The 126,851-nt window shown below is 43.0% G+C and overlaps 2 protein-coding genes across 3 annotated transcripts in view; one reads left to right on the plus strand and one right to left on the minus strand.

Moving 5' to 3' along the window:
* Nucleotides 1-51,807: 51,807 nt before the first annotated feature.
* LOC311127942 (CD276 antigen-like) lies at nucleotides 51,808-121,684 on the minus strand. The gene is made up of 8 exons (XM_084159842.1): nucleotides 121,424-121,684; nucleotides 111,269-111,364; nucleotides 101,249-101,599; nucleotides 98,952-99,248; nucleotides 75,125-75,259; nucleotides 71,639-71,692; nucleotides 62,186-62,224; nucleotides 51,808-52,753 (listed from the first exon to the last, which is right to left on the minus strand). Exons 2-7 carry the CDS (start codon nucleotides 111,312-111,314, stop codon nucleotides 62,202-62,204), a joined length of 906 nt encoding a protein of 301 aa, XP_084015968.1. The 5' UTR covers nucleotides 111,315-111,364; nucleotides 121,424-121,684; the 3' UTR covers nucleotides 51,808-52,753; nucleotides 62,186-62,201.
* A 1,250-nt stretch (nucleotides 121,685-122,934) lies between these two features.
* LOC311127238 (ubiquitin-like protein 7) overlaps nucleotides 122,935-126,851 on the plus strand; it is a 5,055-nt gene continuing 1,138 nt past the window's right edge. The window contains exons 1-9 of one of the 2 annotated variants that reach the window (XM_084159037.1): nucleotides 122,935-122,978; nucleotides 123,313-123,493; nucleotides 123,599-123,718; nucleotides 123,845-123,927; nucleotides 125,968-126,052; nucleotides 126,152-126,209; nucleotides 126,333-126,466; nucleotides 126,713-126,762; nucleotides 126,845-126,851. The exon at nucleotides 126,845-126,851 is cut by the window's right edge and continues 170 nt beyond it. In XM_084159037.1, the coding sequence (XP_084015163.1) occupies nucleotides 123,322-123,493; nucleotides 123,599-123,718; nucleotides 123,845-123,927; nucleotides 125,968-126,052; nucleotides 126,152-126,209; nucleotides 126,333-126,466; nucleotides 126,713-126,762; nucleotides 126,845-126,851 (709 nt within the window). In that variant the 5' untranslated portion in view covers nucleotides 122,935-122,978; nucleotides 123,313-123,321. The remainder of the gene's footprint in view (nucleotides 122,979-123,312; nucleotides 123,494-123,598; nucleotides 123,719-123,844; nucleotides 123,928-125,967; nucleotides 126,053-126,151; nucleotides 126,210-126,332; nucleotides 126,467-126,712; nucleotides 126,763-126,844) is intronic. The other variant, XM_084159038.1, reaches the window with a different exon arrangement.

Raw genomic sequence — 126,851 nt, forward strand, 5'->3', positions numbered from 1 at the left:
AACCTAAAATCATAATTTGCACATCAAACAGCCCTTGTCTTCATCCTGCTACATTTGCATATAGTAACGTGAAGTTACTGTATGTCAATGTCAAGTAGAAGTCTTCCTTCTTACCATGCAGCAGTACCTTCTGTCTTTGTGTCTTCTGCTGGGATGCTGGGGCTTACGCACCAGTAGCAGATCATGTTCATAGAGAGAGAAAGGGATAGTGGTGGAGAGGGAGACTCATTCCATGGCTTTGAAGGAGGGGTTGATGGGTAACCTTCAGCAAGACAGGAGTTACATCAGTCACTGTGGATTCCCTAAGCCAACTAAACCAACTTAGTAAGTATACTGACTGACCAGACTCCTGTTTGCTGCAGTCTAAACTGGTGCTATTAAACTTAACATATTCAAGGGGGACTGGGGGGGATCTTGGATGGTTGGAGCTTGGGCCGGTGGCCAAGAGGTCGCTGGTTCGAGTCCCCGATTTGACTGGGTGGGGGATCTGTCCTTGTGCCCTTGGGGAGGGCGCTTGACCTTGGTTGCTCCTGTGGGTTGCTCTGGATGGGAGTGTCTGCTAGATGACTGAATGTAATGTAAATGTTGAGTGGCTTCACTGCAGGTAGATTGTACAATACGTAATCAAATCAAATAAAGTAATTACTTTTAAACCTTTTACAAACCACGCCATGTATCATTTGCAAGCTCCCCATGTCGTGTTTGATGACTCGACCATGACGCATTTAACATTTTCTAACACCATCCATACCAGTGGGTTTATCACCTCAAATCTCAGAGGAACATGTGTTATTGGCAATTCCCATCTAACTACTGTATTGCTAACAACAATCCAAACAGCACAACATGCAGACGCATTATTTATGATCTCTCTCTCCTCAGAAGGATGCATTAAATATTTGTTAACTTATAAAAGCATCAAGCAACACCGCACCTCACGACTATTAATTTTTCACACTTGCCTCACATTGTAAAACTCCATTTGGCACATTCTCTACTCTCTTCTCCCTCATATTTTATGGCAAATCAGGGGTGATTTGAATATTGGAAGAGAAGGAATAAATCGGGATCCATTACGACTGAAATCCAGGGGAGCTTTAAGACACACACATACACTCCACATGCATAGCACACTACTCAAACAAATAGGGAAACATTAAATATTCACAAATCAACATAAAACAACATAGCACATCTCCTAATGATATGCATGTGCTGAGCCTCAATTACTTTTACCCACTTTTCTAGTTAGATTGAAGACTATGCATACAGCTCAGCTTCTTCGCAACAGGACATTGTGATTAAAGTTTCCATTTGATAAATTCCTTTGCGACTTTGTATTGGGTTTTATTCCACTCTGATTAGTTTGCTCTATAATAAACGGCAATTCAAATGATGGAAGATATGTGGTGATTGCTGATGCTAAAGATAAATATTCAGGAATTGAAATAATTGCATGTTTGTTTAATTTTTTTCCATAGCAAAACTTATCTTTACAAATCAAATTAAATGCTTTGTTTTCTTTGCCCCCGAAGGAAATGCAGTGCATTGTCAAACAACGTATCTTTGAGGCAAAAAAATAAGTTAGCTTTTCCCAAAGTGTATTGTATAAAGAGAGGACACAAACCACTAGATTAATTAGTCTATTGCTTTTGAATATGAAGAAAACAGTTGTTTAGAGAAATTATACAATTAATCACTTTAATTACTTAACACTCAATGCAAATACTCTAAATTAATGTTAATTCTATTTAAAGAGACTGTGTAATTACGTTATAAATAGAGTGCGCGTCTTGTTAGTGATTAATTGTCCTCTGTAGCTCAATTGGTAGAGCATGGCGCTTGTAATGCCAGGGTAGTGGGTTCGATCCCCGGGACCACCCATACGTAAAAATGTATGCAAACATGACTGTAAGTTGCTTTGGATAAAAGCGTCTGCTAAATGGCATTTTATTTAATTCGTTTAGAATGAATGTATCAACAACATTCTTACGAAATATCTATACACTACAAGCTAGATAGAATACAATGTTAATCATTTTTTGAAAATCCAAGTGTGCACATTTTAACATAGGAAAGGTAATTGATCTCTGTCTGGCAATATGGCTTGCAAAAGCAGTTCCATAGTCAATCTAAATCAAAAGGTACAGCAGTTTGCGCAAGAGCAAACAAGCAAATTCAACCATCTTCTACAAAACCAGGGGAACGTTCAGCAGGATGCAACATTTTGGAACGTTCAGATAGGAATTTGCTATGTAGAACAAACATGGCTCTCTGACATTGCAATAATGTCGATTACATGTTTCTTTCTCAGCATTATCAAACTCTGTGTTACTAAACAACAGGCCAGGCGTAGGAAATGTTAAGTAATCAACATGATAACCACCTAAGAAATCTCTCTCTCTCTCTCTCTGGCAGCATATAGTTTCACCCTGGGATTCAATCAAAGCCATTGCTTATCTGAATTCTCATCACACGCTTAGTTGGCTCCCAAAGCATCAAATCAATGACAATTACTGCTCTATGAATTCATTCAACACTTGAAAACAGTTAGACTGGGTACATAGGTGTTGCAGTTAGCTTTAGCAATGTTGCCAGTAACTCTAAATGTTTAGAGGAACATGAAATTATTTTCACCTCTCATGGGACACCAATACTTATACCGTAGGGCTATCCCACTCCTTATATGCTTTTAGCATCAATGAGTGAAAATCATACATTATCATGGGGAGCATCCATTGGGGTCAGATATTACCAAATAAACCACATTATAAACAAAAAAAGTCAACTTCAACTAAGTTTAATCATACAGTACATTCTTGAAATTGACATTGTGGTTTGAACACTGACAAAGCCATTGCAAGGTGTAAAAAGATTAGGTAAAAAAGCAAACGTATACAACCTTCAAAAACGTCTTTGTTGTTTTGTGTGGACGGACCAGTGCATTGTAAAATAATTTTACTCTCCAGCTCGCAGCACAATCAACATATTTAATGCTGTTCTGATTAAGAAATCTGGATAAGCCCATTAATAACAGTCAAAGGAACACTTAAGGAGTAATCTAGATAAACTTTTATTGAATATGATAGGGTATCAATTTCCATTTCACTGTTAATTGAAAATATAGTCCAGAGGCAATAACAATCAATACACCATTCTCACCTTCCCCATGACTTTCATGTAGCTATGCTCGTTTCTCATGTCTCCGATATGAGGAAGGAAATTGAGAGGCTAGATTTGTAAAGAAGAAATTAGCTTCAGAAATTTAGTCAATCTACACAGTAGGGCATATTTATTTATGTTGAGATTTGGAGCTTGCTTTTCATATACTACAAAGTATACTACAATTTTATTTGTACTTGCATGAACTGCATGTTATCTCTTGAATTATACTTTTCAACCGTAAAGAGTAAAAGTATAGAAACTGTTCAGTGAACAAATCCAATTTGTTTTTGTTTAGATACTGGGCCTTTATAAGTTACAACAAATGGCATCTTCTTTGATATTTACATTTACATTTACGTCATTTAGCAGACGCTCTTATCCAGAGCGACTTACAAATAGGTGCATTCACCTTATAGCCAGTGGGATAACCACTTTACAATTTTTTATTTTATTTTTTTTTTTTTTTTGGGGGGGGGGTTGGGGTAAGGGGGGGGTAGAAGGATTACTTTATCCTATCCCAGGTATTCCTTAAAGAGGTGGGGTTTCAAATGTCTCCGGAAGGTGGTGAGTGACTCCGCTGTCCTGGCGTCGTGAGGGAGCTTGTTCCACCATTGGGGTGCCAGAGCAGCGAACAGTTTTGACTGGGCTGAGCGGGAACTATGCTTCCGCAGAGGTAGGGGAGCCAGCAGGCCAGAGGTGGATGAACGCAATGCCCTCGTTTGGGTGTAGGGACTGATCAGAGCCTGAAGGTACGGAGGTGCCGTTCCCCTCACAGCTCCGTAGGCAAGCACCATGGTCTTGTAGCAGATGCGAGCTTCAACTGGAAGCCAGTGGAGTGTGCGGAGGAGCGGGGTGAAGTGAGAGAACTTGGGAAGGTTGAACACCAGACGGGCTGCGGCATTCTGGATGAGTTGTAGGGGTTTAATGGCACAGGCAGGGAGCCCAGCCAACAGCGAGTTGCAGAAATCCAGACGGGAGATGACAAGTGCCTGGATTAGGACCTGTGCCGCTTCCTGTGTAAGGCAGGGTCGTACTCTCCGAATGTTGTAGAGCATGAACCTACAGGATCGGGTCACCGCCTTGATGTTAGCGGAGAACGACAGGGTGTTGTCCAGGGTCACGCCAAGGCTCTTCGCACTCTGGGAGGAGGACACAACGGAGTTGTCAACCGTGATGGCGAGATCATCGAACAGGCAGTCCTTCCCCGGGAGGAAGAGCAGCTCCGTCTTGCCAAGGTTCAGCTTGAGGTGGTGATCCGTCATCCATACTGATATGTCTGCCAGACATGCAGAGATGCGATTCGCCACCTGGTTATCAGAAGGGGGAAAGGAGAAGATTAGTTGTGTGTCGTCAGCGTAGCAATGATTGGAGAGGCCATGTGAGGATATGACAGAGCCAAGTGACTTGGTGTATAGCGAGAATAGGAGAGGGCCTAGAACTGAGCCCTGGGGGACACCAGTGGTGAGAGCACGTGGTGCGGAGACAGCTTCTCGCCACGCCACTTGGTAGGAGCGACCGGTCAGGTAGGACGCAATCCAAGAGTGAGCCGCGCCGGAGATGCCCAGCTCGGAGAGGGTGGAGAGGAGGATCTGATGGTTCACAGTATCAAAGGCAGCAGACAGGTCTAGAAGGACAAGAGCAGAGGAGAGAGAGTTAGCTTTAGCAGTGCGGAGAGCCTCCGTGACACAGAGAAGAGCAGTCTCAGTTGAATGACCAGTCTTGAAACCTGACTGATTTGGATCAAGAAGGTCATTCTGAGAGAGATAGCAAGAGAGTTGGCTAAAGACGGCACGCTCAATAGTTTTGGAGAGAAAAGAAAGAAGGGATACTGGTCTGTAGTTGTTGACATCAGAGGGATCGAGTGTTGGTTTTTTGAGAAGGGGTGCAACTCTCGCTCTCTTGAAGACAGAAGGGACATAGCCAGCGGTCAAGGATGAGTTGATCAGCGAGGTGAGGTAAGGGAGAAGGTCACCGGAGATGGTCTGGAGAAGAGAGGAGGGGATAGGGTCAAGCGGGCAGGTTGTTGGGCGGCCTGCCGTCACAAGTCGCAAGATTTTATCTGGAGAGAGAGGGGAGAAAGAAGTCAAAGCATAGGGTAGGGCAGTGTGAGCAGGACCAGCAGTGTCATTTGACTTAACAAACGAGGATCGGATGTCGTCAACCTTCTTTTCAAAATGGTTGACGAAGTCATCCACAGAGAGGGAGGATGGGGGGGGGGGGGGGGGGGGGATTCAGCAGGGAGGAGAATGTGGCAAAGAGCTTCCTAGGGTTAGAGGCAGATGCTTGGAATTTAGAGTGGTAGAAACAGGCCTTAGCAGCAGAAACAGATGAAGAAAATGTAGAGAGGAGGGAGTGAAAAGATGCCAGGTCCGCAGGGAGTCTAGTTTTCTTCCATTTCCGCTCAGCTGCCCGGAGCTCTGTTCTGTGAGCTCGCAATGAGTCATCAAGCCACGGAGCTGGAGGGGTGGACCGAGCCGGCCGGGAGGATAGGGGACATAGGGAGTCAAAGGATGCAGAAAGGGAGGAGAGGAGGGTTGAGGAGGCAGAATCAGGAGATTGGAGGGAGAAGGATTGAGCAGAGGGAAGAGATGATAGGATGGAAGAGGAGAGAGTAGTGGGAGAGAGAGAGCGAAGGTTGCGACGGCGCATTACCATCTGTGTAGGGGCAGAGTGAGTAGTGTTGGAGGAGAGGGAGAGAGAAAAGGATACAAAGTAGTGGTCGGAGACTTGGAGGGGAGTTGCAGTGAGATTAGTAGAACAACAGCATCTAGTAAAGATGAGGTCAAGCGTATTGCCTGCCTTGTGAGTAGGGGGGGACAGTGAGAGGGTGAGGTCAAAAGAGGAGAGGAGTGGAAAGTAGGAGGCAGAGAGAAATGAGTCAAATGTAGACGTAGGGAGGTTGAAATCCCCCAGAACTGTGAGGGGTGAGCCATCCTCAGGAAAGGAACTTATCAAGGCGTCAAGCTCATTGATGAACTCTCCAAGGGAACCTGGAGGGCGATAGATGACAAGGATATTAAGCTTAAATGGGCTAGTGACTGTGACAGCATGGAATTCAAATGAGGAGATAGACAGATGGGTCAGGGGGAAAATTGAGAATGTCCACTTGGGAGAGATGAGGATTCCTGTGCCACCACCCCGCTGACCAGATGCTCTCGGGGTATGCGAGAACACATGGTCAGACGAGGAGAGAGCAGCAGGAGTAGCAGTGTTTTCAGTGGTAATCCATGTTTCCGTCAGCGCCAAGAAGTCGAGGGACTGGAGGGTAGCATAGGCTGAGATGAACTCTGCCTTGTTGGCAGCAGAACGGCAGTTCCAGAGGCTGCCTGAGACCTGGAACTCCACGTGGGAGGTGCGTGCAGGGACCACCAGGTTAGAGAGGCAGCAGCCATGCGGTGTGAGGCGTTTGTGTAGCCTGTGCGGAGAGGAGAGAACAGGGATAGGCAGAGGCATAGTTGACAGGCTGCAGCAGATGGCTACAATAATGCAGAGGAGATCGGAATGAAATGAACTAAACATCTGGGAAAGGAGAGAGCGGGGCCTCCCTCACCACAACCCCCAAATATAACTCTCCCAACTTCCACCTCAGAAACTATAATTGTTGTAAACTACAGCGGTTCAATGTTTTCTACGAATAGACTAACTAGTTTATTCAGCTAGCTAACTAGGTGCAGCATTATTCCGTGAAAATCGTCCGGGCACCTCGTCATAAGACGCCACAGCCAGCTAGCATGCCGGCCACAACAAACCACCAGTGTATCAACACGCAAGCAGATCGTTCGTGTCCGTGTCTAACGTTGTGGGTTAGTCCCGACAGCTTGAGCGAGTCCGTCGTCAACTTATTCAGCCAGTTAGTTAGCTAGAATAGTTAGCAAACTAGCTAGCCATTGCTTTCAGACAAAGAAGAACCCCTCCATTCACGGCACGAACACACAGAGAGAGCCAAACTAACGTTAACTAGTCACCCATGTCCCGAATTCCTTGAACGACTCGGGCTATCAATATGTAAAAAAAAAAAAAAAAACACAAATGTAGGTTATGACTTACCCCTAGCAGCTACTGTTAGCTAGCCAAGTGCAAAGCTAGCCACTGAATTGACTCAGCCAGTTCGCGTCTGTTCGCTCGGTCGTTCCAGCTATTGTTTACTAGTAGCTATCCAGGTAGCAACAAGCTAGCTAAATTTCAAGCACAGTAGCCACTTGCTAGCTACCTAACGTTAACGGTTCAGACAATGAGGTTAGAAAACAGCTGAATGGTAGGCAATTATTGTATGTAATTATTGTAGGCAGCCAGCTGGCGTAATTACAGGCACTCTCAGGCGTGAAACAACTATACCGTTGCTAACAGCTACTCGCCAGCTAGTCCAGGTGGTGGGTTAGCTAGCTAGCTTCGTGCTACACGATATCAAGCAGATCAGGGAGACAGAGACTAACTCCCAAACCAGTCCCACTTTCACACTGTACATTCTGTAGACAGAAGTGGAGCATATTTACAGTATATTCAGCAATTTCAGCAAGCCATTAAAGGGGTTGTAAAGTGAAAACTACAATTTAAATCAAATGTAATTAACATTTGAACTAAGGCAGATGTAATTAGTATCACCAAAGTCTGAAAAATCAATATTATTGTTCTGTCCGTTGAGCTGTATCTGAAAATCAAATGACCTGACTTGAGGCTGAATGACTCGGATCCGATTTGCCTCAGCTAGGATGATGTGAGCCTAGCTACTTATTATTAATGCGTCCAATGATATGCTTTGTTTATACGTCATCCTCAGCCCTCATTTGAATATGTATCGTGCATTACCTGTCAGTTGCCGCCACATCTCCTGATTCAGCAACAGGTCAGATAGCTAGCTAGCTACCGGTAAGCAAGAGAATGGTTTGTTGTTACTATGTCTTAGGCTGTAAAAGCAATTTACAGTTGTTTATCTTCCCCAAAATGGAAGACTTAATAAGGGAGAAGTGGGTTACATTAGTTTCCCAAGCTCAGGATGCACCCAAGTTGATCACAAAAAGTGCTGTTTGCAGAGCACATTTTGCAGATGAGTGCTTTGAGAACCTGCTGCAAAAGAAGATGGGGTAGGCCAAGCTTTTGATACTGAAGCCTGATGCAGTCCCAATACTTGAGTTGCAAGCATGGATCACCATGTAAGTAGCTAACATAGAATACTGGAGATTATTAGCTAGCTAGCTATTTTATTTGTCAATGAGCTAATGTTATATCTCCAACACGAACCCCCATATCCTTGCTTTCACTGAGCTAGTTAGCCAGCTAGCTAGCTGTTGGTCAAATCTATGACTCAAAAGAGAACACGTTTTACAATCGGATTTCTATGCATCTCTTTCGGTGCATAAAAGATTGTAAAACGTCTTCTGTTTTGAGTTAGCTAACATTAACTGTATGATAATAGAGATGTGATATTTTTATGATTTCGAAGGAAAATCGTGTAAAATGTTAGCAGTGGCGACCCATCAGAGCCCCACCTGTTTTGAGCCCCACCTGTTTAAAATAATGTTTTGCATGTTATTTTGGCATTAATACGTGTCACATATCAGTTTGCAAACAATGTAAAACACATTTTTTTTTTATCATTGAGTTAATAAAGCCGCCTACAAACGTGGTCTCTTTTTTGCTTTCTTGAGTAAGGCAGCTCCAAAATGCTGGTGTTTCAGCCTGGCTCAGTGCTTTCTGTGGTGGTGGGGTAGCCAGCGGAAAATACTGAGCGTAGGGGTTGGTAATGTTCTCTAGTTGCGCCGTGATTGTCTCAGTGTTCTGTCACTCATTGGGACACTACGTCACCACAAAATCTACGGGGAGAGCTCGAAAATTCAAGCCCCTTGGGTGCTGCCATAGAGTTACATTAGAAGTGTCTATCCAAGAAGGCTCAAGGTCATTGGCCACAGATAAAATGACGTCAAATCACGTTATATCTACCGTAGCTTTGATTGGACTGATCATGTCAACATCCTACTTTCAAAATTCATCATAATGAATCAAGTCAACAATCTACTGGCTTTTCAGTCCTTGTCATATGAAGAGAAATGATGAAGAGAAATTATAGATAAAACGTATCGGTGCTCATCGGCCATTGGACATAAACATTACTTGGTGGTGCACATGTAGCCTATAGCCTGTTTCAGAGAGCTTTCATTGTCTGCTTATATGCCCCCTTTATTTATCCTATGGTTCTGACTTGGTGTACAGGGAGAATACTGTAAGAACAGCCCATGTTCTGAATTCTGTCGCTGTACATTTCAAAAGTGCTGAACAAATAGCTATATTGACTACGTCCGTCCTAGATCGCTCATTAATGTCTTAATCGAAATTACGGATTGCATCTTATCCGCTCATCGTCCCCTTATGCCATAGTTTGTACATCTCAATTGTCAGTAGAAACCACATTTGTTTAAGCAAGTCAGCCATATCAGCGATGTTTTTTACAAGGCAGTAAATGAGGCTGAATGGACTGTTTCGCTGCCAGACAAGACTCCGCTGATAGCCAGGTGTAGCAGTGGTAAGGTGTTGGGACTGCTGTTGGGACTCTAACCCTAACAGTTTGTGGGCAACATTTGTCACCATTATAGTGCAATTAATGTATTGTTTAGTGTTGTGTTGTGGCCAAAATTGGGGAAGTCTGCCCCACCAAGATTTACATGCTAAAATTGCCACTGAATGTTAGGCTGAATACGTGGATGCTGCATAATGCAAGTAAGTAATCTGCATATTTTATAGTGTTTGATCACCATTCAGATACACAAACATTCCAAAAATAAACATGGGATTTTTTATATGCATACAGTGGGGAAAAAAAGTATTTAGTCAGCCACCAATTGTGCAAGTTCTCCCACTTAAAAAGATGAGAGAGGCCTGTAATTTTCATCATAGGTACACGTCAACTATGACAGACAAATTGAGAAAAAAAGTCCAGAAAATCACATTGTAGGATTTTTTATGAATTTATTTGCAAATTATGGTGGAAAATAAGTATTTGGTCACCTACAAACAAGCAAGATTTCTGGCTCTCACAGACCTGTAACTTCTTCTTTAAGAGGGTCCTCTGTCCTCCACTCGTTACCTGTATTAATGGCACCTGTTTGAACTTATTATCAGTATAAAAGACACCTGTCCACAACCTCAAACAGTCACACTCCAAACTCCACTATGGCCAAGACCAAAGAGCTGTCAAAGGACACCAGAAACAAAATTGTAGACCTGCACCAGGCTGGGAAGACTGAATCTGCAATAGGTAAGCAGCTTGGTTTTAAGAAATCAACTGTGGGAGCAATTATTAGGAAATGGAAGACATACAAGACCACTGATAATCTCCCTCGATCTGGGGCTCCACGCAAGATCTCACCCTGTGGGGTCAAAATGTTAACAAGAACGGTGAGCAAAAATCCCAGAACCACACGGGGGGACCTAGTGAATGACCTGTAGAGAGCTGGGACCAAAGTAACAAAGCCTACCATCAGTAACACACTACGCCGCCAGGGACTCAAATCCTGCAGTGCCAGACGTGTCCGCCTGCTTAAGCCAGTACATGTCCAGGCCCGTCTGAAGTTTGCTAGAGTGCATTTGGATGATCCAAAAGAGGATTGGGAGAATGTCATATGGTCAGATGAAACCAAAATATAACTTTTTGGTAAAAACTCAACTCGTCGTGTTTGGAGGACAAAGAATGCTGAGTTGCATCCAAAGAACACCATACCTACTGTGAAGCATGGGGGTGGAAACATCATGCTTTGGGGCTGTTTTTCTGCAAAGGGACCAGGACGACTGATCCATGTAAAGGAAAGAATGAATGGGGCCATGTATCGTGATATTTTGAGTGAAAACCTCCTTCCATCAGCAAGGGCATTGAAGATGAAACGTGGCTGGGTCTTTCAGCATGACAATGATCCCAAACACACCGCCCGGGCAACGAAGGAGTGGCTTCGTAAGAAGCATTTCAAGGTCCTGGAGTGGCCTAGCCAGTCTCCAGATCTCAACCCCATAGAAAATCTTTGGAGGGAGTTGAAAGTCCGTGTTGCCCAGCGACAGCCCCAAAACATCACTGCTCTAGAGGAGATCTGCATGGAGGAATGGGCCAAAATACCAGCAACAGTGTGTGAAAACCTTGTGAAGACTTACAGAAAACGTTTGACCTGTGTCATTGCCAACAAAGGGTATATAACAAAGTATTGAGAAACTTTTGTTATTGACCAAATACTTATTTTCCACCATAATTTGCAAATACATTCATTAAAAATCCTACAATGTGATTTTCTGGAGAAAAAAATGATCAATTTGTCTGTCATAGTTGAGGTGTACCTATGATGAAAATTACAGGCCTCTCTCATCTTTTTAAGTGGGAGAACTTGCACAATTGGTGGCTAACTAAATACTTTTTTCCCCCACTGTATGTCCTGTAGACTACATTTCCAACCTCTCCAGAAAAGACACCGAGGAATACTGTACAGTAGCATCATAACTCAGAACAGTAAAGGAAATTAAATTCACTACCCCTTAATCTACCATTTTCCTTTTCACAAACATTACATGCTACATAGACAGGCTGCTGGATCTCCTCTTCAATGAGGTCACCCCTGACCTAGCTCTGAGACTACGTCCAAGATGTCTGACCATTGTTTTCAAGGTAACCTAGTCACGTTTGCATACGGCGATTCATGGACCGTCTACGTTCGGGTTGCATAAGGTTTATACGGACCAACATCACATGCACACTAACACTCAGTGCGCACAGGGAGCAGGGTGAGCAGCGACGACGTCATCACGTCATCCAAAAACATGGCAGACATTGGATGAATATAAAATGTCAATATCTTTGGCTGTGAGTGATGGAAAAATCGGCCTTAGCAACAATTATTTGAATAATTCAATTGATGTTTTGTACACAAAGATAACTAAAGTGTCTTACTAGGAATTTTCTGATCTGACTTCTCTATGTGGCCGTGTATGGAAATTGTCTTTCTGAACCGGGCGTAAGTTAAACTTCAGTGCTGAAGCAAAGCTGTAGGAGCAGTCAAAATCGTGCTTCCCTGGCCCCTTGGTCTGGTCTACATAGCTCATTGACTTCCATTGTGGTGGCCCACGAGTGGGATGTCTCACTTCCTTTTCCGCTCTGCTAGTAACACCAGAAGAGAACAACTGAGCTAATACTAAATTATCAGCAACAGCCAGCGGGCACGAGGGGATACGTATCCCCAAAAATGTTCATGCAACTAGCCTGAGTACTAGTCTGTTTAGCTTACCGCTACTTGTACTTTGTGTCATGTTTCAAATATGTTTTGCAATGACAGAGTACAAGGAGTGGAATGTTGGATAAACAGACACTATATATATACATATACTGTATATTTCTATATACACTGAGTGTACAAAACATTAGGAACGCCTGCACTTTCCATGACATAGATTGACCAGGTGAATCCAGGTGAAAGCTATGATCCCTTATTGATGTCACTTGTTAAATCCACTTCAATCAGTGTAGATGAAGGGGAAGAGACAGGTTAAAGAATGATTTTTAAGACTTGAGACAATTGAGACATGGATTGTGTATGTGTGCCATTCAGAGGGTGAATGGGCAAGACAAAATATTTAATTGCCTTTGAACGGGGTATGGTAGAAGGTGCCAGGCACACCTGTTTGAATGTGTCAAGAATTGCAACGCTGCTGGATTTTTCACACTCAACAGTTTCCCATGTGTATCAACAATGGTCCACCACCCAAAGGACATCCAACCAACTTGATACAACTGTGGGAATCATTGGAGTCAACATGGGCCAGCATCCCTGTGTAATGGGTCCTCTGTAGCTCAGCTGGTAGAGCACGGCGCTTGTAACGCCAAGGTAGTGGGTTCGATCCCCGGGACCACCCATACACAAAAAAATGTATGCACGCATGACTGTAAGTCGCTTTGGATAAAAGCGTCTGCTAAATGGCATATTATTATTTATTATTATTAATGCTTTTGACACCTTCTAGAGTCCATGCCCCGACGAATTGATGCTGTTCTGAGGGCAAAAGGAGGTGCAACTCAATATTAGGAAGGTATTCCTAATGTTTTGTACACTCATTGTACATTGTGCACATACGTAAAAAAAAGATGTGTATGTTCTGTTTTTGTTGTCATTAACCAAAGAGACAGAGCTATCTTTTGATCTTGTGTTTTCCTTGATGCAGTATAAAAATACAGAAATATGTATTGGTGGGATGTTGGCTAAATAAAATTAATCTAAGTAGTCACAACTGAATTGAAGTCAAAGCTTGTTTATTTCTGTTGTTTGATATCCAATGGTCCTATGACCTGCTCCATGAGGGCATTTTATGAGAAAATTACTTGAGGCATATTATTTCTAAACAAATATTAATCAAGTAGTTTGGGCCTTCAGGGAACTTGTTGCACCTTCTGGTAACCTGTGGAAGAAATTATACATTTAATAGGCCAGTCAGTTTATAATGACATCTATTTCACATTAAATTAATAATAAGTATAGACTATTGCCTACAAACGCACCTTAGGAACTTCCATACAGCAAAGGTTTTCTGCAGCGGTGCTGGTGGGATAGTTTGGCAGTGCCAGTGGCCACAACATCTGAAGGAGAAGTTCAAACAATCAATTTATGTTGGCAAGTAGTTAGATAGCTATACTACTGACATTGCAAACATAATTTATAAGTAGTTGGCGAAACAGGCCCGGCCCTGGATGTTCTGACGCCCTAAGCGAGACAAAAAATGGCCACCCCTCACCCATCCCTGTTAAACTAGAATAGTGTACAGCAGGTGTCGGCAATATGTCTGGCCTTGGGGCTATTTTTTCTCAACTAATAGTTGGCGGAACAGAAGATAACAGCAGCCCAATTCATAGGACTATGCTACAAATTAAACAAAATGTTTAACGCATCTGGTTAGTAGGCTATATAATAAATTCAATGTCAATAACATATCCTAATATTTTCAATCTGATTACACTGATAAAATCACCAATGTCTCTATTAAATTAGTTTTTATATTTTCTTTGTGTGTTGATTGGGGAAAAACAGCTTGCAATCAAGAGAAAATGTTGCTCTGAAAAAGTCTCAAAAGAAAGGTGGATAATGAAAATAGAAGTTTCAAGAAGAATGGACAGAGAAATAGGCATTCTTATCATATTTATCCAATGTCAAACCAGTGTCTTGTTTGCAATGAAATGGTCGTTGTTTGCAAATCCTTAAATCTTAGACATGCTTATGAATCTAAGCGTGGCACTTTCAAAAGTTAGCTTTCCACCCAGACAGAGGCTCGACCGACCCAGATAAATTGAAGCTTCAGCTGCTGACTACTCGTCTATTGCTTAACCCAACAACAGAAGTGCTTCCCTAAGAACTTCCTTGGTTTAAACATCTCTTTTCAGAAAGTGAAAAGCTCAATTAATAGGACAGAATAGCAAAGTCAATTTTTTGTCTGCTCGAATATTGAAGGCTGCAGCTCAGCTTCAGAATGTCATAGTGATTCATCAATATCCCCACATGCATCTGAGTCACATCTTTCGCGGGCATTTTAAAGCTTGTTTCTAGCATAATGCATCACAAAGTTAAGCATTGTTATAGAACGCTTTATATAATCTGGATACTTATAATTTATTTATTGCAAAATTAAAGCTAACAATACAGTAGGTATACTTTTTGCCTTTCTATGGCATACCCTCACTCAATACAAGGTTTTAACCAAACACACCAAGCCTTTCCCAGACACGGAGGTATTTAAGGAGGCAGTATTGGAGGATTTGGCTATACCAACAAATCTATGGATAGCGTAATTGCATCTGTCAAACAGGTAGGCCTACCTCTTATATTTTTTTATAGGAAGAAATAGGCTCCAACAAAGGCCTCTTGTTGTTAGTGAAGTCGAATTAAAATGAAGACAGTTGTTGAAATTAATTACTTTCAGCACCATTTGCTGTCTACCTCTGTTTGATTATGCTGCAGCCACTCCAAAGCCTGCTTGCCTTTTTAGTTGACTTTCTCCTGCACTCTCTCTCCTCATTAACTGAAGTTAATGATTTAAAAAGTGTCTGTCTCATGACTTTGTAATACATTTGGTCTCCAGTCTAAGGGCTACAGAAAAACCACATAGGCTACTACTCTTTCTACTGTAGGCTACATGATTTATGTTAAATTAATTTGACGGAACGTAGGTGGAGCGCCGCTGTGCTGCGCCTCTCCAACAGCACCCTGGAGAGGCGCGCAGGTCATGGGCATGCTAAATATTCTGCCTTTGGCAAAGTGGGCACTGATTATCATGGGGTGGCATCAGCACTAACCTAAATAGCCCTTATGCCACTGGGTGAAAAAAGTTATCATTCTTTTTGGGCAGAATGATGTGAGGTGTTGTGTGTTGTTGGAGGTGCGTCTTGGTCAGTTTAGCTCGGAAAATGCCGGCCTCTTCAAACAGCCGCTCTAGGCAGCTGTCTAATCCTGCCTAATGGGCGGGCCGGCCATGTGGGGAAATACTATTGACATTACTTGAAACAATGCATGAGACAGCTGACAATAGCAAGACAGATCATGGTAGACAATGCTCCTGAATGGATTTTGATTTTTTTTATATTGATAGTGGCAATTGGGACGTCAAGTGCGCATTGTTTCAATGCCAAAACCCTTGCAGACTCCAGTGATCACTATTGAACACATCAGCAAGTGGCCACTTGATAAAGGGCTTAGGGGCAGAGTGTTTGTACAGCTTGCATTGGCGTTAGATAAACTAGCTAGCTAGCTAACTAGTACTCACACCTAGCTTGCTAAACTAACATACTTAGCACACCCAGATTGGAAGATAAGAAGGCTACATCCAAACATTTTCAGTACGAGCTTATAAGACATACATATGTTATTTACCATTCTGATACATGTTGGAGAGAATGTTGAATTTGATCCATTTGTCTATCTCTATTTCTGCTCTCCATCCGTAGACTGGGAATTAGGTTCATGCCGATTGCTGAACAGTCAACAAGAAAACACAGCAGTATGTGATGTGGGGCAATAGTCAATCGGCATGTCAATCTGAGCTCATTATAATATTGCTACCCACCCCACACTAATCCAAGCATACAACCTCACTGATAGTCACAGATGAGAGATAGGGTTCATTTTCTAAAAGTCTGAATATATGGGTGATGTTTTTGGTCACTCTAAAACTTTTATCTGGGAAATAGGATGACTGTGCATTCCCTTTAAAGCAATGTCTGTCATCACCCTGCTATGAAAGACAGCACAACAGCAGCAGAGAACAGAACAGGGGGCACTAAACAAACACACCAACCAAACAGAGAGTGTAGCTACAGTAGGAGGCTGGTAGGAGGCTGGTACAGTACAGGGCCAGACAGAGGCAGCCTAGAGGCTCATTAAAACAGCTTGGCTCTCTTTTTTTAAAGCAGAGAGAGCGAGGCCCATGGAAACTCCAAACTGACAGAATATTTCATTAGGAGTCTTGAATATTTCATTTGGATACACGTCCCCAGATGCTTTTCCTCTTTCCTCTCATACATTAGGAATTAGGAGCCGCAAAAATTAAAACACACTAATCTGCATATGAATGGCAGTCCTGTATAATCTGTACTGTGAATGCAGGCAGGCTTGGCCTGGATGGATGCTGTATGAAATGGAGGAGGCTCCTCTCTTTATCCCTGTACTGCTAGGGACTGCAGCTCACAGTCAAATCCCCAGGCCGTCCTGTGCAGCAGCCCCATCCAGCCCAATACAGGCCCATCTACTGGCTCATTAACACACCTCAAATCAAATCAAATGTTATTTTCCACATGCGCCGCATACAACAGGTGTAGAGATTACAGTGAAATGCTTACTTACAAGCCCTTAACCAACAATGCAGTTTTACGAAAAAGAAGTGTTCAGTAAAAAATAGATAAGTAAAAAATACAAATAAAAAATAATTAAAGAGCAGCAGTAAAATAAAATAACAGTAGGGAGGCTATATACAGGGGGTACCGGTACAGAGTCAATGTGCGGGGGCACAGGTTAGTCGAGGTAATTGAGGTAATATGTACATGTGGGTAGAGGTAAAGTGACTATGCATAGATAATAAACAGAGAGTAGCAGCAGCGTAATAGAGGGGGGGACAATGCAAATAGTCTGGGTAGCCATGATTAGCTGTTCAGGAGTCTTATGGCTTGGGGGTAGAAGCTGTTAAGAAGCCTTTTGGACCTAGACTTGGCGCTCCGGTACCGCTTGCCGTGCGGTAGCAGAGAGAACAGTCTATGACTAGGGTGGCTGGAGTCTTTGACAATTTTTTCTTTTTTTTTCTTCCTCTGACACCACCTGGTATAGAGGTCCTGGATGGCAGGAAGCTTGGCCCCAGTGATGTACTGGGCCGTACACACTACCATCTGTAGTGCCTTGCGGTCGGAGGCCGAGCAGTTGCCATACCAGGCGGGGATGCAACCAGTCAGGATGCTCTCGATGGTGCAGCTGTATAACTTTTTGAGGATCTGAGGACCCATGCCAAATCTTTTCAGTCTCCTGAGGGGGAATAGGCTTTGTCGTACCCTCTTCACGACTGTCTTGGTGTGTTTGGACCATGATAGTTTGTTGGTGATGTGGACACCAAGGTACTTAAGCTCTCAACCTGTTCCACTACAGCCCCGTTGATGAGAATGGGGGCGTGCTCAGTCCTCTTTTTTTCCCCCTGTAGTCCACAATCATCTCCTTTGTCTTGATCACGTTGAGGGAGAGGTTGTTATCCTGGCACCACACGGCCAGGTCTCTGACCTCCTCCCTATAGGCTGTCTCATCATTGTCGGTGATCAGGCCTACCACTGTTGTGTCGTCGACAAACTTAATGATGGTGTTGGAGTTGTGCCTGGCCATGCAGTCATGGGTGAACAGGGAGTACAGGAGGGGACTGAGCACGCACCCCTGAGGCTTATCACAGTGCACATTACTGCCTGGGCTCCTCTCTGGCTCTTCCAGGCTCAGAAACCCACAACATTCAGCTCTTCAGGCAGGTGCCATGGCAACCCTGAGTCTCTCCTTTGCTGCTCACTGGCTCTTTTTTCTTTTTCTTTTTTTCGTACCCTTTTTCAGTCACATTTCCTAAAACCTCATGGTTCGGAGCGTGACTGCTAGCCATCCAACTATGAGAGCTGGTGTCAAAAGCGCTCCGAGGTGAAGTTGTGACAAACTGCCATACTGTACCTCTGATTTTTGGGGGTTTAGTATGAAATAAAAAAATGGAAATAATTCGGAGCAGCTGTACTGGTAGCATTTTAGAACTGATCTCATTAGTGAATTAGCATAATGCATGGGAGCTATTCTTTGGAGTTGGCTGAACTATTATTGTATCTTCACCATTTTGTTTTCCATGTCTGTTTGCTTATTTATGAGGTATTCCAATTTGCCTCAGCATCTTATGTTCAAATCCCTGTTCTGGATTATGTCATTATAATACGAATAAAGGCTTGTGAGTTAAACTAATCACATCATAATGTATTTAATTTCAGGTTTTTTTAGGGAGTGAATATATTATTGCAATCTCAGTATGGCCTATTATACCCCCTCCACCCCCTCAGTGTGTTGCAACACAGTTAACCCCTCAAGACTCCAGACAGGATAAACATGCATTACTACTGACAGAAGAAATATGAATGCAGGGACTTGGTTGCATAGGGAAGCCTTTGAAAATGTATTAGAATAGGATTATAGGAAAATGCAGGATTGTTGGAAAACTACATAGTTAGAGAAAGAGAGACATATCTTGCTAGTACACTGTAACCACATTTCAGTACACTCTACTCATCCTATCAGCTTAAAGGTGCACCCATTTTTATCTCAATATAAAATCATTTCTGGGTAACAATGAAGTACCTGACTGTGATTGTTTTAAATTAAAATGGTCAAAAAGAAGAAAAGATTGCTTCTTAGCAAAGAGCAATTTCTCAAGGAAGGATTTTGCTAGGACTGTCCGGGAGTGCTCTGAATTGGGAGGGGAAAATGGAAAACTAGCTGTTATTGGCAGAGCGGTTTGGAACTCTCTTTCTTATTGGTCTATTAACTAATTTACTGCTTGGTGATGTCACCAGGCAGGCCAAAACACCATCCCACCAAAACAGGCTTTTCAAACAGCTCATACACTAAAAGGGCATTATCATAATTCTCACAATTTCACAATATTATTCCAAACGCATAGTGTGGAAATCTATATAAAACAAAGGGAAATCTAGTTTTTGACTGCACTTTGCCTTTAATGGAACAATTAAATGCTGAATTAATTAGATATCTAATGGTTACTTCCCACCAGCTGTCGCCTGTTGAGTATGATTATTTTTTTAAGCAGTTTTGAGAGCTCATCACTTTTCTCATCACTTTAATTAAAATGTAAGTATATTTGGCCATTTCATTTCTAGAAGATGTCACACTTCGCTATAATTAACATGTTTGATTGATATGGAATTAAGAATAGGAAAAAATACAACAATTCATATATACACTGTAAACGCCAAGGCATTTTTACTAAAATACTTATAGTAATTTGAACTCAAAGTCAATGAAAAGTCCTCATTACGTAAAATGTATATGTGGTACTGACTCAAAACTAAATGAGAAATCACATCAACTCTATTTTATTTTAAATTATGATAACAAAACTTTTTTCCCAGCATGCTCTAATGCTGGTAGATTTTGGGGAATTGTTTTTAATATCTGTGTTTTTGCATGTACATTAAGTGATTGATTGATTAATCTTATGCGACAAAATGATAAATAACATACATTTAAACTAATCCAATAATAATGTTAGTTTTTTTGCACAGTAACTGAAATGGTTCTTCCAGTTTAAATGACTTAGGTAGTAACTTCACACTGTTCCTAACCCTGGCAGTAATTATGAATGCAGATTGCGGGTGAATTAAAATGTCAACTGTTGGATATCCTAACTATGGCTGGATTCCAATAGGAATTACACATCACTTTGCAAGCCAGCATAATGTGACTTGCAGGTAGGTTGCATAATTCTGGTACATTTCCCAAGATTTCCAGATTATTCTTTTTTTTTTATCTTGGAATTTGAGGAAAGTAACTGAAATTTTGCAACCTTACTTGCAGGCCTGATGTGGCCTGTAAACCATGAGATTCAGGCCAGTGTATTAGTGTAAAGCTAGGCCTAGAAATAACGCCTTGTGAGATATGTAATGCATTGTCATAAAGAGTTTAATTATAATGATAACATTCACCTAGGAACTCACTTGGTGAAGGCAATAGGAATGAAAATGAACAAATTCAACAACCATGTCTCTGTCACTAACAAATACAATCAGGGGTGGTAACGCTACAATTCACTCGAAAAGCCAAAGCACAGTGGGAAATTAAATTGGAGGTGTGGCTTAATGGGGGTGTTACTAAACATTTTCAAGTTGATACAACTCAAATCTGGACCCCCTACAGCCCTCAAACTCAACTCTAGACCTCAAAGCCAGTTCCAGTGCTTGTTTTCATTGTTCTCCTCTAATCAGGGACTGGTTTAGAGCTGGCACACCAGGTACAGCAGGTGCAATTAATTATCAGGTAGAACAGAAAACCAGCAGGTTCCGGACCTCGTAGGGTAAGAGTTGAGTATCCCTACCCTACAGGGTCACAGTGACTCTATCGGTTTGAGTAATGACTACAAAATCACTTTAAGTAACTGTACTCAGATATATTAAGTGCAACAGATTTCCTCAAAAGTTTTGAGTAATAACAGCACATTGGGTTTTACAGTGTAGTGGTTATATGCAGTGGCCAAATTTGAATACGCAGATAGCATGTTTGAAATCTCCTGCTCTCTCTGTTGGTATACTGCATGATTTAATCGAGTCTGGCTTCATCTCAGATCAGTGGGAGTTACAGGAGGTTGGTGGCACCTTAATTGGGGAGAACGGCCTTGTGGTAATGACTGGAGCGGAATCAGTGGAATGGTATCAAATACATCAAACACATGTTTTCCAGGTGTTTGATGCCATTCCATTTGCTCCGTTCCGGCCATTATTATGAGCCGTTCTCCCCTCAGCAGCCTCCACTGGTGGGAGTACTTAAAGAAAACGATTAATGGAGGAAATAACTTTTAAAGTGGGGACGCATTATCACATAACTTAGAAATGGAGGAAATACCCTTTTCAAGTAGTGATGCATTATCACATAACTTAGAAATGGAGGAAAGACCCTTTTCAAGTAGTGATGCATTATCACATAACTTAGAAATGGAGGAAATACCCTTTTCAAGTAGTGATGCATTATCACATAACTTAGAAATGGAGGAAAGACCATTTTCAAGTAGTGATGCATTATCACATAACTTAGAAATGGAGGAAAGACCCTTTTCAAGTAGTGATGCATTATCACACAATTTAGAAATGGAGGAAAGACCCTTTTCAAGTAGTGATGCATTATCACATAACTTAGAAATGGAGGAAAGTAAAATAGAGTAGTTCAGCCCGTTCAACAGATTCAACAGATCTGGTTGGTTGAAACATCCAGCTGGCATAAAAGCAGATAATGTTGGTTTTGAGTCATATATTCAGAAACTAAAAGGATACAAAGTCAAGCAGAATAACTCAACCTGAGGCTCAGAACAAAGCAGCAGACAACAACATTAATCTTCCACTCGAAAGATGGCCTATGTCTGGGGCGTTCAGTTCTAGTGATGGGAATCAGACATAAATGTACTGTAGGTACAGGCATGAGAGCAGCAACAGTTGTCTTGCCTTTTTTGTGAGTGCTTTTGCAGACAGGGTGTTAGATTAATATTGTATGGCCCACATGTGTTTCATTGGATCAGTTTGTATGGCAGCTGGCTTCACCTCATAAAAATTGAAATGGATCTGGAGAGTGATGTTGGGTCAGAGATACGTAGATCATGGGACTGAAAAATATGGAAAGAGGAATACACTATCAGACACAGGCCTTTGAGATACAACACAGGAAAGAGAAGACCTTACTTTGTTAGAGCTTGAAATATTTATTTGATACAACAGAGAAGGTGGCCTAGCTCGAAGCAGTCAAACCATAGCAAAGCTTGAATATTTAAACAAATGACTACAAATAATAGGTGAACTTGAAAGGTTTCTGATTTTACCATAGCCAAGCAGGACTTTGAGATAATTAATCATTTTGTTTATCGTCCTCTGTTATTCTCTGGTCTTTGCTGTGAGATGCTCTACACATTGTTAAAACTGAAGGCTCTGCCTCAAATGAATTCTTGTTAGTCTTTCTAAAAATAGCCTCCTGGTTACAGGGTCCAAGCTGCCTGTAGTCTGACAACCGCTGTGGGAGCATCATGACCAGCAGAACATGTCAAACCAGCAGCCAGCCTCAGAATGAGAAACATGAGGAAAAAGGACATCTTGTTTATGTGGCAATTTGAAATATCAGATGCACGGATTATGCAGATCCTTGTGCCTCTTACATATGTTTCCCTTTCCCCACCAGACTTTCTCTAATTAGTCATTTCTCCAGAATGCAATATATGATCATGAAGCCAGTGGAGCGATATATAGGGATACACTAACATAGTTAGGAATGCCTCTATAGGTGAAAACCCCATACTAAGGACAGAACACATGTATTAGTACACATGTGACCAGTGGGTTACCAGTCATTAAATGTGAGCAATACGGTAGTGAATATATTCACAACTCCAACTGAATAATCAGGGATACAAACAATGTAAATGAAGCTGATTCAACCCTAAGAAGGGGAATGGAAGCCCTATGTAGCCAGGTAATTAAGTAAGTTTTTGTTGGGTTCAGCAGGTGCCCGTCTACTTTCAATAACAACACAGATTTTAAGACAATGTTCCCCCCCTGACCAGCCAACCGTAAGTCTCACTGCTTCATTGCCTCCGTCTCCGAATAACAAAAATAAACATTGGCCTCCGTTTAATTCATGCTGCATTACACATTTCTGCTGTCAAACTGACAGAAACTACAAAATTGTTCCTACTTCTTCTCCCCTATATGCGTGTATATATCCATGTATGTTATATCCATGTATTTGTATGCATTTATTTTTATCTAATTTGTTTTTTATTGATTTCATAAATCTCCCAACATTGTGCCGAGTAATATTCCTCATCTGGGTTGTCAGTCACTATCCAGCGGATAATTCAATGATAGTAATATAGCAGAAAAACCTGGGACTGTAAACTCGTATGTGAAAAGATTTCCTGCAGAAAATCTCCTTGCCTTCGTATTAAGACCAACCCACTGGAGAGATGGAAGGAAGGGAGAGGGACTTGGGAGAAGGGAGGAGGCAAAGGGCTCAAAAAAGAATGCCAAAAAGAAAAGATCAACTTTGACTTCTCATATTTCTTGCTCCATCTTCCCATGAGGAAAGAATATATTCTCCCTTTGAAGTGGAAACTCGAAACAGAGTAATTGATTTGGTTCTCATTTGCCAATCTCAAGCAGAAGTTCTTGAAGAAAAACAGATTGAGTCGCATGTGCAGAAATGACAGAGGCCCAGAACTGGCAAAAACATTAAATGATGAACAGCAAATTCTCACCCTGATTCTTCCTTGCTCATAACTATTAAAAAACTATTGCCAACACCATCCAAATGTATTCTAAAAGTACTAAATGTTTTTGCTTATTCAACCTAAAAAGCACATTCAATGAAGTGAATGAAGCACCATGGCTACCTTTGATAACATAATGGTGGGTTGAGGGCAAACTCTAACCTCCCACTTTCTATTAAACGAAAGATCTACGATCCATTCAATATGATTCCTAGTTAGGTATTAGAGTGAGTTAAGCATGTACTGTGACCTATAAGAACTCATTGGTTAATTAGTGTAAATGCAGAACAGGTAAAGACACACTGTCTTTCAAAGATGTACCATGCCATGCTGAATTTATCATTAATCTACACCAGAAATCTTTAAAGTAACACAGTGAATGGAATGTTGAAAATGATTGAAATAAAGACAGTTAATGCCAACCCCCAGATGCTGATCAACATTACAGTAAAGAAGAACAGAGAGGGCGGGGGGCTCAAAAGCAATTACTTTAAATCTAGCAGATTGTCTTTTGAGCGCCCCTTGGTGACAGCAGCAGACAAGTTTCCTATCGTCTGTAGTCTAGTAAGGCGGCCTGGATTCCAGACCCTCTGGGACGAGGTGGGGATGCTGGAAAACAAACTGCGAGAGAGACCTCAGCAGGGCTTTAACACGTGCGCCAATTACAGTGAGCACAGCGTGCGTCCTTTTCCAAACACCGCTGAGTGCGCCACACGCCCCCTGAGGAAACATCTGGTCCTGTAAGCTCACAGGCTCACACAAAAAAACACTGTTCCAATACATAAACATACACAGATATAGATACATGTACTGTACATGGGTGTGAGGTGTGCATAATCTGACAGGGTAAGAAAGTATTATTATTTCATGACTTTAATATGTACTGTACTGTAGATGTCATAATTGGCAACTTGTAGGCCTTTGAAATGTGAAAAAATAAAAATAAATTGTAAGCATTCATTTAAATAAAATAGCTGCTATCTGTTCAAACCAGCCCTATGGAGTTGTAATTTATCTCATTTTAATCCATCTACCAAATCAGAGCTGCAATGTATAGGGAGGGGCCACCTGCTCTGAGTTAAACAACATTCTGCAGTACTTGGGTTAATTCGAATTGAAGGCAGTCAATTCAAGAAGTGATTTTAATACAAATATATATTTTTTAAACTTAACAACTTTAGAAATAAATAGCTTCTACTCCTCAGTTTGTCATTCAAATTTTGAATTGTTATTTAAATGTGCTTCTTGAATTTACTGCCTTCAATTCAAACATTCATGCAAAGTACACATCACCCAAAACCTCCCCCAGCTGTTTGACAAATTACTACAATAAATGAACAATGATTACATTCATGATAAGCGCCAAACCCCCTTACATACCTATCACAGTTTGAACGCCAAGGAATTTGATTTCTCTTCTCATCAGTCCTGGTGTAGAGAGAATGACGTATTGCCCTCAGCACTTAGCCCTTCCATGTTGGCAGGTTCATAAACCCTTCCACAAATAACACATGTAAGAAGAAATATTTAGAGCAGGGGTGTCAAACTAATTTTGTCCCGGGGGCGTATTTGGTCTTCAACGTGGTCCGGAGGGCCCCTGAAAATGTGTTATATTTCCTTGCCGTCAGTATTTCCAAAATAAATTCCTCAATTCATAGTTTTTCCTGATTGTCTAGCTTTCATTTCGATAACTATTAGCAAGCTGGACACAGTCAAGAAACTGTGTGAATGTAGGTCCATTATCATTTCTACACAGTTTCAATTTGGTTTTAGTGATTTGAAAGTATATTGAGATAGTTTTCATATTTATTTTTTATTTAATTTTTTCAAACCACCTGCAGGGCGGATTGGCAGCAATTCTTGTGTGGCAAATATTCCTGCAACAGCCTTTGATGTAATTACTTTCCAAACAGCTCCCCCCTAGCCAATACACTACTCTGAATTCATGGCCTGGCTTGTTTGCATCGTCACTGGAACCCAACCGTTTCTCATCCCTCCCTCACCCTAGGGAGGATAAAGTGGCCCTGGGCCCTGCAGAGACAGGGTTTGGGCCTGAGTGTGTCCATCCAGAGCTTTACAATAGGAACTGTGCGGAAACATATTATAACGGTCAGTCAACACTAAACCCAATACAGCTAATAGAAAAACAAGGGAGGGCACGAATGTCATGTAAAGAATGTGTATTAACAAATTAATCAGCTGGCATACAAAATCAAACCAACATTTTCCCAAATTAATTCAAATGTATAGGCTCAGTCTCTAAATTACAAATTAAAATGCAAAATCAAGTCTCTATTTTGGTTTAGCAGCAATTTCTCTGTTCTCCAATGAAAGAAAATGTTTAATTCAGTTCCGTCCCAAAATCCAGCAAGAAATCCAAAAACAAGCAGAAATCTAAATAATTCAATAGCAAGACTTGAAGTTGGTAGTCTGTGTAATAATCCAAAGTAAAGTAGTGATCACAGAATAAAACCCCCAAATATATAAGTAGGCCTTAGAAATAGCCTTCCAAATTCAATAGTCCACACAAAGGAAACTTTTCTTGATGATCAACACAATATCCCTTACAAGTCCTTGAGAAAGTTCTCACTTGTATTGAGTGAAAAAATTGGCTTCTAAACTATAAACTGTTTCCTAGTTACAAACATTTCTGACATGCAGTCAAGATGGCTGCCCTCTTCCTTCTTCTTCCTGTGGATTTCCGGCAGAGTAGACACTTTTATGGGTATTGCTGTCTTTCACAGGTCGAAGTGAGAATTGCACATTTTGTTCAAAAAAAAAGTGAAAAGGGGAATGGGAAAAAAAGAAATTGCACCACCATCTAACCTTACATATACACCACTATCCCCAACAAACCCACCATCCCTCCCCACTACTTTGGCCCTATCAGATGGAACCCCTTCTCTCAAAACCCCCTGTAGCTCTTTTACACTAAAATCGCTGACACCCCAACACTTCTCTGCTGCTGCTATGAGCAAATCAATCTTCTGGGATTTCCATTCCATCTGTGAAGATATATAAAGAAGAACAGAGAGGGCGGGGGGCTAAGAAGCCAAACTTAATAAAACAAAAACTATTGGGGTCACTCTGTACTGGCCTACTCCTCACAGGGATCCTCTCAGGCTCCCTCACCCTTTGCCCACCATCCTCTACTTTACTCACTGCCTCAGCATATGACACTTTCTGCACTGCTCGAACCCTGGCAAACTCAACCTGTCTCTCCTGCACCGGACATTTCTGATCCGAGTTAATGCCATTTATTTACCAGAATGCAGTTTTCTCCACCAGAATGGCTAGCTAATGCTAATGACAATGTAGTGGATTTTTTGTTAAAGAACCCCTCTCATTGCCCACATCAGATTCCAGCTTCTGGGAAAAAGCTGCATCGATCATGCAATGGACGAAGGTCTGCATATTCAAACTGCGCAACACAACGAGAAGGTAAGAAGAAACAGGGATACTGCATTCTTTGACATGTGAGAGAGGCTTTTAGGGGGCACATTGCTTCATGAACAATGGCTCGTTGCGGGATGAAGCAAGGGGGCATGATAAGAGGGAAAGTTCCACTAACAAGGGCAACTACAAGGAGCTTGCAGAGGTAATTACACGTTACGATGCTTAACTTGCATATGGATGTTTCTACTGTCTTCTCTGGGATATCAAAATCAATTCAGAATGATTTGGATGATGAATCCATTAAAAAGTGTTGACTTTGTGAATTCTGAGATGTCTGAGTTTAACTTCATGGAGAAACTTGTTGCCCAAAACATATGACGGCGCTGCTGCAATGGAATGTATCGGCTATTTGTATTTACAGCTAAGACCTCTCCTGTTCCCTGGTTAAGAGGGGATGATCACTCCACTCCACTCCGCTACCAGTGTCAACTCTCTCCTAATATGAACTGAAGCCTAGCCTCTGATCACCTCAACCTCTGTCCTGCACTGAAATCAATCCCCTGAACACCTCAACTCATGCCTCATACCCTGATTCAGTCACTGCTGTGATATCTTCCTAACACTGTGTAAGTAGCCCTCTCATGTTTGGATAAATACCATAGTAGGCCAGCAACTAACACAATCTAATTATTAGACATACATATCAATGATTTTACTCCGTGCTTGGACTAACCCGTTCTTAGTTATTTTGCCTAACTGTGTTGTGCTATTGTTTTTTGTCTTCCCAGTCAAATCATGTCCTGCCCTTAGTGGAAGGGTTGAGCAATTCTCCAAGACCATCCTTCCATAATGAGCCTCTCCTGCACTGAAGTCAAACCTCTGTAAACCTCAACTCATGCCTTATACTCGCATTCAATCACTGCTGTGATCCCTTCCCAACAATGTGTAAGTAGCCCTTTTGTTCCCATTCCCCATAATATTTTACAATAAATATTTGATTATTAAATGTCTAATAATATTTTGTCTTTGATGATTTTTGAAACACGCTTTGTCGTTTTCGCCTGGTCCGGGCCTATACCGTGGGTCTCCCATCCTCCTAAATTATGACAGTCTCCAGCCTCCACTGCTTCTCACATCTCGTAATGTCACGATCGTCGACTGAAGACACGGACCAAGGCGCAGCGTGATAAACGTACATACTTTATTCAGTACTTACACGAACAAAACAACAAACGAAACGTGAAGTCCTGGGTTAACACAAAACCTTAACGGAACAAGATCCCACAACCTAACATGCCAAAAGGCTGCCTAAGTATGGTCCCCAATCAGAGACAACGAGCTACAGCCGTCTCTGATTGGGAACCACCCTGGCCAAACATAGATATAAACGATCTAGAACAAAAACCAATGAAAACTAAACATAGAAAATCCACACCCTGGCTCAACAATTAAGAGTCCCCAGAGCCAGGGCGTGACACGTAATCTCCCTCCTACACACTGCTGCAACATGATTATAAGCTTGACACCTTAAATACCGTAGTGGGTTCAGAACAAAAGCTTTCACTGGATAACTGACATATCCTAGCATGACTTAATCAGGCAAAATCTCTGCATCAAAACTCAAAAGGACAGACAGGGTCTCCTCAGTCTTTCGCTCTCCACCGGGTCTGCATCGTACCAAACGGCAGACATCACAGACACCGGGAATCCTCATCTTCAGTTGATCCACCTCAACAATCAGCGCCACCCCAGTAATCAGTTCTTTCATCGGCGCTCTGCTCAGAAGACCAAAGCGGGACACAGCTCTCGTCCCGAGGTGGAAGAAACACAGAAAATCAACACAAGTCCACTTCTGGATACTTTGACCAAGTTAACAGTGCCCAGCTTCTTCTCCACCCAGCCTGATACCACATATGGGTCGGCCAAAGGGCATGGCTCCACTTTCTCCAAGAATCTTATTCCCACTGGGCCAGAATCATCTCGGGCATCATCATGATCATTAGGGTGAGGCTTGGTAGTCTTCACCACACCTGTCACCACTACTTCATCCTCACTTTCGTCAGGCTCGATTTCTGAGCTTTCACTAACCGACTCCATCTCAAGGTTTTTAGGAGAGCATGTAACCTTATCGCCAGTAGTTGATTCAAAGCTAAATTAATACACGGCTTGTTTTTGAGAGATGTAGATTTGTATGGTTGGTATTTGGCGCCATTCTTTCTTCCTCACGTCATCCTCCTCCTTCCCTCTTCCTGACACACCCACTCCCTATTTCTCTCAAACCAGGACGTGACTGTGGGTGTGACTAGGGAGTGGCCGGGGCGGAGCTCACAACCACATCTCAAGGAACCTTGAACTACAACAGAAGGGTTCCAACACTATAGAAACTGTCTGTTACCTTATCTGTTAGCCAGTATGCCGTGGGCATTCGGAAGGCTTGCTTACTATGCTACTAGCTGAGAATGTAGTTTCTCCATGCACGCCTAGGGAAAATCCCCGGACACACGGCAGAAAGTGCCTTGCTGAATCACAGTCACTCGGCTTGTGCGTTACCTTCCACGTCGGCAGGTAGCCAAGCGGTTAGAGTGTTCAGCCAGTAACTGAAAAGTCACTAGTTTGAATCCCTGAGCTGACAAGGTGAAAAATCTGTCAATGTGCCCTTGAGCAAGGCAATTAGATTACAGTTAGCTGACCCTGGCCATGACCCCACTCTCTGAGGGTGACTCAGGGGGAGTTGGGATATGCAAAAAACACATGTGTATAATACAAATATAAGCACCCACCAATTGATTTATTATTATTACATAAAGAAAAAGGACAGAGTAGGCCTTTCTAAACTTGTGATGGCTGTATATGACAACACTCTCACCATTCACATCAAAATCTAACTGTTGATATGCCCTTTCTCAGTTGTTGTGAACTGTCTTATGGTGTTACACTGTACTACACAACATTTGAAATGTGTTCTCAAGTTCATGTTCTGGTAGATGCAATCAGCAGTTAAGGCTCAAATAAAGGGAACTTTAAAACTTAATCAGTTGAGATCTTGGAATAATGCCATTTTCTTTACAATATGAATGGAGATTTAAAAAATCTTATAACTAGACAAATTGAGCTTCAAGGTTTCTATTTATATCTTGGCATATCTTGGAGGGAACTGAGAATATTTAACAATTCCCTTGTCTTTTGCCAGTGGCTTAGTGTGACATATTGCTAATCTGGTTATTATGCAATTTATCAACCGTCTCACTTTAACTGCCGTGCCACAGATATTATGCGGGTTTCTTATGTGCCATGTTGCAATAACTCTGCAAGAAGCTAATGAGCAGCCGACACCACAATGGTAATACATCTCCAGTCACTTCAGGGTACTCTTGTTGCAACAACTTGTTAGTCTAAGTCACTTCATTAAACTAACCAAATTATATTTTCTAATGATAAAAGAGGGCTCTCAAGTTGGAACCAATGGATTGTGACCAAAACAAAGAGAGGGAGAAATCCTCAGCCAAGTCCACTCAGAGAGAGCACATCAAACACCACAACACTTCAGTATCTGCAGCAGGGATCCGTTTACTGACAGGTGCCAAACATTTAAAGAAAAATCTATAGTACGAGCCTCGTACCAGGACATAGTCATTGCATGCCTACTCGCATACCCTAAAGTGATGCAAGGGAAGCATGTAAGCTGAATTCATTGTTGCCGTTGGCTTCCCCCGGGATGTGACGTATGAGCACTGGCCTTGAGCGAGGGAATGTCTGTTTCCTGTTCCTGGGCTGGAGATGTAAATGGACACCCTTTTCAGCTGGTCCCTGCATCCCGCTTTCGCACCGTCAGCTAATTACGGGTGGGCTGTCATTAAAGGAGTGTAAATCAGGCCCAAATGTGACTCTGGAGTCTTTGTGAGACACTGTGCGGGGAGAGCGTGGCCCTCTGATTTAATGGGCCCTGAGCTGAAGGGGATATAAGTCTCGATAATGATGGCGGAGCGCAGGGTATTGATCATCGCTCACTCTGGTGTCTGTGTGGGTTAAAGCAGTGAGGAAGGAAATTGAACTGGGATTTCTGAACAGTGTAGAGCAAGTGTGTGTGGAGAGGGGAGAGGGGAAGGGGGTCAAAACAACTTGAATAATGTGTTTATATAGGAGCACTCGACTCCTCTTTGTCAGATCTGCAAACCTTTCCACTCGAGCCCATCTGGGTACAGCTCCAATAGAAAAGGCAATCCTGGATTGGTGCAACAGATACACACGTTTTCATTGTTGCTGTATTTTATATTTTTTCCATAATACATATTGAAGTTGGATTCAAAGTGAGAAACAGTAATGTCATTTCACGTATTCAGACTTAAGAACTATATAATAAGATAAAATAACAATTTCACAATGAATAGGGAAGTACTAATGAATTAATGGGTGCACTCAAACATGCACACACATTAACATGTACACAATACAGTAAGTTGATGCCAATCTTTTCCCCTTCATTTCCGTGCCAAATATAGTCACAAAGGCAACATATGAACATTGTTTGCGACTGTCAATGCCTGTTTTAATTACGAGAAAACAAAGAGACTGAAGTTGGGCTGTTAAAGACAGTTTGTGGTTGGCATTTTGCTTTCCCATCATTATTGTAATGATGATTAAATATTTATCCCCTATGAGTCAGTGGGGAATCTTTTCACCCAGTGTCATTAAGGTTCCTGTTCACACCATGGCCCATTGGGTCTAACGCCTCCTGTCATGTGCTTCTACACTCCGTCCATCACCAGACACTATACAATGAAACACACTCCATCTTCGCTAGCCATAGCACTGCTAGGATTTACTCTGCAAAGATATTTATAATTACCTCCCTAACTATGTTTATCTGGCAAATAAGGTAACTGGAATATCTTCTGTTATTGTGCTAGTTGTGGAAATCAAAAGGCTTTTGTGAAGCCACTTGGGAGCCACTGTCTGAAATGACTTGCATCTACAAACTTCATACAATACCTCACACACAACATTAACAGAACACATAGCACTTTAAAGTAGAAGTATTGTAACACCCTTCCACATTAATAAGGATTTATTCTATTCAGGTTAGGGTAAATGGTATTATATCATGTTTCCAATGTACACATTTCCCTTCCTTTACCCTATAAATCCCCCCATGTCTCACATTAAATGAAATACTACATGAAATGAAAACGTATATTTCTTCAACAACAAGATAGAATATATATATTTATTTGGCCTGTCATTTTATTTGTATTTGTTACTAATGTTTACAAATGTAGCTAGCTTATTTATTTGAAATGGCACCCTTCAACCCAAAACAAAATAATATCTAGAATTGTAAATATGTTGAAGGACTAAAAACAATACAGTACATTTTCAACATCCTGTTCAGCATTATAAAAGGCTCCAAATCGTGACTTTGCAGTTCTTTTGAAACATCAATGAATTCCTCTGAAAATAAACAATATTTCCCTCACATTATCTCCTTCATCTACAGTACATATTTCAAGAACACATAAAATCAAGAACACAGAACTGTCACCTGTGCTCACTGAAGTATCTCCTCCAATGTAGTGTCTGTCAAGTGAGGTCTGACCAAAGGAGGAGAGATGACACAGAGCAAAATAGTTCTCTGCCTCATGGCTCTCCCCTGATGAGATGTGATTGAAATTGGTGGTGAGCTAACTAGTCATGTTACATGTTGCCTGTCATGTGGATGCATGACGTGCCATGCCTTAATTAGATGTCTAGCTGTTGGTAACAGATTCCTTCATACAGTACATATTCTCTCTCCCACTATGTCTCCCTCCTGCTTCCTGTGATGATGAATCTACTCCATAGGGAACGAGCAGGCGTGACCTCCCCTGCCTCTACCTCCCAGAATGTCATTACTCAGGATTCTGTTGGTCACATGGCCTGCCTGCCCTCGTCACTATGGCATCATTTGGCCAGCTGTCAGTAGATAGAGTGTAATGCTGCGACATCATCATGGTTGGCCTGACGGGGAGGGATCCGTGATGACAATTACAGAGATCCCATAGGTCACTAGTCCTGTGTTTTGTAGCCACGCCATACTGATGCCCCCCCCCCCCACACACACACACACACCCCTCCCCCAATGTGTAACTAAGTGCCACATCTCATATTATGGAGCAGACTATGTTAGACATCCTAAAAATGACCGGGAGACATGTTATCTCATTCCATTCACATTCACTCAAAATCATTTTTCATCCCTAAAATATGTGCATGTGTCTAACATGGCATAATACAAAGCCCTTTGTAGAGCAGCCAGGACAAAATGAGATGATCTGAGACTGGAGGATAAACCACAAATGACTTAACATGCCTACTCTGAATGCATGATAACAGTCTAAAACTTCCCACAGACATTCCTTGTGGATGACAAGGGAACAATGTTCCATGACTGCTTCCTGTATGTAAAGCAAGATGAGAAGTGATGGCTGTTAAGTGAGGACAATGTCAATTATGAGAATGACATTTCTTCTCTCACATAGATACACAATGTAAAATCCCCTCAAGGTGATTTGTTCCTCTGTCAATGTTATACTGCAGCCACTGAGTTTGTAATGCCGCCTTGTCATCCATCACTCTTATCTGGGATGACATAGGCAAGAAGTAAATAGGCCTTTCCTCTATATTTAGCATCCACCATCATTAGTAGAAAATCCTAAAAGCCGGACAATAGAGGATTGATTGCAGAGAATAATTCATCTACAATCCAAAAAGGTAGAGAGAAAAAGAAATTGTAAATCCACAATTGAGTTTATTATCCTAACCTTCATAAAAGTGACAAAGTGGCAGGGAGAAAAAGCATCAACGATGCTTAGAATACAAGCTGCATTCTTTAGGTTGGTCTTGTTGTTCTGAGAGGTTTCTCTGTATTGGAACAGTGTAGTGTACTGTACTGTAGGTGTAAGCAGAGTTTTTGCTGCATGGATAGATAGAGTGTTGGTGTAACAAGCTCCCTGAGGCAGCCAGAGGGTTCATCTTTCAGGACGGAGGATCCCGGGAGAAGAGCAGAACGGCATGTTGGGGTATCAGGAACCCAGCGCTGCTCACTGAATTCTGGAACGCTCCCAAACTCCCAACAGATTGTTTCTCGACTTGGAGTGGATATTGAGATAGCCCTCTCACCCAACTCTTATAGAACCCTGCAGCCTCTTTAGCTACTGCACTGTATGAAGGTGCTACAACCATATTGCTACAGAATGTGGGGTTGTTGACATACGATAGCGATGCATATTAAGTAGCTTGAAGACATTGCTTAAAGAGGACACTAATGCTGCCATGACCTGTATTGAGCTTGGCGTTAGGTTAGCTCATATGGTTGAGCCGATTACCCTTTCGGGGTTAATTTCTCCATGGTGAAAACCCCACATGACACCGTGCTGGCCCCTTTTAAACACCTATCACACTAAAGCAGCCACTCCATATAGCATCCATGCTTTTCTCTGTCGCAGCGTTCATGCAGTTGGCAGCAGGTAAATATTTTGAGACATGCAGAAGAGGTCAGGCGTTTCACCCATTCCCCTGTGAGGAGGACTGCACTAATTTCATCATCCACCACAGCTGTCACAGCCACACAAAAATAGAGATGAGAGCCGAGATATACAAATTAAATGACCTGACGTTCTCTATCTTTTATTTTGTTTTTCCCCTATGTATTTGGCAGAGGAGATAAGAAGGAAGGGTGATGTGGAGGAATACCAATCGCCAGCTGTGTTTATTCATTACTCTACCCATTGTGATAATCTAATGTTTATCTGATAAAGAAAGCTGTGGGCATAGGTGTTCCACAGGGGAAGTAAACTGGGTTTTTTGGAAGGGAAAAATACTGTGGCCTGTCTGTGCATCTGCATAAAAGTCCCCCCCCCCACCCATCCTACTTCCTTAGCCTCCTGCACACACACCGAAGCCTAATCTTTTATTTAACAACCTGAATATCACAAACGAGTTTGTGCATCTTTATTTGTAACACTCAAAGGGACCAATCATTATCTTTTAATTACCACTACCCAATATTGGGAGCCATTATAGGAAGATAATTAATCTTACACCATGGCAAACTAAAGAGACTGGGAGTGGGAGGGAGGGGGATTTGCACAAACAACAAGTTCATACATAGCAACTCTTTTGAGGTACATTATCTGTACACGAACAAACACTGAATAATGAATTAATGGAGCAGCCAACAGCCATAAAGAGACAGCATTGAATGATTATGGTACTAGATTAATTGGCTGTTCATTACATGCACACCCATTGTGTGTTCCTCACAAATCAGTCCAGAGCTTGTCTTGGACTGACATAGGTTCCGGTACTCATTTTGGGTGCTGGTATTGTTTATATTTAGGTGCAGGTGCTCCACAATACTTTTGAGCTAATATTCTATAAGAGGAACAGAAGCTCAAGTAGTAGAACATTTGAGGTGCTGGTACTCATCTCCGGTGAGCTCCTGCCCAAGTCGAGCACTTGAATAGTCACATGTACAAACTGTCACGGTTTCGGCCGAGGCTGCTCCTCCTCCTGGTTCGGGCAGGCTTCGGCGGTCGTCGTCCCCGGAGTACTAGCTGCCACCGATCTATGTTTCATGTTCGTTTGGTTTTGTCTTGATGTTGTACACCTGTGTCTTGTTAGTCCTCGTTAGTGTCCTATTTAGTTCTCGTTGTGTGTGTTTGTCTTTGTGTGTGATTGCTCTTCTGTTTCGTGTTGGAGCTACGTACTTCCCTCCAGTGTTTTGGAGAGGTTTTTCGCACATGTTAGTGCGCCGTTTGTTTGACGCCTGTGTGCGCCGTTATTTCGCCTTCGGGCTTATTGTGCTTATTTTCTACGTGAATATTGCACTAAAGTCTTTTGGACTGAGCTTCTGCGTCCTGCGCTTGATTCATGCACCACACCCACCTTCAGCACCCCTTGACACAAACTATGTCGCAGATTGATTAAAAAGTAATATTTAATATCACTGTTAAAAGCCAATCTTCCATATTATTCTAAATAATCAAATATAAATAAATAATTGAATGAACCCACCTGAACTGACTAATTGCTGCAGACAACATAGTCGACATCATTTAATTTCACTCCCTATTAGCAGTACCCCTTTAAAACCACCTCTATCAAATCATAAGAGCTGATGTTGACAATGCACATTTAAGTGACTGTACTAATCACATAACCCATGTGGCGATCACATTTCTATGATGTACAGACATGAGACTTAATAATGTTTAAATAGTGTTGGGGAGTAGTTACACTATTTGTAGCCTACTATTTTAAGGTTAAATCATAACCGTACACTGAGAGGAGAACTATCTGACTAATTTATTGAAATGGCACCAGGGAAACTGGACTTGAAGGGTGGTGATGACAAATATGCAACCTCCGGAGGATAGAGTCATTTAGATTGATATATGCATATTTGGCAGACAATTCCCCTCTCATAAAACAAATGAAATCCCACCCAAAAAAATCTTCATCAGGTTATTTTTTTGCAGACAAAAGATAACCTTGGGTCTTTTGTATTCAGTACAGATTACATTTTTAGCCTTAGTAAGTATCGACTCAGAGACACCCTATTTCAGCAGCATTCAAGATAGTGCTATTCCAATTCTTAGACGGTTGGTGAAGCATGATAAAACAATGAACCATCAATCATGGCCCGGTTTAGATATGACCAATAACTACATCCAAGTGGGATATTGAACTACGATCCCACATTAACTTTAATACCACAGACCAGAGAGCTCACTGTACAGTAGGTGATGTATCATATATGAAAACAATGAAGTCACACTGAGCAGGCTTGACCTTTACAACATATATCCCTCTGTATCCTGTGGGAAATTATCCCCTCTATATGGCAGAGAAGTATAGGCCTACCTCAAAAAAAGGTAGATTAACTATAAAATATAAACAGTCCACATTTCCCCTTTCAAATATATATATATATGTACAGTTGAAGTCTGAAGTTTACATACACCTTAGCCAAATACATTTAAACTCAGTTTTTCACAATTCCTGACATTTAATCCTAGTAAAAATTCCCTGTCTTAGGTCAGTTAGGATCACCACTTTATTTTAAGAATGTGAAATGTCAGAATAATAATAGAGAGAATGATTTATTTCAGCTTTTATTTCTTTCATCACATTCCCAGTGGGTCAGAAGTTTACATACACTCAATTAGTATTTGATAGCATTGCCTTTAAATTGTTTAACTTGGATCAAATGTTTTGGGTAGCCTTCCACAAGCTTCCCACAATAAGTTGGGTGAATTTTGGCCCATTCCTCCTGACAGAGCTGGTGTAACTGAGTCAGGTTTGTAGGCCTCCTTGCTCGCACACACTTTTTCAGTTCTGCCCACAAATGTTCTATAGGATTGAGGTCAGGGCTTTGTGATGGCCACTCCAATACCTTGACTTTGTTGTCCTTAAGCCATTTTGCCACAACATTGTCTATTTGGAAGGCCCATTTGCGACCAAGCTTTAACTTCCTGACTGATGTCTTGAGATGTTGCTTCAATATTTCCACATCATTTTCTTTCCTCATGATGCCATCTATTTTGTGAAGTGCACCAGTCTCTCCTGCTGCAAAGCACCCCCACAGCATGATGCTGCCACCCCTGTGCTTCACGGTTGGGATGGTGTTCTTCAGCTTGCAAGCTACCCCCTTTTTCCTCCAAACATGACGATGGTCATTATGGCCAAACAGTTCTATTTTTGTTTCATCAGACCAGAGGACATTTCTCAAAATAGTATGATCTTTGTCCCCATGTGCAGTTGCAAACCGTAGTCTGGCTTTTTTATGGCGGTTTTGGAGCAGTGGCTTCTTCCTTGCTGAGCAGCCTTTCAGGTTATGTCGATATAGGACTCATTTTACTGTGGATATAGATTATTTTGTACCTGTTTCCTCCAGCATCTTCACAAGGTCCTTTGCTGTTGTTCTGGGATTGATTTGCACTTTTCGCATTAAAGTACGTTCATCTCTAGGAGACAGAACGCGTCTCCTTCCTGAGTGGTATGACGGCTGCGTGGTCCCATGGTGTTTATACTTGCGTACTATTGTTTGTACAGATGAACGTAGTACCTTCAGGCGTTTGGAAATTGCTCCCAAGGTTGAACCAGACTTGTGAAGGTCTACAAAAAAAATTCTGAGGTCTTGGCTGATTTCTTTTGATTTGCCCATGATGTCAAGCAAAGAGGCACTGAGTTTGAAGTTAGGCCTTGAAATACATCCACAGGTACACCTCCAATTGACTTAAATGATGTCAATTAGCCTATCAGAAGCTTCTAAAGCATGACATCATTTTCTGGAATTTTCCAAGCTGTTTAAAGGCACAGTCAACTTAGTGTATGTAAACTTCTGACCCACTGGAATTGTGATACAGTGAATTATAAGTGAAATAATCTGTCTGTAAACAATTGTTGGAAAAATGGCTTGTGTCATGCACAAAGTAGATGTCCTAACCGACTTGCCAAAACGATAGTTTGTTAACAATACATTTGTGGAGTGGTTAAAAAACTAGTTTTAATGACCTAAGTGTATGTAAACTTCCGACTTCAACTGTATATACAGTGCATTCAGAAAGTATTCAGACCCCTTGACTTTTTCCACATTTTGTTACGTTACAGCCTTATAAATCCACACACAATATCCCATAATGACAAAACAAAAACAGGTTTGATTTTTTGTGTGCAAATATATTAGAAATAAAAACCTGAAATATCACATTTACATAAGCACCTTTGGCAGCGATTGTAGCCTTGAGTCTTCTTGGGTATGACGCTACAAGCTTATCACACCTATATTTGGGCAGTTTCTCTCATTCTTCTCTGCAGATCCTCTCAAGCTCTGTCAGCTTGGATGGGGAGCGTCGCTGCACAGCTATTTTCAGGTCTCTCTAGAGATGTTTGATCGGGTTCAAGTCCGGGCTCTGGCTGGGCACTCAAGGGCATTCAGAGACTTGTCCCGAAGCCACTCCTGCATTGTCTTGGCTGTGTGCTTAGGGTCATTGTCCTGTTTGAAGGTGAACCGTCGCCCCAGTCTGACGTCCTGAGTGCTCTGGAGCAGGATTTAATGAAGGAACTCTCTGTACTTTGCTCCGTTCATCTTTCCCTCGATCCTGACTAGTCTCCCAGTCCCTGACGCTGAAAAACATCCCCACAGAATGATGCTGCCACCACCATGCTTCACCGTAGAGATGGTGCCAGGTTTCCTCCAGACGTGACACTTGGCATTTAGGCCAAAGAGTTAAATCTTGGTTTCATCAGACCAGAGAATCTTGTTTCTCATGGTCTAAGAGCCCTTTAGGTGCCTTTTGGCAAACTCCAAGTGGGCTGTCATTTTCCTTTTACTGAGGAGTGGCTAACGTCTGGCCACTCTACCATAAAGGCCTGATTGGTGGAGTGCTGCAGAGATGGTTGTCCTTCTGGAAGGTTTTCCCATCTCCACAGAGGAACTCTGGAGCGCTGTCAGAGTGACCATCGGGTTCTTGGTCACCTCCCTGACCAAGGCCCTTCTCCCCCGATTGCACAGTTTGGCCAGGCGGCCAGCTCTAGGAAAAGTCTTGGTGTTTCCAAACTTCTTCCATTTAAGAATGATGGAGGCCACTGTGTTCTTGGGGACCTTCAATGCAAAAAAAAAAAATTGGTACCCTTCCCCAGATCTGTGCCTCGACACAATCCTGTCTTGGAGCTCTACGGACAATTCCTTCGACCTCATTGCTTGGTTTTTGCTCTGACATGCACTGTCAACTGTGGGACCTTACATAGACAGGTGTGTGCCTTTCCAAATCATGTCCAATCAATTGCATTTACCACAGGTGGACTCCAATCAAGTTGTAGAAACATCTCAAGAATGATCAATGGAAACAGTCTCATAGCAAAGGGTCTGAATACTTATGTAAATAAGGTATTTTTGTTTTATATTTTTAATTAATTTGCTAAAATGTCATTATGGGGTATTGTGTGTAGATTGATGAGGATTTTTAAAAAATTTAATCCATTTTAGAATAAGGCTGTAATGTAATAAAATGTGGAAAAACGGAAGGGGTCTGAATACTTTCCAAATGCACTATATATATATATAAACAGCTAATTGGCATTTTCTGAGAACATTCCTTTTTCACCTCAGGGCAAGATAGAAAAGCTATAATTTCTCTTGGAAAAGACAACAACAACACTGAAAACAAATGGGCAAGATGTGGGATGGCACTTGAGGCAAATGGTTCAGAGGTTTGACAGCCCTGTGGCAATTTGTCAGTGTCATTTTCCACAAGCGTCTCTATATGCTATCCCCACAAACATTTCATACAGGAAATAATTCATCTGCATCCAGAAGAAAGGGTGAGAGAGCGCCATCGCTGAATTAGCTATGAGTTATCTCCTCAATAACTTCTAATCAGACTGCCGCCGTTTCCTCCAGTGTAAACAAAAGTAATTACAGTAGATGTGATGGAGGGAGAGAAGGCGACAGCTTCTGCATGCTCAGGACCAGTGTCGAGCTAGCTAGCTAGCTGGTGCTGTAGAGCGGAACACTTTAATTAGGGCCAGACTAGCCCAGCACTACTGAATGAGACAATAGCAGACGTTTCACTTTCTAAAATAAGGCCTGCTGTGCTGCAGTTGTTGTTACATTACCCCCCACCAATATTGGCCTTGAGATTCACTTTAACGAAAATATAGAAACGCTGTTTGGAGAAAAGGCTTGGAATCCTGTATCTTATATGGTTTGATGTGATCATGATTAAGGTGAGGTAGTTGGAACTAATTACTATTATTTACTAATTCAGTTCAAACTAAACTACAATAACAAAACAGAACATTTACAAACAAAAACTTAGTTGAAATAGGAACAATATGATTATTCATTGTTCAATAGGGAGGACCAGTGAGTTGAAGTTGACTGGTGGCTACTGTAGTTGAACCAGTTTAGAGGTGGTGGGTGAACAGATGGCTCCTGTCTGAGTAGGGAGTACTCAGCTGAAGATGAATACAACACACATCATATTCAGATACCAATTTCTTTGTGTTACTAAGATCTTCAGTGGAGTCACAGCATCACTGAGAATGATGCAATACATCCTGATCTAAAACCAGTGGAGCATTTCTATGGAAATTGAGAAAACTAGCCGTTGCAAATGATCAAAACATTGCTGGCCATTATGACTCCTATACATTGTGTTAGGAAAACAACTAGCCAGCCTACAAATAAGTCTACTTGGGGTTTTAGGCCTGTCTAGCTGTTCCATAACCTGTCTGAATGACTATTTAACATGAAAGTAAGCATAAGTGACTAAGGTGTTGTATGCATGACCCTAGCTCTTCTCATGACTCCAAATGCTACAGCATTGGAGTCATTCCACATCCCTTTTGATTACTTGATGTGATTATTAAAGTGTGAAATGCTCTATCTATAAACAATTGATCCTTGATTGCGATACGTTTTTGGAAACCTTGAACACTCAACTTAACCTAATTATCATTACATTTACATTTTAGTAATTTAGCAGACGCTCTTTTCCAGAGCGACTTACAGTTAGTGAGTGCATACATTTTTCATACTCATCATCATCATCCAAAAATAACTTTACAAATTCAAAAGATACACTTACTGTTAGCTGTTTTACCACATACTTTTTTTTAGTTCCCGCCCAAGTTTCTATTAGCTCAGGAAGTGCAACGCAGTGACATGAAAGTACAGTTTTCGATGTTCCCGAAGCCGTAATGCACGCGGTGATTAGACATGGGTAGACGCAGTTAGACAGAGCGTCGGGACAGCTGTACACATTGGTTACCCACTGTGGTCAATTATTAAACTGAGAACCCTATGGCTATATGGCCTTTGGTTTTCAAGAGCTAGTATGTTCCTAAGAACACAGCTTACTTACCAGGATCCAGGGTGAGCTCTGTCCTGACTCTCTAGTCCGCCAGCCCAAGCAGGTTGCAATGTTCATAGATGGTGACCAAAATAATATGAATATATGCAAAAGAAAACAAAAATGAATTCCATAACAAAAAGGTATCAAACAAATAAGAGAAGACCCTGCTAGACCAGAAGGCTACTCAATCCACCTCTCCCTCTGCCATCACCTGCCAATCCCTAGTCTCTCTAGACAGATGTGCCTCCCACAATGTACCAATCTTGGGAGACACGAGAAGATGGCGGCGAGTGCAGACGGGATTTTATCTTGCTCCGAGTAACCTTAACTTTTATCCCTCTCAAATGTACTTAAATGTAACAAAACCCGGTTTATAGTAAACACAACAGAGAACAACGTCAGTAGACCGCTAATTTGATCTGAAACTTGGCAAAATGGAAGAAAAAAATGTGAGAAAGAGCAAAGGGAGGAGAAGGCAGTTGCTAGCTGACCACTCATACAACGGGAGAGAAACCGCCACCTGACTCCTCAGGAGAAGAAATTGAGGAATCTGGACATTCGGTTGATTCAGAAACTCCAGCCAATAGTCCTGGACCCAAAAAGACACAGAAATAATTGTCTTTGCGCGAACTCCAGGTCAACATAATCGAAGCTGTCACTGCAAAGATAAACGAAAGAGCCGATGGGCTGGAGAAAATGATACGCGAAAACACATCAAAGATCGTTGACCTCGAGACCTCTCTGAATCATGCATACGAGTGTATAGAAGAGCTTAAACGTGCAAACACTGCAACCTCTGATAAATGCACTGCACAGGAGAAGACCATTGCTGACATGCAAGAGCGCTTGTCGACAGCAGAGCGATACCGGAGAAGGTGGGGTCTACAGCTTTACGGTGTCCCCGAGGACCAGGGTGAGAATGTGAAGCACATAGTAAGTGACATCCTGTAACCGTGTGGCTCCGGACATCCCCAAAGGATATATGGATATAGCTGTGGATGTCGCTCATCGTATTGGGAAGAAGCAAGATGCCATCGGCAGCCGCTCGATCATCATCCAGTTCGCTTTCCGCACAGCGAGAGATGCAGTTTGGAAGAAAGCAAAGGAAAGCTGTAGACCCCACCTTCTCCGGAATCTACATTTTCTGAAAGAGAGAAAATGTAGATTCGGTGAGGACCTGACTGCTGCAAACAAGGCAGCAAAGGCAAAGTTGTGGCCTCTCGTCCAACAGGCCCGAAATCAAGGAAGGGGTGCATACTACAGGGGAATCAGAGCCTTTTTCGCAGACGGAAAATAAATTAGACCGGGTTGATTTGCTCTGCCGGTAGGCTTACAAGGTAGCCCATTCCCCACAACAAACTGAGCGTTCTAGTTTTGAATTCTGGTGTTATGGTTTACAAGTTAAGACATATGTTAATACATTTATGAAGCACCTTTTATAGAGAGGGTAGAGTTGAGATTGCATAGGATTTTCCTTTCTATTTTGTATATATGGATTTGAAGTTTATGTCAATCAATGCCAGGGGGATACGAAACCTGTTGAAGAGGAAAGCTTTTTTTTTTTTTGTAAGGACTGCAACGCAGATCTTGTATTCATTCAAGAAACACATTCATGCAAAGAGGATTTTTTGAAAAATCAGTGGGGCAGTGACATTTTCTTGGCCCACGGAGTTAATCATTCAGCTGGGGTTGCAATTTTAGCACACAATTTCAATGGGAGATTTTTGTTTACTCAAATGGACACCAATAGACATTGGCTAGTAGCGGTCATCAATCACATGGACAGATTATTTGTGTTGTGTAATGTATATGTAAACTGTTCTAGTCCTCCAAATAACTTACTTCTAGAGGAAATTGTTAAAAGTCTTCTGAGAAAATATCAATCCAGTTAGATTATAGCTGGTGGGGATTTTAACATGGTTTATTATGAGACTGATAGATTGCCCCATAGGCCTAACATTGGTGTGAACAAATTGGTGAATTTCTGCCAAAGCCTGGACTTAATTGACATATGGAGAGTTAAAATCCCTGGAGAGAAACAGTACACATGGAGTAATAGAGATCGTTCACTACAATCAGGATTTGACTTGTGGGTGATAACCTCTGTAGAGGTAAAAATACTGCCTGCAGTCCTGACGGATCATAAAGTCATATGGCTGACTATGAGAATGTGCAGTAATGATGATAAGAAATACTCTGGTGGTTTTTGGAAATTGAATAACTCATTGTTATTGCATGATGATTGAAAAAATGTGATTAAGAATCTAATTTCTGTTTACTGGAATTTAGCTACCTCTAATGCAGAATATGGGAAATATTGGGAACTGCTGAAATTTAAAATCCGCTCAACCTGTATTACTTACGGTAAACGGCTTGCTTTAAGGAGATGTGAGGTAGCTGAGCTCTCTAAGAAAATTGCTGATATCACAGAGATTGAGCATCTTGATCTTAATGAAAAAGCTAAATTGAATGATTTACAGAATCAACTAGATACATTTTATGAGGAAAAGGCTAGAGGAGCCTTCATAAGATCCAGAAAACAATGGCTTGAACAAGGCGAAAAGAACAGTAGATCTTTTTTAATTTGGAAAAGAGGAGAGGGGAACTCAACACACTTCGGAAATTTAAGATTAATGAGGTAACCTCTGAGGATAGAGAGTTGGTATCAGACTTTACGACTAAGTTTTATGAGAATCTTTACTCCTTAGATAACAGTTTGAGTGACTCTAAGGAGCTCCTTGATTCTATAGAGAATGTTAACTCTGTTAGTGAAGAATTCAATTGGTCTTGTTGTGAAGATTTATCCATTATGGACATCCAATATGGGGTAGGTCAATTAAAAAATAACAAGTCTCCAGGTTGTGATGGATTAACCTCTGAATTTTACAAAACCTTCTCTGAAGAAATAGCACAATTCTTACTTGAAAACTTTAAAGAGGCTATAAAGAAGGGATAACTACCTGCCTCTCTGAAACAAGGGGTTATTACTCTTATACCTAAACCACAAAAAGGATCTCTTAATTATTGATAATTGGCGTCCAATCACACTCCTAAATAACGACTACAAAATTATAGCCTCAATCTTTGCGAAAAGGTTAAAGTTGTGCTTGAATGATCTGATTGATGAAGGTCAATCAGGGTTTATGAAAGGGCTCCATATATCTAATAATCTGAGGCTTGTGTTACATTTGGTTGAGTATTGTGATCTATTGGATGACTCCCCTGTTATCTTATTTTTGGATTTTCAGAAAGCATGTGATACCGTAAGTCACAATTGTATCTTTGATTGTCTTAAGCATTTGAAGTTTGGTAATTTTTTTGTTGATGCTATTAGAACTCTGTATAATGGTAGCAATAGCTGTATCAAACTCTGTCATGGAACATCCTCAAGGTTTAACATTTACAAAGGAATACGACAAGGTTGTCCAATCTCACCTTTTTTTATTTTTGTTAGTTTCTCAAACCTTATGCTCATTAGTTTATCAAAGTCAATTTGAAGGCATTACATTCCAGGCCAGAGAGATCAAGATATCCCAACTGGCAGACGACACCTCACTTTTTTTGAAAAATGTGTCACAAGCTGGATTAGCATTGGATATTGTGAAGCAGTTCTCCAAAATCTCAGGTTTGGTATTAAATCTTTCCAAACGTGAGATGTTTGTTCTGAAAGGGGCTGTCAATCCAGCAGACTGTAACATCTCTGAAAAAGATACTGTAACCTGCCTCGGTGTAAAGATCACCAAAAATCTTAAGGCTGTGAATGATCTAAATTTGAATCCTGTAACTGAATCTATCAAAAATAAATTTTCCTCATGGTTAGGCAGGGATTTAAGTCTTCAAGGGAGGGTGCTTTTATCCAAAGCTGATGGGCTATCTTGTGCATCCTATATTTGTTCATCTATTGACATTCCCAAATCCACTTGCTGTACCTTAGATAGGGTATTGTACAACTTCATATGGAAAAACAAGCCACAAAAGATAAAAAGAGATGTTATCACCAACAGGGTTTGTGATGGCGGTCTAAATGTCTTAGACTTCACTCTCTTTAATCAGATATCAAAAGTCAACTGGGTTAAAAGGTACTTTAAAAATCCTCATAGTTTCTGGAATATTATACCTCATTTTGTTTTTCAGAAGCTCGGAGGGCTTCATTTTTTACTACAATGTCCCTATATTGTGGGTAAACTTCATGTGAAATTGGCAGCTTTTCACAAGCAGGCTTTAATGTGCTGGGCTTTGCTGTATAAACACAACTTTTCACTTCATAAATGTTTTATATGGAATAATGGGTCGATATTACATAGAAACAAGATGTTATTTTACTGTAACTGGTTCTCGAAAAACATTGTCCTTGTCAGCCAATTAGTTAGTATTAGTGGGAATCTATTTACACAGAGAGAATTTATGGAAAGATACAACTTTGAGGTTTCAAGCAAGGAATATGACACTGTACCTAGTGGGATAAAATGTTTACTTTAGAATAATGCATATTTTGGAACATCTCCTATTGTAAGCGATATCCAAGTGAATGGCATAGGTTTACTAGATAATAAATTCAATAATCGTTTTTTAAGGGATATTTTCTACAGGAATTCTATTCCTTCTGCTATATTTTATTGGGCTTCATCGTTTGATGTAAACTGGCGCCGTGCTTGGCTCACTCCACACAAATTTATGCTGACCAATAAAGTAAAGGAGATCTCCTTTAAGATTATAGATAGATTCTACCCGTGTAATAGCCTGATTTCTAAATATATACCTGATGTTACTAGTGAATGCAGTTTTTGTGAACTAGAAACTGAATCTATTGAACACTTATTTTGTAATTGTTTACATAGTGAGGTGTTCTGGACTGATGTACAACTATATCTTGGCAACAAAATGCATACAACCATTGAAATATCTAAGTTTGACATGTTATTGTACTATACTGATTCCACAATTGAACATCATTATGTCATAAATCTCTTTATTTTGTTAGGAAAATGTTTCATAAACAAATCAAAATGTATGAAGAAAAAGCCCCTTTTGTATTTTTTAAAATCAGATTTGGAAAACTATTTAGCATCATTAAAATGTATACAAAAAAATGTGTATTTCATTTGATATAATGTACATTTACATCATTTAGCAGACGCTCTTATCCAGAGCGACTTACAAATTGGTGCATTCAACTTATGATAGCCAGTGGGACAACAACCTTTTTTTTTTTTATGGGGTTGGGGGAAGAAGGAGGTATTGTATTATTATTATTTCTCTCTTCCTTATTTTTTTGTGTAATCCCTCTGGCTGTTCAGTTTTTTATGTGTTTTTTTCATGTAAATAAAATAGATAATGCTACTAATAATAGAAAAAAAAATAAAAAATACCAATCTTCCGGTTTACACGCCACTGCCTACATCGCTGATTTATCCGCTTGTGGCCCACATACCCCAGACACAAAATAGTAGCCAGCAAGATGGAGATCACAGAGGTTATTTTTAATGAGTGCATTCCACAAGTGGCTAGTTTGCATCATCTACCTTCACTAAAACAACTGCAAAGAATTTGCCTGCAAACTTTGGTTTCGAATTGTGACGTTCTGGCATGTCTGCTTCGTGATTTGTTGGGGGAGTTGTCTGTCTGAAGAGGACCTTCCCCGGAACAATTATTTCCCCCTTCAAAGTTACCAAGAGTCTGCCATTAATCCCAGACCCTAGTCACTGCTGTTGCCTAGGGTCTGGGTTTCAGAGACTTGCCAATCCCCAGCACATTAACAATCATCACGTCCTGGTTCTCTCAGCACCTGACCTGGTTACTGCTGCCCCCTAGGGATGGGAGGTATTCAGTGATCTACTTATGGCCTTCAACACTTACTGCCTCTCTATCTCCGTGTGGTATGAATAACCCCGTTTTATCAGGATCAACAATCCTTTAACATCTTACATAAAGACTTAGAAACAGTCACAGAATGTCTGGTATGGTTCTGGCATTGTGAAACTGATGAACTTGTTGTTGGACATAGTGATAAGAAAACAAAGGCATCAAATAAAACAAAAGCTTTTGATCTTTACATTTACTGTAAAAAAGCATGACATAAAATCATACACTTAAAAGGATTTCTCATGGGTGTACTGCTTGGTAGCTAGAGTCGAGTGACAGTAATACATTATTTTGATGCCAGATGAAATTGCATGCTTGACTCAATTATGATATGACATATCAACAGTAAAACATCTAGGAAAAGCTTTGATGCAAAAAAAAAGATACATCAAAGAGAAATAAAGACGAGCAAATCATCCTATGATTGACAACTCTGCACTCCTTATGCTTACTTTTATCCATGACATTGATAAGGAGTCAAAGTTGGCGTATGTTGGCCTTTATAGATATGACTTTGTGCCCCTGGTCGTGCCCCTAATGTAACCTAGCTACAAGCTGTGATCAAACTTTTATGTTGATACATGAATAAGCTCTTATTTCATTAGAAGCCAAACATGCTCAATGGAACATGGGCCTATTATACAAATTAGTTGATGCAATTGTGTGAAGTTCAAATATATATGAGGGTTTTTAAATGTAGGAAAAACACTTATGCATGAGTACAGATTCAGAACAAGTGAGACACATTACATATGCATGGATATTTAGTGGCCAACTGGAAACAGTATAACGTGTTCATTGCCATAGTATTTGCTGAGCATGTAAAACCCCTGACAGCTGAAATCTGTCACTGAACCCCCTCTTAGAATGGTGGTCTTTGCAAGGACAAAGTCTTTGGAACATGAATGCCACAACAAATCAGGACATTATTACGATTCCACATCATTGTCAGAGCGCAAATGCTACATTTCACAATACTCTCAGATCAAAATGCCAAATCAAATTAAATAATGGCAGTTTTGCCACATTTTATAATTGTCATCTCTGTGGTGCTTCTTCCTTCCATCCCTGCCCTCTAAAAACTAGGCTCTGTCATCTGTCTTCTGTAAAGCCTAATGTCAACAGCACACGTCCTGTAAGCCTGCTTACCATTCAGAGGGGAACAGAGTAGTGTTAGCGATTCACAGGTGCTTTCAAGCTTTTTTTCTTTCCCAGCATGATTACATACTCTTGAGGAATTTTTATCTGAGCCTCTATTGAAACTGTTTTGTCCTTCAAGATATCCCGGTCCGGAGGTAAAACACTATGAAAGAACAAACTTTCCTTTTTGAAAATGGAAACAATGACAGCCTCTCTTCTCTGTGAGCGTTCGGTAAACTGTGGAGTACCAATCTATCCCTTGTGTGACCTGATCACTTTTCAAATGACAACAACATTGATCTACTGTGACAGTACAATTCAGGGGAAAACGTTGCAACATAAACATGCTTTCAAACCTTGTTTTCATGTTTTGATTGATGAGCAGCGTTTTCGATTTGGTATTTTTGCCCATCTGTTCCTCAGAGCTGTCAATGTCTTGACAATCCTGACAGTTTTCTCCATGTTGACTTATTTCCTAAAAGATGCAGAGGTCCAAAGGAAGTTGATGGGTACTGTATTCCCTTTTAAAGTTCTATTACACTTTTTAACAAATTTACCTTTGAATTATGTCAAAGGTACATCATTATGTCAAAGGTACATAATTCAATTGAGTTATGAATAATGTCATCATAGTTAGGGTGTATTGCCATGGAAAACTTAAATGACTTAAAGTTATTACTATGCATGATCCAATGGCAGCGCTGTCATAAATAATTACCCAGAAAATCAAAAGTATCAAATCAAATTAAATCCTATCTATTAAGTCTGTCGAAAAACACAGGATTAAACTATGACTGGATAGTTAGCATTGGCTTTTGGAAATGAATTTTCACAAATAGTTTAATCCTGTGTTTTTCTCTGTCTAGCAGTGGGTTTAACACCCTGGAGCATGTCTGCTGCCAGTAGCTCTTCATCTATTATTGACTATATTGCACTTTTTAAGCACCATGTGCTAAAGTTTCAAAGACACTTCTCTCGTCCCTTGGTTACCAACGGTTGTTTTATTGATTGCTTTCTTTCTCCATACTAAATACACAACTCAACCCCCTGGCTAGAGGAGAACTATACAGTTTCAAATGTCTGCTGTGAGTTTTTCTCCATTGCTCAACAAACTGTGATATGCAGGTTAACTTTCCACTTATTCCAAACAACACAATAGAACAAACAATCTGACTCCAGACTCTAGAATAGCATTTGATGCAATTATGTTCACAGTGAGCAATCTTGATTTGATATTGGCTCTACAGTACAGTACCCACTGGGCACAGACATCAGTTCAACTTCTAGCTTTGATTTACATTTGGTTGAGTTGTTAACTAACGTGAATTCAATGTGAAATCAACAAAAAGAAATCACCATGTCATTCTATTTAGGTTAAAAGTTGGGTTAAGTGATGACTTTTTGCAAATCTAATTAGTTTTCCACATTGATTCAACGTCATCACATTGATTTTGTAGGTAGCTTCTCTCTTGGCACATTCAAAGAACCCCTACTTCCCAATGAAAAGAGGCCATAATCTGACATGATGAGTGATATACCTGAGGAGTGACTGTGAATCTGCATCAATATGAAGGGAAGTGGATCATTTATAGGGCTAACAAGCCATTCCGATTGCTAAAAATCACAAAATCTACTGAGTGGAAGTGAAAGTGATTTGAAATTACAGCATTGTGCTATGCGTGACGGTCTTCCAAATTAATGAGGGCTCGGCATTTGGTCCACTTGTCTCGCTAGAATGATTTTTCAATCTCAAGGTGCAACAACAGTGTCTAAAGAAGCAGTCAGTGACAGGACCAGTTATTGAGTCTGGTGTAGAGTTCATGCTCCATCTCAAACTTACAGAGACATTGAAGTCTGAAGATATTTTTTATGAGTTTGGTTTCAGTTTCCCCTGTCCATTACCCATTCTAATACACCAATCCCCACATGCCATCTTCCCCCTATTCCTCAGCTGTAAAATGTAGAACTCCTTGCAGACATCCTGAATTTAGGGAGGCCAGGCAACACAGTACAGACTTTGAAGTAAAAACTGTTTCAAGGCTGGCATTTTCTTTCTTAAATCCCATGACATTTCCTCCCTGCTCCTGCATAGGAGAATGAGAGTGACACAGAGAGGGGGCAACCAAATAAACCCTTCCTAGGGGCTGAAGCCACTAATCTGTAATTTAATTTCAAGCGGGTGTCTGGGCCATGAGGACACACGGCAAGGTCAAGGGCTACTGTACAGAGAGGGACAGAGACAGAGAGAGACAGAGAGAGACAGAGAGAGAGAGAGAGAGATGTGGATTTGGAAGCACAGCCTTGGGTTTGAGCAACAGCTTCATCCATCTTAGAGGGAATAGTGATGGGCTTGAGGTGGCGGGGCCCTTCCTTTCCTACTTTTCAGAGACAGCCAGCCTGTCTGTTCCACCAACCCAACCACAGCCACTTATTTCACACACAACAGTAACAAATACTCCTGGAGGAAATTCATTATTCAAAACAAGTAAGATGTTTGGGATGAATAAGCATCTGCAAACAGAATAACGTGAGAGCGTAACTGGCAATTTAACACGTCTGGCTAGATCTGCATGTAAATGAAATATTTGTATTACTTTTCACCATTATTCTTGTTTTACTCATTATGTAGAGGAGTGGTCTGCAGATAAATCAGCTCTAATGGAAAAGTGGAGGTATGAATTGTGAGCAGTGTGGCTAATCCCGTGGGTAAGGAGATATGTATAATAATAAACTGGGTCTTGTTCTGCATGAACATAAATGCAGTGGCCTTGGGAATGGACGCAATAATTACCAGTGACCGCTCTGGAACATTTTCACCATGTCTCTTTAATGTGAATCGGCACTGGGTCATTTTATGGATGGCTTTGGCATTCATACGCACATGGACATTTGGCACAAGGACTTGCTCGAGTACCTGTATACTGTAACAGAACCTATACAATCACCTACCAACCCTTCCACCCTCCATCTTGAATTCATAAAACATTCCATCTTGGCAGTCAGAGTAGCTGAGAATAGTCTATGTTCATTAAAAACCTTACATATAAGGCTGCTGTCAGGTCAGTGAGAGAACCAGGGTGTATCCCATGCACCATTTGCAGTTTGTTCGAGCTTAGCTGGCATTCAATTTCAATTCCCCCAAGTTATTGAATATACGAGAGCGGTAGACACTGACAGGTACAAGTTACTTCACGGGCAACCATTAATTAGTGAGTCCAGGAGTAAATGGAGAGCTACACTCCCTCTCTGGCAGGCAGGCAGCTAGGGAGACACTGATGGCAGCCTCAGCTGGGTCATCTCTTAAGATGCTCACTTCCTATTAGAAATGAGATCCTGGGCCTCTCAAACTTCCTAACTCGATGCATAGTGAAGAGAAAATGATGTCCGGGTTTGAGACAGGGAGCCTGTCAAATCCAATGGCCTTCAAGTGGAGTTTCTCTTTACCATATTGCATAGAAATTAATATGACTCCACAGCCACATTCATATACTGCAGCAGTCTTCCTTAATTGAAAGAGTAGCAGGGGAAGGGAAATGTATAGTGCAGTAATAGAATATGATGTGTTTATGTCTTTTTTGGAAACCCAGGAGGAAGTGGTCTGTAGGGATGGGTATGATGGACTCATCATCAGCTCAGTAAGGCCTGGACACTGTGTAGGTAGGAGACAGTGGAACCAGTCTCTCCGTTGATGGATAGGTGTAGTGGGATTAAATACCAGACTCATCTCTGTCTCACCGTCTGCCTCCTTACTCCTGGAAAATAACAAACAAAAACAATGTGTTAGAGAGAGGGAGGTTGTCAGACAAAAACCTTATGGGGAATTGTGCTATTGAGAAAAAACATTCACAAAAGGCCTATTTTGGTCATCTGTCATCATTACAGAGAGACTTTCTTATTTCACCCGGACAATAGTACGGTTTGTTCCTTTTGATTAGACTGCAACATCCCAGTCTTTATCCACTTGACCTGTTTTCCGTATTACAGATAACTCTTCTAAACTTTTAATGCAGTCTACCCACTCCGGTCCCAATAGTCCCCTACACACCACTGCTAATGCTACCACAGCAAATGAAACTGCTCTCCCTGAATCAACTCAGACACACCGGGTTTAATTATGTCACACATGAAGCCCTCCTAGTTTCAGTTTTTAAAAAGCAATATAGCGGGGTATAACCGTAGAGGTTCAGTTTAGATATGTAATTAGAGTGGATCACCCATAGCTACCTGAAACCTACTGCTCTTCACTTCAAATTGAAAAGAAAATATTTTAAAAAGAATGATTTGTTTTCATTTTTCAGTAAAATAATTATTTAAAGATGTACATGAAAGGAAATATATAAAAACACCAAGTTTGACGAAGAGGAATACTTCATGCATTATGACATTTTGCAGTAGCCTACATACTCTGTGTTCCAGAAAGGCCTCCTCTCTACTTCCTGTCCAAACCTGTCATGCTTATAAAGCTCTGTTTGATTCTGATCTGACTCGAAGGTTTGAGATTGCAGACCGTCAGCAGATGTAATACTCTCAAGCGTGTGGTGAATGCTGTCTTGGTCACTTTTGCTGGAAAATGGTTGCTGCCACTGTTTGGAAACCTCTCTATCACTTCTTAATCATTACAGAACATATTGTCCCCTTATTGTATATGTGGCACATGAGATATCTCTATGAAGTGGAGAAACTGTAAATAAAACAACGGAGACGACTTGATGAATTATATAAGTCAAAAGAAGTCAGACTGTTGACATCTGAGTCCTGACAGTTTCCTAGAGGTCTCTATAAACTCAGTGGTTCTGGATATCTATGTGTATTAAATAGCAGCACTCCATTTGAAAACTCACTCCAGTTCCCACTTTCCTTGCCTCCTCTCAGAGGGCAGTGCAGCTTGCCTCCTAATCCATCATATAAATGAAAACAACACAATATTTTCACACCTGCATGCTCTCATCGGATTCAAATCTACTTTTGGATATTCCCCCTTTGGAAATGCATGATGTGTGTGTTCAAACAGGGGGTCATTCTTATTGAGTCCAGGACAGCAGTGTCCTGAAATGAATTTCAGAAATGAAAGACCACCCCAGACCTTTACCAAAGGCTAGAGAGATTGTTTGGCTGTATATGTGACACACGCATACACAAAAAAATACTCATATCTTCACGTCAGACTCCTGGCTGAATAAACTGGGAAGTTAACACAGACAATCCAAACTTGAAGAAAAGTTTCTCTCTATCCAAGAGCTCCAGCAGACAGACATCAGGAGGACAGAACCATCCCTTCCCACTTCTTCTTAGCAGGTTGAAATGTTGCATGCTGACGGACAGTTTCATTTACAGCCAGTGTAGGGGATTGCACACTAATTTACTCAGGCTATAGGAGATTGTTCAGTTACAGCAGCAGTGTGCTGGGTTCATTCTAATGAACCACTGTAAATCCACACTGCACTCATTTCAGTCCTCATTTGCATTGAAATGGAAGTGCCATATTTCATTCTCTTCCTTGGTAACCTTCCACCACTTATTTATATATCTGGAGAACCCTGTACAGAGAGCCACGGCCCACTGTTTTCAGACATTGACATAAATTACAACAATCTGAGTAATTATCAGAGAACAACTCCAGGTGGGGGATTCTGACATAAACACAGATGCTTCCAGAAGTCAATATGCAGCCTGTGCAGCTTTGGAAAGAACTGACAAGGTATGACAGGTTTTCCGTAAGGGATTATGAAATACAAAGTGTCCTTATAGGTCTTATGTACTCAATGTATTGAACACTTCATTTGTATGATTTGTATAAATGCATGTGGCATATGCATTGTAACACTGCTGGTGGTAAGCAAACCACGATGAATTATTACAGACATGATAATGATAAATAAAACTCGGAGAAAACCATTCCGACATACCATCTAGGACGTCACAGCCACAGCTTCACTGACTGTCATCTCAATGTAGTGTCATACATCACACACACGCCAAATAAATGTCATATGTACCTTTCCCCGTATTTCTACTATTTTGTGTGATTTCCCACCTCCAATTTCCACCAAGCCCCCCTGGTGTTAATTATCAGGTTTATTTCCCCTAGAGCAGCACAGCGCTGTGGAAGTGCATTAATCTTGATTCTCCACTCCAGTACAAAGCCTTGTTTGAAGAGACTCCTGTGGTAAGCCCCAAAGGCGGAGTGATTCAGAGTCAGAAGAAGAGAGAGGAGAGGGAGAAAAGAAAAGAGTTGCAGATCGCTCTGTGTTTACACTGGGAAACCTGGCCGCCTGGTAAAGCAGCATGCAAATCATTCATTCCCTTCTTCTTCCTCAGTGTTTTTCATTCATCTGTATGATGAATATCATGCTGTGCGTCTGTGATGACATCAGAATTGACCACGGTGGGCTGTTATGATTTATTGATTTGGTCTGTGCTGGAGTAATGAGGTCACTTTCATGTCATCATCTCAGTGGACTGATGGCTGCTGAGTGGACCTGTTGGTGTTCTGGGGCCTAACAAGGGGCTCTACAATTAAATCTGACCCATTTCTATGTTCCAAATGGTCTGCTCTCATTGCTTTAGTGTAATTACAAGGTTTTCAAAACATGTTCCTTCATTAAAAATGTAGTATAAAGTGAGCCTTGTCCATGGATCCTGTGTAGCTAGTAATTGGTGGCGAATCAATGTTAGTGAATTCTAGAGGCTACTATACTGTTCTATAGCTGCTGGTCTGCTGCTGGCTGGCCACTCTGCTGCTGGCTGGCCACTCTGCTGCTGGCTGGCCACTCTGCTCCCTCTCATCTAATATATCATCCACATCACTGCACAGATACAGACAGAGATAGCAGCACACTCTCTGACAGACATGTCTATCGCCCTCACCATGATTTTATCTTTAATTAACACAGGTCATTTCAGATATTTCCGCCGACGGAAAGACAGAGATTGTATTATGATTTCCATGACAGGAAGTTGTTTTAAGCCTGTGTCAGGTCGAATAATCATTAATTGCACTGTCATCACTGTGGCTGAGTGACAGAATTCATGAGAGCTCATTCATTTAAACACAGTGTCTAGGTTGAGGAAGGTGATCCTTTTGAAACCTAGAACTGAAATTCAGAGGGCTTTTAATGGCAAAAAATGTTATGCCCTTGATTTCTTGCGAATCGTTAGTCCTCAGTTCTAGAATAGTTTCTCATTATGAAATCTTGTTCTACAGCAGTGAAGCACTAAGCCCAGTTTGTCAACACAGTGATACACATCTTTCAGCTCCAACGCCTTTCATTTGGAGCCATGTATTTTCTCACTGAGATTTATAACACTGACTCACATTAAAAGACATCTTAGGCTGCGTTTACACAGGCAGCCCAACTCTGATATTTTTTCACTAATTGGTATTTTGACCAATCAGATCAGCTCTGAAAAAGATCTGATGTGAAAAGATCTGAAGTGATTGGTCAAAAGACCAATTAGTGGAAAAAAGATCAGAATTGGGCTGCCTGTGTAAACACAGCCTTATAGTCTGCAAATCCAGCATATTTGTGTCTATTCCCATTTGGGTATGGTAACTTCTCTGTATTTACATTTCTGCCTTCTGTAATTATCTTGATGTTCTCAACACACCATTCCTTTGCTGATAATAGTTTAGCAGTATGTAATTCATTTAGCCAATTTAAAAGAACAGTGTTTCAACACAATTATACAAGCTCATATTTGCGTTGACATTTGTAAAAGGTGTAAACATATCTGACGGTGAGGGCTGCTGTGTACTGTACGCCAGTAGAGGCCTCTGTAAAAGCTCCAAACCCAGTAGGACACCTCATGTGGCCAATGAGAGAAGAGACAACAGTGCAGGCGCCAGGCGCCCGGGCCCTCTGCCCGGCGGGGGGGATGGAGGACGTGATGAATGCTCTGGAGGGGTGTCTTTCCATCCATGTAATGCAGGGGGATTGGACAGCAGCAGCGACCAAAGACCCTGAGCCAGGTATATTAAGTGTTGCTGACAGCCAGGTGACACCAGAGCCCTGTGTTGTGTTGACTGCACACGACCCAGTACCATGTCACCATGATGGAGTGATAAACAGCCTTCAGGATCCATAGATCACCTGAGACACTCCACATGTAATGTATATATGTAACGCTGCATGCATACCACAGCCCACTGCACTGCACTGTCACGGGGCCCCAAGGCAGTGGGTTGTAGGGAGGGAGGAGGGAGGGTGGGTGGTCTCCATGCTGTGTATCACATACCCAGGCTCTCATCTGCATTATGAGTAATCTATGCTAGTTAATTGAGCCCAGAGGCAGTTGGTTTCAATGAAGCCTCCTGTATTTTTTTGGTGCAAAATAGAAGAAAAATTGCTCTCAGAGGAGCGGGGCTCTCTGTCGAGAGGCAAACAGAGCAGAACTCCTGCCGTGTTCATTAGCTGTCATTGATCAGTGATTCAGTCCCCACACTCCCGCTGCCTGCCACTGCACACTGATATTACGAGTTTCTTGTCATGAAAATCATTATTAAGGTACAAAAAGTGCAGCCAGCCCAGAAACTTTGGTCCTTATATTTTATTTTTCACTGCACTATTCTGATGCGTATGGCTCCACGCCAAACCTCCCCAAGCAAAGCTACAAAATACTATGCAGTCAGTGATATTCTGAGCAGCAAACCTATCCATCCTAGACCATCCTCCAATATCAATATGATGCAGTTTTTTGCACATTTCTTTATTGGCTTTTTCTCAGTGGTCATCATCCAGTAGCTGGTGCTTCTGCCACTTGGAGAAATGTACAGTACGGTATTATACGGTTGCAGAGTCATTATCCTGATAAATGGCTGAGACAATAAGCTAAATAATGCACAGATAGCCCACACCTCTCAGGAGAGCTCTAGCCCAGCGTAAGTGTCCTGTCTGACATGATCAACATCAGACGAGCCTCGCCGCGGCGCTGAGACAACAGCAACCTGAGGAGCCGCGTCTCCGCGGAAACACCCAAAGGTCACACCGACACGCCAGGCGAAGCTTATTCCTCACCTCACGCCTGCTCTCTTACTCTCTCGGTCTCTCTCTCTCTCTCAACGACGAGCCACGACACAGCAGCCATACTTTAAACGCTCTAGGAACCATTTTCCATTTTTATATCTCACTTTATTTCTTCCCCAAGTTATCTCTTCCTCATTCTTATAAAAAAGAGAAGAGTGGGGCTCCTCAAAGTGATCTGCCATCTCTGCTCCCTAAAACAAGACAGAGACAGAATAAGCCCCTCGGCCAACACTGTAAAACATAACAATGAGATAGATTCTTAGAGTGACAGTCCAGAGTTTAAGTGGATATACAGGGGAGAATTAAATCAATATTGTAGAGCTCTAGTAGAAAAGAGGCTGGAGAGGGCCATTATCTAGAGCTAATTGTACCTATAGGGCCTGTCCTATTAGACGTATTAATATCTACTCTCTCATTGGAATTCATTTGTGGTAGTCTACTGGCTATTGCTGGATGACTAGGCCATATCTGTCTCTCTGCCTCTCCTCTTTCACGTTCACACTCACAGGATTTCCTTTATTCTCTTTGTGTCTGACCTTGACAATACAGCCTCCTTCCATTGGCAGATATAATATCAGGGAATGTGTGCTGTAGCTCCCAGTACAATGGGATTCTGAGGTTCTCTTTGCATTACTAATTTCGAGTAATATGTACATGTCCTCCTGATTAACATGGATCATTAAATTGTGTCAAACATACACGTTTATACTGCATATCTCACCATGCTATAGCTGATAACAAACACAATCAGGCTGTCTATTAGCATTTCAGGTAAAAGCCTACTAGCTGACAAGGTGAGAGTCCTCCACAATGAATGACACTTCCCTCAAGGAGACACAGGAGATGCTTCAACATTGTTCAATGTTTCAGCGAGCACTCACTACGGCTAATTACTAACCATGGCAACAGCTCTGGATGTGAACACAGTATGGACACACAAGGTGAGTGAATTCCATACCCAGTGGCCTGCAGTTGTTGTATGTAATATAAGAATGAAGCATAGAAAAGAATAATGAATCACATATAAACAGATAAATCAATAAGGTGAAAGGTTTTATAAAAACAAAATGTCCCATGACACTAAAACAAGATAATCAGATGCACTGAACTTCCGTTATTAAATAAGATATGCTGCACTCTGCATAAATGAGGTAATCAATAAAAGAATGGCCACATAAATATTAAAATAATTGATCGGTGGTGATTCAGCAGGAGAATATGGTTTACAGGATATTGGCCTGCGACAGTGTTAGGACTGAATGGGAAGGTTAGGGTGTAGTAATGACAGATAACCTCCCAGACAGTGGCTCAAATGACACCCTATCCCCTATATAGTGCACTACTGTTGAGCAGGGCCTTATAGGATTCTATAGGAAATAGGGTGCCATTTTGGACGCAGACAGTGACTCTTGATGCCACGACTTTATTTGAGGTAGTTAGAAGAAATGAGTTTCTCCACCCTCTGTCATCATGGTTTACTCTCTCAGCAAAGTGTATTTTTATGACTTGATCCAATCACTGTATAATAAAAACGTACAATAAAGATATTCATATCACTGTCTTGACACCAAATAACTTTGCTTTGGGTTATTACAGCAAGAGAAACAACTGTATCATTTGCATAGTAACATAATATGTGTGCGTTGACAAAGTGTGGTGGTGAAATGCAGTGTCAGCTCCTTCACTCCAGCTGGCCCTTGTGATTACTCTCCAAATGTGATGAATATAATTACAGGGAAACTACCACATCTCCTTATTAACAGATCCATGTCTTGAACCCCTAAATCTGCCCTATGAGATCCAACTATTTTATGTAAGGGAACATAAAGAGGAAGCTCCCACACTGCATTCAGAGCTTCCTTTAATGTGACAGGTTCAATCTTAGTTAGGTCAAAATTGATGGAAAGCTTCTGAAAAGCCTCTAAAAATATCCACGAGCAATATCAAACATGCTCGTCATAATGAAAGAGGAAAATATAGATTTTCCCAGGAAAAGCTGTGGTGACAAAACTGTGCTTGGCCTTCACAGCTTTAACCTCCCTCTGTCAGCTAGTGAAGCTTTCCTAAAATAGCCATAACACGGTTCCCAAACTGGGCTTCCTGGCCTGGGCAGTCCTCTTCCCCAGGCCTAGGCAAGAAGGGTAGGACCAGGGGAGTGAGCTGGAGCCTGACACAGCCTCCCAATGCTTGGCCTGCCGATGGGCCAGCCCATCCCTCTCCCCAGACAGGCAGCAGACAAGGGGCCACAGAGGCCAGGCTCCAGTCACTGGCTGATGGATGAGGCCTCACAGTCTGCCACTGCATTACTGCTGCTGTCTGTGCATGGTCCACCTGACCCTCACGACAGACAGACAGACAGACAGACAGACAGACAGACAGACAGACAGACAGAATACTGCACTGGGCTGTTCTGTTCTGGGAGAGGGAACACACAACACCACACCATCCAGACACTCCATAAGTCTCTCTAGACATTGTCGTTACACAGCTGCATGGTAGGTAACCATATACTGTACATCCTCTTCAGATAGCAAGCTGAATACAACAAACTGAACGTCAGAGATATTTCTCCAATAGTTAGACAGATAGCTATTTAGTGGCTTGCTTTTTGAGTGTGTATATAGCTATATGGTAGGCAGGGTTGGGTAGGTTACTTTCTAAATGTACTCCGTTACAGTTACTACTTACCTGTCCAAAATTGTAATCAGTAAAGTACCATTTGGATTACCCAAACTCAGTAATGTAATCAGATTACTTTCAGTTACTTTTTGATTACTTTCCCCTTAAGAGACATTAGAAGAAGACAAACAGGATCCATCAAAGGCATTTGTTGTGTCCTCATAGTGGTCTCTGACTTGTGGTCAGAGAAAAAACTAACTTGCGTCTTTTCTCAATGCTGAATTGAATGTCATAAAACAGAAAGGTGTCATAATGTATTTATATTTTTCGCAAACATCCTTTCTGGATTTAAACGTAATCCAATAAGTAATCATCTAGTTTTTCAAAAGCATCTGTAATCTGATTACAATATTTTACAATATAAATAACTGTTTAGAGTAACAGTTTTTTTAGTAATCAGATTACATGTAACTGATTACATGTAATCATCAGTTACTTCCCAACCCTGAAGGTAGTGTACTGTACTGTAGGTCGTTGGGCTGAGCCGGTAAGCATCATCCCTCTAAAATGATTTATGCAGTCAAATTCCTCTCCTTTGATGTATATATATTTATTTTTTACGTGTTAGCTAAATACCTTGAGCAAAAGATTGGCATAGTCGAATCCACTAAAGGGAGCAAATACACTGTAAGAAACACGTTATAAATAGAGTGACTTGTTGAGGTGATGGAGACTATTATCAACACCTACGTCTGGCAGGGAGAGAGAGAGAACGAGAGAGAGAACGAGAGAGAGAGAGAGAGAGAGAGAGAGAGAGAGAGAGAGAGAGAGAGAGAGAGAGAGAGAGAGAGAGAGAGAGAGAGAGAGAGAGAGAGAGAGAGAGAGAGAGAGAGAGAGAGAGAGAGAGAGAGAGAGAGAGAGAGAGAAAGTTGATGCTTCTCACTTTACAGCCAGCATGTCTTTTCTTAACCTCCTCCTGTATTCTTGTGTCACTCCCGTCTCCCACAGAGACACACAAACACACCTGGTGCTGGCAGCTTAATGAGTCATCGCTCCAATGATTAAAGGTCCAATGCGGCTGTTTTTTTTATCTCAATATCAAATCATAACATGCTATAATTGAGGAAAATCACATGTTGACTGCACTGGGCCTTTAACATTAATTGGGCTTTAAGGGGGGTTAGGAAGGAGCTGGAATATTCAAAACGCACTTCTAATGACATTGCATAGAAATACATTTGTCATGGCAACCAATGACCCTGTGATTTTGAGAATCAAAATATCAAGACTTTCACAAATTCCTGATTGTCCTTCACAGAATTAATGCAGCCTGAGGCTCATTACAGAAGCAGTTACACACAGCCTCTGCAGACCTTGGGGCCTCGAGAGCACTTATTGCCTCCTGAAAATACTACGCAATCGCTGGAGGGGGAAATGAAATGCGAAGATAACCTGACATGACACACACACAAACGCACACACACGGACACGCACACACACACATGATTGCTGTGTAATGATGTCATCTTATGTGATTCTTACCTGTGTTATTTTGCCTTTAGCTTTTCAGGGGGGTCATGGCTGAAAGACAGAACAGAGGAATATGAGCTCAGTAATGTTAGTAAGACAAATAGGATGTAATATTGTAAAATTGACTGTGTCCATAAAATGTATATAGTATGTATAAGCTGGAAGTTATTGTTCACTAGTTTACTCCAATTAGGGAAGGGGTCGTGGGGTTGGAAAGTAATAAAGGGAAATATAGAAAGAGGACAAATACATTAGAGTGTCTAGTTTGAGAAACAGGCGCCTCACAGGTCCTCAACTGGCAGCTTCATTAAATAGTACCCGCAAAACACCAGTCTCAACGTCAACAGTGAAGAGGCGACTCCGGGATGCTGACCTTCTAGGCAGAGTTGCAAAGAAAAAGCCATATCTCAGACTGGCCAATAAAAAGAAAAGATTAAGATGGGCAGTCTGAGATATGGCTTTTTCTTTGCAATGCCTAGAAGGTCAGCATCCCGGCGTCGCCTCTTCACTGTTGACGTTGAGACTGGTGTTTTGCGGGTACTATTTAATGAAGCTGCCATTTGAGGACCTGTGAGGCGCCTGTTTCTCAAACTAGACACTCTAATGTATTTGTCCTCTTGCTCAGTTGTGCACCAGGGCCTCCCACTCCTCTTTCTATTCTGGTTAGAGCCAGTTTGCGCTGTTCTGTGAAGGGAGTAGTACACAGCATTGTACGAGATCTTCAGTTTCTTGGCAATTTCTCGCATGGAATAGCCTTCATTTCTCAGAACAAGAATAGACTGACGAGTTTCAGAAGAAAGTTCTTTGTTTCTGGCCATTTTGAGCCTGTAATCGAACCCAGAATTGCTGATGCTCCAGATACTCAATTAGTCTCAAGAAGGCCAGTTTTATTGCTTCTTTAATCAGCACAACAGTTTTCAGCTGTGCTAACATAATTGCAAAAGGGTTTTCTAATGATCAATTAGCCTTTTAAAATGATAAACTTGGATTAGCAAACACAACGTGCCATTGGAACACAGGACTGATGGTTGCTGATAATGGGCCTCTGTAGATATTCCATAAAAAATCAGCCGTTTCCAGTTACAGTAGACATTTACAACATTAACAATGTCCACACTGTATTTCTGATTAATTTCATGTTATTTTAATGGACAAAAAAATTGCTTTTCTTTTGAAAACAAGGACATTTCTAAGTGACCCCAAACTTTCAACGGTAGTGTGTGTATATATATATATATATATATATATATATATATATATATATATATATATATATATTTGCGAGAAAAAAGTTACAATCTATCTGCAATATTAAAGCTGATCTACCCCCCCCAAAAAATTTTTTTTATAAATAAAAATAACTTTTAAAAAATAACTAAAAAGACAAATACGATGATAGAACAATACAACATTGTTCAGTAGAACTGTTGAATAATTTGCAGCTGAAAGTTTTTCCCAGTAGCATGGGATGTGAACATGTATGTAGCCAGCCTTCATACCATCTTTGTAATCTGTGGGTAGGGCTGTTGCGGTGACTGTATTACCGCCACACCAGCAGTCATGAGTCATGACCACAGTAAAATTCCATGTGACTGTTGAGTCACAGTAATCTCCTCTTATGCACTCTGGACATGCGTTGGTAGTACACAACTCGCTAACGACCATCAGGTCGATAATGTCCTGGTACTCAGGGCTCTATTGTCCCTCTAACCACTCTGACATCAATGCAAATGCAATAGATAATCACATCTAACACATCATCAAAACAGTATGTGCTTTTAAAACTCACCTAACTGTGATTGATCAATTTCAAGAAAGAAGTTCAACATTTACATTTTACATTTTTAGTCATTTAGCAGACGCTCTTATCCAGAGCGACTTACAGTTAGTGAGTGCATACATTTTCATACTGGCCCCCCGTGGGAAACGAACCCACAACCCTGGCATTGCAAGCGCCATGCTCTACCAACTGAGCTACAGGTTGAAACTGAGTGGAAAACATGGTCATTGTGGATGTTGTTTCAAAGCATAACACAATTAAATGGGCAGAGCTTTCTAAGATGATGATTAATTCAAAACACCAATATGCATATGCATATTAGAGTTTATGTATACGCATAGACCTGTGAGCCCAATCCACCCCCCACCCCCCCCCCCCCCCCCTGCCCCCACACAAAAAAAAACGGAATTAAAAGAATGATTGTGCCGTTTTACAATACATAGCCTACCGCATATTACGCATGGTAAAAAACTGATTTAAAATGTCTTTGGTACTCCAAACTTAAACAAATGATAGTAATCGCCATCGTGTGTGGACTGTATTATTATGCATACTGGATGGACTAATTACCTTATGCTACGCTCCAAACTTTCTATCCATGAGTCTGGGAAAGAACGTATAGGCCTAGGCGATGCTGTTGGTTAATTGATTGTGCAGGGCGGCTAAGCCTACAATTATAGTGAATTTGTGTTTGATTTTGAATGCATGCTCCTCAAACAGTGGTTGATACATGGAGTAGCCTGAAAAACTATCCAGCGAGTGCATATGGTGCATATGGATGACATGTCTTTATTCCCCTTCCCCTGTTCCTGCCCATTTGATAATGGGCCATTCTAAATCAAAACTAATTTTACATATTAGTAAAGATAGGAATAAATTGAGAATAGTGAACAGCATGTGCAGCCTGAGGCTTTTTTTTGCTACTTTCTCAAATCATCAATAGCCTACAGTCGCATAATGCAGCCCATATTTGTTTTGATTTCTAAGACATTCTAAGGTTTGTATCATTCACAACTAAAATTGCCAAATAACTCTAAATCTAGTGTATAGAACCTGTTTCAAATCACTTTTACGCTCAACATATCCACTTCATACGCGCACTTGCTTCGGAAAGGGAAAAATATCCTTTCTATTTTATTCATCCAAGTTAAATTATATTATTCTTACTATAATATCATATAATATAAAATAATGACACAGGACTTATAAGCATTTCTTGTCTGCTAAATGAACAAGCTTACAGCCTATGACATGGCGCATACAGTAGGCCAACTCATATTCTGTTCTTCTGAAATAAAATGTCATCATATCATAATGTTTATTCATGTAGATGTTCCAAAAGCACGCATCAGAGGCTTGTATGTATGGAGGCCTGGAGATGCTAAATGTGTTTATGTTAATTAGCGGTCAATTACCGTGAGACCAGCAGTCTTTTGCATGACAATCACCGGCGGACAAAATTTCATGAACGCCACAGCTCTATCTGTGGGGTTATAGGTCCAAAACATCAGACCACTCTGGAGGCTCTCACATTAGTTTACAGTATTTACCCAACCTTATGATGACTCTCCGTAATTAACGAATGAGACGGGATTACAATCTAACTGTTGTCTCTCTCTTTAACCCCCCCCTCCCTCTCCTCTCCTCTCCTCTCCGTGTGTGCACCAACCTTGCCCAGGCTAACAGGAAGCAGAGGGCACAGTGCTTTATTTAATTAGCCACTGCAGCGGAGTGCTCATGTGGAACCGACGCGTGGCGCGCCCTGGAACACTAAGGGGAGGCAGATCAGGGGAGTGAGATGGATTGACGACACGTCACCTCCCCCCATGGAGGCTTCACTGGGCTGCAGGGGCACGGGTCACATGACAGGGAAGGGGGGGACAAATGACTTCTGTGTACAGGAATTCATCCTGGGGATGCTTGTTGCTGTCCCCTAAACCCTGCTCTACTAATGGAGAGCTCTGTCCCTGGGTGTACTGTATACCTCTCTCCTCTTCTCCCAAAGACACAGCTGATCTAGCACCCTCTATGCAATTACTTTATCTAATATTCTAATCATGGCTACGTGCCCTGAATGGGCCTCCATGTTGTTGTGATGCAGAATGCTGCTGACTGCTTTCATTAGGTCTGACAGTTATTATTCCATTATTCCACATGATTTAGGAGCAGCTATCCCTCCACTATCTCTCTCATAGTGTGACTATGATCTGCTGGCCTTCTCTTCCCGGACCAACAGATAACCCTTGAGAAGAAGCTAAACCCTGCTCAGTATGCAAAGCACACACTATTTATAGTTCAAAGAGGAGAGAGGGAAATCTTCTAGCAACACACTACCTAACAATATCTGGCCCAGTAGTACGGTAATATATGAAAAGCCAATGAAAAATCCAACACTGTAGGGACACAATTAGCAGAGTCAGGTGCTGGTCTTCTCATGTGTTTTGATTATAGGAAAGGTCCCACCCACAAATTATGCATGAAAGTAGAACAGAACTTGAACATGCCTGAATATTACAGTCCTCATTGCGATGCAATTGGCTTTTGACAGCAAAACTAAATTCCCAGGATGCAGGTTGATAGTGGTGAAGTAAACACCCTCTAGAGCAGGGGTGTCAAACTCATTTTAGCTCAGGGGCCACATGGAGGAAAATCTATTCCCAAGTGGGCCGGACCGGTAAAATCATGGTATATATAACTTAAAAACAACAACTTCAGATTGTTTTCTTTGTTTTAATACTATCAACATAAAACATAAAGCTGGAGCCTGAGGACAGTGTGTCCAAAATAGTACAAGCACAACATCACTATTAATCATAAAACACCTGAAGTTTATTTGAAAATTCTAAAGAAAAAGAGCACACAAACACACAATGCCTCAGTGATTCACATAACTGTTTCACAGATCACAGAACTATATCCGGGTGTCATTTCTCAGGCAGAAATGTTGATACAAATAATGAAATCCTGTTCCCCAAACAAGTGCAAGAACCACAGAGTCAAGAATAGGTTAAATATACAAATAAAATAAAATCAATTAAAAACAATAGCACATCAACATAAAAACATATAAACATAAAGCTGGAGCCTGAGGACAGTGTGTCCAAAAGCACAACATCACTATTAATCATTAAACACCTCAAGTTATTTGAAATTCTGAGGACAAACAACACACAAACACACAATGCCTCAGTGATTCACAGAAGTATATCACAGATCACAGAACTATATCAGGGTGTCTCATGCAGCACTTTAAGTGGGGTTGCATAGTTTATTTGACTCCTGATACCTGGCATCTTTTAGCTTTCACCAGCGCATCAATATCAGGCGTCACATCCTGAGTGGCAGCCAACTTCAGGATGTGATTCAAGTGCTTGTGCGTGAGCCTTGAGCGCAGCTTTGTTTTATTCATGACGTTATCCATCTTTAATGACTTGCAACACAAAGCCTCCTGGTGCAAAATACAGTGAAATGTCCAAAAATCACATCCTCCATTTGCAGATTGCACTTTCTCTCTGAACTTTGTCACAACGCCTGCTTTTTTCCCGATAATTGAGGGTGCACCATCTGTAGCCAGGCTGACAGCGCGGGACCAGTCCACTCCCACCCTGTCCAGCGCGCCGACGAGTGCGGTGAAAATATCAGCTGCTGTCATTGTATCTGTCATCGGCACCAACTCCACGAACTCCTCGGTGACGGTCAATGTGTCATCAACTCCGCGGATGAAAATGGCCAGTTGTGCAACATCTGTAATGTCCGTGATTTCATCAATTGCAACCGAAAACGCAATAAATGACTTTACTTTTTGCTTCAACTGGCTGTCCAAATCCACTGAAAGATCGGAAATCCTGTCTGCAACTGTGTTTCTTGTCAGGCTGATATTTGCAAAAGCCTGGTGCTTTTCAGGGCACACAATCTCTGCTGCCTTCATCATGCATGTTTTTACAAATTCACCCTCACTAAATGGTTTTGAAGCCACTGCGATTTCATTAGCAATGAGGTAGCTAGCTTTCACTGCAGCGTCACTGATGTCTCGGCTGTGAGTAAACACAGACTGCTGTTTCTTCAGACCCACCAACAGTTCATTCACCTTCTCTCTTCTCCGCTGTCCTTGAAAGTTGTCATATTTGTCGGCATGAAGACTCACAGTGGCGACGAAGGTTATATTCTTTCAGCACTGCAACATGCTGTGAACACACCAAACATACAGCTTTCCCATTCAATTCCGTGAATAAATAGAAGGATGACAATTTTTCTTGGAACACTCTGCACTCTGCGTCCACTTTTCTCTTTTTTGACAGAGACATATTGGGGCAATGAGGGTGCCAAAGCACATAATGTTAAAAGTAGAAGCCGTAATAAATATCGCGGGCAAAACAAAGTAGCTTATCCGGACTGGCTGCACTTGCTTGACCTATTTGCTCTGCCCTGGTATAAACAGTTTGCTTGCTTAACACAATTGCTATTGCGCCATCCAGTGGACACAATTGGAACAGCAGTTTCTTTTATTGAAAAATTGCAGCTCATTTTTATACTTTACAAAATCATCTCGCGGGCCGGATTAAACCCGTTTGCGGGCCTGATCCGGCCCGCGGGCCGGACGTTTGACACCCCTGCTCTAGAGGAAGGAGTGTACTGCACTATACTAGCGAGCAACACAAGCAGAAGCACACAAGTTATGCAGAGGAACTCTTAGCCATAGAGCACAGGGACGTTTGTTAATTAGCTCCCCTGAAGTTCTTCTGTGGCCCACATCCACTAATGAAGGAATCATAACGACTGTATTTACATATCTTTAGGCAGTAATATGTGACCACTGGGACAGCACATGAGAATTGGAGCACCACAGACTATACTGACTGCAGTGGCTGTGTAAAGAGAGGCCTGTTGGGTTTGACTGTGGCTGGGGAGAGAGCATGGGGCTGGGAAAAAGAGATGCTGAGGCTGGGGAGAGAGGCTGAGGCTGGGGAGAGAGGCTGGGGCTGGGGAGAGAGGCTGGGGCTGGGGAGAGAAGCGGGGGCTGGGGAGAGTGGCTGGGGCTGGGGAGAGAGGCTGGGGCTGGGGAGAGAGGCTGGGGCTGGGGAGAGAGGCTGGGGCTGGGGAGAGAGGCTGGGGCTGGGGAGAGAGGCTGGGGCTGGGGAGAGAGGCTGGGGCTGGGGAGAGAGGCGGGGGCTGAGGAGAGATGCTGGGGCTAGGGAGAGATGCTGGGGCTTGGGAGAGAGGCGGGGGCTGGGGAGAGAAGCGGGGGCTGGGGAGAGAGGCTGGGGCTGGGGAGAGAGGCTGGGGCTGGGGAGAGAGGCTGGGGCTGGGGAGAGAGGCTGGGGCTGGGGAGAGAAGTGGGGGCTGGGGAGAGAGGCTGGGGCTGGGGAGAGAGGCTGGGGCTTGGGAGAGATGCTGGGGCTGGGGAGAGAAGTGGGGGCTGGGGAGAGAGGCTGGGGCTGGGGAGAGAGGCTGGGGCTAGGGAGAGATGCTGGGGCTGGCTCTCCTCTAGACTCCTCTCACCTTCTCCTCATCAGTATTACTGAGTAGATCAGTGAGGATTGCAGCAGGACTCCAGGGTTGATACATTTTTCATGACTTTGTCGTTCTCATAATACCCGTGGTCATGGGAATATGACTATTTCATGAAAGGACACAAAACAATGTGCAATGTGTAATCTTGGTTCCCTGAGGAAAGGGAGGGAGATGTAAGCCTAACATGTAAGAGATGGAGATGTGAGAGTTTCTCTAGAAGTCACATGGTCATGCCTTTTCCTTTTCGTAATGTGGCCGTTGAACTTTACTTTTCAGGGTTGTCATGGCTGAAGAGATGAAACAGCTATCCCACTGAATTGTGGAGGCTATTAGAAACACTGCTATGGGAATACACCACCTCTGATGTGACTGAGTCTGAGGCAGCTGCCCTAGCCATTTCCTGTGCAGTGTATTAAAATCATCAATATGTTTAGGTTGATGAGCTATTGCACCTCATGCTCTAATGCGATTCCAGCGACTGTTATCCATCTTTCAGCTGTTGCCTTGGAGGATGGGTGACGTGGATTCACTCAATGGTATCAGCATTATGGAGCATGACATTAGCTTGTCTTCAACCTTGACGGCACCTTGTCTCTGCAAGCCAGGTAGGAGGGTTAATTCACCTCACAAACCGGAGACCATTTTCACATCTCTCTGCCTCTTTCGGAGGGTGCTCAAATTGCTCTTTCTGATGATGTTTCCTTCATGAAAGAACTGGGTCATGACGATGCACACTCTGCCAGTGCCCTGTTGCTAGGGCCTAGGCTAACTCCACAGAGCCCAGGATGCAGAGAGCAGAGACAGACAGGGGCTAGTGGGGCACAGAGAGAGATTGCAGCCCACTCTGAACAGTGTGCTGCTCTGGGATTACTGCAGCTAACTCTAAACTGCGCATCACGCTCAGATTACAAAACTCATTTCAGAAAGGAGGTGAGGGTTGGGGAGTGGGGAGTGTGTGTGTGTGTGTGTGTGTGTGTGTGTACTGTATGTGTGTGTGGAAGGGAAGGAGGGGGAATGGGTGTTGTTGGCTCTTCCAGCTGCAAGCACATCAAGGATTTCAGGCCAGGCATCTTGTTTGTAAAGTGGTACACTGCTAGCTAGCTGCTGTAAAGCTAGTGAGGGGAACACCTCCCCTTCCAAACGCAGAAGCCCAGGATGAGCCCAGGCTCCCAGTTATCACTGGTTATTGTTCCAATCAGGCTTTGAAAAGGGAGGTGCGCTCTCCTCCGGACAGCTCATTAAGATAACACACAAACGCAGCTCCCCCATCATCCTGCATTTATTAAAGTGGGCTTCATTTCAGCTCCTTTGTCTCACACAGGAACCTCTCCCTTTGTCAGCGCAATTGGAGCCAGATGGCAAAACAAAGCCTCTGTCTGGAGTGTTTTAAAGAGGTATCTCAGACGGCAGAAGAATGAGACGCTGAGCCCCTCTTCAGCTCACGCCCACCACCGCACGCATGCGCACCACCGTCCGCACACCCGCACAGGTGTGGCTTACGAGGAGAAGAGAGAGGTGAGGGGGTTGTTGAAGAGTCAGGAGAGAACAGAGGGTTGAGGTGGAGGTTCTTGGAGCACTTTCTCCTCCTAGCCAGTACTGCACCTGTAGGTATGGGGACCACTATGGGTTGACCCTGCCACTGGCTGCAGAGCTCACTTTGAAACATTCATGAGACATGCATTAGGAAAAGGAGACATTGTCTCCCTCCACTCTGCCCAGAGACCTTCCTTCACCTCTCTGCTTATTAAAATCACATAGTATTAACTGTGCCGTTCACAGGGAGGCTAAATAATTCAATCACACTAAAGAAGGAGTCAAATGAATAACTTTAATGACATTAACGCTGGAGGGAGAGTCGTTCAGGCCTGTGCCTGGTATCCACTATGGTCTTGACTCAGAGCACAGAACTTGCTCTGCTTGCTAATTACAAAATTAATTCAGGACACAATATTAAATATTATCTCACTACTGTGCTGAAAAACGTGCTCGGTGCCCAAACATTAGCATTCCATTTAGACATAGCACCGGAAGAAGCAAAAATAAATTATATGTAAATTCTCTTCAATTTCATTTTCAATTTCAATTAGAATGGGATATGCATTGAGAAGTAATTAGCCTGTATGTGCATGGTGTAAAAATGTGGTGATGGTTGTTCCAGATGTGCCTTGGCTGACCTGTCTTAGACTGCTCCTCTTCCTCCAGTTCTTTGGCTTCTTCCAGCTCCTTGGCTGTGGAGAGAGAAGAGAAGCCATCAGACCATTAAACACACAGACACACACTGGGAAAACACGCAGGCACGCACGCGCACGCACGCAGTGCACTGTTCCTCTGGCTTTCATAAGGCAGCAGCTCATTTAAACCTATGGCGTGCTCATCCTTCATGGCTCAGTCGTAGGCTGAGGCTGCATGGGGCACTGCAACACAGCTGCCCCCCCTGGCCTGGCCCACTCACAAAGACAGTAATCACATTAAGCTATGGCCACTGGCTCTCCTCTCTGGAAACATACTGTCAACTGGGCCAGGCTGACAGAAACCACAGTGATGGGCGCACACGGACGCAGACACAAATGTGCTCACACGCACATACACATGTACACACAGGCACAAACACACACAGGCACAAACACACATGCACGCACACTCCAAAAATAGACCAGGAACAGAGGAACCAGAGGATGGCTGATTTGAATTGTATGACACCATCCTCAGCTCCATTGTGTTTGAGAGAGAGTCTACATTTAGTGTCAGACACTTACTGCACACACAGATTAAACTGATAATTGGACCAAATTAAACGTCAAGGCAACAATATTGTCTCTGAGTTTTTTTGTATGTCTGCTTCAATTTACAAGACTGACAGAGAGAGAAAATCCTCACTAAATCACAAAATCCCCATAATTGCAGCAGTAAAACGATTGCCATGTTTCATTTAAAATATATATGCTCCTTCTACTGTAATGTCCACAGTCCTTCATACATTGCCCTATTCCATTTCCGTTCCACAATCCTTCGAGTCTATTTTGTATTCGCATTTTGAAAACACCACCCTCACACAGTATGCGTATGCCCACAGGTTATAATTTCTCAGTGATTCATTCAAATCTCCAGCTTTCAAGTGAGTTGTTTTCCCCCTTTCTTCACATGGCATACCCACCAATTTCTCTAGCTCTAAAAGTTGGTTAGAAAATATCAATAATGAATGTGGAGTGTAAATGTTCTGTGAGAGACCTTGAGCCGCCTCTCCTCAGTTAACAGCCAACACTTCCTGTCCTGACGGAACAACCTCTGACACTATGGGAAGAACAGCCTCCGGGGACACTTCTACAGTACCAGGGTGAACCAGGCCTTTTAGAGACGCCTCTATGTCAAAGTCAAAATGGTGGCTGCCATCCACAGAGTGTGAGTGAAATCTGCTCTGGCAAGGGGAAGCGGCCATCATAAAACTCTGAGTTTAGATCCAATATAATAAGGTTATTTAAGTGATGAGTTACATCCCATATGCATGCAGGGAGAAAAACAAGGTAGTGCAGCAGCTGGATGAAGTACCTGGAGGAAAGAAGGTCACAGAGGACAGATATTCCCTGTATCCAGGGGAGTGTTATGATCTAAATCACCAATATCTCCCCAATGACCTTCATCTATCACAGAGGGCCATCCGTCCCATGTCACCTACAGATACACACTCCAAGGGTACGTCTGATTAAATCACACGCTCATTTAAATGTAAAAGTAGCTTTAGGAATATGGTCACTGGTCCATGAAAGTTCATTTAGAGCATATGTTGGACAGTATGGTATATATATTCACTATGCAAGAAAAAAGGAAGGAAGGAAGGACGGAAGGAAGGAATGAAGATGTGTACTGCAACAAATACTAGTATAAATTGAGCTTTCATCTCCCAGACTCCAATCCCACGTGCTGCTCTGCCCAGTTAGGATACACATCCACTGCTCCATATACATTATGACAGGGAAGAAAAATGACTTATTCTGTTTTGGACTAGTTTTGACCTCTCTCCCCTCACTACCCAGAGTCTCAGAGGAGAGCGTCAACTTCAATCTGGCCAAACCCAAGAACACCATTAAAAGATAAGACAGCCTCAATTAGGTTGCACTTTCTGCTTCCTGCAGTTCCAACAGCTGTGAATGTGCACTTTAACACATCTCCACATCTGTTTTCATACTGTATCAATTTATCTGGGTGTGCGAGTCTGCGTGCTACGTGAAGAAGTCAGTGTATGTTACTCTTCAACTCCGCAAACAGGGAACATGAAGGACTTGGAAACATTCACAGACAGGGAACAGAATGAGTCTTAACCTCTCATTTAGCTGAGTGGTGCACCGCCAGTTAATAAAACCTCTGTCTCTACTACTACTAGAGGAGTAACCTGCTCCTCCTGGTTACTGGAGAACACAAGACCTTTTGCTCATGGTATGGAATCAGTGTTTCCCCTAGGATTCTTTTCAGCAGCGGTGGGGGTGGGGGTGGGGGTCTCGGCAGAAATGTACAAAATATATTACTATTAAAAAGCGCGTCTCAGCAGAAAATAAATATATTATAATTGTTTTGCATGTTTTATGTTTTGCAGTAGCGGCTACGAAATGAATATATGGGAAACACTGGGAATGTATTCTATTACTCTCTGCCGCTCTCTCTTTCCGTTTCATTTCATATGTTCCATCGAGCTATAATTATTCTTGCCTGTGAGTGTGTGTCAGTTCCAGATGTATTTTTAAACCCCAGGGACCAGTACAGTGGCTGACCTTTATTTAAATGTCTCCTCCACTCGGAACACATCTCATTACAGCCAGGCCACCGGCTCCCTACCCTCCATCTCGGCTCAAAACTTTATTTCTTTCAGTCAGTCCCTACTCTGCCTGCAGGCCGTCCCCAGCTATTCAGACTCTTCTTAATGAACTTCCTGCAGACAGATGGGATCGCAGCATCCCTCCACAGCAGCAGATAATCTTATATACATACAAACACTGTCTGGGTGTTAAGATTCTGAACCAGCTGTCCAAGACACTGGCACCTCATGTTAACATGTCATCACTGGTAACCACCACTCTCCTCCCGCTGTGTCTTCCACATGATCTGGACGCCAGTTTCACTATTATACAGGTCATTTGCAGGTGTGCTCTCTGAGGGTTTGGGAAAATCATTGGTTCAGTCATTCTGTATTTTGTCCTCAGAGGGGTCTGAAAGCAGGATGGGTCTATACATTATTCACCTCATCAACTCTACACACAATAGAACAATAAAAAACACCTCTATGATAATCTATCTTTTAATGTCTAGGGGTATTATGTCATCAATGTTTCTCTCTCACTTTCATCACTTCTGGCTCTATTCACTTTTTCTCTAACCTTTATACTGTTATGCTTATGCAAAGACGAAAGAAAGCACCCAATCACACCCTTCTTTAACCTTGGAAGTTGTTTTTTTAAGAGGTGCCCAACTACCTCCATCGAAATGTGTGTTCAAGTGTAGTCTCTGCATGTGTCTATGGAAAGGCTCAGTGTGTTCCTGTGAAAAGTGTTGTTCAGAAAGACAACAGAGCGGTGCTGTTGAGACAGACTGCAGAGTTGAGTGGGCTTCTCTAGCCTCCTCACAGTTGTTCAGACAGACAGAGACATACAGACAGACAGACAGACAGGTACCTGCTCTGTCCTCCTCACAGCTCTCCTTGATCTTCCTACGGCAGACTGCAGCCAGGGCGATGAGCAGACCCAGCAGACACACAGCCAGGCCCACCGTCACCCACAGAGCCACCGGGGGAAACACCATGTTCTGACCTGGGAGAGGGAGAGAGAGAAAAAGAGACATATACAGTTAGTAGAGAGGAAGGCACTCAACATGGTCATCACCATGACTACCATCATCATCATCTTCACCACTGCTATGGCTGCCTATCACCATTCCCATAACCATCACCATCATATGTGCCCTAACCACATCATTATTGTCACCGTATTACAGATTTTCATCATCATATCATGCCGGTACGTCTTTCAGAGCACACTCAAAAGGCGAAATCATCTAGATGTTAGGGAACATTTTCTATATTTAGTTGAACAAGATGTGGTGATTCATCGAGATCCATTTAACAAACAGTTGAGTGGTAAAAACATGGCCAGATGGCAGAGATATCTCAGCAGTTAGAGTACTTTGTGTTGTCTTTTTTTGACCACCTCCTCCTCTCTCTCTACCCAACAGCCTTGGCACTGCAAAAGAGGATGTGGGCACCAGGTTTTCCTCATGCCTTCTGCTGCATTCACTATCTGTCATCTGGAGTAATGATGCCCAATGACATCACTCGGTTTTATCCTATTAATCATTAATACAAATAAAATATGATGTTATAATTCAATAATTCTGATGCCACACTGCCAACGCTAAAAAAACAAAGTGGAGCATTTCTCTGACGGTTGTGAGGATGACTGTCTATCAGCCAGCTTAGCACATCATTCACTCTAGAGAGACAATGAAATATCAAAGTGAGCGACAGCATCTTGGCAAGATAAAACCAACAAAAAACTGGTCAGCAAGACAAAGATATTGCAGACATCCCCAAATTTCCCCAGGGCATTCCAATGTAACAGAATAAAGCAGAGAAGGAAAAACAGCTCGAGACACTAAATAGCTTGAAGGCTGGCTATAATACAAACTGGCCTCCTTCAGAGAACCCTCTCTGGGAAGATAATTGTAAAGTCTCGAAATTGACTAGTGTTGGGATAGAGAAATGACCAAGCATCTGTAAGGACTTGGCACAGGACAGACGTAGAGGACAGAGACACAGTATTGCACAGCCAAGATGGAGGTCAATAGGAAGCATCCTTCCTATTGAGAGAGAGAGAGAGAGAGAGAGAGAGAAAGAGAGAGGGGGGGGGGAGTGCTGTCCATTGCAGTGGATGAGGAGGGCCAGGAATGTGTCATAATGGTAGATGAGACAGGATGCAGAGAAATGGAGAGCTCTAGGGGGGCAGTTGGGGTGGCTTACTCTCTCAGTAAGACAGAGAAGGTTCATTTCACTGAGTTTCACCTCCTATCTTTTTGTTTATCTTTATTTGGCCAAGTAAATGAAGTGTTTGAATCAAAACATTTTTTGACAGTATGTGGCCATGAGAGCCTTCATACGTATTCGATTATTGGAACACATTATGGGAAGCAAGATTATACTTACAGTGGGGGGAAAAAGTATTTAGTCAGCCACCAATTGTGCAAGTTCTCCCACTTAAAAAGATGAGAGAGGCCTGTAATTTTCATCATAGGTACACGTCAACTATGACAGACAAAATGAGAAAAAAAAATGCAGAAAATCACATTGTAGGATTTTTAATGAATTTATTTGCAAATTATGGTGGAAAATAAGTATTTGGTCAATAACAAAAGTTTCTCAATACTTTGTTATATACCCTTTGTTGGCAATGACACAGGTCAAACGTTTTCTGTAAGTCTTCACAATGTTTTCACACACTGTTGCTGGTATTTTGGCCCATTCCTCCATCCAGATCTCCTCTAGAGCAGTGATGTTTTGGGGCTGTCGCTGGGCAACACGGACTTTCAACTCCCTCCAAAGATTTTCTATGGGGTTGAGATCTGGAGACTGGCTAGGCCACTCCAGGACCTTGAAATGCTTCTTACGAAGCCACTCCTTCGTTGCCCGGGCGGTGTGTTTGGGATCATTGTCATGCTGAAAGACCCAGCCACGTTTCATCTTCAATGCACTTGCTGATGGAAGGAGGTTTTCACTCAAAATCTCACGATACATGGCCCAATTCATTATTTCCTTTACACGGATCAGTCGTCCTGGTCCCTTTGCAGAAAAACAGCCCCAAAGCATGATGTTTCCACCCCCATGCTTCACAGTAGGTATGGTGTTCTTTGGATGCAACTCAGCATTCTTTGTCCTCCAAACACGACGAGTTGAGGTCCCCCCGTGTGGTTCTGGGATTTTTGCTCACCGTTCTTGTGATCATTTTGACCCCACAGGGTGAGATCTGGCGTGGAGCCCCAGATCGAGGGAGATTATCAGTGGTCTTGTATGTCTTCCATTTCCTAATAATTGCTCCCACAGTTGATTTCTTCAAACCAAGCTGCTTACCTATTGCAGATTCAGTCTTCCCAGCCTGGTGCAGGTCTACAATTTTGTTTCTGGTGTCTTTTGACAGCTCTTTGGTCTTGGCCATAGTGGAGTTTGGAGTGTGACTGTTTGAGGTTGTGGACAGGTGTCTTTTATACTGAGAACAAGTTCAAACAGGTGCCATTAATACAGGTAACGAGTGGAGGACAGAGGAGCCTCTTAAAGAAGAAGTTACAGGTCTGTGAGAGCAAGAAATCTTGCTTGTTTGTAGGTGACCAAATACTTATCTTCCACCATAATTTGCAAATAAATTCATTAAAAATCCTACAATGTGATTTTCTGGATATTTTTTTCTCAATTTGTTTGTCATAGTTGACGTGTACCTATGATGAAAATTACAGGCCTCTCTCATCTTTTTAAGTGGGAGAACTTGCACAATTGGTGGCTGACTAAATACTTTTTTCCCCCACTGTAACTACGTAATCATAATTATGATAACCCCATTACATGGCTATTGTATGACATGCCATGAAGCATCATAGGATATACACTATATATATTTTGGCATATATTTAGGAGGGCTTATGATGCGATCCTGGTGCTATATTCAATCAAAAATCATTGGTTTTCAGAGTGACTGATATTGTTTAATATAAGGATGTTTGGGGCGGACCATAATCATCATTGAAATGTGACGTACATGTCTTTGCTGGATGTATTACTATAGATTGGCGTCGAATGACCTCTGTTCCAGCCCAAACCAATATCAACAGCAACATGTTATATAGAGAAAGGAGAAACCCTAGATAGTCCATCTCCAACCATGACTGATGGGCTCCACTGTCTCTCTATAGAGCTCTTTGCTCTGTGCCATTTAAAGGATGACCACTGTAACCATGTTAATACCAAATGCAAAGGCCAAATTACAGATGAATGCTAGGTAGTACCGTACTCTGCTCGCTGTACGCTCTGATTCGTGCATGAAGTGTCCACATAGAGCTATAATAAGACAGAGAAGTAATGAATGTGTCTGGCACTTTGAAGCAGAGCAGAGATGCTGTGCTCTCAGCTTTCCATTCTCTCCCTCTCTCTCACCCCTCCCTCCATTTTCTCAATCCCTAAGGGCAGGCTGATAAAGACAAATGTCGTAGTCGGCTATCATTTCAGCGCTGGGGCCCCAAAGAGCTGCAGGATCATATTTTTCTTTTTCTCTTGTTTGATGATGTGATTTTGTTTTCTTCAGAAAGAGATTTGTCTCTAATGGCTCTGTTTACCTATCCTCTCATTCCCCTCCTCCCATTCCTTCTCTGCTGGGGTGAGGATGGAGTGTTTTGGGCTACCTGTCACATCATTGAAAGTCAGCAGACTGCAGAGCTGCAGTAATGGGGCCACAGAGGTGCAACTTCTGGGCTCTGCACTGAACACCACACAACACATACAGTTTATAGAAGCAAAACACAGCTCTATTTATGTAAACATCACTTTACAGTAATTACAGTGAGATAAGACTTGGAGGTTGGACTGGACTATAGCCCTTAAATATTATCAGGAAGGTCGACTTGGGTGTAGGTGTCGAAAGGAAGCGAAACCATAAGGTAAAAATTGATTATTTTATGGGAGCGAATGGTAGTTTGATTAAATGCCACCTAGATATGGAGTCTTAATAGAGGGACTGCATTACCAAAAAATACATTAAACTCCCCATTCATTCTATAAGACACACAGGAGGCCAGTTCAGGGGCATTGTTTAGGCCCCTCTCTCCTCACGCAGGCCAAGTTGAAGGTAAAAGCCCAGATTGGCATTCATTTTCCTGGAGCCAGAGTGTTTTAAGTCCAACCAGTGCCTACGGTGGAATAAAGTGCTCTGTCCTGGCCTGTCGTCTCAGATTGTCTCAGTTCTACAACGTCATGACAGACAGAAGGATCAAAGCTGCTTTCTCCATCTGCGGGTGTCAGCTGAGTTTTACCTGCTCGGGACAAAAAACACCTCCTTAACTGGGACCGAAGGAGAATAATGTCCCCTGACAGACAGACAGACAGACAGACGGAGAGAGAGACGGAGAGACACCCCACCACAGGCTAACAGGAGCCCCAGAGCTCATTCCAGGCAGGCTGGGGAATGAGGAGGAAGATAGATGGAGTCAATAAGCTTCCTCTTTCATTGTGAGGCTAAACCAAAGGCCTGGCAGCCCTGGCCTTCAGAGCTGCTCAGGGCTGGTGTGATGTGAGAGGATCAGGGGGCTGCAGACAGACAGTGGTTCAGTGGGGATCACAGCGAGGCAGGCTGGACTGGGGGATAGCCCTAGGGTGGAGGGACACTGAGGCCCAACCCTGCTGGAGGGCCTAGAGGCCCCAGGGGCCCAGAAGAAGTAGTCAAGGCCACACTGCAAAGAGGAAGAGCAGGCAGGAGAGAACGGAAAGAGAGAAAGACAGAGACAGAGAGAGTGAATGCGAGAAAGAGAGAGGTCCTCACGACTGTTAAAAAGCATTCTGCATCTCTACAATGATGAGTGATGAGTCAGTTAAAGGGGCAGGAGAAATTCATTGTGTGATTACACAGTATAACACAGAGACAATGAAGCCATTGAGACGAACGCACGTAAAACTCATTGGGACAAAAGCAGCCAGTCGACCTAAATCACATTCACAACCCAGTCTGCTGTGAACAATGTTCACACCTCGCTGGGAACAACAACTCTGCAATCACCAATCATCTATCAATCAATCAACAATAAGCTGTCTGGTGATTTAAAGCTTTATTTCCTTCCCTTCATTTAGCAGTTGTGAGATCTGGGAGGACTGTGATAGGCTGGCAGTAATAACAACAACACTGATGGAAACAAGGAGCCAGAGCAGTGTCAGAGGTCAAGGCTCAGCCAGACTAGAAGACAGACAGAGAGAAGACTCAACATGATTTCCTTTTTTCTATTTGGGGGAATAATTGAATTGAATGGCCGACTTTGAGTTTGTTTCAGACTCACACCCATTGTCACACTTCATCATGGTCAGAGAAGGTGATCAAAACCTCGCCTCCGCCTCCAGCGTGAAAGGGCTAGCTGCTGGAGGTAGCGCTGCCTGTCTGCCGTCTGTCCTCTGACTGTCCCCGGGTGCATATCTCACAGAAAGGGAGGACAAGGAGGAGCTCACCTCACCGGGAGAGGAAAAACTTGGCAAACTGAGATGGATGGGCACAGCTTTATGTCCTGTCAGCATCTTTGCACTGAGCATTCTCCCCCTTTTCTTGCATTTCAATGAATTGCTATTCGGCTAGATACCACAGAGCTGTCTTATTGGCATGCAGGGAGGGAAACCGCCCCCCCCCTCTAGGACAACCCAGCTCACATTTACTTACACAATTTGTCTGACATTATTGCCCTGATTTGATGCCGTGGTCTTGAGGAAAACACATAAATATGACGTGCACACAAGCGCATTTAAGACAGAATAATGACTCTGCAGTTATTGGAACAAAGTTTTCTAACAACACTTTTTTTCACGGAGGAAACTATAAAAGCCATCTGGAGGTGGCGGGCGGTGTTTTTTTTTTGTGTGTGTGTGTGTGTGTGTGTGTGTGTGTGTGTGTATGTGTACGCCTCTGTGCATGTGTGTGTGCTGTGTGTTGTGGGTGTGTGTGACTGGGCTGGAATGAGGATAAGGCCTACATGCAGTACTATTAGCCCACTCTCAAACTCTAAGCTCTTTCATGCACATCAGGCAGCAGCTCGTGACCTTTCTCCAGGGATGGATGCTTGGCTCTAGGTTCCATGCCTTTACTTCACCATTTAGCACAACGCTGCTGAGAGTTTGGAATAGTGAGTTGCAGTGGGAGGTCACCTCCTCGCCTCAATGAGTCTGACTGCTGATGTGATCGATCCAGAAGTGAATACCAGTCCAGCGCTTTGTCACACACATTGAGACATTGTCCCTATGGGCCTCTAGATTAACTTCTCACTAAGACACTAGTGTTTCACCCTGCATAAAGACTATTCCAGTCACCATGCTCCTGAAGGGCAACCTAACCTACAGACAGAGACAGAGCACTCACAATAATAAAAATGTACTTTCATCTCCCATCTGTTTCAGTATAATTCAATACAATCTCTTTTAAAAAATCACACCAGATAAATATCCAACATGTCTGACTGTGCTATAAAACATTGCTAACAAATATAAAAAATAGGGCCATAAAGAAATTCCCAATCTTATCTAGTGTCTAGTGAAAACAAACTGTCGGCATCAGAGGTTTTGGTTTAATGCTATGCTCTCACACTAGGAATAGTTTTCAGTGTAAAACATCCATATAAATACTGGTTTGGCCATGCATTTAAACAGTGTGTGGGGAATCTAATCCTCAGGTAAATTCAGGGGGGTGATTTCAAATCTCATTCCAGCAAGGTTAACATGATTTTCTCATCCTAGGTTTAGAGTTTACCAGAATCAGACCGTATACCCAGTAGGATGGCTAATTAAGCATGTTAGCATCCTAAGCCATGTTTCAGACTGAGGGAGGGAGTGAATATGTAGTGGTGGAGTTGATAAACACTAGCCTAGTATGAGAAGAACTGGGACTGGAACCACAGCGTCTCGACCAGTCACACCCCTGCTGGCCAGTCTACCCCCACCTCGACCAGTCACACCCCTGCTGGCCAGTCTACCCCCACCTCGACCAGTCACACCCCTGCTGGCCAGTCTACCCCCACCTCGACCAGTCACACCCCTGCTGGCCAGTCTACCCCCACCTCGACCAGTCACACCCCTGCTGGCCAGTCTACCCCCACCTCGACCAGTCACACCCCTGCTGGCCAGTCTACCCCCACCTCGACCAGTCACACCCCTGCTGGCCAGTCTACCCCCACCTCGACCAGCCCTCCTCAGCTCCTCACAGCTCCTCACTGCTTGTCAGCTCTGCCGAGACCTCCATTTAAAACTCCTCTGACGTCTCCTAGAGCTGACAGAGCCTCCATCACCTCAGCATGCCCTCCTCTCAGGAGAGACTGGCATTAAGATGTCGGAGGAGGCAGAGTGGGCTATCGATTTCTCACCACTTCCATTTCGTTTCTCCTTCGGCCATAACAGCTGAGGCAAACTTTAGGTTGCAATAATCAGTTTAACAAGTCTTGTTCTCTACATTTTTAATTAGTTTTTCAAACAAGGGTCTGACTACAAGAGGGCGGAAGATGTGTAGGAGGGAATCGCTAGTGACAGCTATCAGCACCTCTACCGACAATCTCCCGGGCTGATCGTGTCTGAGCTGAGTGGGTAGGCTGAGAACAAATAGACAAGGCCGCCCTGCAGAGAGGAAGAGCAAGCAGGAGAGAGAGATGGAGACCATTTGAATGGCTACTGTCAAGTACAGCCCTAATCGTAACCTTATAGCCTCAATGTTTTAAGGGAATAAACACTACCAACAGCCACTCTGATTGGCTCTTTGGGCATGCGAGTTCTTTACCAGGATCTATTTGAAGTTGTGAGAGTTAACACATGACAGAGGTGATACCCCTGAGAATATCATCATCATCACAGACTCCACTATCTGATATAGTATAGAATGACAGGTTGATGTGTTTATCCCCCGTCACTCAGCAATATAAACATTTGTACACACCCACAACATTAAAGATGTCCTTGCATCCATCCTAAACCCTCAGTTAAGTGAGTTTGTACTTTAGTATGCCTTCTCTTCTCTGCAGTATCACTAGGAGAATATATAATGACAGGATTTCTTAAAAAGACATGCCTCTGTATATCTTTGCCTAAGGCTCTCATTATAAAACAACATTTCTCATTTTCCTCTGCTGAAGTCTTTGGTGGTTACTGAAGAGATGAATATTCTCAGAGCCACTGACTCTGTATCAGGTCAGCTCTGTCTCCACCAACCACACAGCTGCACATCTCTAGGAAACAGCTACTTATTCTCACATTCACAACAAAAATAGTGTTAATAAGAATTATTTAAACGCAAACATAGTGGTGCAATCGGTTGTTTCTTGTTTCCATAGAAATGCAAAGCAATGCTTTGGAGTAAAACATGCTAATTGGTGATTTATTCTACTGCATGAGTAATTTCCTGGTCTTAAATAAAGAGTTTTGGGTGGGTGGAGATAATATGGATGTTTTCCTGAAGATAATGTAGCTGACTGGGACATAAGGTCCAAATAAGGTAGATAACAGAAGCCCTAGTTTGTCAAATTTACTTAAATTCAACTTGTATGTGCGTATGAGAGAGAGAGAGAGTGTGAGTGTGAGAGAGAGACAGAGAGAAAGAGAGAGAGAGAGAGAGAGAGAGAGAGAGAGAGAGAGAGAGAGAGAGAGAGAGAGAGACTTTAACTGCTTGGCAGTTGCCATGCAGTTTGGCTGTGGATGTGACTTACTAGAGCCTCCTCTCTGCTCAGATGGCAGAGTAAGGTGGAGGAGGTCTGTAACCTCCACTTCCACTCAGAGCATTACTACACTCACTTCTTCCTTCACCCGACCTTCACTTAAAGAAAATGATGTTCCTGGCTGCTGCATTAAAAAGAGACCATAGTATGAATACCAACTTCAAGCTAAATGTATTTTAACACTCTCCAACATTTCAACTTTAATACTGTATGCCATGAGACTGCCAAAGTTTTAATGGCTCGGAAACACCAATAACGTTTGCCGGCCGAGAGTACTTAGCACTTCTAAACAGAGTGCGGGCCGTAATTTACAAACCGAGAGCACGCCGATTTTACATGTAGAATCGTGAAAAAATGTCGGCAGTCAGACGTCCACCAGCGGGTGGTCTCTAAAACACAGCGTGCCGAACGATTATCAGACGAACACCAGATCAACATACGGTGCGATGTGTGCGAGCCTTAATGAGGCCTTTTTCTCTGTGATACTAATCAAGAACCAATACTTTCATTCAAGAACAGACATTAGTAGCATATGGCAATATGGCATATACAGTGGGGGAAAAAAGTATTTAGTCAGCCGCCAATTGTGCAAGTTCTCCCACTTAAAAAGATGAGAGAGGCCTGTAATTTTCATCATAGGTACACGTCAACTATGACAGACAAAATGAGAAAAAAATTCCAGAAAATCACATTGTAGGATTTTTTATGAATTTATTTGCAAATTATGGTGGAAAATAAGTATTTGGTCAATAACAAAAGTTTCTCAATACTTTGTTATATACCCTTTGTTGGCAATGACACAGGTCAAACGTTTTCTGTAAGTCTTCACAAGGTTTTCACACACTGTTGCTGTTATTTTGGCCCATTCCTCCATGTAGATCTCCTCTAGAGCAGTGATGTTTTGGGGCTGTCGCGGGGCAACACAGACTTTCAACTCCCTCCAAAGATTTTCTATGGGGTTGAGATCTGGAGACTGGCTAGGCCACTCCAGGACCTTGAAATGCTTCTTACGAAGCCACTCCTTCGTTGCCCGGGCGGTGTGTTTGGGATCATTGTCATGCTGAAAGACCCAGCCACGTTTCATCTTCAATGCCCTTGCTGATGGAAGGAGGTTTTCACTCAAAATCTCACGATACATGGCCCCATTCATTCTTTCCTTTACGCGGATCAGTCGTCCTGGTCCCTTTGCAGAAAAACAGCCCAAAAGCATGATGTTTCCACCCCCATGCTTCACAGTAGGTATGGTGTTCTTTGGATGCAACTCAGCATTCTTTGTCCTCCAAACACGACGAGTTGAGTTTTTACCAAAAAGTTCTATTTTGGTTTCATCTGACCATATGACATTCTCCCAATCCTCTTCTGGATCATCCAAATGAACTCTAGCAAACTTCAGAAGGGCCTGGACATGTACTGGCTTAAGCAGGGGGACACGTCTGGCACTGCAGGATTTGAGTCCCTGGCGGCGTAGTGTGTTACTGATGGTAGGCTTTGTTACTTTGGTCCCAGCTCTCTGCAGGTCATTCACTAGGTCCCCCCGTGTGGTTCTGGGATTTTTGCTCACCGTTCTTGTGATCATTTTGACCCCACGGGGTGAGATCTTACGTGGAGCCCCAGATCAAGGGAGATTATCAGTGGTCTTGTATGTCTTCCATTTCCTAATAATTGCTCCCACAGTTGATTTCTTCAAACCAAGCTGCTTACCTATTGCAGATTCAGTCTTCCCAGCCTGGTGCAGGTCTACAATTTTGTTTCTGGTGACCTTTGACAGCTCTTTGGTCTTGGCCATAGTGGAGTTTGGAGTGTGACTGTTTGAGGTTGTGGACAGGTGTCTTTTATACTGATAACAAGTTCAAACATGTGCCATTAATAAAGGTAACGAGTGGAGGACAGAGGAGCCTCTTAAAGAAGAAGTTACAGGTCTGTGAAAGCCAGAAATCTTGCTTGTTTGTAGGTGACCAAATACTTATTTTCCACCATAATTTGTAAATAAATTCATTAAAAATCCTACAATGTGATTTTCTGGAAAAGAAATTCTCAATTTGTCTGTCATAGTTGACGTGTACCTATGATGAAAATTACAGGCCTCTCTCATCTTTTTAAGTGGGAGAACTTGCACAATTGGTGGCTGACTAAATACATTTTTCCCCACTGTATATGGCAATCTGAAATCTGCTCAACACAAAATCCCATTGACCATTATATTATAACCATGATGGTGAATTGACCTTGATTACTTGATTGTGATAAGTACGGCAATGAAAGGAGTAATCCTAACCTTACTGTCCAGACTGATGCTGTTCTAGAAAGTATTGCAGGGCCATAACAACCAATCATATTGCTGAGGCTTACAATGTGAGGGCTAATCTTAAGTACTATGCTCCTGCTATTAAAACAATCTGTTTTTCAGCACCATTACCACAGTGTCTGATCATTAGGCTACTATATGGCTTCTGGGAATCAGGTCCCCAGGCCTTTGAAAACCACTGGAGAGGTGTTTTTGCTCTCTCTCTCTCTCTCTCTCACTCTCACTCTCTCTCTCTCTCTTTCTCTGTCTGCACTTCTCTAAATAGAAATTAACTGTGTCTTATGCAATGTTCCATCTTAAACACATGCCCTCCAAATCCTTAATTAGCTATATAAATACCACACTGCTCCTTACTGTTGCATTAACTACAAAATATACAAGGATGATCTATCACCATACCCAGGGGCGCAACTTTCACTGGGGACGGGGAGTCATGTCCCCCCCACATTTTGAAATTGCATTTTTGTCCCCCCCCCCCCCCCCAGTTTTATCATTGCAATGTGATACAAAAAGAGGCAACAGTGTGCTTTAGGACCATGCGGATGCCTCAGAGCGGTCGGGTAGGCTGTTTGGAGTGTTCAGTCGGCTGGATTTAGGACCGTGGACACCACAGAGCGGGTTAACATGCTGTGTGAAGGCAAAGCTTCTGGAAGGCTGGCTGGACCAGCACGGGAGAGTTAAGCATAGTTCAGTGTGTATGTGTTGTGCTCTTTCACCGAGTTGTAAAAGCAAGCAGAGTAGAAACTGGCTACTCTTTAGTTTACTGATGTAGCTGGCAAGGTAACTGCTGTTTAACATAACAGAAAAAAACGAGTGTTTATTCACAGTGCTGAGCTAGTATTGTAACTGACATGTAACGTTAGCTAATGTTTCATCCCCTCTCGACTGAGGTGAATGAATTAGCTGTCAGATAGCGATACGAGGTGGCTATTATTACTAACAAATCAAATGTTATTTGTCACATACACGTGTTTAGCAGATGTTATAGCGGGTGTAGCGAAATGCTTGTGCTTCTAGCTCCAACAGCAGTTGTTTGTATGGAAATGTTTTGTAGCCTTTCTTTTGTCCCGTTTCAACAGAAGTAAATGAACTTTTTATTTTATTTTATTTAACTAGGCAAGTCAGTTAAGAACAAATTCTTATTTACAATGACGGCCTACCAAACTTGGCTAGCTTTTGCCAGTTGATGTACCGTTAGAGAGAGTGAGCTGGCCACAATGTGGCTAACGTTAGGTATTATTTTTGCCTCAATCACACTAGACCTGAATCAAATGATGAAACCATAAACCAAACGATTGAAGATTGATATTCTGAAATGTTTTCAGTGCAATGTGTGTTTTTATTAGTCAGTATGGCAATGTAACGTTACAGGCTTCACTGTCATGGTGCACAGTAGAGGTCTGGTGGGACCGCTTCTTTTCATCCCGCACCACCCACACCCGCTGGCTTTCTGTCTGACTCCCACCCGCTACCGCAGGAACTGGTCCCAAGCCCAACCGCAGTCCCACAATGTTATTTTAGGCGTATGTGACGCAGCTCACTTGCCAGCCATGGTCCCAGCAATTTTGCTCCCTATAGGCATTATCAAATGCACAAAAATTCTCACATGTCCCTTATATTAGGCTATCTGTATTACTGGGCTATATCTGCCAATATGCTAGATGTATGCTAGAAGAGAGCAGAGTAGGAGAGACTTTCACTTTCTCCTGAGCTATTTTTATAGCCTACCTTTTAGGAGTGGGAAGATGGGTGATCAATATTTAGGCCTATTTCTAGGCAATGTAGTAAAGTAAATTTCCTTGGAAAGGTAACTGCCCCGTGCTTCTCCGCCCATGCATAGTCTATTGTCTACTCTATTTAATTGAGACCACACGTGCACCTGATCTCGCAGGTATGGCTACTGAACTTGAAGCAGCAAGAATGACGACAGCGACACTTGCTACATTTTGCATAGGCCTATAGGATATAGCCTACCTTTTAGGAGGACAATTTGCAGGCAGAGACAAATAAATGGGTAATCAATACTTATTGAAAATGAAAAGGCGCAATGCTCGCTCACCATAGTAGCCTAACCTATGTGCGCGTTGAGCCTTTTCCTTTTCAATGCTGCAGTCTTTGGTGGTTACCGAAGAGATTCATATTCTCAGAGCCACTGACTCTGTATCAGGTCAGCTCTGTCTCCACCAACCACACAGCTGCACATCTCTAGGAAACAGCTACTTACAGTGGGGAAAAAAAGTATTTAGTCAGCCACCAATTGTGCAAGTTCTCCCACTTAAAAAGATGAGAGAGGCCTGTAATTTTCATCATAGGTACACGTCAACTATGACAGACAAATTGAGAAAAGAAAATCCAGAAAATCACATTGTAGGATTTTTAATGAATTTATTTGCAAATTATGGTGGAAAATAAGTATTTGGTCACCTACAAACAAGCAAGATTTCTGGCTCTCACAGACCAGTAACTTCTTCTTTAAGAGGCTCCTCTGTCCTCCACTCGTTACCTGTATTAATGGCACCTGTTTGAACTTGATATCAGTATAAAAGACACCTGTCCACAACCTCAAACAGTCACACTCCAAACTCCACTATGGCCAAGACCAAAGAGCTGTCAAAGGACACCAGAAAAAAAATTGTAGACCTGCACCAGGCTGGGAAGACTGAATCTGCAATAGGTAAGCAGCTTGGTTTGAAGAAATCAACTGTGGGAGCAATTATTAGGAAATGGAAGACATACAAGACCACTGATAATCTCCCTCGATCTGGGGCTCCACGCAAGATCTCACCCCGTGGGGTCAAAATGATCACAAGAACAGTGAGCAAAAATCCCAGAACCACACGGGGGGACCTTGTGAATGACCTGCAGAGAGCTGGGACCAAAGTAACAAAGCCTACCATCAGTAACACACTACGCCGCCAGGGACTCAAATCCTGCAGTGCTAGACGTGTCCCCCTGCTTAAGCCAGTACATGTCCAGGCCCGTCTGAAGTTTGCTAGAGTGCATCCAGAAGAGGATTGGGAGAAAGTCACATGGTCAGATGAAACCAAAATAGAACTTTTTGGTAAAAACTCAACTTGTCGTGTTTGGAGGACAAAGAATGCTGAGTTGCATCCAAAGAACACCATACCTACTGTGAAGCATGGGAGTGAAAACATCATACTTTGGGGCTGTTTTTCTGCAAAGGGACCAGGACGACTGATCCGTGTAAAGGAAAAATGAATGGGGCCATGTATCGTGAGATTTTGAGTGAAAACCTCCTTCCATCAGCAAGGGCATTGAAGATGAAACGTGGCTGGGTCTTTCAGCATGACAATGATCCCAAACACACCGCCCGGGCAACGAAGGAGTGGCTTCGTAAGAAGCATTTCAAGGTCCTGGAGTCTCCAGATCTCAACCCCATAGAAAATCTTTGGAGGGAGTTGAAAGTCCGTGTTGCCCAGCGACAGCCCCAAAACATCACTGCTCTAGAGGAGATCTGCATGGAGGAATGGGCCAAAATACCAGCAACAGTGTGTGAAAACCTTGTGAAGACTTACAGAAAACGTTTGACCTGTGTCATTGCCAACAAAGGGTATATAACAAAGTATTGAGAAACTTTTGATATTGACCAAATACTTATTTTCCACCATAATTTGCAAATAATTCATTAAAAATCCTACAATGTGATTTTCTGGATTTTTTTTTCTCATTTTGTCTGTCATAGTTGACGTGTACCTATGATGAAAATTACAGGCCTCTCTCATCTTCTTAAGTGGGAGAACTTGCACAATTGGTGGCTGACTAAATACTTTTTTCCCCCACTGTATTCTCACATTCACAACAAAAAGTGTCTTAATAAGAATGATTTAAACACAAACATAGGTGGTGCAATCGGTTGTTTCTTGTTTCCATAGAAATGCAAAGCAATGCTTTAGAGTAAAACATGCTAATTGGTGATTTATTCTACTGCATGAGTAATTTCCTGGTCAACTCAATATTAGGAAGGTGTTCCTAATGTTTGGTATACTCAGTATATGTGGCCATAATGTAGTATGTGCTTTCATTGGCTGCTGTGATATAATGAACAGAGAGGGCCTCAGTCTTTACCTAGAAGTCATTTAGCAGGTGTGTAACTGGGGCCCTGTAGGGGCCTCTAATCCTCTGACCTTCTTAGTGTGCTCCATTCACTACCAGTCATTTATCTCATCCCCATCTCTATATCCAGCCAGTCAGCCATCCAGCCAGGAGTCTAACAGAAGGCACAGCGCAGAGGACTTGACTTGGTTAGCATTTAGCTCAGTTGGCATAGGGATCAGATATACACTGATGGCTCTGGAAAGTCTATCAGGAAATTGTCATGCTCTCTGTGTCTAATGTAGGATCATGCTGGAGCAGCAGTTTGAAATTCAAATGAAGTTGTATTAGTCCTTAAGCCTTCGGTTGGTTACGCACCATTTTACCATATATATTAAACAATCGATCTTATTATGGATTTCAATATCATTTCACTAGAATCGTTTTAATTTAATTTTGCTATTTCTCTCAAAGCCATTTCTGCTACAGATCCCCGTGGTAATGTTTTTAAGGTAAACATAATGGAATTGTATCTTATTTGATAACGAGGGACATCTACAGTACACGGTTGAGGCCCCAAATAACCACAGACGTAACAGAGCCATTGGAGGCGACAATAACACTAACAACGGCATCAGAAACCTTCACTATAGCAGTAGACTACAGCTCTGCTGCTCATCCCCCAGCAGTACAGTAAGTGGCTGGAAGTAGGCAGACAGATACATTATAGATATGACAGACAGTATAAGTGTGGGACTCTGAGATGTCTTGTGTCGTTGACGGAGAGTTGCACTTACTGCAGACACATCCATGAGGAGGATCCCCCCCGTCTGATTAAATTAAACACAGTTGACAAAATGAACAATGTGAAAGGATGGAGTGAGTTAATTTCCCTGTGGACAGTTTGTCTGTAATGAGCTGCAGGTTGTCATGCAGGCGTTGGGAGGCGTGGGGTTGGGGAGGGAGTCAGAGACAAAGACAGGCATGGCTAAAGAGACCAGCCAGGCCAGCAGGAAGGAGATGTTAATGTGACCTGAAGGAGATCTCAGCCCTCACAGCTTCCCTCTATCCACACCAGTCACATTAGGCTATGTCAAAGATGGCTGCCATATTCTAATCAATGCTTTCATCACAAATGTAGGAGCATAATATTTGGTTTCAAGAGTTAAAGGGCTGTGATGACACTGTCCCTGCAGATGAAGGCAGATGACTCAGACTGACTGCAGTACTAAATGCACAAACTAAATGTTGAGTCAGGTTGAGTCATTTCAGTCACATTTACAGACAGTAAACAAACTATTTTGAGTGGTTTAAGTCCATGCTGCAGGGAGGTAAGTAAGAAGAGTCCTGGGCCAGTAACACCATGCTTAACTTTAATTAATTTCACACTTTGTAATCAATTACTGGTCTCTAGAGCTATCAGTGAGGCGAGCTACCTTTTCCAGGAACGGGCCCAAGTCTCTCAGCGCCTCCTAATTGAAAAGACATTACACCACTAGACAATACTCTTTGTGTATGGGCGGCTATTGATTTGGACTGTTTCAAGGCACCAGAACAAAGCGATTTACGGAGGTTGCAAACATCTTTTGCGGGACAACAATGCATGGTCTTATCTGGTGTAGAGTTTAAGCATCAAATAAATGGATATGAATAATTAAATGACCAGGCCTTTGAATGTATGCCCGACCGTTTTCTCTGGGCTATTCTCTGCCCAATGTCTCTCAAAAGGCTGCAGCTAATATGATTTGAAATCGTAAAGCAGAGATTGACGCCAAGCCTCCAGAAACCAATTCCTCTTACAGGATATAACAGCAACTGTATGGAATGTACACTCCAAGCCCCTTGGCTGAACCCCACTGATAGTCAGTCTCCCCTCACTGTGACTCTGGGAGGCAAAATAAAAAATGAGCCTGATCAATGACAAAATAGGGCTTTTTCCCTTTTACTGCAGCCATCAATATAAATAATGTCCTGAAAAAGAAACAAAGCAGGAGAGGAGTGCAGGACTTAAAGACAGGTTCCCTTCAGGCTCTGGGTAAGCATAAAGATGTCACAGTACTCCACAGCGTGGAAATGAGAGGAGAGGACGTGCCCGATGCCATGTCATGGTGGCCTGGGACTGGGCCTGTGGACACTAGGCCTTATAGAGTCATGTACTGGCTATGGCTCCCCTGTGGTGAGGTGATGGACAGGACAGGACCACACAGCAGGCCCGAGCCCACACACACACCCACACCGACGACCAGACCGCCACTCACAATAGAGAAGGTCAGGTCGCAACGCTCCAACATTGTATTTTCAACTGCAGAAATACAATACATTTTGACATTCAGCCATAGCAAAGACCTTTTATGCCAAAAGGAGACAGTGAAGATGACAACAGTGAACAGGAACAGGAAGGCATAAATCCACAACACAATGAGAGGGAGCTCATTTTATCTCTGTGATTGTTGAGATGCTATAAGAGCAATGCAGTGAGCAGGAACAGGCCCGGGCCTAATCCCTCATTCAACCCAACAATCCCTCAGAGCGGCAAATGGCAAGACTGAGAGCATGCCAAATAATACTGTGAAGCCATAATACAGGGATAAAATGTCCCCAAGGCAAGGGAGGGAGGGAGAATATTCAAACAACTCAACACCTCAACATGCCAGTGACAGGAGCAAGTGGCCCCAGTTCATAATCCTGAGAGGAAATAATGTGTTTACAAAGACTGGGTCCTGAATTTATTTTTAAATTGCTCCCTCCATTACTCCATCTCTCTATTTGGCTGTTGTTGTGCTATGGGGTCGTGATAAGACAGTGTAAGACAGTGTGTATTCAGGGAGGGAAGGAGGTAAAGATAGAGAGAGGGTGAGAGAGAGAGAGAGAGAGAGAGAGAGAGAGAGAGAGAGAGAGAGAGAGAGAGAGGACCTGTTTGTGCACTTGGACAGTAATTAATACAGTGTTCCATCAGGGGAACTGCCTGCTCGCTGCTCTGCTGACAACGGATTCATTTATACTGCTGTTTTCCTCCTTTTCCAAAGGCTTCATTAATTGCATTTAAATTAGGCCTGTAAAAAAGTTGAATAGAGAACAAGGAGTAATACAGTGTTTTGTTTTTAGCTTTCTTTCTTTCGCATACTTGTTTTTTTAAGCTTGCGTAAGCTTGGCGAGCAGTGCACTGGCAGGTACCAATTTAGACGGCAACATTTGTCAGGAACAAGCCCCCAGAACAGATAATAACACAGTTAGGGAAAAAGGGAAGAGGCTAGCACAAATGTAATGAAGGAAAAACACAGCAAAGCTTTATGCTGTCTGCTGCAAATGGAATGGCTGTGCTAGGACTGCCCATTAGCACCTTTGTGACTCTGTCTCTTCTGACTATTAAGAGTAATGTTGGAGTGTGCATGGGGCTATTGAGGCGTGGATGTGAGTGTGAAAGGGAGCGAGATGTAAAGTGTGTGTTTGTGTGTTTGAGAGATAGGAAGAGAGAGAAACAGGGATAGAGAGAGAAAGTGAAAGAGAGAGAAACAGGGAGAGAGAAACAGTGTGTGAGAGAGAGGGGGGAGGGAGAGATATAGATACAGTTGAAGTCGGAAGTTTACATACACTAAGGTTTGAGTCATTAAAACTTGTTTTTCAATCACTCCACAAATGTATTGTTAACTAACTATAGTTTTGGCAAGTCGGTTAGGACATCTACTTTGTGCATGACACAAGTAATTTTTCCAACAATTGTTTACAGACAGATTATTTAACTTATAATTCACTGTATCACAATTCCAGTGGGTCAGAAGTTTACATACACTAAGTTGACTGTGCCTTTAAACAGCTTGGAAAATTCCAGAAAATGATGTCATGGCTTTAGAAGCTTCTGATAGGCTAATTGACATAATTTGAGTCAATTGGAGGTGTACCTGTGGATGTATTTCAAGGCCTACCTTCAAACTCAGTGCCTCTTTGCTTGACATCATGGGCAAATCAAAAGAAATCAGCCAAGACCTCAGAAAAAAAATGGTAGACCTCCACAAGTCTGATTCATCCTTGGGAGCAATTTCCAAACGCCTGAAGGTACCACGTTCATCTGTACAAACAATAGTACGCAAGTATAAACATCATGGGACCACGCAGCAGTCATACCGCTCAGGAAGGAGACGCGTCTCTTAGAGATGAACGTACTTTGGTGCGAAAAGTGCAAATCAATCCCAGAACAACATGATACCGGTACAAAAGTATCTATATCCACAGTAAAACTGGTGCACTTCACAAAATAGATGGCATCATGAGGAAGGAAAATTATGAAGCAACATCTCAAGACATCAGTCAGGAAGTTAAAGCTTGGTCGCAAATGGGTCTTCCAAATGGACAATGACCCAAGGCATACTTCCAAAGGTGTGGCAAAATGGCTTAAAGACAACAAAGTCAAGGTATTGGAGTGCCCATCACAAAACCCTGACCTCAATCCTATAGAAATTTTGTGGGCAGAACTGAAAAAGCGTGTGCGAGCAAGGAGGCCTACAAACCTGACTCAGTTAAACCAGCTCTGTCAGGAGGAATGGGCCAAAATTCACCCAACGTATTGTGGGAAGCTTGTGGAAGGCTACCCAAAATGTTTGACCCAAGTAAAACAATGTAAAGGCAATGCTACCAAATACTAATTGAGTGTATGTAAACTTCTGACCCACAGGGAATGTGATGAAAGAAATAAAAGCTGGAATAAATAATTCTCTCTACTATTATTCTGACATTTCACATTCTTAAAATAAAGTGGTGATCCTAACTGACCTAAGACGGGGAATTTTTACTAGGATTAAATGTCAGGAATTGTGAAAAACTGAGCTTAAATGTATTTGGCTAAGGTGTATGTAAACTTCCGACTTCAACTGTAGATAGGGAGAGGCTGAGAGAGAGAGAAACATGAAGAGCGAGAGAGAAACATGGAGAGAGAGCAAGAGCGTGAGAGAAACATGGAGAGCGAGAGAGATATGTAATTCTGGTGGAGAGTTGGTCCTTTCGGAGCAGGTGATAAGGCCTCCCATGAAGTTGATGGAGCTGGGCAATCCTCTGGAGCAGAGCTCAGCAGCACAGCTTGTCTCCCTCCCTTCATCCATTTACATTTTAGTCATTTAGCAGACGCTCTTATGCAGAGCAACTTACAGTAAGTGCATTCATCTTAAGATAGCTAGATGGGACAACCACATATCTCAATCATAGTAAGTACATTTTTTCTCAATAAAGTAGCTATCAGCAAAGTCTGAGCTAGTAGGGGAAAAAACTCAAGTGAGAGTGTTAGTCCCTCCCTTCCTCCCTGTCAGTGACTCCATCTCCCTGCCTGCCTGTCAGGCCCTGGTGCCACGGCTCTGAGATTAGCAAACACTCTCTGCTCTCGTCTCCATCTCACTCTCTGTCATCAACCCAACCCTCTCCTCTCTATCTCGATCTTATCCTGCTGCTGGGAGCTGCAAGTGCTGTGCCAGCAGTGGAGCCGGGCAGAGAGACAATGGTGCTCTCATCCACTGACCAGAGAGACAGAGCGCCTGGGGAGTGACAGGCCTAAAGCCCCCAACGCCATCACAGCCATACTGCCATCTCTCAGCTCCCACAGTAGGGATCCATATCTAAAGCTCTGCGTTCTGCCAGCAATGGTAAAAATGATATTAGACAGACAGAGAGTCCATAAAGCTCAAAGGGCATTATTCTTTTTTGAGGATAGCAAAGTGGCCGAGCGGGTGGGCAGGGAGGGGGGAGGGGGAGCAGATGTGGGATTTAGTCTGTCTGAGACTGAGCTGCTCAAACTGCCACTGCTGCTTTCAGCCAGCAGGATGGTAGTATAGCAGGGCAGGCTGGGGAGGAAGAGGAGGCTGAGGAGGCTGAGGAGGGAGGCAGCCTGCCAGCCTGCCAGGGTTCATACAAGGACTGCTGCAGCTGCTGCCTCTTGTGTCGTCCATGGACGCTGGATGCCAGGCATCTCTTTGTGTCTGTTCCAAGTGGGATCCTACTGTACCCTGCTGCTACATCCATCAATATCCTCCTACCAACACACATTGTAGTCTCTCTCGAACCAACACATGATACGGTCAGTCAGGGCTCAAGCGGGACATGACCTCTTCTAACCTGCACTGAGATAGTTCAGTTGTATATGGCAGTATTGTGTATGTAGTATTTAGTCAGGCAGGTGTTGTGTCATGGGGAGGTACTACTATTGACAGTGGTGCTAATGATGATGGCATGGTTCACAAGCATAACTTCTTAACCCATACCGTTTCAACACATGGCTTCACACGCACCCCACACACCGTTTCATGCAGTTAGGGGTTCATTTTCTCCTAATTAACCTTGTCAAACTATTTCTTTTCCCAGGGGGAGAGTTGTATTACTATTGTAATTTTTCAATCAGAGATTGAGGAAAGTGTGAAATTTTAATGTGCTTGTTCTCTCTCCCCACTCTCTCTCCCTCTCTCCTTCTCTTCCTCCCTCCCTCCCTTCCTCTCTCTCTCTCTCCTATTGGGGAATAGTCCATTTGGAATCTTAAGCAGATTTCACCCCTCCCTATAATAGGATTCTCAGCCTGCCTCAGTCTGGTGTGCGGTGGGCGCAGCGCTGTGATTATCCAGTATATTTACTATATAAACTCTGCTCGGCACACACTCCGGAAGAGTTCTTCTAGGTCAAAATTAATTACAGAGGTTGTTAAGCATACAGCATCTGTTGTAAACAAATGCAAATACATTTTCATATCAAACAAGCCCCTTGTATCCCGGCACACAAAAATAAATCTGCCACTTGTTTACTAACAAGTTAGGTCATCATCAAGCTGTGCTGGTTAGAGTAAGATAAATTAATATTCTCCAACTAGCCCCAGAGCGCTCAGATCACGGCCACTCCATGGCTTTAATCAACAGCTTCGCAGCTTTGTCTCTGGGTTTGCTCCATCCTTTCTCTCTTTTTCTCTCTCTCTCTCCAGCTCATCCATCCCAGCTCTTTCTTTTTGGCTGGGCTATTCTCTTTCATAGGTTGACTGTGTTATTCTCCATAGCCTAGCCTGATATTTCTCTAGGATGGCTTCAGAGCGTGGGTAATTCCTTTATTTCCACTGAGCTGAACAGATCACTTTTTGTTATCAGCAGGTTTCTGCGCTCGGCACAAACTGGCTCTCTGTTGAGAACAAACACTAGTCTAACAGAACAGGTGCTCTGCTGGGTTCGGGGAGGATGGGGAGGAACTCTTCCTTGACACACTGACTGAAGAAGATCACAACCATACTCTCAATCCTTTCATACTGCTTCAGATAATCAGTCCTATGTACAGTTCCTCCTCTGCTCTGTCAGCATTCACCTCTATCTTCTCCATCACCTCTATAGATCTGGACCACTGAAATAACTCTATGATCTGAACCAGTTCGCCGCCTGAGGCAACATCTAGAATACCTTAGACAGGTACCTAATCAGCCTTACGTTCTCTCTCAACAGATAGCATATAAGCATATCAATTTCCATTACTAAAACTACAAGGTGCAATAGTCTCTAGTAGTTACACTATTCTAAAGTCTACTGCAACATGTAAACAGTATTCCTACTATGGGCTTAACAGCAACACTTGTTTACTCTAGGGTTGGTGGCCTTCATGTCATGTCTCTTCCTACTGTGGATTTAGCAACATTGTAATACCCCAGAGGCCTTGTCATGACTGTAGAGTGTGGAGCTGTGGAAAGGCCACCAGGCTCAGGGCCCTGCCGGCCCCAGCATGGAAACAGCAGTTATTTCCCAGCCCAGTGGAGCAGCACTCACTGACCTGACACACACAACACACCGACAAACATACACACGACACACATACTCGCTGACCTGGGCGTAGGGTGACCCCCCCCCCTCCCCAGCTTTGCTCCAGCCCAGAGAGCAGGTCCCGGCCAACTCTTCTTATTTATGAGCCATTTCACACAGCACTGCTCCCATTAGAGAGCCAGCCTTGGCTCGTCAGACACACACTCCCTAACCACTCCACACGCTAAACATTACGTACACCAGTAAGGCATCCAGGGTACAGGGGGTCAGGGACTGGGGAAGGGACAGAGCAGACCCCAGGGCCACCACCCACACATCCCAGGAAGGGATTACACCACTCACCCAAAAAGAGCAATGTAAACATATTGATCCACATCCTGGTCGGCAGACATTGGCTGTAGCTTCAGCTGAGTGGCAGGCTTGAGCTAGGAGTCTGCTCTGCAGGCTGTACAGCTGCTGCACTACCATTACTTCCATTTAGCTCTAATATTATATCCTTTATCACCTTCTAGCATTACCAAATGTCAGATGAATAGTTATTTTAGTTTCATGGGAATCATCTGGGAAATAATTACCCACTGATCTGTTTTAATGATATGCGGAAACTGATGGTTAGGCTTATTAGAGCATAATTGAACATTATTTTCCCTTCAGTTCTGTGGAGCTCTGAACAGCTAGCTGAATATTCAAGGCATAACATTTGACTGACGGATTGATTTACAAATGCATACAATACTTTAATAGACAGCCGTGCTCCTGTGTGACTGAAAACAAGATTATCCTGAACTGGCAACATTAAAACACTGTGGGAAGTCTCTGAATGTTAGCTTGTTGTTTACTTTCCAGAAAAATGGAGGCTAGGGCCTTTGTCAGAGAAGACAGAGAGCAATGGGACACACACACCTGTGATGGTGACGGAGGCGTGGCCGTCCTCGCCCAATAGTGGGTTGGTCAGTCTGCAGCTGTAAGTGCTATTGGGCTCCAGGGTGACAGTCAGGACACTGCGCATGCTGAACAGCCCCTCCTCATTGGCCACCAGGGAGGTGGTGACATTGTCCGTCAGGTTGTGCCCGCCCCCGTCCTGCCACAGTACGTCAGCCTCAGGGTAGCCACCGTACGCCACGCAGGTCAGCGCCACCTCATCACCCGGCCGCAGGTTGGAGTCCGGCTCCAGGGTCACCAGGGGCTTGGAGTAGGGGGCTGAGGGGGGAGAGAGGAGGGGAGAAGAACAGACACAGAGTTTTAGCCAAGTCACCAGAAGCTTGGCGTAGGGGGCTGAAGGGGGGGGGGAGCAAAGACATACAGAGTTTTAGCCAGATTATCAGCAGTGAGGGACACCCAGGGAACTGTTTAATATGATTCCCATTAAATTGTTAATTACATTTAGGGAGCTTAGCATAACATCGAGCTTAAGATCCCAGAGACATCATCTGCAGCATCTCCTGGTGCTCCTCTCGGTCATCCTTCTTCTCCTCCCTGGAGAGAGCCACGGCTCTGAGCCAAGCCGCCCCACAATACCACACAACCACCACAGCCTGACCCGGCCCGGAAGGGGGGCCTGGGGGAAATAGGCACGGCGGCGAGAATTTGGGACTGCTGTGCTCTGTTCAGGGGTTTGGCAGGAGGGGGCGGGTGTTGAGGAGGTGAGGGGGGTGAATGCTCAGCCTGGGATTAATTCACGGCTCTCCAATCCCCTGAGCTAAAACACAACCAGAGGCGCAGCGGGCAGAGAGAGGAGGCTGTATTCCCTGAGCCAATCATATTACAGCAAACAATGGGGAGGGGAGGGAGGGAGAGGAAGGAGATTAAATAACTTCATGCGAGTTGCCTTTTGAAAAGTGGACTCTCTCTCGCTCTCTCAGCACTAAGACGGAATGTCAGCCTGCCACTAACCTCCCTGGCTATCCATTTGACTGACAGGCAGATTTCCACAGAGACCCGTCATTTTCTCAGAGCACTGTTGGAAGGGAGCTCTATGATGTTAACTGTAAATGCCAGCTAAAAATAATACATCTATAAATCGAATGCATGAAAAGGGGCCAATTTGTCACTGTTTTTCTTTTTTTCCTCTACCCAGACTAGCCAGCCAAGAGGAAAACTGTCAAACATTAACGCTGTTTAATGCACATACATCCATAGAGAGGAAAGGACCAATTTAACAACAAAACATGGAAAGTAGTGGTGATGGAGGGAGGGAGGGAGGAGTTCACCAACACTGTGTGTGAAGCCATAAAGAATAATTATAAATAAAAGTGCACTCAGCTGTGATGACGGTCCTCTGATGGAACAACTACCTTCATCACCGAGTTGTTAGTAACAATCAATCTTGGCAGGAACTAATAATCAAAGCCAGTGATTGACCACAACCAGAGGACCACAATCAGGAAGTATCGACCAAACATGTTATGGAGCATCCCTGATGGAACCAAGTGTTTTATGACCAATTTCTGTGCTGTGTTAGGCATCGATCCTAAAGGTCTCACATGATTATCAAAGAAGGGCCGGTGATGTGTGTGATCTACCCCTTTCTTGCAGTCAAATGACGAAATACCTCTAGTGGCCTCATGGGTGGAATGTTATTAATATTTTTCATAATTTCATAATTAATAAACATGGATTTTTAAAAAACACTGAATATCTGGTGTTTCTATGTCAAACGGTTTTGTTATAATTCAGTCTTCTGTGATGTATATAAAGTGTCATATTGGGATGCTAACTCAAAATTGAATACATTTCAACTCTATATCTAACATGGTACAGGTGTCTTAAAAAAAAAAAAAACATAACCATGAGTGTGAGGTGTATACTTTTGTTTCAAAGTACATTTATTTAAGACTACCAAGAAACACTCTATGTGACCCTCATTTAGCCCACTGCAGTAAAAGGTTTAAGAGGGGACTCTACTTCCTGTATGTGAAGCCCTTGAGGAACTCCTTCTCAACCATACTGGAGGAGGCGGTCCAAGGTCCCCATCCTCTGACCTTCTTCTTCAATATGTTTTGAGACAGACAGGAAAAGAGAATGGAGGATTTGAGGATTCGAGGAAAGACGTATCGAGAAAGAGGCCGGGAGACGTGGTAGCTACAGGCCAAGCCTTGGTCCAGCTTTCCCAGTCTGAGGTCGTTATTGTAAAACTTCAAAGAGAATGTGTTCTCAATGACTTACCTGGTTAAATAAAGGTAATAAATGAACAGACTCACCTGCCACCTGGAGCAGTAAGGCTGCACTACCGTAGGTCTCCACCCTGACGAAGCAGGTGTAGCTACCCTCGTCGGCCACCCGGACCCCCCTCAGGAGGAGCGAGGCGTTGCCCGCGCCCAGCTGGGAGGGGTACAGGCTGGTGCGGTTGGCGTAGCGCTCTCCCTGGTCTGCCAGCTGGTCCTGGCTGGCCCAGTAGCTGTGCACGCTGCGCTTTGTGTCCGTCAGCTGCCAGAAGACACTGAGGTCAGACAGGTTGAAGGGAGAGGCGTGGCTGAAGGAACAGTTGAGGGTGGTGTCCATGCCGTACAGCGCCACCACTGGCAGCTCTGGGACCTGTACTTCAAGGACAGCTAGATAGGAGAGAGAGCGAGTATGTCAATAACAGCAAACATAGACATGTGTGTTTAGCCATGTAGTGGAGAGAGATGTCTAAATAAGCTTTGGGGGGATGAATGAACTGCAATAAAGATGTAGCTCCTAAATATCCACTTGGAGGCAGTGGTGAGTTAATAATGTAGATAGTGGTCTGTCTGGTGAGAAAGAACACTCTCCATCTCTCTCCAGAGTGTAGTGTCTCCCTCAACACAACACTGGACTAAGCTGCTCAATGGTGAGTATGATTTGTTTTGTTTTAAAGCGGAAACCCTCCTTAAGGCATCTGATCTCCACACTGCTTGTCTAGACTCTCCTCTCCTCTCCTCTCCTCTCCTCTCCTCTCTACAGCCATGAGCAGGCTCTGCATAATCACTCTGGCTTAGTAGCCATCTCAGACACCACAGAGAGAGGAGGCAGGCTACAGCTAAACCATTCTCAATTTATTCCTGTCTCCACTTCTACAGGTCTGGTTATGTGATGAACATCAGGACAGAAAAAGCCAATCTAACCCCTGGAATCCCCCTGAATCTAGTGTGATGCATCCTAAACTAGACTGCTGCTATTTTTTATGAGAATCTCTTCTGTACTCTTGTCTTTCAGATTTAACAACAATCACACACTTTTGCATGAAATAGTTGTGATTGAGGTGTAACAATTGATTTCCCCATTATCAACAAACAACACTTTCATCCGAGTGCAATCCGTGGATGAGGATGCTCAGTCAAGGCAAAGATATTTTGGTAGACACATAGCCAAACCTCACAGGAGAGAGACCCCACATTCACCAATATCCCCCTGCTCATCTGCAGGCCTACTGCCACCTGCTGGATCCTCACGTAACTACAGGCCAGAGGAAAACTGGGCAAAACACATCCAAAAATACACCATCCACCACATCCAGAAAACCATGGAAACAGAAGAACAACAAGCCCAGTAACTAACAATCACAAGTATGTCATTCTAGGTGATGCACTACAATTCCTCCCAACCCATGTCGTGAAAATCACAAAGCAGATTTTTTATTTACTGACATCAAAACAGCTGCTAGTAATGTTTTCTATAGCCCCATAATGTGACTACACTTCCTCTGCCCACAGCACAGTCGACAATCCAATCCAGTAATCATGGCATAACATTACAGTAGCAGGGTTTATTGTACAGCCAAGGAGGACCGAGCACGCCCCCATTCTCATCGACAAGGCTGTAGTGGAGCAGGTTGAGAGCTTCAAGTTCATTGGTGTCCAGATCACCAACAAACTATCATGGTCCAAACACACCAAGGCAGTCGTGAAGAGGGCATGGGTCCTCAGATCCTCAAAAGGTTATACAGCTGCACCATCGAGAGCATCCTGACTGGTTGCGTCACCACCTGGTATGGCAACTGCTCTGCCTCCGACCACAAGGCACTACAGAGGGTAGTGCGTACGGCCCAGTACATCACTGGGGCCAAGCTTCATGCCATCCAGGACCTCTATACCAGGCAGTGTCAGAGGAAGGCCCTAAAAATTGTCAAAGACTCCAGCCACCCTAGTCATAGACTGTTCTCTCTGCTACCGCACGGCAAGCGGTACCGGAGCGCCAAGTCTAGGTCCAAAAGGCTTCTTAACAGCTTCTACGCCCAAGCCATAAGACTCCTGAACAGCTAATCAAATGGCTACCCGGACTATTTGCATTGTCACCCCCCACCCCCTCTTTTACGCTGCTGCTACTCTCTGTTTATTATCTATGCATAGTCACTTTACCTCTACCCACATGTACATATTACCTCAATTACCTGGACTAACCTGTGCCCCGCACATTGACTCTGTACCGGTACCCCCTGTATATAGCCTCGCTACTGTTATTTTACTGCTGCTCTTTAATATACTTTTTTTGTAGATTCGTTTTTTTTACTTAACACTTATTTTTCTTAAAACTGCATTGTTGGTTACGGGCTTGTAAGTAAGCATTTCACTGTAAGGTCTACACCTGTTGTATTCGGCGCATGTGACAAATACAATTCGATTTGATTTGATTTGTAGGGCTGTATGGCTGTCTACCAGACTAACGTTCTAGTAATTTGTGTGCGTGTGTGTTTTTGTAGTGCTTTCTGGGTAATGAATAGGCAACAGGCACTTTGGTAGGACTGGAGTGTAAGTGACGGCCCACACAGAGGCATGCACACAGAGCAGGGAGGAGACACAGCAATTAGATCACTCCCAGAGCAGACCGGAATGACTCACTCCAATGGGTTCACAGAGGAGGAGAGAGGAGGGAGAGAGAGGTGAGAGGGGGGGGGAGAGAAGCGAGAGGGGGAGGTAGGGGGAGAGAATGGGAGAGGGGAGAGGAGAGGGGGAAGAGAGGGCAGAGTGGGCAGAGAGGGGGAAAATGATGGAAGAGAGGGGAGAGGAAGGAGAGCGAGAGGGCAGCTTTGAGCGTGCACTTAAAGATAATATCAGGAAACAAGCCAGGAGGGGAGAGCACTGCAGCCCATCGCTAATCCCCTAACTCAGACCATGGCCCATGTCAGGGAAGAGATAGCTACTCATCCTTCTCTCCTTCCTTCCATCTCTCTCTCCCTCCTTCTCTAACCAGTGACCCCTGACCCCTCTTGGTGCCGGTCTGGTGAGGGTGCAGCAGGACATTTTTGCAGCATGTTAACACACTGACAGACATACACAGACAGACTGAGAGCAGGAATAGAGCACAGCGTTTCACACCCACTTCACTGCACCCAGAGGGGAGGGGCAGTTAGCTCTGACGTCATGGAAACTGTAAGTGAGCATCTGATGTCCTATTCCTTCAGAGGTGAAACACGGGGGCGGGCAAACTGGTATTGTTGCTGCTTTTAATTGCTAGATATCTCCAACAAACACACCAACATACTGTAGTATCTGTGATCACTCCTTTGGTCTAGGAGGTTGTGGTTGAAAAAGTGTGTTTTGAGAGGTGGTGTCTCCCTGTCTGAGGGCTAAGGGCTCTCCCCGGCCCCTGAGAGGCGATAAAGAGATGCTCAGAGCAGAGAGCGGTGGAGAGAGGGGACGTGACGGCAGGGCAGATTTACACCCTGCACTTTATGTTTATGGGCCCGGCTCTGTTTGAGTGCCTGTGGGAGAGACAGAGCCATGCACTTTCACAGCCGACATGAAATAAACTCATTAAAGCCCTGTGAGCGCTGGCTCACAGACACCCTTACCTCAAAGCGGAGCGCCACGCAGGCAGGGACAGAGGCAGACAGGGAGGGAGGCAGACACGGAGGGAGGCAGACAGGGAGGGAGGCAGACAGGGAGGGAGGCAGACAGGGAGGGAGGCAGACACACAGGCAGACACGCAGGTAGGGACAGAGGCAGACAGGGAGGGAGGCAGACAGGGAGGGAGGCAGACAGGGAGGGAGGCAGACACACAGGCAGACACGCAGGTAGGGACAGAGGCAGACAGGGAGGGAGGCAGACAGGGAGGGAGGCAGACACACAGGCAGACATGCAGGCAGGTAGACAGACAGGCAGGCTGGATGACAGTGGCATGCAAGCAGGCAGGGAGGAAGAGGCAGGCAGGGAGAGAGGGAGGCAGGAAGCAGGGAGGGAGGGAGGAAGCAGGGAGGGAGGCAGGAAGCAGGCAGGTAGGGAAGGAGGGAGGCAGGGAGGGAGGCAGGCAGGCAGGGCAAGCTAGTAATGGCCCTGTCGGATATTTACATCACTCACTCCCCACATCCCCTCCGCTCCCCTAATCCCTGGGCTGTCTCTTCGACCCCTACCTCAGCTCAACATAACAGTGATGCTGTCACTGGGCCCTGGCTAGCCTAGTGCTATGCTCACCAGTACAGATGCAGCCTCAAGAGTAGTGATGGGGGGAAAAATCAATACAGTTACATATCGGGATAGTAGTGTTTTCAGCACTTGTATTTCTAAACTAGTTTTCTCATGGCTCTCTCGTCCCTCTGCAGCAGACATATGGTGAGCAATATATTTGGACCATGGAATCACAATAAAATCACAGTATTGAATCGCAATACATATAGAATCGTGAGAATCGCAATACATATCGTATCGGCGCCTAAGTACCGAGATGATATTGTATCGTAAGGTCCCTGGCAATTCCCAGCACTACTCGAGAGCCACCCTGAACATGTGAGCTTAGATGAATGGTTTGCTGCACGGATATCTCTGTTAGCACAGATTAGCCCCGGCTAGTGCTAAGCTAAGCTATACAGATGAGTGGAGCAGAGAGGCTGAGGGGACTGCTGAGTGTGAAGCAGCATTGCAGGCAGCAGGCAGGCAGGGGGTGGGAGGAGGATCACAGGCTTCATACATAGGCAGCTGACAAGGTGACACAACATGGCTCTTGGTAAACAAATTCCTGAGCCACGGTGGCAGTGACATCTCACCTCACTCCTCCAGACGCAGGCAGGTGCACACAAACACACATACACACACACACACACACACACTCGCACATACACAGCCAGGCAAATGCAGGCACACACATCCACAAGCAGAGGGCATTGTTATTCAGCTCAGTCCTGGCTCCTGACAGCTCCACAGCACTGTGAGAGTCAGTCTGAGACACAGGGCATTCTGACACTACAATATACACTGTCATAGTATTGCTCCACAACAGACAGGTCCGAATCACTGTGTTCAGTGACACCCACACACACCCACACACACACCTACACGCAGGCACACACAAACACATTAACATCTCACTCTGCTTGTGATCACTAAAGTTGAATTCACTCAGTCCAATAGAATGTACACCCGTATCCACCTCTAGTAGAATGCAATACATAGCCTAAACATTCTGTGTTGATGTTCCATTCAGGTTCAGCTGACCCTGGTCAATAGAACACAACCCAAAACAGAAATACCTAAACCTGTAATAACCTGATCCCTTTAATAACCTGGGCTGTTAAACACAAGGGCTTCAATAAGACCACAACCTCCATCTCCCTCCAGCTCCTGATGCAATAACCCACACTGTTCAATAACCCTGGTTCATAACTGCTTCTCCAATAAACACACAATAGAACGCAGCTTCAAATTAACTCTGCTTAATAACATTGAACAGCATATAGGTTATCACCTACTAGGCCAATATGCACCTTACACACAGGTTAAATTACCCCTGCTCGATTACAGATGGTAGAGCTACCAGTAGTCCTGTTCATTGGAAGATGTTAGGTACACATGTTCGGAGATATGGTAAAGCCCCTTTGTAGAACATGGCATAAAGGAACAGCCATGATAAGAGTGCACAACCATACATACACTGGAAGGCAAATTGCAGAGGTAATATTGACTTAACTAAGTAAAGACACACAGGCACTGGAGTTATAGTGTTCTGTCTGGCTAAGTAGTGAGCTGCTTAAAAAGCTGTGGCAATAATGCCCCCATTGGGTGGTCAAAAGTACTGCAGTTCCAGACATGTTGGTCTTCACATGAATGACCCACCTGAACATCAAAAGAACAGGAAGTTCACAACAGCTATTCTTTCAGTAAATGTTGTTGTTCAAATATGCCAACTAAAGCCTTTCTTCAAAGCTTTTCTAAATCACACTGTCCAAGCCCAAAACCTTTCAAATATGTCCAGGGGAACACAAATAAAAACCAACATCTGGAATACATTGAGAGACGTAGTGGTAGTTTAGACATGGTAAGCTTAACATTGCTCGGAATTAGCACTCGGACACATAGAGAATCTATTCTAAAGCTGTGCCTTTCCTCCCCTCTTGCTCCTGAAAGAGAGACACAAAATGGAGGGGATTATGTAGGTCTCTGAGCCTTGAATAATGGGGTCACTCATGACATTTACCAATTTAACACTGTCTCCCCATATCTGGGCTACAGTCATCATAGAGTGAAAGCCATCTCTGTCTGTGAGAGATATATGAGGTGCAGATAGCTAGTGGAGCAGACAGGAGCTCCGGTTGCTTATTTTCAGCAACGTAATAAATCAAGATGCACCATACTTCCTTTCTCCTGACTCTGTCTGTCTGTCTCTCTCTCTTTCTCCCTCTCTCATTTGTCGTTTATGCTCTCTCCATCTTCTTCTCTCCACAGACAGGGGGGGCGGGTGCTTTATCAGGGGGAGCTGGTCTCATATCCTGTCAATAAGCTGTTAATGGGCTCTGACAGCCAGATAATAGGGCCAGTTGCAGAGGAGCTGCCTGGGAGATAAGGACAAGCCTAACCTTCCTTCACCACCTGCCTGAGAGAGACGAGAGAGAACACAACCTGGGATGAGTATGAGGAGGGAGACGTAGGAGCAAATCCATCCCAGCAGGAGAGGGGGTGGGGTGGATTTGAGTTTGTGCAGCTTAATCCAAATGACTGGGGTTAAGGTGAGCCTATACGCTATGCATACGATTACAGAAAAGCCAAGCTAAGTTGATCAGAAAGCCAAACTGTATTATTTTAGGGGTGGCAAAGGTTTGGGTTCTAATCCCTCAGATAGACAAGTGTTTGACACCTGCTGGCCCTGGTAATAACCAAAGCCATGTCTGGGAGGGCAGAGCCGTTGCTCAAATCTCAGGCTGCAATTCTGTTCTGCCTTATGAAGGGGTCGGAGAGCAGTGGATGTCTACATTAATGCTGGGGGTTAAGGGGTTAAAGGGTCAGTGGCTGGGGCTGTGTGTCTGGATGTTACCCTGAGCCCGTCTCCTCCTGAAACACAGTGACCTCACTCAGGGCCCCGTAACTGTGGCAACACCCGACCCTGCTTCTCCTGAGACATAGTGACCTCACTCAGGGCCCTGTAACCATGGCAACACCTGACCCCGCCTCTCCTGAGACACAGTGACCTCACTCAGGGCCCCGTAACCGTGGCAACACCCGACCCTGCTTCTCCTGAGACATAGTGACCTCACTCAGGGCCCTGTAACCGTGGTATCACCCGGTAACCATAGCAGCAACCTGTAGGTAAGTGTCTCCTCTCTCTGGGTGTCAGACAGGGAAGCTTCTTACTCAGCACCAAGCAATGATGCTGCTTTCAGAGCGGTGGTGGTGGGTCATTCATCCTGTTCATCACAGCCCACTAAACACAAAGATAACCAGCATATGGCTCCAGGCCCCGCTCAGCGCTCCCTACACAGAACTGCAATCTCTGCATGTTACCCGCATCAATGTTTAAGTGATCCCACAAGACAGCTTTTTTAGGACTTGTTGAAATAATCATGAGGTGCTTGATGGGTAATGCACTCTGTTTAAATGGCTAGGCTACAGTGCAGAGTGAGTGGGGAGAGAGGGAGGGGCCAGCAGCTCAGTGCATTAGCCAACCTGCTAGTAGACTAACTGGGCATTATGTATGCATCGCAGCGAAAGCAATCTTTGTCGGGCCTGTCCTCGATTGTTTTTAAAAGGATACTTCACCGGCCACAATCAAATTAGCAAGAACATCACTGATACGGGGTAATAACCCTAAATTGAATTTCTGCGCGGGCCAAAGTGTCCCCTCTCTACAGAATCAATTGCTGTGAAGAGAAAAGGAGGACAGGGAGAGGGCATTCCTAGTTAGCAGACCTTAAAGGCACCAGAGATGCGGCTGTGAGCAGGCATTTACACGCTTCAGGGCCTTGCCATAATGTCTGCCGCTCACTGACTGCCACACTAGATGTGATCTATTCAATTATGCTAATTAATTATAATTACTTCCCAGCTCTCGTCGTTAAAACTGAATCCAGGTCAGCTTGCCATTTTTGCATTTGCATGAATACAATTTCCCTTTTAACGTGGGGATGCTAAGAGTGGGCAGGTGGGCGCAAGCAGCAGCAAATGGCAGAAGCCTGGCAGGCTGGTGGCAGTGCTGACAGAACAGAGAGCATGACAACACGCAATTAGGCAGACAGCATCCTGTTAATGCTTCTGCTTTACACTACAGGCTCTACTGTGTCTCATCTGCTACTGCTGCTTATGGAGCCTGGATGCTAGGCCTACTTACTGGGCTGGTGCTTCTGCTGCTGCTTATGGAGCCTGGATGCTAGGCCTACTTACTGGGCTGGTGCTTCTGCTGCTGCTTATGGAGCCTGGATGCTAGGCCTACTTACTGGGCTGGTGCTTCTGCTGTTGCTTGCCTGTTACCTCAGAGCAACCCCACTAGGAGTACTGCTACTAGTTTAGTGCATTAAAAGTACACTGAGTATACCAAACATTAGGAACTCCTTGCTAATATTGAGTTGCACCAATCAATAAGGGATCATAGCTTTCACCTGGTCAGTTTATGTCCTGTATACTCAGTGTATATGGATACTAAAACAAAGAAACCTGTCACCACCACATCAAGCAACAATTCCATTGGGGACGAGAACTGACACCAGCTGTGCTAAGCAACATTTTCTTATTTTACGCACCAAGACAATGTTACACACCAACAGCTTAGACGAGGACTCTACCTCTGTACTCTACTAGAGGTTGTCTTGGGAGAGTGCAGTGGCAATGTAGCAGCCTCAGAGTGTAATCCTGTGTGGAGATAGGGGTATTTAATGGCGCAGCACAGGAGTGACACTGATACGGTTATTTAATGGTGGAGTAGAGGAGAGACACTGTAGAAGACAAGTGGGATTAGCAAGGGCCTGTAATCCTAATCAGAGACCTACTGTTGCCAACAGGCCCAGAGGACCCCAGGTCTCACACACACATATAGACACACAAACACCAGCACATACACATGTGCACCCTCACTCACTATTCCCACATGACAGTTTGTCTCTATCGACAGACTTTCAAAGCACATGATTTAGAGTATGACTGAAAACATGCTGTACAATGTTACCTAATACTGTCAATCATTCATTCAACAGTAAATTCCAGTAAGTAAATAAAGAACAATCATATATTGTGTGAGGTAAAAACCCTCTTAACTACAACTTAAAGAGCTACACAGTCCGAGACGCCTCCCTCCCTCCCTCCCTCCCAGTGAGAGGGCTGAGGCAGCCGCCACAGCCAGTAATGAGCAGGCCAAAAACCCATTAAGGCTGGAACAGTACTACATTTACATTTACATTTTAGTCATTTAGCAGACGCTCTTATCCAGAGCGACTTACAGTTAGTGAGTACATACAATGTTTTTAAAAAATATAATTATACTGGCCTCCCGTGGGAATCGAACCCACAACCCTGCTAGGCCCTAATGAAGCCCTGCTCCTATCTCTCTCAGAGTCTCTGTCTGACTGCTGAGTCCAGCACACTGCCCTGAGCACTACAACAGCCCTGCTGCCTACAGCCCAGGCTACACCAACCACAACTCCCCCTTCTTACTGGAACATGAGAGGCTGACTCCCCCACCACACTCTCTGACTCACTGGAGAAAAACTACACTCTCTGCAAGTCTCTTCTCAGGCAGGACCTCACCCTACTAGCTACCCAAGGGCCCCATTCTAGCTCTGGCTAGAGAAGGACAAACTCATCCAATTTTCCTGTCCACATAACTTTCTAAATGTTCCCATTCTGTAAAGTTTTCATCGTCTTTACGTTTTGCACTGTTAAGAATATTCGTTTTCAGAGTAAGCCTAATTTGAGCTGTTATTTTGTCTTCCTTTTCATTTATTTGAAGGGAATGACTAAAAACCCTGTTGAGCGTATTGTTGAGATGGCGGTGGAGTTACACTTGGTGGTAGCTTTGATCTATGGGTAATGACAGGCTGTGGAGGGGGACAGGGGGACACCACCCACCGAGAGCTTGCACAGCCAGCAGCGCGTGCAGCAGGAGGGACAGCATGGTCTTCTTGGGGGTCTCGGTAGCGCGGGTCAGCCTCGTCAGACACAGCACTGTGGAAACAAACACAGAGACATGATCTGATTCACTCTGGCCCAATTAGTTTAAATAGAATGTTTCAGACAAGAAATCATCAAAAGAAAGACAGGGAAGTGCAAACCGCTACTGATCATGTTAACAAAATCTAATGTCAACATTAAACCAGTGTGTATGCTGTGGGAAATCCTGCAAGAGAGAGGGAAAGAGAGAGAGAGAGAGAGAGGCAGAGAGCGAAAGAGATAGAGCGAGAGATAGAGCGAGAGAGAGAGAGAGACAGAGAGAGGGAGAGAGATAGAGAGAGAGAGAAACAGAAAGAGAAGAGAGGGAGAGAGAGTAAGAGACAGAAGAGAGAGGAGGGGGGAAGAGAGAGAGAGAGAGAGAGAGCTGTACATAGTACAAGCCATTTCTTTCAGGCCATTAGAGCTGAGTGAAGGGAACTTCCATTCTGACAGGAAACAGCTGAGTCATTCGCCTAGTGGCCTCAGGATGCCCACCAGTGGGAAAACATTAGATGTAGCACACTCTACTGACTCCTACCACACAAAACTGTGTCCTGTCTCCCACTCTCTCGGTGGGAGACCGCAGAGACACTGTGTGTGTGTGTGTGTGTGTGTCAGGGTTTCGGTTAGCTGGTAATAGCCGGCTTTTGGCCAAAAACAATTGCCACTGGCCAAATGTCCAGGAGAAGACAAAAAATCCCATTGCGAAATAATGCTTTTTAGCCTATTCATTGATGTAAATACCAGTTTATGTAAATATTCATTGATGTAAATACCAGGTGATGTAAATACATTTGACCAGTCATGCTTATCAGTCTATGGGTTAATTTGCATAATTTTTTGGAATTAAATTGCTGCTTGTGTATATTCATTATGTATCTTATTTATCACACGCACACAGCATACAGATACAGAGCCTGTCAGACAGCGCTTTCATAAGCCCAATCATTGCACAACAATTCTAAATGCAATCGTGTGTTAAAAATAGTTTTTGGGCCACGATTAAAAAGAGCTAGTATTTTTTTTTCTCAACTGGTAATTGAAGCGCACTTCCTATTCGCCATTCAAATGCATAGGCAATCGAAGGCAGGCTTCATCAGCGTGTCACACACCACTTTGCAATGAGCTGGATGCAGTATGCATTTTGAAAACATATAGCTACTTAACTGTTCGAAACCTGAATGTTTTACTACATCTTATTACATTTACGTCATTTAGCAGACGCTCTTATCCAGAGCGACTTACAGTTAGTGAATACATTTTTTTTTTATACTGGCCCCCCGTGGGAATCAAACCCACAACCCTGGCGTTGCAAACGCCATGCTCTATCAACTGAGCTACATCCCTGCCGGCCATTCCCTCCCCTACCCTGGACGACGCTGGGCCAATTGTGCGCCGCCCCATGGGTCTCCCGGTCGCGGCCGGCTGCGACAGAGCCTGGATTCGAACCAGGATCTCTAGTGGCACAGTTAGCACTGCGATGCAGTGCCTTAGACCACTGCGCCACTCTTATGAGGCATGTTTTACCTTGCTTCAAAGTAGCCTAGGCAATTATTTTATAAACCCTTCCATATGCCATTGAAACCAAGAGCCTATTTCTCTCATGTTCTATTGCTTTCTTTCATCGTCCGGTCGCCAAATGCCTTGCTGAGTTAATAATGTTAAGAAATAATCGTTTATAAACAGGGGTGCACATAACTTTTTCAGTGAGTTACTCAGGTGAGTACCAGCAGATGGTGTCTGGTCTCACCACATATGTAGCATGGTCTTAAGAAGTGCAGTCTTCCTCACTGTCCTCCTCAGTGTCGCCCCCACTGTCCTCTTCAGTGTCGCCCCCACTGTCCTCTTCAGTGTCGCCCCCACTGTCCTCTTCAGTGTCGCCCCCACTGTCCTCTTCAGTGTCGCCCCCACTGTCCTCTTCAGTGTCGCCCCCACTGTCCTCTTCAGTGTCGCCCCCACTGTCCTCTTCAGTGTCGCCCCCACTGTCCTCTTAAGTGTCGCCCCCACTGTCCTCTTCAGTGTCGCCCCCACTGTCCTCCTCAGTGTCGCCCCCACTGTCCTCCTCAGTGTCGCCCCCACTGTCCTCTGCTTCAGCTTCCTGCATGGTAGATGATGAAGATGCTGCAGATGCACCTCCCTGTCCTTGGTTGAGCCTCCGATTAGCTGTCTCCATCCACAGGCCAACAGCAGGCTTTGGGTCAAATGTCTCTGTGGTCTGCTTTGACAGGTGAATGTGCATCAGGGCTGAGAGACGAGCATGTGACAGACGAGATCTGTTTTTTATTATGTTGAGATGTGAGAATCCCCTCTCACAAGCTGCACTGCTTAAAGGCAGTGTAAGAGACAGCTTAACAACCTTGTTGATGTTGGAGTAAGCATCTGGGTTACTTGTATTTACTATTTGGACCAAGTCATACACAGAAGAGGCTCCCAGGCGTTTTCCTGCCTGCTTTAAGCGCATCCATTCTGTCACAGCGGTATCTTTGTCAAGTTGCAAGGTGGCCTCATATTTCTTGAGAATGCTGCAAACTGTTGTGTTTCCAAAACTGTGGAGGTCTTGCATTTCCTGAGGCCATGTTGAAGGATCAAATACTAAGAAATGATCACATGACTTGAGGGAGTCATATCTGATTTCAAACTCTTCAATTAACCCCCTGAGTAAGTGTGTCTTGTCTCTGTCAGCATCAGCATTGGAAACAGTGTGTGCCCTGTGGCTTTCACCATCAAGCAGAAGTGTGAACTGTCAAATGGCCACCATGAGTTCATCCTTACATTCTCCAATGGTCAGCTTTTCCTTCTGAAACCTAATGGATGTGGTCTTCAAAATGTTGCAAATGTCAAGCATGTTTGACAGAAAGCACTGAAAACGCTCTGTGCAGATATGCTGCAAGTCACTATTATCACTCGTAACCAGTTGCATTTTAATGGCTGGCAATAGTCTTGATATTTTTAACAGTGTTTCATGCCTCCATGCAGACCATCTGATATTATGAAACTTACCCAGTTTCACAAAGGAGATCCCATTTTCTTCTCATAGCTTATTCAGTGCAGCAGTTTTTTTTGCTCCACCTTTTTGTAAATAAAACTGCAGCAGCTTGACCACAGAGCGATTAAATGTCTCACAGTAAGGTACATTGCGATCAGCTGATTTCGCGCAATTCTCCAGGGAGTCTCCAACCGCAGCAAGTTGCCGGAGTTTTGGCACAACGCCGTTGTAGATACCTACGTTGACAGCAGCCCCGTCTGTGCACACAGCGACCAACTTTGTTGTCCAGTCATCCAAGCCTGTGTCCTGGAAAAGTCTCACAAATCCGTCTGTTATGGCCTGTGCGGTTCGGTCAGCACCCAATTCAATCAGTCCAATAAAGTCCGAAGTAAACTCTCCGTTGCTGGACACAGACACAATGTAAACGATTTCCTGCTCAGTTTTTGTGATGTCCTCAGATCCATCAAAAAGCAGCCCCCAAAATTCAGCAGACTGCAACTTGGCTCGTAACTCCCCGCTGATGGTGTGAGCGATGCTCTGCATGATCCGTGTGACTCCTTCACGTGAATGATATGCTGCACCTCCGACATTTACTCCTAGCCGCTTCAGTAAAGGAACATCCTCAGAATAGGAAGACATGGGACGTGCGTGTTTAGCTTTATGGAAGGCGAGGAGGAAAATATTAAACAGAGCTTGCCGCTGATCTTCATTCACCTTGTCTCGCCATCTGGCAAGTGGGCGACTGGACATTTCTTCTCGGCTAGCTTGTTTATTAGCAATGGCTTGTGCCACATTCGTGTGCTCCTTGCTCTTTTCATGTTTGTCAAATAAAGGATGGTTGAAATTCTTTGAGCCTTTATAAAATGCACCTGTTTTGTCTGCTAGATGTGGATTTGAGCGGCAAATCTTGCACCACATTACAGTGCGCTCATCGTTAGCTTCAAGCCATTGCACATCTTGGAGCCACTTTTCCGAAAAAAGTATTTTCTTCGGCTCTGGCTCCAGTTGGCGTTTCTTTGTAGGTGGCGAAACGCCAAAGAAACTGCTTAATGTCTGTTGCTTTTTGGACATCCCTGACAGTAGTTGACAAGCAACATGTCATGTGTAAGGTTAGATGAGAAGATCGGTCAAGTACGCAAAGGCGCGTAGTAACACAAGTGGCATTGCGCATTCCTTTTTTGTCGCGCTTGCGTTACCTGCGTACCAGTTATGTGCACCCCTGTTTATAAACATTCTGATCTACTGCATCAGATTCATTTCTTTTTAACGTTTTTTTTTATTTTACCTTTATTTAACTAGGCAAGTCAGTTAACAACACATTCTTATTTACAATGACGGCCTACACCGGCCAAATCCGGACGACGCTGGGCCAATTGTGCGCTGCCCTATGGGACTCCCAATCACGGCCGGTTGTGATACAGCCTGGAATCAAACCAGGGTATGCAGTGACGCCTCTAGCACTGAGATGCAGTGCCTTAGACCACTGCGCCACTCGGGAGCCCATGTGGCCTAGGCATAGCCTACTGGTTGTATGAATTTTGGATCTATCGTCTGACAACTGTCCCAGAGTCTGTTTGGGCTATTTCTTTCTCGACAAGCTGACCAATATAATAGGTAAACTTTTCTACTATGGGGGATAGTAGATTGACATAGGCTCATAGGCAGCGCGTCCATAAGGCTAGGGGAAGCTTTCCCTAAGTAAATTGAATTGCCAAAATTATATAGGCTAATTATATAAGCATGATTTCGCCACAGAAGATCATTAGCGTCCCCTAGCCGTAAATAAGTTGTGGATTGTTTTAAATCGCATTGCCTACAGTCGGGAGGAAAGGCAGCGCACTGTTTGGGCAGCTTGCGCGGCAAATAACTAATAAATGATTGTTGAGTTGCGACTGTCCGTGAAACGTTGAGATGCCCAGCCAGGCATATCGCAATATTTCCAAATTCAATCGCGGGAAAACATAGTTTGGAAAGCAAATGGCTATTGCTCTAAAGAGAAGAAAATGAAATGACTCAAATCTGTCTTTTCGTTATCCAAATTATCAACTTCATTGAACAAACAACAGTAGGCCTATAGCCTATCTTGTTGGCATCAGCGGAGAGCATTGGCCATATCACCGGTGAGGGCGCACTGCGCATATTCACTCTTTGTCATTGTTGGGTCAGTGCTACTTAACAATTAGTTTTTGGACAATAATTTCCTCCTCCAGTTTAGATGGACGTCATATTCTATTTGTGTATCCCCTTCTTATAGGCCCATTATATGGACAACGTCGCTTTTATTGATCTGTTTGTCAGTGTCAGCAGAGAAGGCTACCCTGTAATTTGTCGTATTAAAAAAGATTCTGCTAATGTCTCCAGTCATATACAGAACAAAAGGGAGTGGGTACACTAAGAGGTGTGGTTAATGCAGTCTTTAGCTATGGTGACCAGATGGGTCAGTTCACAAAGACAAAAAGTAGAAGAAATGCATAAAATGGGTTTTTCCCGTGCAAAGAAAGAATAAATAGCCTATAGCCCAGGCATCTACGCTATACACGCTCAGCCATGATTGAGCGGTCTTTTTTGCAAACAGTGATTTGAGTTATATTATTAGCCTAAATTATGACTATCCAATCTACTCATCATATTACGAATAGGCCTAGTAAGCTATCTTACATAAGTCTGCATGGAATGCTTTTTATAAAGGTGCATTTTTATGGTGAAAATGTGCTTCCCCAAACTTGAAACTCATGTGCGGTCTATGCATAGGCTAGTGATTTTGCAGTTCGCTACTCGTGTTGTTTGCTGAGGAAAAGTAAATGTGGACAGTTATTCTAACATATTCAAAGTGTGCGTTATAAGGACACACGATATTGCATCCTCGACTTGCATGTTCTGTTAAGATTAATTACCGTAATCTAAATGTGATTTTTGTCATTCTGAGCACCGTGGGTGGACGCCCTAATCAGGTTACGCACCATGCATATGGGTCAGGTACTTTTCTCAAATGTCAGGTAAATTTAAATGCTGCAGGTCAAATGTCCGGCACCACATTTTCATAACGGAAACCCTGGATTGTGTGTGTGTGTACACTGCCAATGACCCTCATAAAATGAGGTAAGGAAAATAAAAATAAACACTATAAAATGACAGCAGGGCCACAACAATCATGTGAATATAAACGTTTTGGGGATACTGTATATAGACGGGAGGGGTGGACACTGACCAACTAGTGAAATGCTCCTATATAGCCCCTGGAAGTACATGCAATATTACATTAAAATACTAAAACTATCCAGTATACTATAATAGCACAGATCTAAAAGAGTGGATGATGTGGATTATGATTAAAAGGATACTGTGTACATATAATCTAATTATGTGTATAGTTATCATATTACATATTGTGCCAGGAAAACAGAGATCTGTTTCTGCCCTGTTATTGTACTCCTCATTTCCCTTTGGCATATATCCTGTACTGTATTCTCTCTCAACACTCATGTCCTCTCCTGCCTCTGTTCTCTCCCCCTCCCTTCCTGAATCCTGACACAGCTAGCTTACCCTGCTGACGACCCCCAGAGAGAGAGAGAGGCTGTGAGAGGAGAATAAGGACTATAATGGGTAATGCCAACTGGGGTCAATATGACGGCATGGTATCAGGTGGCTTGTGGGTAGGCAGGCTACAACATAAGCAGACGGAACAAAAGGGAGTGGGTACACTATGAGGTGTGGTTAATGCAGTCTTTAGCTATGGTGACCAGATGGTTCACAAAGACAAAAAGTAGAAGCCTCTGATACTCACTTCGGTTTGTACTGCTATTAACAATGTTACAGAGATAGAACAAAATAAATCCCCACCAAATACTCAATCATAACCAACATAAACATAGCCTACTTTTTACGGTTAGAGAGCATCGCAAGCAAAATGCGTTTGTAATAAATAAATTACAAACCGTTTCCAACTATCCAGGTTTGTGCATTGTCAAATGTTCCGAGTCACATAAACACTGCTATGGTCATCAGCTTCATTCCTTGGCTTAGATGAAACCCTATGATGAAATCCTTTCCATGAAGTCTCCAGATGAGCTCAGCAGAAAGAAAGGATGTGGGCAGAATGGTAACTTCCACACAAAGCTTCTTCCATAATAGGACTGTTCCCTGGACCCTGGCTGTCTGTCAGTCTATCCGTCTGTCTCTCTCTTGTCTGGACAGCTGTCCAGCAAGCAGCAGCAGACAGCCTGCCCATAATTAATTTAGCACGCTAGGACTAGGGACTAGGGAGCTCACTATCTAGAAATATTGGTCCTCCTCACTGGCTTCAAGTTATTCATAGCAAGGCTGTACACTCGTATGTGTCATAACATACCCTCATGGCATGCATAGAAAACATTACAACATAAACAGATGACATACCTAAGAGTTCTTCATAGTCATAAGTCAGATTTCCTGACACATTGTTAAGTTCCTGTTTAATTTAGTTTAACTTATGAACTCAGACATTCTTGAGTATGACTGGCACGCAGTGTGAAAGCCACTCTCTGTCGAGGCTGTATGTGTCCCTTGTGGACAGACAGGACAGCAGGAAGCATTCACATGTTTTTCATTGAATTACTCAACGTTATTTCCCTTCCCCCGGGCTACTTCCTCCACCAGGACTGGTAAATCCCCTCTCTCCCTGCACTACCCAGCTTCTTTTGGCCAGCTTAATGTCAGAGGTCAGATCAAACTCATTTGACCACACCTGCAGCCTGAGACATGCTAAGGCGGGACTTATTTCAGCATAATGAGTACAATAAATCTGTACTCTATCTTCGCTCAGCAGAATATTTACATTTGTTGTGGATTTATAGGTTGTGGTATAACGTACACAAATGGTATTACCTAAACTTAAGGTGTTTGCTGGAAAAGTCTGATATTGCTAATGCTTTTCCCTCCATTTTAAGTATGAAGTATTTATCTTGTCTTTCCCTAACCTCGGTTATAATTTCCTCTCTAGCCATGTTGCCAGCTTAGTATCAAAGACTATTGTATCCCTCCAGGATGCTGTACCTGCCAAGAAAGCCCAGCTGCTCTGCTCTGACAGTCATGTGACAGGCATCATCAGACCAGTCCTCCAATTCAGCATGGAGCTCAGAATAATAACATAACATAAACTGCAGCTGACACCATTAAACTTTTTTTTGCCATTTTAAAGCTAATTTCCTGCAATGCTACACACTTTGTCATGGGGCGCAAAGACAATGTAGCAGTTTTAAAGCTAATTTCCTGTAATTCTACACATTTTGCCATGTCTTATGTATGTTCATATGACATTTGAATGACAAACACTATAACAAAATCAATAGGCTAAAAAACCTAGCTAAAAACACTAGCTGACATGGGCTAGTTGATCTGGTTTGTGCATTGTCAAATGTTCCGAGTCACATAAACACTGCTATGGTCATCAGCTTCATTCCTTGGCTTAGATTGTGGTCCTCTGTAGCTCAGCTGGTAGAGCATGGCGCTTGTAACGCCAAGGTAGTGGGTTCGATCCCCGGGACCACCCATACACAAAAATGTATGCACGCACGACTGTAAGTCACTTTGGATAAAAGCGTCTGCTAAATGGCATATTATTATTATCTGGACATTTCTAACAAATTATAAATAGCTCTCGAAGGTCTGCAATGACTGACATGACAGAGGAAAACTGCTGATGCACTACTCAATTTCGAAATTGCACCTTGTGTTTTCTACTATTACAACTTTAAGGAGTAAGTTGAAAGCCGGACTGAGTTCATTAAAAGGTGTGCCCCACAGTTTAAGAACCACTGCTCTAGAAGACCTTATCATACTTTATAATCACCCAGGTTGTTTGCCCTATGTGGCCCTGGGCCTGAACATTTTTTCCCTCCCATCTCTGTGTTGCCAGGGTAATGCTGCTATGTGTTCCAAGTTCCAACCGCAGCGGTTCCAATAAATATGAGACCACCTACTGGGCACAGATGTCAATTCAACATCTATTCCACATTGGTTCAATGCAATTTCGTTGAAATTCCGTGGAAACAACGTTGATTCAACCAGTGTGTGCCCAGTAGGCAGTCTTTTGTCTAAAAACAAGACAATCATGTTATTATCAAGCTTTACTACCTATAATTACGTTTGGAGCAGTGGATGCTAAATAAAAAATGTGAAACATTAAAAAAGTTATTGTTTTTAGATACAACTATAAAAAAATAAAATTAGCTAGCACTGCAGTGCATAAAATGTGGTGAGTAGTTGACTTAAAGAGAGAGATAAAGACAATAGTTGAACAGTTTTTAACAAATGTATTTCTTCAAAAATTAAGGAGAAGTATCAGAGAGGGAGTGAAAGAGAGAGAGATAGCTATATTTCATAGTATTTTTTTCACCTTCACTTTCAATTACTTAGCTAACCAATGCAGCTAGCTAATTTAGCCTACTCAAACACCCAGCTCTAACAGAGAGGAATGCTATTTACGTTAGCTAGCTGGCTATGGCTATCCAAAACTGGAACTCTTCCAAGTCAAGGTAAGCTTGACTTGGAAGAGTTACACCGGGGCACGCCGGTGTAACTGCTAAACTCCTTGCTGACTGTACACTATACTGCATGATTGAAGCAGGTTTACTAGTAGCTATGTTGACTATGATGTTACCTAATATGGTGACAACGATGTAGGCTGTGTTTTGTGGTTAGTGGTTATGGTATGAAGGTTTGGCTAAGAAAGGTTACATTTAATTCAAGAAGAGATCTAGCTGAGTGCTAGCTGAGTGCTTTGGTAAAATGTGATAAACAAAAACCACCATTGGGACATTAAGTTACTGAGCCTTAAATCGAAGTTACTTAACAGTGTATTTATTGTTAATGAGTTTCTTAAACGAGTCTATTGTCTTTTGTTCAAATAAGATGCAGTAGTGTATCCAGTCATGCGCGTTTCTGCTTCATTCACTCCAGCTGTTGCTTACATCTGCCACACAACGACATTTTCGTGGCTCATTCTCAAAATCAACAGAAAATAGAAACTACGCGTAATTACCTGGTTACTACACCACGTTTCATGTACTTTTCTTTGACTAATGTAAACAAAATAAAAAGTTAAAACTTACCATGTTAGGAGAACGCAACTTATGAATCACCAACCATCCAGCGGCTGTGATTTGTTACACAAAATCACGAATGATCTTATTCTGTTGAGTTTTGCATACCCTCTTTGGGTTTTCCTGCACACAATAAGCGCTAATAGCGTTCCCTTGAACCCCTTTGACTTGAGAAATGAATAGTTCGGCTACATGTATTAAACAACCTTACATTTAGGAGGATTCATTCGATTCTAAGAAACCGCTCCCATACGGTGCTTTGTCCAGTATGATGTCACGCGTACGAGAAAAGTGTTTGCCCCCGGACCCCCACCGCTGGGTAATGTTAACCCTTTATGCTGAAGGCAAGCATACAGTATATAAAACAACTGTGGTGCTCGTCAATTTTCATATTCTATAATATTTCGTACATCTCACATTTTTCATACTCAACTTTATTATTTTGAATAAACTAAGGTAATAATAATAAGTGTAATACCTTGATTACAAATTTTTGTCCGATGAGGGGTCATATGCTTTGATGAAAATAACAAACTTGATAGGCAATAGTGTTGTATGAACTAGATGCCATTGTTGAACTGGAAGTTTGCAATAAATGTCAGTATGAAAAATGTATGCACTCACTAACTGTAAGTCGCTCTGGATAAGAGCATCTGCTAAATGACTAAAAATGTAAAAAATGTAAAACAAAGAGAGCTGGTTTTACACTGCTATAATCACTATCTGTCCCAGACATGAAGGCTGGATAGCTGTGTTGGAAATAACATTCTGAGCCAATGCATTCAGCAGGAAAAGTAATCAGGGTATTTTGAGACATTAAGGTTTCCTGCTTTTCTCCTCAACTGCTTCTCTGTTGTTATTACATTCTGATACTCCAAGAACACATTAGAAACAGACAATATCCCTTCAAAGGATGTCTGACCGGCTCTGTTGAACTCAGTTGTGTGAGAAATAAAGCTGGATCCAAATAATGAACCCTTCTGCACCTAACTTAATAACACAATCTTGCAACTGAATCCTGTCTTACTACTGATACGTTGCACCCCCTGACAAGGCCTTAGAGTCCACTACCTTACAAATTGTTATTTTTGTTTTCAATATCACATTTAATTGTTATTGCCTTACAACAACAACAAGGAACATGTCAAATTATGTTTTGATAAAAGCCTAAATAAGTTCCGTTTTTTGTTTAATCTTGGGGGCAAAATGACTCCAGCTGGTTATAATCATGTAAAATATGTTGGTAGTTTGAGGGTTAAAATAATTTGATAATGGCACAGAAAAGTTGGAAAGTTTAGAAAGTAGGCTCTGAGGCCCAAAAACTGACCAAATGTGCAACAAGTGGTGTGGAGGCTCTTGAAATTGCTGTAGAAAAGGTATAGTAATTTGGTTAGATTTGCTACATCTACATTGCAGTTGTTACATTTTGCTTCAGCGAGGACCATGATAGCAAATAAATGATACATTGTTGCCATCATGTATATTCCATTACTTCCGCTTTGGTCAGCGTGATTGTGGACCACGTGACTAAACACGGAAGCAGATCGTGTCAACAAAGCAAATCGTGAGTCTGCAGTACAGTTTTGCAAGGAGTTTCATGTTTCATTCGTGGATTTAATGTGTTTTAGTGGCTGACATACAAATGTTATTTTTGAAAAAGTCATCCAAACGGTCTTTATTGCTAAACATTTTAATGCCTAACGTTAGTGCCATTATAGTAGCGATAGCTAGCTAGCTTAGAGGCTAATAACGGTAACGTAAGCTGTGTCGTTAGCTGTGCATATCAGAAGATTAGACATCTACTTTTCCAAACTTGATCTAGCTTTAGATGTGTGAATGTGGTGCTGATTTCACCATGTTACCAATGTAGATTGTCGTTGTAACTTGTTCCTGTCTAGCAATAGCTCATGATGTCGGAGTGGCACCTGTCATTGAAGCTGGTGGATCAGCCCAAATCCACCTTCCACTTCCCTGAGACGATGCCTGGAGACGTGTCTCCCGGCGGGTACCGAGTTTCTACTCTGAAACAGCTCGTTGCAGCACAGCTCCCTGATTCCTTACCGGACCCCGAACTCATAGGTTTGCATTGCATAAGTGAACAACTCTCACATGTCAACAAACTTAGCTAACTTCTGTACTGTATTTATGATTTGTGTCTAAAGTGTTTTTTCTTTCATATGTCAGAGCTGGTACACTGTGGTCGGAAGTTGAAGGACGACCTGACTTTAGACTCCTGTGGGATCCAGCCTGGATCCACCCTGCACATCCTCAAAAGAACCTGGCCCGAACCAGAGATCAATCCAGGTGGGTTTTGGCCGACTAACTCTAACCCTCTTAGAAGTGCCATGTCACTAGACATTTCCATTTATAAGGTTACTTTTATAAAGAACCATAGTAATTTATCTCCCCTCTTTCTCTCTTTGTCTGTAGAGCCAGTGAACAGGACAACTGCAGCCAGGGAGTTCCGTGTGCTGCAGGCAGCCCTCCACTCCAACTCCACCTACAGAGAGTCGGTAATAACATTGTTATGGTGTTGAGAATGAAAATGTAGAAGGATGTCTTTATCAGAAATCATATTATATCAGTTACAGTGGGGTCCAAAATGATTGACAACCTTGATAAAGATGAGCAATAATGAATGTATAAAATACACTGAACAAAAATATAAACACAACATGTGTTGGTCCCATGTTTCAAGAGCTGAAATAAAATATCCCAGAAATGTTCCATACGCACAAAAAGCTTATTCCTCTCAAATTCTGTGCACAAATTTGTTTACATCCCTGTTAGTGAGCATTTCTCCTTTGCCAAGATAATCCGTCCACCTGACAGGTGTGGCATATCAAGAAGCTGATTAAACAGCATGATCATTACACAGGTGCATATTGTGCTGGGGACAATAAAAGGCCACTCTAAAATGTGCGGTTTTGACACGCAACACAATCCCACAGATGCAGGAATGTCCACCAGAGCTGTTGCCAGAGAATGTAATGTTAATTTCTCTACCATAAGCCACTTCCAACTGCGTTTTAGAGAATTTGGCAGTACGTCCAACTGGCTTCACAACCGCACGTGTATGGCATTATGTGGGCGAGCGGTTTGCTGATGTCAACGTTGTAAACAGAGTGCCCCATGGTGGCGGTGGGTTATGGTATGGGCAGGCATTAGCCATGGACAACAAACACAATTGCATTTTATCGATGGCAATTTGAATGCACAGAGATACCGTGACCAGATCCTGAGGCCCATTGTCGTGCCATTCATCCGCCGCCATCACCTCATGTTTCAGCATGATAATGCACGGCCCCATGTCGCAAGGATCTGTATACAATTCCTGGAAGCTGAAAATGTCCCAGTTGAATGGCCTGCATACTCCCCTTGCATATTCACCAGACATGTCACCCATTGTGCATGTTTGGGAGACTCTCGATCGACGTGTACGACAGTGTTCCAGTTCCCGCCAATATCCAGCAACTTCACACAATCATTGAACAGAAGTGGGACAACATTCCACAGGCCACAATCAACAGCCTGATCAACTCGAAGGAGATGTGTCACGCTGCGTGAGGCAAATGGTGGTCACACCAGATACTGACTGGTTTTCTGAGCCAAGACCCTATTTTTTTTTTTTAAGGTATCTGTGACCAACAGATGCATATCTGTATTCTCAGTCATATGAAATCCATAGATTAGAGCCTAATGAGTTTATTTCAATTGAGTGATTTCCTTATATGAACTGTAACTCTTTGAAATTGTTGCAGGTTGCGTTTTATATTTTTGTTCAGTATAAATAATTCAAATACTGAGCTATATTGTATGCTCAAAAGAATGGGAAAGTTATATTATTATATAATTGGTCAGAGAAAGATAATTTGTTTAATTAGTAATGCTTTTTTCTCAAAAAGGTAGTGGTCAAAATTATTGACGCCCTCAAAATTATTATAAATAAGATGTAGTATTTGGTTCCATATTCCTAGCTCGCAATGACTACATCAAGCTTGTGACTGTAGAAACGTGTTGGATGCATTTGCAGTTTGTTTTGGTTGTGTATCAGATTATTTTGTGCCCAATTGAAATGAATGATAAATAATGTATTGTGTCACTATGGAGTCACTTTTCTATTGTAAATAAGAATAGAATATGTTTCTAAACACTTCTACATTAATGTGGATGCTACCATGATTACGGATAATCCTGAATGAATCGTGAATAATTATGAGTGAGAAAGTTACATAGGGTTAAAGATCATACCTCCAAAACATGCTAACCTCTCACCATTACCAATAACAGGGGAGGTTAGCATGTCTTGGGGGCAGGATCTTTGACCCTCTGTAAATCTCACTCATCATTATTCATGATTGTTACTTGTTAAATAAACATATATTTATCTGGGCAATTGTATTAGTATAAAACAATATAATTTCCCTTTTTTTTTGCATACAATATAGCTCAATATTTGAATTATTTATTTTATGCAGTCATTATTACTCATCTTTATCAAGGATGTCAATAATTTCAGACCCCACTGTATATAACTTAATTTGCTTCCCCAGGTGTTTAAGATGCTGACTAATAAGGAGTCTCTAGATCAGATCATTGTGGCCACGCCAGGACTGAGATCTGACCCGGTAGCGCTAGGCGAGTACTGATAATCCCTTCCCGTTATGACATAACATCATCCTAACCATGTCACTAAGGAGGTTATGTCTTACAATGCTATTCTTCTGAATCTTGCAGGAGTGCTCCAAGACAAAGATCTATTTGTGCAATTCACAGACCCTAACATGCTGGATGTGTAAGTATTTTTGTTCCATATACTGTAGAATGACTTTGTCATACCATGTTGTAAATTAGTAACTATACTGTGGATTTGTGACATAGGGATAAGAAAAAAGTATTTCATTTTTTTGCCTTGTAGGTTGATCAGTTCTCACCCAGCCCTGGTCAATGCCATCATCCTGGTCCTCCACTCAGTGGCTGGCAGCATGCCTGCTCAGTCCAGTGCCGGCTCCTCCCGCAACGTCTCCTCCAGCTCCTACAGTGACATGCCAGGTGAGTATCACACTGGTGGACACTATAGGGTCGTGTTCAAAAGGGCAGACCGTAGAAAAATGGTTTGCAAAGGAAAACAAAAATCTGTGTTCTTATTGGACAAGGTTCAGGTAGCACCTCCCTGTTTCACTCTTTTTCAAAATGTTTAGTCTCTACTGAACATGAACCAGTGAAGGCCACATTGGTCTGTCACTCACCATCACTAAGACTGGGACATGTATGATGTTTGCTTTGTCTTGTCTGCAGGAGGGTTTATGTTTGAGGGCATGTCTGATGATGATGAAGATTTCCAATCGGTGAGTCAATCTACCTGGATTGAGATTTAAAATGTAAATATAGATGGAGTATAGCTAACACCGTTGCTATGTGTGTAACTAGGGCAATC

Source organism: Coregonus lavaretus (assembly GCF_964263955.1).
Source record: "Coregonus lavaretus genome assembly, chromosome: 4".
Classification (NCBI taxonomy): domain Eukaryota; kingdom Metazoa; phylum Chordata; class Actinopteri; order Salmoniformes; family Salmonidae; genus Coregonus; species Coregonus lavaretus.

What these genes read in the sequence shown, in the direction of transcription:
- LOC311127942 (XM_084159842.1), bottom strand. Translation starts at nt 111,314, where the DNA reads ATGCTGTCCCTCCTGCTGCACGCGCTGCTGGCTGTGCAAGCTCTCG. An exon ending in GCTGGCTGTGCAAGCTCTCG is followed by an intron (nt 101,600 to 111,268) that starts GTGGGTGGTGTC and finishes TCTCCTATCTAG; the next exon opens with CTGTCCTTGAAGTACAGGTC. An exon ending in CTTACTGCTCCAGGTGGCAG is followed by an intron (nt 99,249 to 101,248) that starts GTGAGTCTGTTC and finishes CTCCCCCCTCAG; the next exon opens with CCCCCTACTCCAAGCCCCTG.